At 43.9% G+C, this 144,179-nt stretch overlaps 2 protein-coding genes across 5 annotated transcripts; one reads left to right on the top strand and one right to left on the bottom strand.

The window, feature by feature from the left end:
- The first annotated feature begins 55,882 nt into the window (after window positions 1–55,882).
- ATXN1 (ataxin 1) lies at window positions 55,883–66,967 on the top strand. The gene is made up of 2 exons (XM_062487926.1): window positions 55,883–58,237; window positions 65,654–66,967. The coding sequence occupies exons 1-2, from the start codon at window positions 56,357–56,359 to the stop codon at window positions 66,182–66,184; spliced, it is 2,412 nt and encodes an 803-aa protein (XP_062343910.1). The 5' UTR covers window positions 55,883–56,356; the 3' UTR covers window positions 66,185–66,967.
- A 1,219-nt stretch (window positions 66,968–68,186) lies between these two features.
- On the bottom strand, window positions 68,187–116,156 carry GMPR (guanosine monophosphate reductase). 4 transcript variants are annotated; one of them, XM_062488058.1, is made up of 9 exons: window positions 115,764–116,156; window positions 111,731–111,850; window positions 111,035–111,118; window positions 109,241–109,414; window positions 101,446–101,527; window positions 98,988–99,094; window positions 93,428–93,470; window positions 87,161–87,320; window positions 68,187–70,483 (listed from the first exon to the last, which is right to left on the bottom strand). In XM_062488058.1, exons 1-9 carry the CDS (start codon window positions 115,848–115,850, stop codon window positions 70,249–70,251), a joined length of 1,092 nt encoding a protein of 363 aa, XP_062344042.1. In that variant the 5' UTR covers window positions 115,851–116,156; the 3' UTR covers window positions 68,187–70,248. The 4 variants fall into 4 exon arrangements, with proteins under 4 accessions (XP_062344042.1, XP_062344135.1, XP_062344227.1 ...); XM_062488151.1 differs by lacking the exon at window positions 68,187–70,483 and adding an exon at window positions 78,207–79,491; XM_062488243.1 differs by lacking the exons at window positions 68,187–70,483; window positions 115,764–116,156 and adding exons at window positions 78,207–79,491; window positions 114,920–114,940.
- Window positions 116,157–144,179: the final 28,023 nt, after the last annotated feature.

Raw genomic sequence — 144,179 nt, 5'->3', positions numbered from 1 at the left:
TCACAGACCTGTTCCTTATGTACCCTTCTGCTACTAACAACTAGAGTGGAGCAGCATCCTGCCAGGATGGCGCCTCAGCAGAGCTATGGGTGCCACCTTACACACTTTGTCAGTGTGGGACAATCTACATGCACCACAAGATGTCACAGTGCTGAGTCAAGCAGGCAGTGCTCCAAAGGACCACAGAAATATGTGCCCACTGCATAAGACAGAAGCAAAGAAAGGAGCCATTAGGCAGGAGGGGATGTTTGATGTCTTCATATCTAATGAGAAAAACAAAGGTGACTCAAATGTCACTTTCTTCCCAGACAGAAGTCTTTTTGGTGTGGGCTGCCAGTTCGTTTCAGGAGTGATATGCAAAATACACTGAATTTGTGTGTGGCTGAATCATAGATTCTTTTTCTTTCGTCTGCCTCTGTGTCACTTTGTGTTGCAAGGTTGCAGCTGCATGTAAAAGGCTTGACATATTTAATTGAACCTTGAAACAACTCCAATGAACTGCAGCAGAAAGAGAACCAAAGTAGAAGGTTAGCAGAAGACTCATTAACCAAACTCACATTTTGAAATAAACTCCTGCAGTTCTGGAAAAGACTTAACTCCATCTGCTACACCAGTGTGTGAGTTGGGCTTAAATTTGCTCTAAGGTATTTGTAGTATTTGGGCACAGAGAGACAAGTTAATTGTGGAGGAGCAGCAGCTTTAAAGGTGAGTGTGCTTGCTTTCACCCGAGCTGAAAGGCTGGCCTGAAATAAGGCAGTCAGGATGGTCCACTCAAGTGAATATTTTTCTGATGTTTCTGTTTATCTTTGCTACTATGGGCTAATCTTAGCTCTTTTTGGAGTGAAGCATGTTTGCTGACAGTCTCCCCTTCTCCTGAGCTGGGGGGGCCTCAGGGGAAAGGGGACGAAGTTAGACCGTGCTGACTTTTGTGTGGTGCCCTTTAGCCCCAGCAAACACCAGGAGCATACAGCAGGGATGGCTTGTTTCTAAACACTGCTGAGAGCCAGAGGAGGAAATGGTCTTCTAATGCTAATGTTATCCTAATTCTGGTTCTCCTAAGTCTTCTAATGATTCCTGAGGGCACCATTCCCTTTCTCATCAATTCTTTTTTTCCTTTGTGTACTTAGTAATGGCCAGTACTCTGAATAGTTTCATTTTAAGGCCCAGTTCAGAAAAGCTCCCATTTTAGCTACTTCTGATGAATTGTCATAAAATATTTGAATCTATTTCACTTAACCTGATGATAGCATATTGATTAAAATGATAATATAGTCTGAGCAGTACAGTTGTTCAGTGAGGTTAAGCATATCGAATATAAATAAAAAGGCCAACTTAGACAAGGACAATCAGTTGTTATGATTGTCCAAATTGTGACCTTTCAGGCTTGGCATTTGTACATCCAGAAATTAAGGCAGGTGGAACAGCTAGCTGCTTCTCTCAGGCAGATGTCCTTCAAAGAGTACTTCAGAGTTCACTGCAAGGAAAAAATGTGTTGTGGCACATTGTGTATCTAAAATAAGAGGTGAGATTTTGGCAATTCCCTGGATCAGTTACTGACAAGTATCTTTTTTCTCTTCTGGGGCTTTTTACCTGACATGGGATTTTTTTTCATTCATTGGATGAGAGTTCTGTTTATAAGATAGAAGCAAACAAGCACAGCAGTAAATAAGAGGGCTTGCTTGTGTTGATGTGTTTAATAGTAGAAACTAAAGTGACTTAGCAGTCGCCTTCTTCAAAAATAGGAATGTTTTTTGGTGAGGGCTGCCAGTATATGGTAGGATGTGGTGGCTTAATGCACCTACATTACTTGTGCCTTTTATTTCCATGGCCTTGCTCCCTGTCTTTGGGGCAAATACTTGTATAACAGTTTGATCAAACCACTACCCAGGGACAGGGCACTTCCCTCAAAATTACACTGGGAGGAAATTCACACACATGAAGTGGGATGCTGAGCACAGTGGGATTCCGATCCTGACTGGGGCCTCTGGGCACAATGCTGTCATAAATTTTAAGTAATAACAATACTGTAAAAAGTTAAATAAATGTGTCAAGTTAATTTTATGCTCCCCTCCCCTCAGGCAAATTAGCATAAATTGAATTTTCTAATAATTAGTCCAAGGAGTTATCACTGAATAGATATACCTGGTTTCTGTGAATTGTGCTAATACATGGATGACAGATTCTTCAAGGAGGAAAAAGGCTCCCAGACTGACCTGTCAGGATCAGCTCCTGTTGTACAGATACTGTATTAACTGCATTTGCATTAATTGAGTTAGTTATAGGCTACATGTGCACTGCCATACAGTTCAGATTTTGGTCACTTACATTTACAGCCTTACAAAATCATACGCTGAACTGTGTGCACTGGGCTTGTTAAACTGTTGTAATAAAGCATTTTACAATTCCAGGTGGCCCTTCCCAAACGTAGTGTAGAGCCTATTAACAAACACCTGTCAAGTTCAGTTGAAATGTCTGAGTGGTCTGATCTACAGTGTCTGCTGCCATGCCAGAGAAAGCAGGGCTTGCAACCACGCCAAGCAGCCTGCCCAGAGATGGGGTATTTGGGAGCACAAAAGAAGGGCTTCAAGGAGCTCTTGGCTTGCCTTTCAACCTGGCAGATTTTGGTAGTAAGTAGTGAGGAAAAAAGAAGGAGAAAATAGGTATGTGTAAGGCAAAGAAGCTCTCCGTTCTTGTCGCTTGGCTGTGACATCAGTCTCAGAGCATTTCAGGCTTTTAATTCTCTTGCTTTTTTCTCCATTTTTTTTTGAGTGAGAATACAGAAGTGTAAACAGATCTTTTTCTCTGCTGCTGACTTTAATGAGGGCTGGCCCCCGCTACACGTGTGAAAATTTCTTGGCTGGAAGGATCGAATGTTCGTTCTACTGTAGCTTTGGAGATAAAAGTCCAAACTCCCTATTTGCTTCTCTTGACAGAGTGCTGCTTACATGTGTTTGCTTCCAGAGACTGAGCTTACAAAAGGGGAGAGAGGGAAAATTAGCCAAATAGCATCTCAGAAATGTTTGTGGAGGGTTATTTGTTTTGTGTTTGGGGATTTTTTCCTTCTCCCTCTCTCTCACTCTCTCTCTCTCTTTTTTTTTTTCTTTTAAATCATGAACACAGAATCCAAGGAGGCTCAGCAATCAGCGTGTTTGAATGCCAGCCAAGACACTAAACTGGCAGCCATCCATTCTGATATCAGTGTGAGTGAAATGTGTACTCAGTAACTGGATTCAGGCCCTTCATAGTTTGCAAGCAAATAAGTTCTGCTTTTGCAGATCAGATAAAGAGCAGAAAAAGCTGTGCAGCTCTCGTATGTAAGAAAGGAGGAGAGTCTGCACCTTTGGAAAGGGGCATTAACATTTTTGTGTCCCAGTAAAAGTTCTGTGCCTTATGTCATCAAGTTGAAGGCTATGTTCTATTTTCAAAAGGCATTTAATTATCTCTTGTAATGTTTTAACCACTAAGTCTGCCTTGCATAAAAGCTGTGAGTACCTCACACTGGTAATAAGCCGTAGGAAAGTGAAGTAAATTGGCATTTTGGAAAAAAGGTTGTACAAACCCAATGAAAAGCTATGCAAATCAGCTATGATACAGCCAGATTTGCATTTTGTCTTGGGTTTAGTGATGATATGCACAGCATGACTTTGGCAGGCTTGCCTCTTGGGATGATGCATGCACTGGTGGTGTGACCCTATAGGGTCAATTTAACAAGCATAAAGTTGTGACTATCCATGCAGTTTCTTCGAACTACCAAGTAATGTGCAGCAATAAATAGTGTCAGAGGAAATCGATTTTTAAGAGTAAATGCATTCAGTAGGAGGAAAAAGTGTTATACAAATCTTTTTCTTTGCCAAAAGAACATTTCTTTGGCAGTTTTGTTGGGTGCTGCTCAGCTTTCCAGAGTAACTCCCTTCTGGTGTCTTACTTCATTCTTTGTTACTCTTTGCTTGAGGAAATGTCAGGACTTGGAGGTGACACAGAGTTCTTGTGCTCAGATCATTAGAGCAATATATGGGGGAGAGCAACATGCTACAGGCTGCTGACGGTGCAGTTTCACAGCCACTGAGTTCACTGAACCAAAAGTAGCTCTTAAGACCTGTTGTTCTGCCCAGCTGAGAAGGAAGGTGGGAGCATACTTGAGGTTTCTGGTGATATTAAAGCTATGCTAGGGAGGACGACATGCAAATGGACTCTTGGTGCTCTTTGCAGTCTGTTTCATGCTGAGAGAGACATGCAAGCATTTCAGGTGTTGCTATAAGGTACCTCTGAAATTACCTTTTTCCTCATGTAAGTTTTGGTTCACTTCAGGAATTCTTTTCCTATGTCAAACTGAAACCAACAACTCAACCCCTAAATGAAATTAATTGGAATTTTTGGCATTGGCGTTCACACATTGCATGCTCCCTCCAGCCAGCTATTTGAACACAAACTTTTTTCTGCTGTGGAGATAGACCAAATTAAAAATTCTGTACAGGCTTTGCTTGTTGCAAGAGCGAATTTGCTGCAGTATCCTTTCCCAGTTCTTTGGAATTGTGCGACAGCTCCATCCTGAGGGGTGCTGGGCACCCAAAAGAAGTGCAGGGTGTTTTAGTTTCCTGTGCCTTGCCCCTGCATCCCTTGAAGTGAATGAAATGTCAGCCTTTAACCTGCAGTAGGGTTTGGGCTCGAGTCCTACCAGGGCTGCTCCGGAGCTGCCTGATAGAAATCTCTCTCTCTTTAAGGCAGTATATAAACAGCATTTCTTCTTAGGACAGGGCTTGAGCTGGAGTTCATTATGTTTTGGTCGAAGCACCTGGTAAAAGGCTGTCCCTAATTCAAGCACAACCTTAAGTACTCTCTTCCTGTGACCTCAGTGCTCTGTTAGTTCGCCTTTCAGAAGCAGAAGGGAGTTTGGCTGCTTTCAAATAAAGTCTGCCAAAAAAAAAGAAAAAAAGAGGGGGAAAAAACAACCAAAAAACCCAACAGCCCAGCAAGCATCTTCTTTTTCTCTTTTTTTTTCCCCATGGCTTCTCTATAAATAGTCAAAACATTTTTCAGAGCAAGTTTAGTTAATGTTTTGCAATGGTGAGTGAACACTGTGATGCTCCAATATGTTTCATGCTCCTGAATCTCAGAAGATTCTTGAGTGTAATTTAATTTGCATTTTTAAATGAGAGGAAAAAAAGAAAGAAAGAGTGCTGTGAAGTCCTGTCTGAATTTTGTCATTGACTTTATGAGGAGTCCTTAGAGTGCATTTGGGAACAGTTTGGCTACATAGGATACACATTGAAAGTTTTCTTTTCTTATCCTTACCACACAATCACGTCATTCTTGAAACTAGTGCTGCTTTTGCTCTCCACATGCAAGAAATTACATGAACATCTGTGTAAGCTGCAGCACAGAAGAAGGCAAATTCTTGGTAGCAAGAGCCCTTTCATGCCCCTGTCTGCAGAGGGTCTGTGTGCAGCCATCAGCCTTGTTCTCACACCACACACTGTCAGTTTATCTTGTTGGTTTTATCTTTTTTTTTTCCTCTCCATTTTTTTCGAGCACCAAATGTATAGTTTCATTTTGGCAGCTGGTTTTATGAAGCAAATGGTATCAGACTCGTGTGGGATTTTGTGAGTCATTAGCAGAAATACTGCAGTGGGTGGACTAACCTCTTCCAAGAGTGTTTCCGGGTGGTAAGGTGCAGGGAAAATAGGGTCATGCCTGTGATTTTTTTTTTTGCATGTACCTTTGGGAATACTCTCTGCAAGGGTGGTATCCTTGGTCCATTGGCAGCTCCTGCTGTTTCTTACTGACACTAGAAGGAAGAAAGGTGATGCTTCTCAGTCTCCCTGCAAACAGAGCGTTTCTCACAGCTGTCCCTGTGTGACAGGATACTGCAGCACAAAACACACGTGTTTTGGTTGCAGGGCTGGGTGACACAGGCCTGTGGTGTGAGAAGCCAGGGCAGCAACACTTACAGAAGCACCCAGAAGAACACTCTGGTGTCTGTGCTTTAGGTGTCAAGGCTTTCAAATCAGCTTCACTGGCTGGGTTTATTTCAGTTGCAGGTATCAACGCTTCTTCCAAAAGTGTTACTGCCTCTCCACCTACAAGATGCAGCCCTGCTTCCATCCCAAACCTTGTTGGAGAATGCTTTCCTTAAAGTAAGTGCTGTCCCCTCACTTTTAATGGCACAGCCCAGCCCTGTGTGTCTGGGCTGTTGCCATCAGCCTGATGTCACTGGAGCAGCACATCTTCCCAGGAACAGCCCGTTAGTGAGACACTTTTAGAAACATTTGTTGGTCTCATTATATGTGCAGATTTCTTGTCAAGGAAACCATTCAGGAATAATATGCAAGAGTTTTTCAGATCCTGCTGCCTTCCCAACTGAATTACAGGTCTTCAGATGCCAGCACCAGACCTGAACCTGTGCTGCTAGGAGTCGGAGCACATAGGTTTGCAATAGCACATCCCACTGCCAGTGTGGTTTCTCTCTGATGAGGAACTGAGGAGGTGTGCACATTTGGTTTTGTATGCTTCATCCAAAGTTTAGCAGAGAAATTTCTTACCAGAAGCACATTTGTGTTGGGTAGGGGTTTTCCTGTTAAGTTGTAGAGCATCATCCTGTCCTGTGCACTAAAAAAAATTTTCTCTTTCCAAGAGACAATCTAAGAGACCATGTGAGAAGAATGATGAAATTGGAGAGGGGTTGAAGGGGGGGAGGAGTAGAGACCTGCCCCTCCTTCCAGTGTCCAGTTAATGCTTCTGTTGAGGGTAGTGCAGTGCTCTTGACACACAGCAAAAATCTGCTTTTATGAGTGATAGCTTGTTGGGCCTATTGCACTCTTAGCATCATTTATGCTAAATAAATATGTGATGGCCTTGTCTGGTTCCTTCCTATTGCTTGGCTGCTCTTTCTGTTTCCTCAGTTTGGGAATGTCAAAGAATGAGTAGTGTTATTTCAGACCAGCTCCCGGAGCCTGGGGGAGCCATGGGAGGAGCAGGGTGTGTGTAGGTGGCTGCTCTGCTGCCTACCTGTGTGAATCCAAAGTGCAGCTTTCTCCTTGAGATTCACGCAGGTGGGCACTGCTGGCCCCTTGGCTGTTCTCTGCACAGAGCTGCACTGAAGGCTGCAGAGCTGTAAGGAGCATTGTAAGGAGCACTATAAGGAGCAGTGAGCTGGCTCTCGGTGGTGATGAGATGGGGCAGAGCACCTGGCCAGCATCTCAGCTGCCTCCTCCTGAGCAAGATGGGTCACCTCCAGCCCTTCGTCGGACACGCAGGCATGCCCGTAAAGAGCTTATTTGATGAGGTTGCAGAGTATCTGATGGTGCTGTACTGTCATCCCCACAAAGCACAGCAGCTGTAGCTCTAGGTCCAGACTGAGGTGTCCCTGATGGTGAGATGGATTCTCCCCTCCACACTTGGGCAGACATCATCCCATGCACAGATCTTCCACGTGCATCAAGTCAAGCAGCTGCTTGGTGTATCAGATTCTCTTAGCCCTACATTACCCTTGTAGCCTCTTTATGCTTCTGGCAGGTCATTCGTGCTGTGGGAAGAGCAGGGTGGCAGTGCAAGGCAGATCCTGTTGCAGCGTGCAGAGGGAATGTGGTGGATACACTTTGTACAGCTTCCACTCCTGCATGCATGATGAGAGGAGCTGAGACACAGCACGAGGAGGCACAGAAGGAGCATCTCCTCTGTGTTCTGCTGGAGCTCGATGGCTTTGGCTGTGTCACCAGATCAGGGTTCTCTTCGGCTGCACCCGGCAGCAGTGGCTGGGCAGCAGTTCTGGCATTTCTCCCCTGCCTTGATGTGAATGGCAGCAAGATGTGGCTGCTGTTGATGGGTGGGGGGAACAGCTGCCAGTCTGCAGAGATTAAAAACTCATTTGCAGCGAGCTGCTGGAGCAGGTGTGGGGATTAGCCTGCCATGGCATGGTCACAAAGTGAGCTTGGCTGCAGCCTGCTGGGGCTCCTGTGGGTGAGGAGGAGGTGGTGATTGCCTGCATGCCCGTGCCTGAGATCTGGAAGCAGTGTTTGCAAACTGAAGATCTATGGACTAAATCCTCCAGTGCCACCCTAGCTGTGGAGAACTTGCACACTGAGGCCTGGGGCAGCACCAGTTCTGAGACTGTGGTGACAGAGTGATGGTGGCCCACGTGGTTGCTATGGGACAAATTTTGAAATTACTTCAATGGTAACAGCAAATTGCAGCTTCTTCAGTATGCTGGAGACAGGGCTGGGCCAAGTGTCATCCTGGTTGTGGCAGAAACTAGACCTTTGTGGAGTATTGTCCTATCTCTTGTAGCTCCATGAGGCTCATGTAGAACTTCCACAAATGTATTTCCCCAGGCATATTTCCTTCCCCCTTCCCTTTCCACCTAGAGATTGAACCTGTTTGGAATCTGAGGCTTTTTTTTTTTAGAAAATAAAATACTAATAACAACAGTAATAATGGTGATTTTTTTTTTCTGTGTTCTGAGGATATTGTGCCTTTGGTGGCTGAGTTCAGGATATAGTACAGTGTCTGAAACTGTGTGGATTCAGATGTGGCAGTATGAGCCTTTCCCCCGCACAGGTATGGACTAACCACATGGTGTGTATCTATTGTAGACCTGGTTTGTGCCATTTTTGTCTAATCCAAAGAAAAGGTGTGATCCTGCATGTTCATAAAGAAAGCATAAACGTGTACACCTTACCTGGCATGTCCTGAATAGAAATAGGACAGACTCAGAGCAGTGAGTCTCTTCACCGAGTCCAACAGTGCTCTGTTCCGGAGCCTAGAACTTCTCTGATTAGCCTCAGGAGAACATCTCTTGGTCTCACAGCAAAGCATTCCTGGTCTCTGATGCAGAACAGCATTTTATGCACATGCAGACGTGTGTTGTCACGTTGTCTTTTGAGCCAGTGCCCTGTTGTAGGGTGGAATATTGCTGCCATGTTTGAATATTATTCTTAACAGGATAGTTAGTTGCTTCGTGCTCAGATGCACAAATGCACATGTGAAAGATTTGCAGAGGCAGGTGGTAGCCTGTACTTTTCTTCTGTGTGAAGTTTCTAAAGAAAAAAAGAAATCTTTTCAAGTTCCACACTGTCAAGAATGTGGGTGTCTGGCTGAATGGAAGAAAAAGAAAATAAACTTGCATAATAAATACACTAGTAAATTTGCAATTTTCCTAAAGTGTTAGCATAAATACAAATACTTTGAGAGGTTGGTTTGCTTGGTTGCTTATCTGAGGAAGAGGCACAGCTTTTGAAGAAAGTTTTCTGGAATGTATTTCCTTGCTATAATTATGTTAATTACTAGCAATGTACATACTCCAGTTACAGCACGAAGTGCTACTTTCTGACAAAATCAGATGTGCTTTCTTTTCCATCACATCATATGTCAAGTATGGACTAAGACTCCAAAGGCCTTGGGACTGTCTGCATGTGGGGTTTTTTAAATATTATTTAATAAGACTACTTTTTTTTTCTTTTTCAGCATTTTAAAAGTTGACTGCCTAGAGGTAGGCACCTGGATTTATATTTAGGGACTGAAGTAAGTAGGATGGCTTTCAAAGGTCCTGCATACCTGCAGCTCTTGAAATTAATTAAAGGCAGATGTTCTTTTTGGCAAGTTTGACAGAAACAGAGATGCCAGGTGCCCAGCACCTTTGAAACACTAGCAGCTCATTCGGATGCCTAAAGATGGAGTTAGGTGGTTAAATTTAGGCACCCAAGTTGGGAAGGTTTTGGCCCCATAATGGTAACAATCACTGTCCCCTCTGTCCTGAAGTGCTGAAGCAGAGATTGATCCAAGAAGCCGGAGGTTCATACGTGGGAGTGAGCAGGGACAAAGTCTGTGTCTCGCTGTGGTGGAAGCGAGCTCGGCTGCCTGCCTTGTAGCACATGCAAATGAAGGTCAGATGGCTTGACAGTTGGTTATGAAACTAAATAGAAATTATGCAAAATGGGATTGATTTTGCACATATTTTTAGGTTTTGTCTTTCAGGAGCTCGAATCTTTAATTAAAATACCAAAGACAAGGGAAAAAAAGTACAGGCAGCAACTGTTGTGTTTCACATATATACTGTATGTAAAGTAATAGCCTGCTATGCTCTTTTTCGGGATCATTTTTATCCCATTGCAACTGAGAATATAAAGCCATCTTACAACTTGCCAGAAGTGACACCTGCTTTCATACTTCTCAATAATTACTTTAGCTTTGACAGAAAGTACTTGGCAGGGTGCATACAAATTATGACTCGCTTCAGGGTACAAATAATGTCATAATGACTTTAAGAGTTTCTCTTTATGCTCAGGATATTTGCATGTACATGTTTTGTTGGTATGAAACATGTGAGTAGAGCAGAGTTTTGAGTGTCTTCTTAATGTGTATTGGATACTGTAAGCCTACAAATAGTCTAAAAAGGAAAACAGATTTTCAGTGGCTATTTGAGCATGTTTGGGTTTTTGGCTTTTTGTTTGCAGCTCTGTTATAAAAATGCCCTAGGCAAATGAAAGAAATAAAATTACTTCTAATGCTTCATACTCACTCTAGTTGTCTTACTAGAGAAAAGAACTTGCCTGCAGTTAAGTGGCATCAACCTGCCAAGACTTCTGTCCCTCTTCCCTGCCTTGCAGTCAATGAGTGTTCATTTTAAAGCACAGTTGAATGTTGTATGCACTCTTTTACCCATTTTTTCCCTCTTTGTGCTGTAATTAAGTAGGACTTAATATCACGTGAAGTCACATCTGGACAAAATCAAGGTCTTCATTGTATATCCGACCCCAAACTATAGCTAGGAATTTAACCTTCTGCTGTAGTTAGTAGTTACTGAATAGCCTTTAAAGTATTCAGGGTTAAATGCTTTAATATATTCTATGCAAAAGCCCATTTTGGGAGAAGGTAGCAGATGTACAGAGGTCAGTGATATACTGGACCAAAATCAGCCCAGGATATCTGGTGGAGCACAGGTGTACTTCCTCATCAGGGTGACAGGAGTTTTACTCTGGGTCCCAAAGGAAATTGCGCTTTCTTTTCATTGTTGTGCTGTTCATCAGCAACATGAAGTTCTAAAAATATAAGGAGAGGGAATGCTGAATTGGATTTCTCTATTAATATCTGTGACCTGTCTCCCTGACCATTTTTTTTTAGCAAAAAGTAGGCAAAGGAGAGAGTGAGGAATGGGATTAGTTGCTGTTAAGCAGCTCTCACTGAACTGTTCTGAAGGTAAGGCAAATGATTAATGAAAACCAGAACATAAAATTTTAATGTGAGATTCCTTAAAGAACTGGAATAAGTAGGCATCAATAAATAGGTGGCTTGTGCAAGGTGGAATGAGCAGTTGTGGAAGGCAGTTGGGAGTCAGGCAGTTTCTTATCTGAAAAAAAAAAGTACAGTGTGTGACTTTTCCACCTCTGTCAGGGGACTTAAAAAGACAAATGCTTTTTGCTTCCTGCCTGAAAGAAGTTAAGCTCTTCCTATAAGAAGAATTAATTTGGAAAATGTCTGGTGTCTTTCTGTGTGCGTGCATATTAGTTCCATGTCTTTATTCAGGCAGCACTTCAAGAGATACAAAGTTCATATGTGTGTGGGTCTTTCATTACCAGAAAGACATTGGCAGATTGCAGGGAATTCAGACAGCTGCAACAAAAGTGATTAATGGACTAGAGAGGAGAAGAAAGATTAAGAATTAAATACATACGGTTTGTCTGAGTGAGAGACAAAGAGGGCGAAGGAACAGAGTGATGTTTAAACTATCAGTGTTGCACCTGAGGGGTTATAAATATCTGAATTTGAAAAACTGTTTTGGGTGGTCCTATGACTAGGAGTAGTGGGATAAATTTGAGTGCAGAAAATGCAGGCTGAAATCCAGAAACACTTCCATCTAGTAAGATCTGTTAGATTGTGGAATAGTCTCCGAAGCCACGTCACTCGTGTCATTTGATCTACTCGGAACAAAGGCACAGGAGAGGTCCTGCGTCGGGCAGGGGTCTGAGCATCACCTTTAAGGCATCTCTCCGTCCTCCCTGTGCTCTCTGTGGGCGGTGCCAACACTGACAATGTCTGGAAATCACACGGGGGTTTCTAAGAGCACTGTATTTTAGCATATATTTGAATAGGGATTTCCTTGCGGAAACACAAAACTCCCTCTCTGTTCAGCTTTCTGTCCTGCAACTGTTTCTGCTTGTTGTACAAAACCCCAAAAAACTAATGAAAGAGAGCAGAAGTTGCCTTACTGTAAAACTACCTAGTGATAAACTTTTTTATATTGCTCTTGGAACGGGCTCATCAGGCTGTTCTTCGGGGCTGAGGAAGAGCTGTTGGCAAGCTGCACACAACCATGGCAAGTGAGAATGACTGAGCAGAACAGGCCTGTTTTACTCATTCACTTTTCTGCTGTATCCAAGCAAGTCATAAGTTCTTAAATTCCACTTTTCATGTAGGGGCTTGGTCTCCATAGTTATGTCTCTTGTTTTCTTGGCCAGAAAGGTAATTTTCCAGTGCATGGCTAGAAAGCTGCAGTATGTCTGATGAAAGCTAGGGACTTCATTTTTTTTATTAAAAAGCCTACTGAGTTTTTTCTGTCACTTGTGTTTCCAGTACAATATCCTTCACAGCTTTTACTTGCCATTAGAGTCTCTTTAAAAGAATGACATGGAAATGTTTATCTCCCCCTTTCCAGGCTGCTGTGGGAATTTGGGTTGCTGATTCTCTATTCTCTTTGCCAATCCATGGAGAATCTAAGGAGAAAAACCTTTCACTTCCTTCTGCTCAAGTCTGTGCTACAGAATTTTGAGTTGAGGGGGGTCTGTGGCTGAGATGGCTGTTCACCTGAAGCTTGCACAGGTTGCATTCTCAGATTCTTCCTGAGGAGAAGGTCAGGCAGCAGGCACACATTTCTGCATGGTGCTCCCAATGCAGAGCTCTGCTGTGGTCTGTGGACCAGGCTGTCAGCATCCCGCATCTGCAGCTGCCTGGTGTTCAGTGCTGTGTTTTCTCTTTCCAAGAGCTCCCCGAATGAGGAAGAGGATTTGTGTGGCTTCATATAGGTTTAGATGCAACAGCTGGGTTTTGTACTTTTCCAAGTCTCAGAAAAGCAAGGTTAATGATTTCCTGCTGCCAGTGAAATACCAGAGCACGGATAGGGTGCAAGACAGAAATATATATATCAAGGTGTTGTCAAAACATTTATTTCCTTAGCAGGAAGTATCGATCCTGAAAACCATATTCTATTACAATTACTTTATTTCTCCTATATTAAATGACTGATATAGACTATATTTAATCAATTTGTGTGGTGGTGGTGAACCAGTGTAGTAGTTGGTCACTGTGCACATAGTCTTCTGCTACTGGCTGGCTGACTGCTTTCAACAACCCAAAAATAGGGTTTGCCTGCTGATCAAGGTTTTCAAGGTTTATTTTGTCACTTAGTAATACACTGGGCTTTGGTTGCCTGATTTACTCTTTTTTTTATCAGCGTTTGTCAACACTGAGTAATGCCTGCAAATAATGAACCATGCTTCTGCTTGTTAATGTGCTTTTGTTGTTTCCATTGTTTGTAAGCCTGTTTCAAAGGAGCAGTCAGGGTCATCTCTCAGACAGCATTGTATCTTTCTAAATGTATGCTTGTAGAAAACAAAGATGGTTCAAAATAGTTATGAACCTTTTGAATTAAACACCATGCTTGAGATCTGCAAGGAATGTAGTGAATTTTTGACCATATTTGTGAGGTGTTCTTTGCCTTTTATTTGTTTTTTAAATTTCATTTTATAATCAAGAAGCAGCTGAATTAAAACAGTGGTAAAAAATGATAGAAATGGCATCTGTGTTTCTGCTAAGTCCTGTAGAATTCAACAGAAAGTATGATCCTCCCTATATTGAGCATTTCTGTGAGCAGACCTGCTGGACTCAGATTCTGAGATATTTTCTAAATGATCCTGTCTGTCATTACAGTTAGATCTCAGAAGAATTGTGCTCTTTTTGGCTGGGATAGAAGCTCATACGAAGCCATGTTTTGGATTTGTGCTGAACGCAGGGTTGGTAACAGGGATGTTCTCATTACTCCTGACCAGGGCTTGCACTGTGTCAGGGCCTTTTCTGCTCCTCACACCTCCCCACCAGTGAGGGGGCTGGGGCTGCACAAGGAGCTGGGAGGTGACACAGCCAGGACAGCCAACCCCAGCTGACCCAAGGGGTATTCCACACCATATGGCATCATGCCCAGCATATAAAGCTGGGGGGAAAAGAAGGAAGGGAGGGATATTCAGAGTGATGGCATTTGTCTTTCCAAGTCACCTTTACATATGATGGCGCCCTGCTTTCCTGGCTGAACACATACCTGTTGATGGGAAGTGGTGAATGAATTCCTTGTTTCTCTTGGCTTGTGTATATGGCTTTTGCTTTACCTGTTAAGCTGTCTTTATCTCAACCCATGAGTTTTCTCTCTTTGTCCTTCCAATTTTCTCCCCTATCCCACCGGAGGAAAGAGAGTGAGTGGGTCTGATGCTTAGTTGCCAGCTGAAGTTAAACCACACCAGAATATTCTATGAAATGCCTGTCTTCCCCATCCTTTGGTGTACTAATTTTAACCTAATGACTCAACTGCACCGCTGCCTTCCTCAGCAGCCGCTTCTGTGGCTCATGCTTAACTTTGTCTTCAGAAGCCATCTTCTGAATGAGTGAATTTTTTAGGGTTTTGTTTGCTCAGTGGAACTAATTTCTCAGGTGGAGAAATCATTTAACTGGAAAGAGTGGTTTTGAAGGGCTGTGGGGTAGTAACTACCTGTTACTTCTGCCCTTCTTTGTCCTCTAGTGTCACTTTCTTCGTCCTGTGGAATTAGATGAGGATTTCAGCATTGCTGACAGCAGATCTGGAAGGCCAAGATCCTTTTTTTTTTTCCCCCTTCAAGGGCTAAACAGAGAGTCTTGTCCTCCCCCAGAGGGGGAGTGAGAAGTGAGATGCTCACTCTCACCAGCTGTCTTGTCTGTGTGGGCACAATTCAGCCAGGGACATTTTGCTGGTGTGTCTGCTTGGACTGACTGCTGGGAAGGCTCCCAGTGGCCCTGCCCAGCAGCAGAGGAGTTTGTATTTTCTGGCTCCCTGTGGCTCTCTGCTGGAGCCTTTCTACGTAGGCACATTGTCTAGGACTGCCTCTGTTCATCATCCATGCAGGTGTGGGATTGTACGGAAGAAGAGAGCAACCTCTTTACCAGTGTAACTTGTCCTGCTTGATCTAGGGATTTGAGTCCTGCCCTTCAAAGGGATTTTTGTGGACAGGCTGGGTCTTGTACCTGCCCAGCAGTACATCAGTTTGGTGAACAGGGATTTTTCAGCAACTAAGGCAGACTGAAAGAAGATGCAGTTTTGAAGAGGATAGACAGCTCACCTTTAACTTTCAGAGAGGGAGTTGTGCTTGGCTCCTTTCTCTGAAATACCTGGGTCTCCAGAGCAGTCAGTCTGCCATTCTTCTCAGCTGAAAGTTGCTTAAAATAGATAACAATAAAGGAGCAAGAAGGGTGCTTGGAGAAAAAAAATTGCTTATGTTTTGCTAACAAACCACAGTGTTCAAGGGATTGGTTTATAGATCTGGGTAAGCACACAAAAATCAAGAAGCACCAGAAAAATTTCAGCAGCTCAGCAGAATACTCAGAGATTCCCTTGCAGATCTAGGAGGCAGAGGAAGTGAGCAACAGACAGCTCAGAGCTCCTCCTGACATTTGCGGGCGATGCATCAGTGGGTCTGGGTTGTAATTGTAAAGGTAAATGGGACAGTGATAGGGATGAGGTGGCACTAAGTGTAGAGCAAATCAGCCTCACATGGCAGCAGCTCCCTTTAGGGCTCATCAGGTGTGTCAAGTGTAAGATGAGCATCTTGGATGAGATATAAATGGATCAGTGGCAAGTGTATTTCAGGAGTAAAGAGCAGGCGCTGAAAGGTTGCAGGAGAATCAGGCAGAAACAGAAGGAGCCAAGGGATGATCATGAGGGGTAGAATTGTGCAGCAGAGGAAGAACCCTGCACATCAGGCTCAAAATGAATAAAAACACATCTCTGTGTATGAGAAATGCTCTTTGCCTTTTACATGTGCACATATTAACACATCTTTAATTACCAGCAAACTCGCGTCAAAGTGGTGTTACTTTTACTTTCATCACATTTGAGTATTCGAGTTCCTGAGATGAGCTGGAGAGCTCTTCAGTGTTTCCTGACACAGGTGTGTACTGAAGACTGCTTTAGCTGGTCTCTCCATCCTTCCACCTTCCAGTAGTGTAACTGGGGTTTCTGTGCACACCTGGGGACAGACTTCTTTGCCCTGTAGGAATGACTTTTTTAATAGAAAACTTTGCATGTGTTCTTATATAAGAGTGTATGTGTGCGGTAAGTATTGTCAAACCTGAGAATTGCTTTTTGTTTTTATACTTTTTCAGCAAGTTTCAGAGTCAATTTTTAAAGCTTCAGTGAACATTGAAAAGATGTTAAAGTAGAAAGTTTCAAATTTGTGGACTTCAGATATGTTTTTTCTTGTCTTTTTCTTTTTGTCTTAACCCAGTGAAAAACATCTACATAGTATCTTCTGTAGGAAAAAGAATAATTAAATTCCTGTGTTTACTTCAGAAAAGAAACAAATGCTTCTGAACACAAGAGAGGGGGCTTTTTCAAGCGTTTAAAAAGCTGGAGATGAAATGATTAATGTGGGCACCATCTTGTAGCTGTGGCATCAGCAGATCTCCCCTTATAGTATCGCTAGGAGCTTGTTTGATGCAGTATGAAGTAGAGAGTAGTGTTGTGCAAGTGATTTTAACAGAAAAGGAGATTATGTATGTGGTTCATCCCAGCTCAGTCCTGTCTGAGTTCAGCAACAGCAGAAATCAGCAGAGTTTGATGTCTGTTTCTTTCTGGGCTTGATTCTGGGTCTGTTTCCAGGTGGGTTTTGCTGGTTGCAGTGTTACCGGAGCTGCTTTCAGTATAGAAGGGGGAGGGCAAGGAGTGTGCTTATCCTCATATGTGCTCCCAAAGTGAGTAAAAAAGTCAGGCTTTTGGTATATTGTGACAGACTGAACCAGACCAGCATCTCTGGCTCCCCACCTGTGGCAGCACAACAAAAAAGGGTAATAAACGATCTGTCCCAATCTATTACCTTACAGGAGCACAGTCCACAGCCTCTGATAGGGGGAAAAAAAAAACACCTGGTTGAACAGAGCCAGTGCCAGCATGACCTATCCACGTGGTTGGGAAGAGTGCCTCAGGATTGAGAAGGAGAGAGCATGTTTTATCCCTGGCTGCAGTTTAAAATCATTTATCTTTGGCTTGAATATAAACTGAGTAATCCTCATGATTTGGCTGCTTGTCCTACAGCCTCTGTGCCTGTGTTGGAGCAGGAATGGAGGAAATTTGCTCTCTCTGCATTTAGTGGAGCTGCCTGGGAGACATCTGCCTGCTGCAGAACCGAGGGTTGGTGCCTGGTGCTGGGCTTGCAGCCCTGCACAGTGGTGTGTCCCTGGGCACCCCTCTGTTGCACAGCCTTTCGGGGGATACTGGGGAAGGGAGCGAGGAGCAGGGATGTGCAAATCCACTTCTGCTTCAAAGCAAAACCCAGTGTTTGATTGCATTTCCTGTGAGGTTGTATTCTGGGCAGTTGCCTGTGTTGTAGTTCCACGCTGTGGAGATGGAGTACCCTTCAGGCGTGTTGGACTGAGTTGCACTCTTCCCCTTTGTGCAGAGTTGCCGGTTTGTTAGCTGCAGATTAGAGACAAAAGCTTTTGCAATTAGTTTTTTAATGGGAGAGAAGAGGAGTGATACTGTGACCCGCTTACAAATGTGGTTGAGATTGTCTGGATTTCAGCCTATGCTGAGGAGAGTGAAGTCCTGTTTCCTGGGGATTAGTGCAGAAGACTACCCCTTGTTATCAGTTCTCACCATTTCACAAGCCCAGATGAGCCTGTTCTGGTATTCCCAGGTATTCAGTAGACATATACCTTCCAGCGGTCCAACAAAAAAAAATCCAGATATCCCGGGCATCGTTTCAGATTCTGATAAAGCTGAGACTTCCTAAGTGCAGTATTTACAAGCCCTCCTGCTAGAGAAGTGGAAGGAGCTTCTTTCCAAGAAAAATGTAGGCTGGGTAATCTGACATCACTCAGAGTCACATCACCCTACACCCACCAGAATTCAAAGATAGAATGGAAATGGCATAATCTGTTCTCACGGTAACACTAATAGTACTGCTCCCGAAGTTCATTGTGCACTGTCCCCACCCGCCATTGCCACAATTAACATTTCTTGCAGTGACTTTGAAAAGTGTTGCCATAACAAGGTTGCTGATCAGCAACTACAAAAATCTTAACGAGGTACCTAATGGAGCTTTTTGTTTCCATTATTTCTGCTTAATATATTCTGAAAAAGTCAGGAGGTTTTAACCTTGCCTTCAGCTGCAGTACCCTGGCATGTTTAATAGAATACCACTTGTATTACCACTTTGTACTGAAGCTAGTGTACGCTAAAAGGGTTTGGAGACCCCTCTAATGTAGTCAGTCAAATTGGTGCCTGAAGCCAAAGAAAACGTATATCTGAACACATGTTTTCAGTCTTGAGCTAAAAAAAATGCACTTCATGTTGAATAGCCTTCTCTAAGTACTGCAGTTAATAAGCCATGTTGTGTTTTTACTGGAAAAGTATGCTTCTAGCCAAGCATTCTTTGCATTTTTCCCAGGATTTAGTCATAAAATCACTTTAGACGTATTGCATGTATGAAATGTGTGTGCTTCAGATAAAGGGCAGCAATTTCTGTTTTGCTCTAAAGCTCCATGGAAACATTTTTATCACCATCAAGTGCATTATCCCAAGGAGTCTGGCCCCTTTCTTTACCATTAACATCTATCTGTGGAAGAAAACGCTCAACCACGGAGACCCTGCTAACAAACTACTTGGGGATCAAACACACAGCACCACCTCCGTGAGTTTGGTGGCACCAGGATCTGACTGCTTTTGCGCACAGTCTTAGACTCAGGTATCCAGGGCTAATAGCCTGTCAGCATGCAGATGTGCATCTCCAATCCTGGCTGCCTAATTCTGCATGCATAAAAAAGCAAGGAACCTGAAGACTTGCTGCACTATTTTAGGCATTATTATTTCAAGAAATGGTTTACGCAAGCGAGAAAAGCCTCTAGCACAGTCGGCAGCCTCAGCCCTTCAAGGCTGTTGCATCTCACAACACACTCTCGCAGCCCCCTCTGGCTGATGCTCGCAGCATCGTTGCTCTGCTCTGGAGCCAGCCTGAAAGTCTTGCTGATGGCTGGAAGAAAACCTTCCTGGGGGCGAGTGGGGCAGAGAGGGGTAAGATTCCTGGAGGGAACCTCTACGAAAGTCAGCAGCAGCAAGGTTTTAAAAGAACAAGTGTATACGCGGTTTTATGTGTTGGAATAGAGTGATCTAGCTATCAAACATATGTTCACACATACAGAGTATACAGAGTAATGTGTATATACCACCTCGATGAGCCAATCTGTATTCTGAGGAGAAGAGATATTTAAAGCAGCTCTGCAAACTTTGTAGCATGGGGAGAGACTAGCTGGGCTTGTCTCTGCAGGGATTTGCGGCAAAGCTGGTCCAATCTGCATTTCTTTGTGTATACAATTTCAGTATCTCTTCATGGGTAGCTATATAAATGCTAGGAAACAGGCATGTGGATGAGTAACATAGAGGAAGGGGAAAAGTCCAAGGGAAAAAGAGGTTTACCCAGCCCAAAATCTAACTTGAACCCCATGAAGATGTCATGGAACAATGAAGTGCAGAAGGAGGTCATTTAAAAGCCATCCCATTTAAAAGCCAAGAGAGCACTGTGAGCACTGAATCATCATCATCTCACATCTTCTTTGGGACCACCATCTTTCTGCTTGCTACCTGTGGCAGGCAGCTGCCTGCCCAGTTTGAAGAGCCAACAAGAGCCAGGAGAAAGGCAGGGCTGCCTGTGCCATGCTTGTCCTTTGCATGGAGAAGCAGAGTGGAGGTAGCAGGGGGATATTTACTTGTTTGGAGTTAGGAAGCCCTACTGTGTATCAGTGGTGTACAGTGTTCACCACTTGCCCATACTTTGAGCAGTCATACTTTTTGACAGATGAGTAAAACTTCAGTGCTGATAGGTTTGAAGCATTTTGAAACTTGCACCTTTTTTGGTGGCATTTTTACTACAGTGCAGTATGTCAAGGTAAATTTACAGATGTCTGTGGACCCAGGTTTGTATCACCTGGTTCAGGAGTCTGTGATGGCCAAGTCCACACAATGTTGTTGAGTATGCAGGATTCATACAGCATAAAACAGAAATGTTGGTCCTAATCTGTTCTTTCTGCCCTGGGAACACTCTGTGAAGGCTCTGCCTCTGTGGTTTTCAGCTGGACAGCAGGACTGCCCCCCTCTACCCTTGTTTTCCTAGAAAAAGCAATTTTCTAAGCCTAGATCCCCTGAAACAGCCCTGAAGGGGAAGAAGTGGGACATGGATCATCAGAGAGGAGGCTGGTTCATTTCAATCATTCCTGCTCCCTCGCATCCTGTCTGGGATGTGTCTGCTGGAGCCTTCTGAAAGAGGGCTACTCTCCAGGGAAGGTCTCTTCCTGCTGGCCAGCCTACACCCATGGGAACAAAGTACTAGCAGAAGTCAGAATAAGGTCTTGAAGGCAAATGTCACAATTACAGTAGGAGTAGTTGGGTGTTTCTCCATGGGACGATATGCTTGGAGATACAGTTGTAGGTTTGTGCGTGCTTCACCAGAGATACCACGCTGCATTCATTCTGGATCATATAGGGCTGAGGCTTCTCCCATTATAAACAAATATCTGAATCTCCTTACTAGCTAAGCATCTGAAATATTTGAGCATTTTTCCTTATTTTTTGACTACTCGGCATTTTTTTGCTTGCATGCACTGTAGCAGCTTTCATAGAGGAGGAACTTTATTTCACTGCTGTCTTTCCAAACGCCCTTTTTTATTGTACCTAATCAATCTTGCTGTGTTACTAAGAGCAACACCCCTGTTGGCCAGTCAAAAAGCTGGAAGTCTTACATGGCCTGGTGTGTAGCTGGGCACAAAGCTCCCTTTCATGGCTTCGGCTGGCTGCATTACCAGCCGTGCCGAGATCACAGTCCCGATAAAATGGTGTTGAAAGGGCTGAGAGTTTCAGGCTTCATGCTCTCTGCTGAACGGATAATTTTAGAATGTTCTTCCCCTTGATAATAGTAATTTTACAGCAATGTAACTGTTGAATTTTAGAGTTAGATCAGTGTAAATGAAGGCAGAACAGATCATTTCTTCTGAGGCAGAGGACAAAACTCTTCACATCAGCAGTTATAAATGTATAAAAAAAATCCAAATGTGCATACACACACAAAAATCTATATCCTCTTAAGGCAAGACTGTAAATAATTAATACAATAATCTGCTTGCAAATTCTGTCTTGGTATATGAAGTTAGTCAAAACATTACAAATTAGTCCTCTTATCTTTTTTTTAATCTTCTTTTGCTTCCTATACCTCCATAAATACAGGTAGTTTCCACCTGCATGAAGGACAAGCAAGCGTTTTTCCTTCTGGTTTGTGAGCTGCATTTTCAAAAGAACGTTATACTCTTCTTCCAGGTTTCCTAACATGTGTTTCTGTGGCTAGTTTTTTTTTGTTGTTGTTGTATTCCGATTTTTCAGTGTTCCCAGAAGAATAAAATGCGACACCTTGTATCCATATTCCTAGGGGCACTTTTTGCATCTCTGCAAATAAAATGCTTTAAGGCATCCTGCAAAGGGATTGTACTAAACAAATGTAGTAAATAATCCTGAAATTGCAATGCACCTCATTTACACTTGAATGGAATTACTTAAATGTGGGATGTCGCTGGTACATGTGGCTCCAAGTAGCTGTTTGGTTTTGTGTTCACTGATACAGGCAGCTTTATCACTTGCTTGTATAAAAAGCATGACACTTCGAAAAGGATTTGAATCTCACTTGACTGCTGTTCTATGGGTGGTTGAAGTTAGGGACCTAAATAAAGCTGGTCCAATACTCAAAGGTGCTGAACAACTGCATCCTCTCTATAAGTAACAAGTAGATGCAGCTGCCTGGCACATCTGAAAATCAAGTATTTTTTCAGGTTCCTAAAAATGCATCTAGCAGCCTAACTTAAGTATAGAGGTTCAAAAATGCTGGTCCACACAAAGTATATTTTTGACAACGAACTGAGCAGGGACACAGATGTACTCTGATGTTTGTTCAAAGCTACCTGTAGGCCCTTCATGGAATACTGCAGGGCAGAAAAGGCCTTTGTTTAAATGCTGCGTTCAGAGAGTTGTGAAAATTTATCAGGGGATTTGAGGACCGTCAGTACGCAAAATCATTTTGTTTCTTGCAAACAGAGATCACAAGGTAGAATCCCCAAGTTCCGGTCCTGGTTTTGCTTCTCCAGAATGTAGTGGTTGCTTCTCTCTCACACACACACCCTTCTGCATCCTGGCTTGCTTATCAGGGTCATCTTACCAAGGGTGTACAGACATGGCTGCTACCAGCTGCAGTTTAGGTGAAGAAACCAGGCTGAATTTGGCTTCCTGTACTGTAACCTGGATGGAGCATCTAAAATACCCTTACCACAATTTACTCTGTATGTAAAGGCTTAGCAATTTCTCAGTAGTTGATTTTTTCTTCCCTAATTTCTGGGGTTTTTTTTCAGTAGATGAAGGTACAGCAATACAGTACTCTAAAATGTTCCTCTGATGGGCAATTCAGTGAGCATCTCTGAAGGCACTGTATGTCTTTGCACATGAACTGTGGGAGTACCATGTTTGCCAGAAACAAGGCAAGCCAGCTGTCGAGCTGTCTTCAGGATCTAGAGAGGTGTGAGATCTGGCAGTGCAATGGCAAAACCTTCTTCTGTCTCGGTGATGTCCACCTCATTCCCTGCTCCTGCTAGAGGCTTCCCTCAGGCTGGGGTCTGTTCCATATGCATTAATGCAAGAGTGCTCAATCCTCCAAAAACTAAGTTTACTAGAGACCATTTATGTTTAAAGGGAGAAGAGCAGTGACTCCTGCTTGCAGCTGCTTGTCAGGCAGCCCTCTGAACTTGCATTAGATTTATTGCACTTATCTGTGAGCAAACCATATGCACCAGTGACAGCAGCATTTATGTGCCATTTGCACTGCAGCAAAGTATGAGACAACATGACACTTAAATTAGCACTCTGCTCATTGATAGGTAAGGACAGATGCTGTAGTGTGTAGTAAACCCCTCCTGCATCTGCTGCGTTGTAGGATGCCGTGTGTGGTGTTGTGATGTGACTGAAGGACCTGTAAAGTCATACCAGATAACTTTGGTTAGTAGCAGTGGCTTAGCCCACCATTCCTTTGGGTGTGTGTCATGTTAGATAGTATTTCCAGAGGGAGACCAGCAGGCTTCGATCCAGTGGGTGTAGACATGGACTTTGGGGATGAGTGTATGACAGTTATTTCAGGGAAAAGGTCCCCTGGGGATTGTACAAGTTACCTGTGCATTTCTGAATAACAGAGCAGAAGTGCTCTTGGTCATGCAGGTGGACAGGTTCTCAAGCACCTGCTTGCCAGTGTGCTGACATTGGTAAGTTATTCTGGTGGGGCTGACACTGACTTATTACCTTGTATTATGGTGTAAGTCTTCTTGCTTCAGTATTCCTGGAGGTGGTTCATGTGTCCCTTGGTTTTGCCTTTATTATGTCCTTTTTTTGAAATTCATGTGCACTTGTGCCTTTGGGTTTAGATGGTAAAATGTCCTCAGATCATAGTTAGATTGTAAGGAAAAAATAAACACAAAGTTGCATGCACAGCTTCATTTTAATTTTAGGAAAAGAGTTTGGAAGATCTGAGAGTAAAATTTAGTGCAGAATGTTTAGATTAAAAAAAAAAATTCTTTGCTTGACTTGCCTTTGAGCATTTTGTTAAAAGTACTAAAAGAACTCTTTTAATGAAGCATAAAAATTGATTGTTTCTTGCCAGGAGGGATTGTCTTCAATCTTCAGATACTAAAGACTTCATGAGAACCACAAGAAGAATATCTTCTTGAATCATTTACATTTTTCCCCTTTTGCAGGCTTATGTAACCATGCAGAAAATCTAATAATAAGTGTGCTATTAGTATCCAGTGTGGCACCTTCTGGAAAGTGAGGTGTCATGTTATTACAAATAATGGTGCAGAAATGTTGTAAATGCGGAGAGCTTCCGTATGTGGCTTATTTGAGTAATCTTTATCAAAAAAGATCTTGGGCTAATTGAATCAGTCTTTGCCTCTGATTTACTATTCTGTTTTATTGTTCGAGGGAGGAAGAGCCTGGCTGCTTGCTTTTGTTTCTGTGAAGTCTGGCATGCTATTAATGGTGTTGGAAGGAATAGGCTAGTAGCAGTATTGACAAACCAGGTGTCTTGCGGTCTCTTTTACATATGTGCCCACCCTTTCTTCGTTCACCCACCCACAGGCTCTGGAGGTTTAAACCTGACCTACAAGCATCTTTTTCAGTTCTGATGTCATGTCTCCTGAGCAGGGATTGTCAGCCTTGACAAACACTCTCAGAGGGAAGGCTACCATGCTGATGTGCTTGTACAACCTTTCCGCTGGTGAGCTCAAACGCCGCTTGGCTTCACAGTCCTCATTAAGGGGACTGTAGGCTTTGCTTGAATATGGGCAGGCTGCTCAGCACTCAGCAGCAGGAAGTGACCTGTAAGGTCTTTTCTTCTATTGCAAATGACTCTGTCCTTCCTATTTTTTTCTTTTTTGGGAGGGGAGGGGCTGTTCCTGTTGTCCTCACACTCTGCCAGTAGCAATACCTACACCCTGAGCCTCACCCCCTTTTGAGTGATTGCTCTGTAGACATTTCCCTACCTGCTGACATCTTTTCACCTGGGTTTGTGCAAATTACACCCTTAGTTGTTTCTCCAGGTGAATATTTAGAATGTGAGTCCCTTCCTCTGTGATTGTTACCATGTGTCTTGAAGACACATTGAAAAACTATAGAAATGAAAAGTGTGATGCTACTTTTGTGCAAATTGCCTCTCTAACCTGTCCCTTGAAAGAATGGAGAACATAAGAATGTTCTTGCTGGCATATCCCTGCTCCTGGAGTACCAGTGTGCTTTTCTTACAAACAGTTACGTAGAATGTTGCCCTAGTCACCAAAAGAAACTCCTGAAACCTCTAGGTATGTCAAATGCCAGTGCCCATGGATCCTTATATTCAGAATCTCTGTTGTTCACTTGGGGATGGAGTCCCTCATGAATAGCCACCCTGGGTTTGCTCAGCAGTGCTGCTTGGCACAGTTTGGTGTCAGCCATCCCTCATGGCTGCAGCCTCCATGCAGAAATGCCCCTAGGCATGGGCCATGCCATTCTCTCTGCTTGCATCTTGCCAGCAAAGAAGCAGTACCTTGGGAGCCCTGCTGTGGTCATACCACAACCTGTCTCACTCAGTCACAAGCATTTATTCATATGAAGCAGATGGTCCCAGGTTTAACAACACGTTTAGGTGTGAGTTGACCCAAGGAACAAGGGATGTAACCCTTGTAACCCTACAACGTTTACCAATATTGTCCCACAGCAATCTGGAGTAACCAGTGCTTTGGACGTGCAGGCTTTGCAAGGTGGTGATTGATAAGGGAGTATTTGGGATAGGAGGTGGATAAACCCAACTGTTGCCATCTCAAATGACTTTCATAAGCAATAAGACTCTGAAAATAAAGGGTAACTCCCCCAAAGCACACAGGAAAAAGATGGGTTGTTTGCTGTAACCTAGCATGAAACAGCTAAGGAAGACAGTGCATTTTCCAAAAGCATTCAGTACCCTGCATCAGCATAAGAATTCCAGCTTGGGATATTGAATGTGTCTGTTATTGTAACAGCTGATAGAGTTCAGTTATATGCAAAGGATTGTGCCCAGTGTAACTCTGTAAAAAAGGTTGTTTTACTGTCATTTCCTCTTGTGTACCACAATTTAGTGCTTTGTGGTTGGGACCTAATCCTGCAAGTTACTGAGCACCATGAAATCCCATTAAAGCCAGTGCATTTAGCTCCTTGACGAATTGCAACTTTATTTGATGCAGGTTGTGGTGGTGCTTTGGCAATAGAAATAAAGCTATTTTTAAAGGTCGCTGTGTTGTAAGCTTTTATAAAGCTGTACTCACATAATGGATCTTTCTTAAATCTGTACTTCTCTCTGCTAATCCTAGAGACTTACTTCTTCCCCCTTTGGTGTTCTCCTTTGATTTTTTCTTTTTCCTTAATAATGTATTTTCTTTCATAGCTTCTCCTAGTTCCTTAGCTTTGCAGCCCTTCTCCTACTTGGGTGTGTCTTTTTATGTCTTTGTTAGCTGGGAATTGTTTTCCAGCAGAGGCAACTATAGGACTCCTGAGGTCTCTGCCACTTGAAATGCTCATTCAGAACCATACTGGATAATTTCCTGGCCCATTTCCCTTCTGTTTTACTTTCTGAAAATGGGTGATAAGTTTGTTTACAGAAGCTGGGGTGGTTGATGCCAGCCTAAAGGAGGGCGGTACTCACAGGCCAGTAACACGGTGGGAGGGCTGAGCTGACTGACTGTGAAGCTCTATGCTCACTAATGCAGAGAGAAGCTATTAAAGTCTTCAGATCTAGAGCCCAGTCCAATCTTGAGCCTTTTTTGGGAAAGCTTGGATTTTTTTCTTGGATTTTTTAATGACTAGGAGCCATTTAGCATAACGTATTTGTACTATTTTCATATGTTTCATTTCACTTCTTTTTTTCATGAGAATCATTGTAACTTTACCTCAAAACTATCCTTCAGGAGTCATTTGGAGGCTTCTGCAAGGCACTTCTTCGAGAAGAAAGCTGATCGTGAAAGCTAGGTAATAGAAATTGTTCTGCTGAACTGGCAAAGCCGTTTTCCAGTGTCCAGTCTTTGTAAAACTGTCTTTCTAGGGAAACCTAAACAGCACTGTGGCTGTTTCCTGTAGTTGTTAGGTACAGACCTTTATGTTGCAGATGCATGGCTGTGCGTGTGTTTGTGCCATGGAGATCTTGGTGATGGAAGTGAACAGTGGTACTTCTGCAAGGGAAGAGCCAGCCCCTCTGAAGGGAGGGAATGCTGGAGGGAAAACATTGCACTCCATCATAATTCTTCTGTGCTTGGTTTTTGTCCTTTCTGTTCCATGGTTAGGCTTTATTGGCAAAAGGAGCGTGAGGTCAAGACTGTGCTGTTTTATTTTGCTTCTCAGCTAACTGAAAAATTCAGCCTTGCCTTTCTGCAGCCTGCCAGGGACCAAACTTAATGGTCAGTGTTTTAATTTAAGTGACACCAGCCATTAGGCAAGCAGCATAAAGGGTATGGTCGGTCAGCCCTTCCTTCCAGCGGTTTGCCATACACCCAAGGCTGTCGACCCCTTGCTCCCAGACAGCGCATGGCTGGCCAGTGGCCAGAGGGGAGCTCTGTGCCAGGAGACCTCAGACTTAGCTGTGCATCCATGCCTGTTGTGGAAGAGGAGCTGCTGTGCGCTGTCGTGAGGATTCCATGTTTTCTGTGGATATGAAGGCCTGTCCATGTGGCTCTGGGAAAGGTTGGGGTCTCTGATTTAGGTTCAAGGCTGTTTTTCTGAAAACAGAAGTAGAAGAACCTTGATTGTGCATCAGAAACAGAGGCATCTCTCAAAGCTTTTTTCTTTTAACCCAGTTGTGTTTCTGTGTTGAGAGGATGGCGTGAGACTTGCCATGTGATGGTGCAATGAACGACACTGTGCGCCGGGAGCTCACAATCACCGCTTGGAAGCTGTGGGGAGGAGCAGCAGGCTCCTTCCTTTCATGGGTTTCACAAATAAGAGCTTTTTTGGTACTTGGTGATCATCACATTCCCTCTCCCGTGACAGGGAAGAAGGCTGCTCCCCTTTCAGCCTCTCCCACTCGTAAGCTGTTTATTCACATTAAGTGGTGAGGAGGCTGGATCAGCCATACTTCTCTGGTGTCCTTAGTTAACACAAGTCTCTAACAATTGTGTCTCTGATTATTCCCTCACCATTCCTACCTTTTAAAAATATTTTTCTTTAATTGCTGCTTTGTCGGTTCTATAATACTGTACTGGGATCCAAAGGTGCATTTTAAATTAGGGATTTGAGTCTGCAGGGGACTGAGCTGATCATTATGAGTCTGAGAATGGGACCTGTGATGCGTATTTTCTGAGGCCTCCCTGGATAGTTGAATTAAATGAATGCTTTTGTGATAAACTTTTCTTTCAAACTAATCAATTGTGTGAAAGCTGAATGGTGAGAAAGACACAACTGTTGCCTCTTTCCATTTCAATGTCATTAATGTGCACTTAAAGACTATATCCTGGTCCAAATGTTTCTAGATTCTTTGCTTTGTTTCATTGCCCTTGCTTAAAGGTGGCTCAGAAAGCAGGCCAATAGGCAGAAGGCATCCGGAAGATGGAGCAGGGAAGCAATGCTGTGCAGCTGTCCTTGCAAATTACAGGATTACAGGATTGCTCTGGATCTTCTTGTGGGAAGCAGGTAGAGCTATGGTTGTGAATCAACATGCTGCTGGATGCCACACCGAGTCAAATGGAGACTCTGGGGCTTGTAGATCACACTGCCTCTGTGCACCAGGCTGAGAAGGCAGGGCAGGCTGCCTGCTGGTGGAGAAGCAGGGAACCCAGCTCCAACAGCGTCAGTTCCTGCCTTGTTTGCTCTAATGGTTATTTTTCCAAAGACCTGTAAAAGTTGAATTCCCTTTTGGTTTTTCTGGATAATTATCTGTGCTTTAGAAAATAAAAAAATTGTTTTAGTGCCACCTAAGGTGAGGAGCAGCTTGAGCTGTACCCTCCCTGCCTGTACAGCCACAGCGAGAGAGACAGCATTAGGCAATTGCAGCTCCATTCAGCAGGATGGGTACTTCCATAGACCTGCTGTCTGTGGGCTTTGCAAGGTGAGTTTTAGACAGGAAACAGGTGAGAGGGAGGCAAATCTGGAAGCGGTCTGGTGCAGAAGACAGCAGAGGTTTTCCCTGATTTTCTGCATAAGCTTCAGGTGCAGTGAGCTTTACATTACTCACTGACCATCATCAGCAGTGTGAGCCCAAGGGGAAGGGACCTGGCATGGGGACACGAAAGATGAGGTGGGATATATAGTACTGCCCTGAGAGTGTGAAGGTGGTCTCATCAGCCACAGATCAGTTGGTTGCACAAAGACCTAATTTCACTGACTCTTTGCATCAGGGCCAATAGTACTTGCACTGCCTCACTCTTGGGAGGTTATGGTCAAGGCTGATCCTTGCCTTGTTTTCCTGAAGGACTATGAACTGTCCCTTTGCAAAGGGAGGGGGAACAATGAGCAGGGGTGTGGGAATGCTTTCTTCACGAGTGCGCTTTGCAGGAAAAGAATGTTATCCGTGTGTGAGGTCTGGACTCCCCAGCGACTGCAAAGGATGTCATGGGTGGTAACACTTCCTACATCTATTCTCTGTTGCTAATGGCCACAGCTCCATCATGCACAGGCATGACCCCTCTGGGGCAATAAAAAGCTAGTCTTCTGTCCCTTTAGCTGTCAGCAGTGGGATTTTTTAAAAAATTTGGTTTGCTTTGTTGTTATTTTCTCCATGAATTTAGAGAATGCAGGCTTTCTCTAGTCCCTGTACACTTGGTGTATGGGGTGCATATGTATGTTGGCTGGTTATTTCTCTCCTGCATCAGTAATTTATAGCAGGGACAGGTTTGTGGCACCTTTGTATGTGAATGCAAGGGACAAAAATAGTGCTACTTGCCCTTGAGTTTTCCATGTTCATTCTGCAGTGCTTAGCCTTTTTCACCTTCTAGACATCTTCCAGCCATGAGGGAAAGGTTCCAGAAACATAATTTCTTCTATCTGTACATAAAACTGGGAAGCCCTGGGATAAACAAGCATAGAGAGTTTTGCATCCATCATCTCTCCCCTTTTCTCACGTAGTATGGCTTGGAAGTGGCAGCCGTGGTCAGGCTAAAAGATGAAAGGTTTTGTGCACTGTGCATGAGCCTGATTTCTCTCCATGGGTTCACAATCTGTGCTGCTTTTTCTTTGCTGTAAAAGTAGGCCTTGTTTTTCTGCTGTGTGTGGATCCAGAGCTATCTGGAGGAAAAATACAGTTGTTGGGACATGTCACGCCATGGGTATTAGCTCTGCAAGATATGCCTTTGCTACTCATCACTTGATGATGAGTAGAGGGAGTGTTTGACAGTACTTCTCTTCATCTCACTTCCCAGGAAATCAGTTTGACGTGCTTTTTCGAGTTCTTAAATCTGAAACAATAAACAGCTTCTGCCTTGTACTGAATAGTGAGGGGAATGAGCATCTTGTCCATGTGGTGATGCAGGAGGCAATCAACAGGGGGATGACTTCAGACAGGCAATCTGGAGCAGCACAATTAATTCATTTTCTTGCCTGTTCTGTGAACCCTCTTGGTCACCAGAGCATTGAGACCTTCAGCTGCACCATGTGCTGGGTCTGCCCTTGAACACTCCCTGTGTCTCCCTGACCCCCAGGGCTTCACTCCTCGCCTGTCCAAAGTGCCTGTGGTCCTGCACCTCGGCTGTCCTCAGAAACAGCTTTGTAGCTTCAAAAGGTGATGACTGCAAACCTGGAATCTGCATAATTTATGCTCCCCACGCAAACAAACATGCATATGCCATTCACACTCCTGGTATATTAATAGTGATGGAGCAACATGTGTTTTCCACAAGAGCAAGACACCTGTTGAGGTTGTTCAGGGTCACAGAGCACTGCAGTGATGCTTTACTGCTTTCTGCAGACTCCAGCATGTGTGGAGGACAGAGGGAATGGTTTTTATTAGGCCAGAAGCGGCTACCAAAGGGAAATTATCCAGACATGGCAAGTTCTCTAACTAGGTTCATGTTCGCAGTGCAAGAAGGAAGCTGATCAAGGAGCTGAGGTTGTTACCTATTTTAGTCTAAATCTGGCATTTGTGATAAGACAGATGAAAAGTCTCCTAGCAACTGAGGTCAGCATTTGTCCAGTGGTGTGTACAGCACTCCCCTGCAAGGTAGTGCACTGATAAATATATTTTGTCCCACAGGTGTCTGATCTGCAAGTCTGAAGCCACTGTTGCAGTCACTCTCATTTTATGGGCTAGAAATGGATTTTAATTAAAGTTCCTCTGATATTGTTCGAAAATTATCAGATCCTCAGTCACCAGAGAAGGAACTTAAGGGCACAAAGACTGCCCTTGTCGGCATCATGTGAAACAACGTGAACCAAACTTTGCCTGATATTAAGAGGCACTAAAAACAGCCCCTTAGTACATCTAAGCAGTTTACATATCCTCCTTCAGTGGCATTTGGGCCTTATAGTATCCTTTTGGTCTCAGATACTCTTAGATCCAGTTTTCAAATACATGATCCTTCATGAATTGCCTTTTTGCAGAGCAGTCTAGGGCCTCTAGAGAAACAGATGTGGGCTGACCTTGCAGAAAAGAAGAGAAGCAATGACCCATGTGTTTAACCTGGGTACCTTAGCAGTAGCTGTAAACTGGAAAGCCATTTCTCTCTGAAACACATCAGCTGGGAAGGAGCCTCATACATGCCTCCTGGATCTGACTCACCACCTCTGGGGATCAGAGCACTTGTGAGGGGCTAGATAGAAAAGGGAGAGCAGGATATGCAGCCAACTTCTTCCCACAAGACAGCAGTATTTGGAACTCTTGTCTATTTAGGATACTGGGCCAAGTGAGATGTGAAGAAACTGAGAGGAAGTTGCTTGGTACACTCCCCCTGCTGATGCATAGAGTTTTGGAGAATTTCACACTGGAATTTATGGTAATCCTATTGGCAGTGTCATCAGTGACATCCTGGTCCCTGTAGAGGTGCACAAAGGGAAAGGCACGGCCAGGGGAGGGCAGGCAACAGGCTGAAGGACTGGAAATTTTCTCCAGTATCTATAAATTTTCTGGGAGACTCAAGCTTTCACTTACAGTTAGGGGCTTCTTCTGAAGGGCTGAGAACTCAGTTCCTTAAACAGGCTCTCTTAGCCTTTTTGTTTGTTTCATTCAGGTTGGTTGGTTTGTTTGTTTGTTTGTTTGTTTGTTTGTTTTTCCTTAACTTTGTTTTACTGGGAGGGACAAGATTTGACCTACAGAAATTCTATTGTTTTAAGGTAATAGTCCAGGCCTTGCAGAAAATTATGAGGATAGTGTTCAGCAGTTCATGAATGCAGATCATCTTTTAGCTCTCCACAGAATGAATTATACAAACAAAAGCTTTACTGCTAAACAAAAAGGAAACTAACCAGGTAAACCCAAGAGAAAGAATTAAGAAACCAGATTATGAGAATTACATTTTATGTCATTTCCATTCTTAACTCGTGTCCCCATTAGAATGGGCACAGAATACATTCTTTATATCCCAAAATGTTCAGCCTGGAGTAACTTTGAAAGGATAGCTGTGGGCACAAATATATGTCCTGTATTCCTCCTCATTGTGTTTTCCATTGTGGCAATCCCTGCTGGTGTTTTTTATTCCGGAGTTTTATCAATCTGAGCAGGTCTGTTCCTGAGGCTCTGCTCAAAGTCAAAAGGGTGAAAGAAAGTTATGTCTACGGAAGTGTCAGAAGAATTTCCAATGTGCTGTGGTTCATTAATTTGGCTTCAAAGACGTGTTTTATACTTTGGGATTTTATAAAGCAGCTACATAGAGGACTTTTTGCTATGGGCAAGGCATGTTCCCTACAAGGTAGCCTTGTGAAGCATTTTCCCCGCTAACAGGACTGCAGACAAATAGTTTCTTGCCTTTATCCTCCTGTTTTATCTCTGTTCTCCCCAAGAATCCCTCTTAATTCTTTGGTTGTTCTTTGGGGTGACTTAAGGACAGTGAACCTGAAGTGGGAGTTGAAATAAAAGCAGTGTTAAAACAAACTAAAGCTAGAATGATTTGCCAGGACTAGGGAGATAACCTGTGTGATTGGGGTAATTTCCCAAACATCAGGGGACAAGGTTCAGGAGTAAAATCTGTTGTAAATGAATCTGAAAGACAGCACTGCCCTCAAAGTATTGAGTCAATCCGAAACTGCTAGTTTTCTACTGAGTGAGTTTTCAGTGACATCATCACCAGTCTTATTATGAGAAAACAGAATATCAGAAATTATTTTTTAATTTTAGCAGTTTAAAATACCTTGTTTTCCTGCTGAAGTCAGTTGAATAATGACACAGAATGATATGCAGGGGAACACTTCCTTTAAAAGATGAGTTTTGATGACTTTATATTACTTTGAATGAAATTCTGTTTTGGGGGCTTTTTTTTTTTTCCCTCCCCTGAATGGGTCATGCCAGAGCACTGAAAAGCTTGCAAGAACATGAAATAGAGTAGTGGTGAGGGTAATGACTGAGATTTAGTGCTGGTAACTGAAATGATAGCAGCTTCCAGCTGTCCACACCCCAACTCCTTCCTATCCCCTCAGCTTGTTTTGCTGGTGTTTCAAAAGAGGATATGTGCCTTTTCCTCAACACAGCAGTTTTCAGTGTGACCTTTTAATGCAGCCTGCTGCCAGTGCCAGTTTGCTGCATCCCCTGAAGAACTCAAAGTATTTGTTCCCATCTGTGAACTGAAAGTTATAAAAAGAGTTCTTACTCTGCTGGGGCACAGTGAGGTTAAATCATTAAAATTTGGAATAGATTTCTTGTGATACAAAGATATGTATCCATGTTGTTGCCCTGTGAGCAAATGGAGTGTTGGAAACAGAATTTGAGAGTCCACAGTCTAACCACTGAGTCATTCCTTCGCAGGAGAAATTATTTCAAGTGCAGGGATTAAATTAAAGAAAAATGGACATATGCATGACAAGATAAATATCAATAGCAAATACCAGAAAATAAAGCAAAAACTATCCCCTAGAGATACCAAGGTTCTGTAAACATTTTTGTTCAGTTCTGCCCTTTCTCTGGACAGGTTGGTTTTCTTTGAAAACCCAATCTGCTGTACTGCATCGTATGAAGTAGTCAAGGAAAATAAGTATTTGTTGCGTATGTTTAGTCACCTAAAAAAACAAACAAACAAACAAAAAAAACAGCAACAACCAAAATGTACTCTTTCCAGCAAGTTTACAACATGCACTAGTCAGAGCTTCTCTGGCTTCCCAGGAAATAGGTTTGTCACTTTGGTGCTGTAGTAATGCACAGTGTGCCTAGGCTGGGCTGCTGCTTGGATGAAGTTGCTTGGTTGCCCAGAGATCAGTTAGCAAGTTCATTGCAGTGAACTCACTGCAAAGTGCAGGATTCACAGTCTCTGCCCATTTAAATGCTATTTTTGCCCCCCTCCCCATGCTCCCCCCCCCCCCAAGATAGTTGTGGCTTGGCACAGTGGCAGCCACATCTGGAGTCTCAGTAGCCCAGTTCATCAGAGAATGTACCCTGCCTTCCCAAGAAAGTTACTTAATGTTCTCAGTGATTGGACTTTAAGCAGACTGGTTTCCCATGGTTGCACGTTAATAGGCACTCTACTGGGATTTTAGGTCCATACCTAGAGAAACAGTGGCTTTGATTGCTACTCAAATGAGCTAAAGTCACAAAAATTGTCAGCAGTTTTGTGCACAGAGATACCCAGTGATTGGATCTCTATTAAAAACATTATGTTTTGGCACTGGCAAAGGTATCTACTAAGGAAAAAAAAAATCATTGCTAGATAAGGAAACTATGTAAAAAGTAAAGTTGAGTGTTTATACTTCTATGGGCTGCTATTTACTTTTATAGATTTGTTTATACAAGTTTTGAGGACAACTGCATTTTTATCATATGAATCTACCCAACTCCCAGCAAACTCCCCTAGAAAAATTCCTAAGAGTTTTGCTTAGGGTTGTTAAAAAAAGAAGTAATAATTTTAAATAAAGACAGGGTGGACCAGTTTAAGAGGTGGTGTGGCTGTGCAAGGTTTTGTTTACTTTTCCACCAAAGATTAAGTAGTGGTAAATTACGCCATAGATAGGGAACAAACATAACCAGTGCTGTGAAACAGGGATATAATCATGTTTTGAACAGTTTTAAATATGCACAGAACTTACTGTCCCCTGCCTGTGCTATTAACACACAGACTTTATTCCTTGTACAGTTGTTTCCCACACATAAGTTGAAGTTACTCTCTGTAGGATACCGTATTCCATGCAGTTTTCTTTTGGACCATGGATTTTCATCTATTACATTATTCCTAGGACCAACATTAATGGCACCCTGATCATAAGATACAGAGATGTAGTTTATATGTAGAAGTGTTACACTCTCCTGGAAGACCATGTTTGTGGCCTGGCAGGTGGTAGTGTCTTCTTGTTGTGAAAGAAAAGCTTTTTCTGGGGGTAAAACCTCCTAGGGTATCATCACATGACTGCCATTTGCATAGAAATGTTGGTGGCCAGATGGCATGTGTCAAAATCCTGAACCTGACAAATTCCACAGTGGTTTTACCTTTCGTTCCTCTGGGGGCAGGATTTCATAGGTGTTTCCAAACCCCACAAAGCTGTGCAACCCTGGGGAGGATAATAGCTTGGTTATGGAAGGTTATGGCAACTTCTGGTCAGTGTCCCACTGTGTCCCCTCTTAAGTGCAAAACTGGGATAACTGGAAAAAGGGTTTGAACTTGGATCTCTGTCCCATCGCTCACAAGTGCACTGCTTTCAGTAGCATAAGGCAAATGATTCCACAGACATGACAGATGTAAAAAAAGGTTGTAAGCAGGGACGAGTGCCTTCCCCTCAGCAGGAGTTGTGTGTACATTACACACTGCAGCCCCATTTGTGGTCATGCTCGGATCTTAAGTGGTGCTGGAGCGGCAGCCACTTGTGAGCAATGCAACTCGGCAGTCAGAATTGGAAACTGTAGAGGTCAATTAAGTCTGTTTTTCTGTTGCTCTACACTGTTTATGGGTGCCTAGTTGCATTATTGCTATTGCTTTCATAGTTTTTGCCTTTCTGTGAGGTACTGGGTGTTGCCCACTGCCAGCAGCCAGGAAACCAGTGTGGTATCGTTGTGTGAGCACTTCATGAAGTGACCAAGAAATGGGTTCACTTTGTTTTGCTTGAAGTGTTGTGCAGAATGACTGCCAGATCTTTCCACCAAACGCTTATGGTTTGAATGGATGGAACAAGAGGAGGAAACCAAAACTGATGCAACATAAGGCTGCAGGGAAAATGCACCAAGTTCATAAACTTGTGATCCTGCATCTTCCTTCCACCTTCAAAGAAAGTTCTTTGTAGAATTAGTAAAAAAGCTCCTTCTCTCAGTAATTCATAACTTAAAATCAGAAGATGGAAATAGATACATGAGAGATACTAGGATTTCTTCTTCATTGCATGTATTCATATACCTTCATTGTTGCAAGTTTCTTATTGCATCTCTTTGTGGTTTAAAATTTAGACCAAAAAATTCATGCTACTAGCTCATCTGTGAAGCAAGTATTTAGTCATGTATCTGCCATTGGTGAAGAACTGAATTCACCTCTGCGAAGACATTTTGGGAAAAAAGTGGTTGGTCAGTGGTATGTAACTACAGTAACTACAGTGAGATCATGATAATCTGAAAAGAAATATCTTTGGGAGTCCACATGTGTTTAAATAACATGTAGGTAGAATTGGCAGGAAAGAAATAAATTGGTTTAATCTGATTGTTTCTAAGATGATGCTATCCTAACTCATGGGAGAGAGGGAAGCATAAATGTGAAGGCATTGTGCACAGCCAGCTGTGGTGACAGGACTTCATTAAAGCATGGAGGCTCAAGACAAGTCCAGTGTGAGTTCTTTTCTTTCCAGATCAGACTTTGATCTTGGCTGGCCTGGAAGAAGATATGTCCCTGGAAGAAGATAGTGAGACTTCTGCAGCTCCTACACAGTCAGGCTTAGTGAAGACCTAGAGGGCTTTTAACACAACAAAATTAATGACCTTTACCCTAAGAGGCTCTTTTGAAAATCTTCTGGTGGATGTGTTCAGCCCATGAAAATGGCCAGGTGGCTGGGAGTATGGCTTCTTTTCTTGCATTAATTATATGAGGAAGTGTGTCTGTATAAGGTAATTATAATTTTTAATCACAGTGATTTACCTTTCCAGCTCTCAGTGGCACACATCCAGGGTCTGATGGCTGGGAAATGCAGTTGTAGCCTAGGACTCCTCTTCAGCACATTGGAAAGGCTGGTTCTTTGCCCTGCTCTCTGTTCTCCAGACTGAGTGATCATTGTGTGTTTAACGCAGTGACGCAAGTGAGGAGAGGACTCGGGGAAGGTGGTGTTGGAAGGATGCTGAGTATCAGCATTGCTTGGAGCTACAAGATTGTTCCCACACAGGCTGACGAGCTAGGTTAACATCCTACTGCTTTGCTTATGTCACTTGGGCTTCAGGCCCTGGGCAGGAAGGCCAGCTCCAGCTGGAGGTCATTGTACTTGGCCGCAGTTAAATCTTTGTGATGTTAAAAGCAGTCCTGGAAAGCACTGGAGTAACATCTGGTCAAGAGAGGATGAGGCATGGACTGGCCTGGACCACCTCTAGCTTCCGGATGCAGGAGCACGTCAGAACATGAGCTCCCTGAGTGCTTATCAGCATCCACCACTTGTGCATGAAAGAAGGAAGTGAGAGGTGATTCAGTTTGCATCCGGGCCCTGCAAGTGGCCTTTGCTGCTGCTTGATCTGCCTTCTTCCCGGTTCCTGCTTCTCCACTCTGCCTACAATAGTCCTTCTCTCTGCTGGGGAGACACCCAGTCTTCGTTTTGTTCTGCTAAGTGCTTAGTCCGGCCGGAAAAGTGGGGGCACATTTAGTGGAAACCAACCTGCACACACAGCCCCCAGCAGCCTTTTTCTGCCTCCCTGCCTGCCCGCCGGGCGGGCACGAGGGGAGTCACTGCTGGGGTGTGGACAGGGTCACACAAACCAGCAGCAGGGGACAAAGTCACGCTCACCTCTGGAGGCCAGTGGGCAGCCCATCAGGGATCGGGGGGATGCTGGGATAGGGAGCGCTCAAGTTTCACCACGTGTGGATGGTGGGGCTGGCAGCAAGGACTGTCGGCTCCATCTCGCCAGCTGGCTCGCTCAGCAGTTTTTGCAGGAAGTGTGAAGAGAACACATTTTATGGGAGATATTTATCATTATCCTGTACTGCTTAAATATAGTCTGTGTAGCAGGTTAGAGCTTGTTAGGCTTTTATCTTCTCAAGTTGGAGGGTGATGAATTAATCTATGAGTGTTGCAGCCGCGAGTGAATTATAGAAAGTCATCCCCAATGAGTAAAGATAAATGACATTTGGAAATTAACCCATTAGATAGTCTCTTCCAATAAAGTGCTTACTGAATTATTAAATTGTAAATGAAGATGCTTCACATCTCATTTGAAAGTCAGAAAGACTCTTATTTGTAATTCCACTACTGGTTTTCTTTTTATTTTCCCCCCTCTCAGAGGTTTCATTTCTCCTGAAAGGTTTGGGGCTGACAGCCCCAGAGGACAAAGTCTCCATTAATCCATGGAGCCGGCACAACAGCTACAGTGCAAGCAAGCTGTGCTGCCTTGTTAATGTACTGCAGCCTCTGCCAGGAAAGGGGCAGTCCCGAGGGATAGGGTGTTGGTTTACACTTTGCAATATCCAGCTTCCAAAAAAAGAAGAGTTGTTCAGCTCTTAATTGACCTGCACCTGCATTAGTTTAAGTGGGTTTGACTGCTTGTTTAGCTGGATTTAAGGTGACCTGCTGGGCAACATGAACCTACTGTAAACTCTTCAGCCAGTGTAGGTCCTCTAGATTCATGCCTGGCTCAGGATGCACCTTGAAGCTGAGCCTTGCTCAGGCATTTTAAAAATGAGCAGCAATAATACTCATGGCACATTCAGCCATCGGTGTTACTAAAGGGTTGGCAGACTTTGTGATCCCTGGGTTTCCTGCCCCTCACCAAAGTAACAGGGTTGCACAGGGGTAAAACCATCCCTGTTGCTGCAAGGCAAGTCGTTCTAGTTTTAAACCAATATGAAACACATGCAAGTTTCATACAGTCACCGTTGGTAAGATTTGCTTTGGCGTAAATATTCCTATATAAATATCCTCGTTCCAGGCTAGGATCTATTTGCATACTAACAAAAAGCCAGAGATCGGATTTTTTCAAGAATTTCCATCTTCAGCACAGCCAGTTGTTGTGGTGATTGGTTTTGTTCTATGAATGGGGAACTGGACCAAGCCTAAGATCACCAGCTCATTACAGAGAGGCACCCATCAGGAATGACTTTCACTTCCAATCTGAGCTGGCTCCAAACCAAGGACCCAGAGGGCAGAACCTGCCCTTCCCATTATCAATTGGCATTGGAGGCAATTTCACATTTTCTTTTAGTGCTAGCAATTTGATGATAACAGAAAATTATGAAATCCATATACTATTAAATATGATGGTAATTAGATAATCTCCTGTAACTGATTTTTAAAGACTGTTGATCTTCACTGGCTTTTTCTTTCTGATGGCACAGGACAGACTTTGTCTTACATGTTTTGCAAGCACTGCCACTGCATGAATATAACCCATACTTGCGGAGGGAGTTTGTTTCTGCTCATTTATTTCTGATTTGGCTTCTTAATAAATTCCTAATATGAAGAAGGACTGATCTTGTTCCCATAGCCATAAACAAATTCTAGCAGTAAAGAAGCAAAACTTTAGGTAATAACTATCAAAAAGTTCTATTAGTTTTATTATCTGACCAGAACGATCCTGACTGTGTTACCGCCTCTGCATCCAATGTCTCCAGGCCACATTCTTCAGGTAGGAAATAAAGAAAACAGAGAGGTTGTCTTGCATCAGCTCTTCTCTTTAAAGATCTTAATCTGTGCCATTAAATCCAAACCAAATGGCAATTCACTTGCTTATTTAACATTGTTCAACACCTGCTTGAGATCAGTAGTTTGAATTCTTACAGAAATTTTGTACTGACCTGCCTGTGAAGTCTGGCCTCTCTGCAGTGAATGTGAACAGAATAACCCCTCCCCCACCAACAAGGGTGTGGGAAAGCCTCCCCCCCTCAGAAAGGCTTCTGCACAACTGGTTTATGTTGTTAAAAAGGGAGTGATGCAAAAACCCTCATCCTTAAGAACATGTTGAAGTATGATTTAATGCCCATATTGAGTCTGTCAACCCTCTCGGTGTTTTTTCTTTAGGCTTAAAGTTGGGGAGTGGGAAAAGACAGGACAGAGTGAAAAATTTTTATGTAGAGTGTGACACAGTAACAATAGCGATTGTATGCACACTGTAATAGTGCAGTTCTTCTGTTCTGGGCATCAGTGAGAGGGCATGTAATTCACAGTACTTTTTTTGGCTTTTTATAATTCTTTCCTAGAGTCAAAAGTGAGTGAGTACGCAGTCTCAGTTCTGACTCAGTCTCATGCTGTTAGTGATAGTGACATTTTAACTGATATTGAAGCAAGAACAGAAACTAACATTTAAGAGGAAGCAAGAATGACAGAAATGCTAAGATGAGGAGAATAAAGAAGAAAACTGCTAAAACAGTAGTTCAGAAAAGAACACAGTGTGGGGGAAAATAATTTTATACCAGAGCCATAGAAAGACTACTTGACCACAGACTGAAAATTGGTAAAGTTCCTATTTCTTGTCAGATCAGCTTGATTTTTCAGTCTAAGCTGCTGAGCGACAGTTTTCCTCTATTCTGATCCTGTGCCTTTTAATTAACTAGCGTTGTCATCCACATCTTTGAGATTCTGATGGCAGCAGCAGCTCATCTCTGCTGATTTGCTGAACACTCTGCATGCAGAAAGCAGCAGCTGCTGCTGGTGATCCCAGGGCTGATTTGTCTGCATGTTCCACTGGAAATGTTTGCCTAAATGAAGCAAGCTGTGTGAGGAGGCACCTAGTCTAATTGGAGCATTAGGTCTGTGTAGTAGGTGGTTTGCAGGTATATTTTTGCTGGTTTTCTGTCAGCTGGTAATTTGTCTGTGACATGTATGGGGTTTTGATGGATATAGGTAGTGCATGGAAGAGCCATCATGTGCTGGTACAGTGTGGCCGTGCTGTGGCTTGCAGTGTTTTCAAAGTGCTTTGCTCCCCTTGGGCTCTCACACTTTGAGTAGCAGCTGTCACGGATCTCTGCAGGGTCCTGGGCAAGGCCTTGACCTGAGTGGTACAGACACTGCACAGTTGTGTTACCCCCACCTTTGCAGTTCCTCATTGGAGTGGTTTCAGCTGTGCTGAGTGTCAACACAAATCATAGCTGTCAAAATCACCTGCTAAAATCTAATTTTTGAGAGTCTTACAACATTTTCTGTGGATAGGTATAGCAAGCATATTCCCATCCTTGCCAGCAGCCCACTAGTGAATTGGAATTGCACAAGGTTTTACTGATAGAGTTGTAGCAGTGCAGCCCATGTGAGATTATTATCCCCCACTATTATAATATTATTATTTAGAGATTATTGTAAACTCATTCTGTTAGTCATGCAGGCAGCTTTCCACAACAGCTGAGGCAATGTTATGTGTTAGAGACATCTCCTCTCTCCTTCCTTCCCCACTGAATGGAATGGACCAGCTTCTGAGATGCTGCAGTTCCTTCAACCCCAATTTGCCAGACAGGCTTGCAGTGTCCTTCCCTCTCTTTCTTCTTTTCTCTCTCATTAATCTACTGTGGTAGCTGTCAGATCAACCTGGCTGTACATCAGAGAGAATATTGTGCTGTTTTGGCAGCAACTTGAACCGAAAGGAAAGATTTTACAGGCAGAATTGAACCTTTGGGAGGTGAGCTGAATGACGCTGTCACAGAAGAAGAAAGATTCTTTTTCCCATGTAGCTCATGGATTTTGCCAGGAAAGAGCAGCAATGTGAATTTTCATAAATACATATATATATATATATATATATATATATATATATATATATAGGAAACCTGGCAATGGTTCAAAATGCTTGGGCAGGTCTTGCCCCAGCTATGAAAAGATTTAAATCTAATTAGAAATCAGTGATAAGAGGAAATTATTTCTGCCCATGAGAATGTCCAAGATCTCAGAAAAAAATTTCTTTCTCAAACGGGAGGAAAACTTTAAAAGCTGAGATAGAGTGAAAATCAGTTAATAGGTGAAAATGTTTTACAAAATATTACAGCAAAGCCTATAGTCCTGTATTCAAGCTAGAGGGTGCTTTCCTTTTAAACCAAATTTCTTTTGTAGTTACAGTATTTTTTAATTATACCTTCATTAAATGTTTAAAACAATTCAGTTTTGGGACCAGCAAATAGGTTTTAATGTTTTTAATACTGCTGGAAAATATTTACAAAGAAGTTACAGCATTTTTTCCCAGGTATAAATGTATTCAAACATTTTTGCCTCCAACATATTCAGGTTTGAAAACAAACATTTTGTAATGTAATTTTTCCTTGAAATATTCCTGCCATTTTTATTAGACACCATTAGTTCTTAATTTTAGCCAAAGGGCGACAGGGACTTGTGTACCTTATTTCAATTTTAGTTTCACTAACCTTACAGTGGAGTGTTGTCAAGGTTTTTTCTCCTTAGGAGCTGAAAATTCTGACCAATTACGTTGTTGTTTTAGTCATCCTGGTTGTATAATCTCATGATCATTCCATATTTTTATAACATGTCCATTGTACCAAAGTGATTATGTATCACTCATTGCAGTAGTTATTTCATGTTTCTAAGAAAATATGTCATTCATCCATAAGCACAAGAACAAAAGGCAGAAGAAACAACATTTTATTTAATATTTACCATAAGGAGTCTGCAAGTCACTAACCACATATGAAAAAGAAACCAAATCAGATTAACAGATGTAAAGTCATCACACATTCAGAAGAAATGGTAGGCAGAGAGATAAAGTGATAAGCAGATTAGAAGCTGGAGAATCACTTGGTCCAGAACTAAATGGGCATAAATTAAACCAAGAAAAAAATCCATTTTCCTTTTTGCTGTAGGAATGGTGATGGTGAGTAACACTCTTGTGGCTGCAGGGAAAGCTGTGTAGCAGTGAGATGCATCATGTCTATACACAGCTATTGCTTTTGAAACTCTCAAGCCAGACACAGGGTGCCTCCATGACCAGACCTGCCTGACTGTCATGTCAGTGTTCACTGTTTGTCCTGGTTGGAGTGGACACCTTGGTGAGATGAGGCAGTGTTTTGCAAGGGACTCCCCCAGGAGCTGTCCTCTCCCAAGGAGGTTTCCTCATTGGTTCTGCTTTGCAATGGGAAGATCTGAGCCTGTTCTAACTATTTTCTTCTCTGGGAGAACATAATTTAAATTCTGGCTTGAAGAAGAATGCACAAATGTTTTGAGTACTCAGATCCCAGGGTGAATCTCTTTCCTTCCCCTAATTTAGTTGGAGTGCTTCTGAAAGGTCCTTAACTGATGTTGATGTGGAAACTGAAATCCAGTCATTAGCAAGGTATCCTTGGATAGAGAAGAAATTTTCATATTAGGTCCTGCTTTAGCCCCAGCCAGGGGTTAGCACTGTGGGTAGTACCCACTGAAGCTCCTTGGCAAATCTCAGTGGGACGTGCCTGTCGCCACAAAAGGGCTAACACAGGTTTGCTGGGCCCTGTGCAAAAGGCTGTAGTTGGTAGGAGAGCTCTGTCAGCAGAGGACACACAGTTCTGAGCTGGATTTGCTGGCATGGGTCCAAGGAGTGCCAATAAAATCTGGAACTGCACCGCTATTTATTTGTGTATGAATGGAGCTGTTCAGCAAGTTGTACCAGCCATGTGATACAATGAATTTTAAAGGTCAACATAGCGGCCCACTAGTGTTTAAAATAAAACTTTGGAAGGGTGAATTTCTGTGCTTAGAAAGTTGTGGAGTCTCTCTTTGTTGCTGGGTTGCAAGATAAAAGACTTCAAATGAACCACTAATTCTTGATTGCCTTTGCCCCACTTCCTAGTTCAGACCAGTGGATAGAGCTAAAGTCACCGGCTTTGATGAAGAAGGAAATCAGCATTTCTCTTTCAGGCTTTGTTTGTATAAATGGGCAGCTGCCTTCTGTGTTGAAGTGTGAGGAGTGTGAGCAGAGAAACAGCAAAAGTGAGTGGAAATCTCTAAGAAATACCACTAATACATTGGACTGCAGTTCAGCGTTTTGTTGAGGGCATCATTTGTGTTGATACTGTCAACAGAGGGTGGATGAATGGAGCTACAATAAGTGATACATACAATTTGAATTTTTCAGTGTGCTTGAGACATGATTCTGTTTCTCCAGCAAAATAGATGATGGTTTTCTGCCGTTTCAGGGATTAGGTAAATCCCCATGAGTGATGACAACAGACAGAACTAGGGCTTGCAGAAGTACAGAATGGAAAATACACTTGACACTTTTGAGAAGTGAGCTCTGAGCTGGTAGTGTGGTTAGACATGCAAACTTCATTTCACAGGGCTGAACTATTGCCTTCTCATTCTCCTATCTTGAATCGTGAAACCCCACACTCTTCTAATGACTCTTTCAGAAGGAGCAGTGAAATTATTCATATAAAGAAACAGAATTGCTCAAGCCACATCCCTTTTATCATCCCTAGACCAAACTACAACTTCTGCCAAAGTATGGATAATTTGGGATAAAATTTTCAGTTGTTCCCAGGCTGGTTTTCTTCTCCTGCTCCTTTATATTCCTGACCTTCTTCTGATAGCTTGCTTTAAAACTGAGTAGCTGTTTCTGGTGTCAGAAATCATGCCTTGCTGGGTGCTCCCATGTATGGAGCATGATGCATGGAGGAGAGGTTCAGGAGGAGGAATTTCAGGGGATTTGTTGCCCTGATGCCAAGAAAGGAGGTGACTGCAGTGAAGAAGGCTCAAGCAGCTGTTCAAGCAGGACAGGGGAAGTTAGGACTGTGCAGAGGAGGAAGGGTTTGTGCTGTCTTGCATGTGTCTTGAATTGTGTCAAGGCTGCAAGAGAAGGGAGGTGAAGTGAAAAGAAGGAGCCTCCAAGAGTTGGGCCCCATTTGGAGAAGGGTGAGAGATGGAGGCAAAGGTAATGAAAGAGCCACTGTGCTAAAGAGCTTAGATAATTGAAAGGCCCTTAGCTCAAGACTGAACTTCCAGTGAAGGAGGCTGGCTCACTTCGGTGTAGAGTACTTTGACACTGCTTGGCTGGTGTCCTACACACTCTGGAGTGCAGGAGGCCAAGGACTAAGAAATAGGTTGCCTTCAGACACCTTTGCACCTCTTTCTCTTTTTTAATTTTATTAATGCAGTAAAAGCCTGTTGAGTAGTTTTTCTCTTATAGTCAGCAAATCCATGGTGCTGCCATGTAGCAAAGAAGCGATGTTCAGCCATACCTCACTGTTCACTTGCCGACAAGCTGCAATGTGTAAATCTCACTTGTAGCCCTTCGACATGTCAACAGCTGGCTCCTCAGAAGTTGTGTGTTTGCTTGGCTGCTACTTAACTAGGGTGCTCTTCAGCACCATCCACCGACAGAGAACTCCAGAAAGGGATCCTCGAGTTAACTATGGGCTTCTGTGCTATGGTCAGAAGTGGAGTCAGGATCAGAGTAACAGATTTTGGTTTGGAGTCTTTTAAATGCTTTTGCTAAGTGCATCTGAACTGCAGACCTTTAGCTAAGTGTTTGCCTCACATCCTCACATTAATAACCCTTTTTGAAAGTCTTTGTCTAATTTGCCATTTGTATCATAGTTTGTGGTGGTGGCCATAGAGGATTGCAGGTTAATCTGAAAAGAAATAGTGACTTTTAGGCTATCCACAGAAGAGGCACTTGAAGTTCCTACAGAAAATATTTGTGCTCTCCATGATAACAGAGTGTGGAGGGTTATAAGATCTTATTTGCATCACTGGTGGAAGGTGGGGAGGGTTATAAAATCTGATTTGCATCACTGGTGGAAGATGGGGAGTGTAGATCCTCTTGAGCCAGGTCTGTGGCTGGAGATTTGTACCAGGATGTATAATTTTCATTATATGATAAAAAACACTATTTTGAAAAAGTCCAAAGTGCTTTATTGCTTTATTGCTTCATTTTACTTTTATGAACTTGCTCAGAGTAATCTGCCATCTGGTATTTTTTTCACACAGGGCAGAATGAGGTAAGGGGCGAGAGATGCTGACTGCTTCCACGCTGTTGCTCAGCTTCTGCTGGGGGAGATGTTAACACCTTTCCCCTTTCCTTAATGTCCAGCCTGGCTCCTTGCATGAAGCTCTTCGCAGTAAAGTCAGAGCTGACTCTCAAGGCCTGCTTTTTGGAATAGTTATAAGCAGCTTTCTTGTAGCGTGCTGGAAAAAAAAATGCAGTGAAAGTCATTCTGATGACAGCTAGAGGGAAGTAATAACGTTCTTTGCAGATTTACATGCAAAGACCAAGAAAAATAAGTGCCAGAACTGTACAAGAGAGGGGGCTGTATTCAATGCTTGAGTGCTACATGCCTGTAGGAAGTCTTACATTTATAAATACGGGGGTCAAACAGATTTCCTTTACCAATTGCTTTTAACATAAGCTAAGTGATGCTTCCTTTTTTGTTTGTTTGTTTGTTTGTTTCATTTAGTTTTGGTTGTTTTTCGTTTTTTGAACCTTATTTCTGTTCTGCTTTCTTCCCTTCTGTCTGGAGTAAGCTGTGCAAAGTATGTGGTAAGTGCAGAACAAAGGGGAGGAGCAACCTTGCAGCAAAATTAGTTGAGTCAATCCTGCCACAATTCCTTTTTTCTCCCCATAAATAATCCAATTGCTTAATTAGTCATTGCTCAGGAGAAATTCTCTGCTCAGCTTCCTGCTGGCTGCACTGCCTTACCGTGCTGCTCTCGGTTCTGCGGTCTCCAGCACCAGCGTCTGACCTCAGCACAGCTCCCAAGCCCTTCGTGCTCTTGGGGAGGCCGTGGCAAAAATGTGTTTCTGCCTGGGCTGCGTGCAAAGCTAAAGCCCCGTTCAGAGCTTGAGGAATGTTAGATTATCTTTTTTCTTCCAGCCCCAGTGGCTGATGTGAGCATGCTCCATGCATGCATGGCACTGGCTATTTGCCAGGTTTAGAGTAATTTTTTTTTTTTTTGAATGAGTGAGTGAATGAATGAATGAATACCTGATTAAGTTAATGAAGCTGAGCCAATGGTGGGAGGGAGTGACTTGGCTGCTGCCTGTTCTAAGAGATCTGGCAGCACATTAGACTTGCATAACGCTTTATAGCTCCATGCTGCGCTCCATATGAGCCACAGGAGAGGGCTGCAGTAATTACTCGGCTCTCCGATTGAAACCAGCTGCAGGTAGCTAGTCATCCTTTTGTCCATTTCACTGGTGTTGGGAGTCACTTGTCTTGCGCCGTGGATTTCCAGGGGCACATGGGTAAGGTGCTTTCACAGAAGTGATTGCAGTGGTGAGGAAGCATGTTCGCGGCTCAGTGGCTTTTACAAAAGGTCCATTCAGGTTTCCAAGCTGTGGTTCACTGGACCCACAGGTTCAATGCAGGAATGTTTTTACTTCCTGAGTTCAAAACTTCTATATAAATAACCTTGATGGGAGCTGTGTGATTTTTTTGTTTTCCTGTTCTTTCTTCACTTGCCTGGGAAAAATAGAGTAAAAGGTTTTCTTGTACCTGTATTTTTTTGGGTAAGAAAAGTAATTTTTAAATCCTCAGAGTTCTTTTTGATTGTTTTGAGGCAAGTTCTTTCTGGGAGCCCCGGATGGTACATACCTTTGTTTCTCACTTACTTAAATTAAGAGTACTGGCACTGCCTGTTAGCACACCGCCTTCATTTGTCAGCGTTCCCTGCTTGAGAGTAACGATGATGATTTGCATTCTTAGTTGGAACGGGTGGGTTTTTTAATTGCAGCTGAAGCTTGTGACAGCGGAACTTGCTGTGTTTGTATAATCCTGCATTATTTCATTTTCTTTTCATTGTTTTCTGTGTTGCCTAATCAGAGCAGTTGGGGCAATCTCAGCCTCGCTGTGCTGGCCTCAGTCAAGTGACACTGGTGATGGATTTTGGCTCTGTGCCCATTTTATCTGCTTGGTCCCCATTAAGCAGGAGGGAGGCTCTCTACTCACTGAGACAGGAAGAGTACCTAGTCACTTGGTTTTGTGGGCTGCAGGGCCTGGGGAGGCGTTTCAGGGAGAGAAGGTGCAGAAGAGTTGATCTGGCTTTTTTGTTGCTTGTGCATATTCCTACCTGCACTGACCCCTATGACACTGCCATGGATGAGTGGGTGGTGCTGCAGGCCACATCCAAATGTAGCTGACTGGAATGAAGAAGAGAAAAATTAAGGAGTTAGAGGAAAAAAAGGTGCCTGAGGGGGATGTTTAACTCGTTCTCTATCTGCAGCACTGGGGGTATGTGCTGTGTGCCTGGAGATCAGCAGGAAAAGCTGCTGGCTTTTCTGTTTTGTCTTAGTGATGGTCAGTCATCCTGATTTGGGAGAGCACCGAGTGTGTGCTAAGGCAATGAGCAAGGGCTGGTGCAAAATGGCTTCAAGTTAAAGCTTTGCTAAATGAAGTCTGAGAGAAGGAAGGTGTTGGAATCCATTTCAAGGGGAATTTAACATCAGTTCATGTTTCACACTTTACAGATAGACTAATTATAGTCTAATTTGCTGGCACGTGGAATCTACCAGAAAAGCGGTCTGCAGGGAGGACTTCCAAGGAAAGGCACTGAGCTTGCAGATGACCTTTCCAAATCTTCCCCTAAAGCCTTGCTCTCGCACTGTCCCCTTATCAGCCAGGCTTAAAGGCACACTCCTCCCCGTGAGCGCCTGTGCTTATCTGTAAAATGGCTGCTCCGAGTTGGCTGCTGCTGGCTGTTGTTCCTGGCTGGATCTTCAAAGGGGTGAAACGCCCCCGGTTTCTGTAATTTTTCGTGGGGGTCTTATTCAAGTCTCCTGGCAGCGAACCCAGGCGTCTCTCTTAATTTGTTTTGCAGAAGATGGAGAGAATGTTAGCGAGCATTTTCAGACACATGGAAGGAGACCTGTGTGACATATCTGCAGTACAAATGTGTTCATACAGGCATGACAGTTTCTGTCACAAGTTAAAATGAGTGGCGAGTGGGTGTTGCTACATTTATAGTCACTCGTGAAATTTTCAATGGAAAATTGTGTAGGCAGCTCTCATTGTAGCCACATTGTAGGCACATTTTAGATAAATGAAAAACATCAACAAAGTAATTTGTGTATTAGACTTGTTTATAAATGAACTCTATTCACTCATTTGAGCTGCAGAAGTGCCTCTAGGGGATGGGTGTGAGAGTAAAGGGTGTCACTAAGCATTGTCAGATGTCCTGCTCTGGCAGCAGTCGCTGCAAAACAGGAGATAAAAGGTTGGATGCTGTGCTGGCCACTTGTGGAGTTGCATAGGTAGGATCCCCCTTTCTGTCCTGGTGTCGGTGGGGTTGAAGGAACATTTTAATTTATGAGTGTTTGCTCCACAGCTTCCGTGCTCCCACCGCAGAATCTGGGCATGACTGTAATGGAATTGCTGACTTCCCGAGCATCTTGGGTTGGTGGTCCTCATGTCCTGGCACAGCTGACTCTGAGGCTTAGGGAGCAGGGCTTCAGAGGGGTTTGGCAGGCTTCTGTCAGGCTGTAAAGCTTCAGTGCAGCATGATGGTAAATCATCAAGCTGCTGGAACGAGCTCCAGCCATGTAGGACTATGCAGCTGGCAGTCAGCCTGAGCTGAGACCCCAGGCCTGAGCAGCCGTGGAACTTTCCTTTGTGGCTACAGATGGAGCTACTTCTCGTAGGGTCAGCTGAGGTTCACTTTCTGCTGTGCAGCTGAGAGAGAAAGCTGCGCATCCAGCTGTGCACACTCAAATGGCTTTGCTCCAGGGCTCAGACCCTCACTTAGCAGTTACATCCATTCCTTTCCCCCACAGAGGCAGAAAGCTCTGGAGTCCAGCATTTCACCCTCAAAAAACCCTCACTGTAATCAGCACTGTCAACTCATGCCTTTTTATCTGTGGATATCTGATGCTGTTTCACAAAACTCCCGCCTGGTGTCAAATGATGAGATGGAAAGTTCCACTTTTAGCTAAACTAGTAAGTTTCTGATCTTGTGGGCTGCAGGGAGAAGCTAGAGACCTTGAGGCTGAAATGCCTCACATAGCAGAAGGGCAAGTTAAAAGAAATAATAATAATAATAATAATAATAATAATAATAATAACCTTCACCTTTATAATTTTGATAAATCTTTTATTAGCGAACCAGTATTGTGTGTTTCAGAGACAAGAAGCTGGGCCTGACTTCCGATATCTGAGAGCCTGGGTTTGGCACTGTAAGGATTTCTGTGCCAGGGAGCAAGGATGCTGCCATGGAGTAGGCTGGGAGGGTAGCAGGATGGCCAACACACCCAGCCCTCCAATGTCAGCCCTGACATGGGATCAGCTTACAACTCTTGGAGGAAATGCTTCCTTGCTTCCAAGCTCTCTGGCATCTTGTACTGAATGCTCTGGTACCACCTCTCTGCAAAGCATGCTGGAAGAGGAGGGAACACCTTTGCTGAAAGCTTTTTTCTGTATAAACAAAGGATGTAGGGATGTGAATCTGTTTAAATCACCTATAGTACTCACAGTCCTGTGAAGCTTACATGTAGCTGCACCACTCTGTGTGTGCACAGAAAGGACAGAAAGGTCTGCTGCACGCCCAGAGCATGGAGTGACTTTTACAGATGCTGAAAATGAGGGCATCTGTCCTTGTTGCAGAATGAAGTGATGGCACCCAGATGATCTGATGGCAGAAACTGGCAAACTTCTGAAAGTTAATTTCAGCTCTTCATTCAGCAGTTAGTTTAACTAAAACCAAAGATAATTCTAGTACCATGTTCCTATGCAGTTCACCAGCACCTACCAGGCATAATAACTATGTGTTATTAACTAAGCACAATCTAACCATAGTAGCACAAGAGGCATGTGCCCTGCTTAGGACATGCACATCTCTTTGTTACACTCAGAATTCAGGATAAGTAGCAGAAACAGACAGTTGACTAGTGGAGTAGCTTTCTAATAATCAGTTTGTATCATCTGTGCTCATGAATGGCTGTCCCTGGACTCCTTCATCTGTCTGTCCTTTTGAGAACGTCTTACAGTGTTTTATCCTCTTTAAGCTTCCTTTCTCAACTCTGGTACCAACATACCTTCATGAAATTCATGGGAATGTTGAGCCTTTGGGCATCTCACATCTGGCAATGTGCTTGCTGAGGTTTGCTTGTATCACTTGCTTCTTGTCTTGTGTAGAGTCTGTCTGATCTGACTGGGGAGAGGAAGAACTGCTGCTCGCTGTGCCAAAAACTGTAGCAATTTGCTGTGACAGATTCCCAGAAGTATAAAAAGAACTAACGCTGCCCTGGACAGTCTGTCTTGTGGATGCGGTGTTGATCGGGAATCCTTTCATTTTGGGAGGAGAACTTAAAATTTTATTAGAGGTTTTCATGATCCTTATTAATGGATCTCTGCAGTTGGCCCTCCCGGGAATTCTGCCAGGGAGCTGTGAAATTGGTCGGGTTGGACAATAAACTCCTATAGCTGTTGTTGGCGTGCGCTGAGCTGCACATGGCAGGGCTAATGGAATCTGTAGCAGTTACCACCGTGAATATGTAGCTGGCAGCGGGCAGGCTGTAGAGCGGCGGGGGGGGGAGGGGGGACAGGGAGAAAGCTGTCGTACAGATCTGAGAGCCAGAATGCAGCTGCGGAGCCCTCTGCAGTGTGTCTGTCTTTTCGTCTCTCCGAATGTGATCCTGCAATATGCCAGCCTCCTTGGAGGGGCGGGGAGAGGTGGGACGAAGCGCCTCGCTTCTCACTCATTCCCAGCGCTGCCGAAATTACTCACTTGTGATAGGATGGGCGGGTGATTTGAGGCGGGAGCATCAGAGTGCGCTGCTGCATCTGCCCGGTAACACCCCAGACATAAAGAGCCGCGTACCAGGCTCGACTCCTCGAATGTTGCGTTGACATCTACGTGCCAGGCAGGGCAACAGTGCCTGAGGGAGGAGGGACGCAGTTTTTCTAGTGCACGGATACGTGTGAGAGTTTGCTGGTCATACCTGGAGCTGAAAAGTGGAAGTTGAAACTCTGTGTTTTTAGTATTTACGATCAAAGGAGCATTTTGACAATAAGTGACTGGTTTAACTGAGCATCTCTGAAGCTGGAAGCTGACGACTGCCCCCCTTGGGTGTTTGCTTCTTGCACCAGTCCTTCCTCCTGGTGGCACATGATGGTGTGAGCTTGCTGGCAATGCAGAGAGGTCAGGGACCAGAGGAGGATGAGGGACCACGTTTTTGAAGGAGGTTTAGAGACTCCCCCCCCAAAAAAGGATGCTAGCTGCACCATGGGACAGAGAAGGTGCTTGATTTCTCAAGACAGTGGAAGTCCCACCGTTTGCATAGCCGGGGGCTGCTGTGGTTTGTGCTCCTGGCCCCAACTTCTCTGTATTCCAATGCTCAGTCCTGGGTGGTGGGACACAGCATGTCGCTGTGTTTACATGCTTGCATTGCTGGTTTTACCTTTGCTGCAGTGAACTCCAGATAAATAAAGGAGGTCAACGTCTGAAGCTGTAACCCAATATCTTCTCCTATGTTTTAAATTTATTAGATGAAATAAGTAGAAAAATGCTGTTTTGGGAAACATGGTGACATTTGAAGTGCCTTTCCAGGAGACGCTGGAGTTTTGCATGAAAATGCACATCCAGAGCTCCAGTGAGCAATCCCTCTGGGACAAGAGCAAGCCCAGATGGTGACTCCTCCAAGTGATTACTTTTCTGCCTTAAGCCTTTCCAGGAATTTGAGTGTGGGCAGACTGCCAGCGGACACTGGCTGTCCAGACAGTTTAGCAATGTTTCATGTGTACTCACTGCCAGAGATACCAAAGTCCAGCTGCTCTCCCTGATCTCTTTGTCCCTTCTACCTTCCCAGCCATAATTACACATGCCTGCACGCACGCACGCACTTGTGACACACACAGAAGCAAAAAATCACCTGGTGTTTCCTGCTCGTTTGCATATCTTACAAATCATGATTGACAGCTCTAAAATTAAAGAGAAAGGAAAGCTCCAGAGTCTCAGAAAAATGTCTTGAACAAAAAAAAAAAGGAAAGAAAGAAAAAAAAGAAAGCATACAAATAACAAACCCTGTGGCACACCACAGAAGGCAGATGTTCATCTTTCTAGGACAGCCAGCAAAAAACTGTTTAGCCAGGTCTTGTACCTCTTGCCTTTCAGATACTCTTGTTTGGGTTGTCTCTCTTTCATTGCTTCCCAAGCAAAATCAGTTCTCTAGTATCTTTGCTGTTGCTGGAACTTGAATTATGCTGAAAAGTTACTGTTTTACTTTTAGGTCTTGAAGTTGGTTGTTTTATGCTGCATATTTGCATTTTTTGCAAATCCAGTCTTATGTCTGTTAAGAGTTCAAAGTCTACTGTGAAATGCTTGGGCTTGGAAAAGTGAGGCAGTATTTACTGCTCTATGGCTGTCTTATCCCTTGTCTCCATTAAATTTAATCATTCCTCCTGTGCTCTCCAGGAGATTTTGGGCAGCCCTTTTGTTACCGGTAAAGACGAAGTCAGCCATCTAAAAGATTTACACCAAAGAAACCAAAATGCATGACCCAAAAGATTTAGTATTTGGTATTTCTGAAGGATGTTAGCTTTGGCATTGAAGGCCATCCAAACCTCAGTGGTTCAATGCTATTTAGCAGAATAAAATCTTTGCTTCAGTTCCTGCGTAATGAAACTTCATCCCATTTCAGAGAGCTTCATAGTACTACTTTCAATGCAGAGAAGCTGAACCCAGATGCCTCAGACTTTTGGAACCACTAGTTTTGGGGAGCCTGATTTACCCATCACAGCAAAAGAGCCTGTTCCTGTTCAGTCCCATGTACGAGCTCCCTGCTCTGTTGAAGGCGCAGAAGCCAGCCCTCTGCCTCTGCTCCCAGCTTTTCCCCGTGGGAGCATATTTAAATTCTGGATTTGCAGCTCATGTTCCAGAAGAGATTGGGGGATGGTCCAAACCCAGCATAAGCTCCCTGTGGCAAAGGGGAGCAGGATGAGCACCCCATGCTGAGGACGTTCCCCCTGGGCAGCTGCCTGGGCCAGGATCTGCTGACTTACCTACCCAAGCCAACCGCCCGGGGCAGAAGGCTGCAGAGAGCTAAAGTTAACCAAGGATGACTGCGCAAATGTGAGCTCGGCAGTTTTATTTTTAGTCGAACTTAAAAAGAAAAATCTGTAAGTCATGTGTAATATAATAATTCTAGCTGTTGCCAGGACACGCTGAGCAACTGTTAGGAGGAGGGGAAGGCCCGTGCTGATCTAGCAGGGACCCTGTCCCTGTCCCCTGGCTGCCCACGTCGCTGCAGTCACGGTGCCGAGGTGATGGCACTGACAGACCAGGGCAGGTCAGGATAGTGCCTGGGCTGCTGTGCTCTAAGTGTCACCAGTTCTTGCACATCTGAAGCTGCCCTGAGTTCTGTCATCCTCCCTGTCTCCTCAAAGCCAGGGAATCTACCCTGTAACAGTGCTTTACCCTCCTCCCCCAGCTCCAGCTATTGGTGTTTCATTACTGTTTATCAATATTTAAAGAATGGAATAATTAAGTTAAGACTGATTGTATCAAACCATTAGAAGGTTTGGACTTTTCCTGCAGGCTTACAGCAGCTTGGAGGACCATAAATGTAAAGAGTGCTTTTAAAGATAGGTTTAATCTGAGCCTAGTGTGTCTTCAAAGTACTTCATACACATATAAACATCAGGCTTATTGTTCATTAGAAATGAGGCAGCAGGGAAAGAAATCCCCCAAAGGAATATTACTTGCCATAAGATAAGTATCACTACTGCTGCTCAGCATTTCCTTTAAAGTGGGCTGTATCTTATTTCCATCTTCTTTCACATACACTCTTAATTCTTTCTCTCTATTCTTCTTACATGTAATGCATGCTTTTCTTGTTGAGTGGCCTCTTATGTGAGGTGTGGGGTTTCTCATCACCCATTCTTGCACAACTTTCCAAACAGCCAGAAATGCAGATGACAGGTAGTGGTGGGACAGAGGCTGAGGAAAAGTTTCACTCTCCATGAAGGTTGATTAGGCAATGCCAGCTAGGTTTCAGGAAGACAGTAAATATATTTTGGTTTCAGTATTTTCTTTAGGAGGTAATAGAAGGGTTAGAAATACTTTGTTGCCTTTGGATGAAATAGGTAATGCAGAGAAAGCAACTTGCTCCAACAGCAAAATCAGCTCAGTATAAAATTGCGAGTTTTTACAGTGGTGGAGGCTCATGATTTGGATCAGGAAACTCAAACATGTTTTTCTGACCAGTTCTGGGCAGGTGTCCCTGAGGCTGAGTAGTTTGCTCAGTGTTTGGACCTGTGGCCATGGCCGTGAGTGTGGTACCCACAGCCTCTGTGGTCTAGCAGTGGCTATGAAATGGTGGGGTTGGATCCTGCCAGAGATGGATATGGTGTCAGCACCTGGCTCTGGCCTACCTGCATATGGTAGGGAGCTACTCCAGGCAGAGTCCGGCCTGGACACCTGAATGTGAGGCATCAGTAGCAGAGGGAGTTCAAAGCACTGGGTCAAAAACACCCTACCAGACATCAAAAACCTGGCTTAGATCCATCCCTGGCTCTGGGCTGCTGCTGTAAATAGCTCGCGTGGCTGAGGTTCATTGCCAGACTGGGAGATGAAGCACACGTGTCCCTGTAATGAGCTGTGGTGTGGAGTGGGGACAGGAGGCAGCTGCTGCCTCTACAACCCTGCACAGTGTCACGTGAAGTCACCCTGCTGGTGTCTCTGGAGTCCAGGGGTTTAGGACTGACCCACCCCCTTCCCTCTGCACCACTCACTTGTTGCTGACAATATTTTGTCTGTGCCTGTTCCTCAGGGATCCCTGCTGTGCTCCCGTGTTTTTTAGGGCAAATTATGGTGAAGGCAGTGTCATCATTGCAGGGGAAGAAGAGGCTGGAAGAACAAAGCAAGCACCATAAGACACATGGAGGGTTTTCATAGAGGAAGGAGAATGGGCCTTGGGAAATTAATGACTGCTGCTAAACATGCCAAGTTACAGCCAGGTTGTTTCTGATATGCCTAAATTTTAAAATGTTTTCCTGATGCATTAGCAGACATGCCCAGGATTTTTCTGCTGTTTACAGCATAGCTAGCTGTCAACTGCTCCTTGAGAGTGGCAATGCCTGACCATTTTTTTTTTTTTACCAGAGGTCTTTTTCCTGTTTGCTGATTTAGGGTGTCTGCTTATTTGTTTTTATTTCTCAGTGCTGATGATATAACTCCCATCTCCCTTGCCCCCCCTTTTGTTGCAGAATCCAGAGGAGCTGTCGGAGGATCGTGCTCACAGGGAGATGATTCCTCATGAAGTCACTGGATCCCCTGCAGAAATCAAATGTGACTTTCCGTTTATCAGACTGAAATCAGAGCCAGCCAGACAGTGAAGCAAGCACAGTGGAGGGGGGACGGCGAAAGATGAAATCCAACCAAGAGCGGAGCAATGAATGCCTGCCACCTAAGAAGCGAGAAATCCCTGCCACCAGCCTGCCTTCGGAGGTGAAGCCGGTCCTGCCAAATGAAAACCACCGTGCGGATAACCTGGCATGGCTCCCCAGCACACCCAGTGGCCAGGGCGGCCTGGGGGGCCGGCACCGGCCCGGGGGCACCTCCTCGGTGGAAGCAGGCTTGCAGCAGGGTTTGCACAAGTCACTGTCTGCAGGGCTGGACTACTCCCCGCCGAGTGCGCCCAGGTCCGTTCCAACCTCTACCACTCTTCCCACGGTGTACTCGCCCGCCCTCTCCCAGTCAGGGACCCCCGTTTCCCCCGTGCAGTACACTCACCTGCAGCACACCTTCCAGTTTGTCGGGCCGCAGTACAGTGGATCGTACACCGGATTCATCCCCTCACAGCTGATTTCCCCAACAGCCAATTCTGCGACCGGCGCCGTGGCGGCGGCCACAGCCGTTGCGACCACTCCATCCCAGCGCTCCCAGCTGGAGGCTTATTCCACTTTGCTGGCCAGCATGAGCGGCTTAAGCCAGCAGGGGCACAAAGTTGAGCCGCACCTGGTCAGGACGCCTGGACTGATTGCTGCTGGGTCTCCTCCACCCACCCAGCAGAACCAGTACGTGCACATTTCCAGCTCTTCCCAGAGCACTGTCAGAAATGTCTCTCCTCCAACCATCCCAGTCCCCCTGCACCCACATCAGACAGTGATCCCGCACACCCTCACCCTCGGCCCTTCCTCCCAAGTGGTGGTGCAGTACACTGACTCGGGGGGCCACTTTGTCACCAGGGATCCCCCCAAGAAACCTGAGAGCAGCCGGCTGCAGGCAATGCAAGCCAAGGAGGTACTGAATGGCGAGATAGAGAAGAGCCGGAGGTACGGCATTTCGCCTTCTGCCGACATGGGTCTAGTCAAAGCAGGCAATAAACCAGCTCCCCATCATTACGAGACCAGGCACGTGGTGGTCCACTCGAGCCCCGCCGAGTACGGCGTGCGGGATTCCTCAGGTGTCCGAGCCTCTGTCATGGTGGTCCCCAACAGCAACACGCCCACGGCAGACATGGAAGTGCAGCAGTCTGCCAACCGTGAGACCTCTCCTTCAGCCCTCAACGACAAGGGAAGTTTGCACTTAGGAAAGCCAACCCACAGGTCCTATGCCTTGTCTCCGCAGCAGGCTCTGGGCCACGAGGGGGTGAAGGCAGTGGCCACGCTGTCCCCTCACACCGTCATTCAGACCACCCACAGCGCCTCCGAGCAACTCCCCGTGGGGCTGCCGGCGACAGCTTTCTACACTGGGACCCAGCCGCCGGTGATCGGCTACTTGAGCGGCCAGCAGCAAGCCATCGGCTACCCCAGCAGCCTGCCGCAGCACCTGGTGATCCCGGGCACCCAGTCCCTGCTGATACCGGTCGGCAGCGCGGACGTCGAGCCGTCGGGAGTCGCGCCTGCGATCGTCACGTCGTCTCCTCAGTTTGCAGCAGTGCCTCACACGTTCGTCACCACCGCCGTCCCCAAGAGCGAGAACTTCAGCGCGGAGCCCCTCACCACCCAGCCTGCCTACCAGGCCGCCATGGTGCAGGCGCAGATCCACCTGCCTGTGGTGCAGTCCATTGCCTCCCCTGCCGCTGCGCCCCCCACGCTGCCCCCTTACTTCATGAAGGGGTCAATCATCCAGCTGGCCAATGGGGAGCTGAAGAAAGTAGAGGACTTGAAAACAGAAGACTTCATACAGAGTGCGGAAATCAGCAATGACCTGAAAATAGACTCCAGCACTGTGGAGAGGATCGAAGACAGCCATAGCCCAGGCATCGCCATCATACAGTTTGCGGTGGGAGAGCATCGAGCACAGGTAATGGCAGCACATGATGGGCTGGGGGGGTTGGACTGGGATGCATCCTCTGGCTGCCCAGGCCACATCACAGCTCACTTGCGTTGGATCCACTCGGGCTTGGTTCTTCATCCATCTGTGATTCAAGTTGTTGACCAAAAATCATCCCCCTCGTTGTTCTGGGAACCATGGGGCAGCCTGATGGGGGAGCCATCAGGTCACACTGATCATAAATGTAGACTCTTGGATATAAAATGGCTCTCTTTTATAGCTGGAGAACTCACAGGAAGACTTACGTGAATTTTGTGGGTTTTGATTAAAATACCAGATGATGTAAGGAGTATGAAAGGTTACATTCTTCATTTTGATAGGTGATTTTTACCATTCACACCAGAAAGGTCATGATAGAATCGGGTCAAAACCTACCCTAAAGAGATAGGTAGGGCACAAGGCAGTAAATTTCCATGGCTTAAAATGGCTTGGAGCTGCCTGGGAATGGTTCTCATGCCCATAAGTTACTCAAGTGCACTACAGAGTTTTACTGAGGCTTTGCTTGAAGTTGGTTTTAACATTGCATGGCTCATGTAAACTCTGTGGTCAAGTGCAATTTGGAAGGAAAAACCGTCTAGGTATCTGGGCAGGCTGTGCTCTTCTGACCTTTGTTTCTGTTTGCAAAGCAGGAAGAAAACCTGTAACTTTCCAAAGGTGTTTTTAGGTTGAGAATGAGCGCATATTGATTTTAAAGCATTGTCCTGATGCTGTCCATTTTCTGAGCATTTTAGATTCTGTTGGTTGATGCTGGAAAGTTCAGATGTGCTGTGTAGCATTTGTCTTCCTGGAGGTACTCAATTTAAATAATCCTGTTGCAAGTCTTTTTTGTTTTGGTGTGAGTGCTGTGAACTCCAGCATCTGCACGGCAAATCTGATGCTGCAACCTCAGTGCTGGAGAAGCAGAATGAGAAAGAGGGAGAATGAGAGGAACTGGGCATGGACACAGGTAGTAACACACCTCAAGCTGATGGTTTGGAAGAGAATACTGGTGGTACCGAGGAGCAGATCACACAGAAAATTTCTTAGAGTCTCAGCAGCCCATTGCCTGTCCTTCCCCAAATGTACATACATGCTAATTCACTACATGTGGCATGTCTTCCTTCTCAAGTCAAACAGGCAGATTCCCTATGTGGATTTGTTCGTGTATGTGCCTGCACCTGCACAGCTGATTGAGGTCGAGCCTCTGGTGCTTTCAGTATAGAGACTCGATTTTCCTCCCCACTACTTAACTGCATTTTGGCACATTTCAGGCATCATGGTTAGAGGAACTGTCCTTGGATCAGGACCAGTTACTATAATTTGCCGTGGTGCCTCGCATAACGAGACTTCAAAACTAGCAATCTCCACTGTGCAATTGTCACCTTTCTTACGTTTCTCTGCCTGCAGCCAGGCCGTTGGTGTCCGCACAGCAGAAGAGGTACACATGAGCAGGTAGCGTTTGTGTCACATCTCGGTCACAGCGCTGTCAAGGCTGGCAATGGGCTTCAGTCCGGGGAAGAGCTGCGCCTTTGCAGGGGGTGGAGTGCCATCCTCTGGCAGAAATGGAGCAAGTCCGAGGCTGTACAATCCAGGGCCTGGCACACGGGTGTCACCCGGCAAATTGTCACCTTACAGAAAAGCCTATCGGAGCGGGTTGACATCATCACAGCCGAAATACTCCCCAGCTGTGTTTCCCACCGGGGATGCTTCCAGAATGGAGGGCGAGTCACGTCAGGATGTGATTAGAAGCAGGAGTTTAATTTAGGTTTCCTGCAGATTCCAGGACTTGGGTCTCTTCCCAGATCAGCTATGTCCCTGCATAGCAGGGACGACTGCCGGTTTTCCTTCGCCTTGGGACGGGGAGGAGAGAAAGAGAAAGATAGAGAGCGCTCATTTCTACGTGCTTGAAGTCTCTGTGACCTCACCCTTAGCCTGCCGTGGTGCACTGGAAGTATTCAGCCTTAGTGCAGGTGTGCAGCAGTCATTGCTCCTTAGAAAATTGCCTATGTGGAGAGGCTTAATCTTCTCGCTGAAAGAGCAGTACTTGGTCACGCTGCTCTGAGTGCTGGCACTGTGGTGCTGCGCTGAAATAGAGCTCTTGACTCCAGAGTGCAGGGGGATAGAGCTGCGTTTGTGTAGTGCAGCTCCACCAAGTATTTCATTACAATTGAGTTTCACTAGCATACGTGCTTCTGCAAGGAGGGCGCTTTTCGAGTGGTATTACCAAGGGAGTGTAAGTTGTAAAGAGTAAGTGCCATACAAAAATAGTGTTGTTATCATTAGCTTTGGCTGACTTACTTACTCTTCCCAGGGATCTCTGGGAAGTCATTATAATATTGATGAATCTGTATTTTCAGGCTCTGCGCAGACATTAGCTAATTTTCTCACCAGTTGAAGGACAGAGGTAGGAGGTTATTTTCAGCTGAGCATATGTAAACAGGGAGGCACTGGGCAGCTACTGTTGTGTCATTGTCACTGCAAGCCCACTACTGGCCCTCCCCAGCACAGCACTTGGGCAGAAAGGGGTCATCTGCCCTGCTTGTCCGGTCCTCCAGTCACCTGGAAAATCTGTCCCTCTTCCAGGTATGGAAACCTAAAGGAAAATCAACACACCTGAAGGCCTTAATAAGTAAAATAACTGAACTCACTGTCTTTACCCCTGGAGGGTTGCTAGGTTTTCATTTCACAGCATCCCAGCTCTGGATTAAGAAGTCAAATAACTATCAACTGGGCCAGAATCCAAAGTCCATCTACTACTCCTCAGCATTCAAGGTGCCTAGAAGACAAGATCTGTGGATCTACAGCTCTTTGGAATTCCATGTTATTTTTGTTACAATAATTTCATCGTTATTACCTATCTGTTCTTTTGCTGCCAGGAGAACACAGAAGCCAGTAATTCACCTCCCTTGATGTTAAGGTCAAAGCACACAGGCTGTGCAAAATAAGTTCTCTGAAATGCTACATTTCAGTTCTTGATAATTTGTAAAGTATAGATTAAATGGGATAGATGATCATATAGTTCTTAACTTTCCTTTTTTTAAAAAAAAAAACCAACAAAACAACAAAACCAAACAACTGTGGAATCACAACTACTAGAGATGAGAAAGTCCCATTACAGCATCCAGTTAGTAGCCCTAACTAGTTTAGCTTAATGCATATGATTTTAGACTGTCATCTTGTTTAGTTTTCCCCTTACATCTTTCAGTGCACACACAAATGGTTACATTTTCTTTGAGCTCCCCTTTTCATTATCTTTGTCACTGTAACAGACGCAGGAAGAGATGTTGACTCAGTTCACTGCTGGAGATGGAGATCTCTCCCAGGCGTCCCTGCATGTGATCTCTCTGTCCCCTGGTCACTGGACAGTAAGTCCTTTTGTCTCCAAGTGATGGGTGTCTGCGGTCCGTCCTCACGTTACCGAGTTCTGGGAGTGCAGCAGATGACACAGCTCATGTGATAAAGGTGGTAGCCTTGTGGTCTGCTGGAACAAGAGGCGGCTTCTCTTGAGAAATTATGGGATTGCGTGATTGCAGAGAGCAGCAGCCGCTGACGTTCCAGCCCTGCCTGCCTTTGCTGTAGTAACAGTGGACTGAACTGGGGTAGATGCAGCCCTGGGGGGGTGCCCAGTCAGACCATGTTCTGGAGCGTGCTTCCGTTGGCACGAGGTGCTGCCTAGAAGTCTCTTACAGGAAATCCACGCTTGTGAAGGCATCACAGGGCAGGGGGAACATTACAAGTCCTGAAATTTCTGAATAAGGGAGGTTGTGTGGGAGCATGGCACTGCAGAGGCTTCTTTCTGTGAGAAGGAGAGCTTCTATTCTGTGAATCCACCCAGTTGATTTTTTGGCCCAAGGAACCTTTCAGCACCCACAGCAAGGCCTTCAGTGGAGAGCTCTGCTGCTCAATTGCACATTGTTTCCAGAACTACTTCCTTCTCTTTGCTTCCAACTCGCCACTCCTAGTTTCATCACATTTTAATAGCATTATGGAGAAGAGCACTTAACTGGAAAATATATGCTTACATTTATTAAAATATTGTTGACATAAACCGTTTTCATTAGGCACCTTTTGCTTTCGTACTTGTTATTTTGGTTGTAGCAGTGAGCCCCAAGACTAAAGTTGTTGTGTTTCTAAATGGTGGGAAGGGTGTTTCCTGGGCATCAGATATGCCAGCCCCTAGGGTCTGTATTCCAGCTCCAGATGGGGTTTCTTAAGCTGTTTTAAGCCTGTCTTGCCTACTGAGTTTTGCTGAGAAATACAAATTAAAAAGGGTTGTAGAAAGTTACAGATTTCAGTGGCTGCACTGAGGAGTTACGGGTGTTTTCACTAGTCAGTGTTAACAAGTAGAAATATAAATGTAGCTTGCAGTAGAGCCTCAGTATGCTTTGAGTGGAGCCAACATGCTTGTTTGTTTCTTTATCCTCTTACTAGTAGGTAGAAAAGTTCCAAATTTCTTTCTCTCTTATAGTAATCGTGGCAAAATACTGGGGGGGGGGGGGGAAGCTTTTAAAAATAAGGGAGTTAGAGAGCTTGATAATACATGAGGGAGCCCATTTCAAATCAGTAGTGGTACATGCACAGTGTTATCAGATCATGGAGATTCTGGCATTCCACCATCTTTGGTGGTATTCATGGTCACTGCCACCAATTCTGGCATGTGTTTCAGTGATCAACCCTTCAGGCAAGTGTTTTGGATGCTACAGTAAAAAAAAAGAGCATAATGTGTGGTGGAGTGTGTTGTCATCAAGAGGGACTTGTGTGTTGGTGAGGATGATGCACACAAGCATGATTCCAACAGATACAAATAGCTTTTAATATGGATGGAAAAGTAGAAAAAGAAAGAATGCCTGCATCAGGAAGGAAGGAAGGGAGGGAGGAAGGAAGGAAGGCAGGAAGGAAGGGAAGGCAGGAAGGAAGGGAAGGCAGGAAGGAAGAGAAGGAAGGAAGGAAGGAAGGAAGGAAGGAAGGAGAAAAAGCAATATAAAGGATAAAACTGTGTCTACCAGATGATCCATGCCTGCAGACAGCCTACAGTTTTTGTGCAGACAGCAGTTTCCATGTAAGTCCATGGAAGATGCTGGATACTCAGTACTTCTTCTGCTTAGTACTTCTCCAATTAAACTGAGATGTATTTGTAGGACAGGAATAGGATCCCAAGCTCTGGACAAATATTACTGCAAATCCTGGTTGCTGGAGTGTTTCTATCTAGTGACGTGAAGGGGTGGGGCTTTCATGGTTACTTCACCCCACTTTCTCCATAGTTCAGAGGTCAAACCAGGGCTGGAGTTAGGTCCCTTTCCACTATTACAGTGTGTGTAGTTTGACTGTTGGCAAATAGTTCTGGTTGGAAAAGGTTTAGCATGACAAAAATTGATGTAGTATCTTACCCCTCTGAACTGCTCCTTCTGAAATTCCTTGTACAGTGGCTTACTGTGTTGGGCAGGTGGAGTTGGCAGGATAATGGATGCAGTGTTACGTGCTGGCCTAATTGCAGAAGTACATAGCATGTATTTATAGATTCAATTAGGTTTTTTCCATCAGAATCAGCCCTTTCATAAACAGCAGTTGGCTGCTAGTGTGTGGCATGCACTTAGTCAAAGACACCATCAACATCCGGTGAGAATAATTTGTTTCCTGGTTCTGGAGCATCTGTATCTGAGCTGTTGGACATTCCTGAGCAAGTCTTCTTGCCCAAAAGGGCTGTGGAGCTGGTGGAGTGTGAGGGGTACTACCAGGGGCCTTACTTGCAGGGAAGGCAGCTGTGGGGGTGGCACTGCTAGCAGGGAAGGGGCAGGGCTGCTGGGGGCAGTGCTTCCATAGAGTCCATCCTCTCTTGTGAGACAGACCATGCAACTTCATCCCAAGGTTCACACTTAATATTATGAACAAATGTGTTGGAACACTGCAGTGCAGTGTGCATCTCAAACTGCTTCTGTGTTGAAATGCATTTTTAATGATGCAAGGCCATGCTGGGTGTGACAGCATTACGCATTCCCAGAGGTGAGAGGTGGTTTCACAAGCCTGCTGTGATGTTCCTTTTAAGTGAGTCCATGGTCCTGGAGAGGGAAGACTCTCCAGGCAGCTGGTATAGTCCATGCCTGCTGAACGGCTCAGGAAGGAGGTGAGCACATGTATTCAGGTGATCTCCTACCCTTTTTCCCGTACCAAATAAAGGTTACACCAACAGAGTGAGATCCTGACGCCATGCTGAGAAGAGCTCCAGAGCACATGAGGACTGTGGGAGCAGAGCAGTGGGTATCTGTCTTTAGCACAAGCCAGCCTCTTACAGTCACAGACTTCACTGGTGTGACAGGCAGCAGTTAAAAACACGTGCCAAGTTTTAAAGACGTATTAGTCAGAATTTCCTGCCCTCTTTGTAGTGTGCTGGAGAAGGGGGGAATCAGCCCCATGGGTTGAGAATCACATGAGTCTACATCAAGTGTTTGAGCCTGCAGTGAGTGCTGGACTGCTACCACGTGCAAAGATAAGTGGGTATTTTATCATGTTTTAATCAGGTGTTTTATTGTGTTGGGACCTCAAGGCCCAGCATTTGCAAGGTCACGGAGCAGGGGACACCTGTTGTTGGTCTGTTCTGGCTATGGCAGCTCCCTGTAATATGGTTAGATAGGATTCCTAACCAGATGTGTCTTTAAAGTGGGGTGAAGCAGGGGGAAAGGGAACATGGTACGGAAAAGAAGACAGGGTGCAGGAAGTGCAGGAGAAGGTGGGATGACCAACTCCCTGGGGAAGTGCAGGAGGTAAACTCTGCAGCAGAGTGAAACACCAGGTGTGAGAAGGGAAGAGACTGGACTGGTAACAGACTGCTGGGGGAAGGAAGGCAGGCTCTCACTTGCTGCTCTTATGGCTACAACTCTGTACCTGCTCATGGCCTTCCCCTGGCAATCAGAGTGCCTTCAACCTTTCACATTGCTCGGTGAATGCTTGTTCGGACAGAGAGCAGGATGACATTCCTGTGATCATTTAGGAAATCGTGTCAGAACTGAGACCTTCTCTTGAGCCATCCTCTGGTTGGAAAGAGTCTTCAGATTTGAGTTACAGGTCCTAGCTACCACAAGGGGATGATGGGAAACAGTTTGCCAGACACCGAAGTTGTTCTAACTCTTATGCCTGCCTGAGTGGCTGGCTAAAGGTAAAGCTTGATTCCTGCTGAGGTTTGTGCTATGAAATATTGAGCTCAGAAAAAGTATTAACAACTGGGTGACAGGGGCTGGCCTGAAGTCTGGTGACCAGTATTATGATTTTGTGGAAACTGAGCATTGCCTTTGCAATTCCAACTTCATCCCTCTCCCCTGTGGCAAGCACTGCACATATGTGAGGGCTCATGGAGTGATCTCATGCTCTCCCCTCTCTCTCTGTCTCCTTGTGTTGTCCCGTCTCTTTCTGCAGGTCAGCGTGGAAGTCTTGGTAGAATACCCTTTTTTTGTATTTGGACAAGGCTGGTCATCCTGCTGCCCTGAAAGAACCAGCCAACTCTTTGATTTGCCATGCTCCAAACTCTCGGTGGGGGACGTCTGCATATCACTCACGCTCAAGAACCTGAAGAATGGCTCTATTAAAAAGGGCCAGCCCATGGACTCAGCTAGTATCTTGCTGAAGCATTCAAAGAATGACAGTCTAGCTGGAAGTAGACACAGGTATGCGGAGCAGGAAAACGGGATTAATCAGGGAAGCGCACAGATGTTAGCTGAGAATGGTGAACTGAAGTTTCCGGACAAAATAGGATTGCCTGCAGCACCTTTGCTCACCAAAACAGAACCCAGCAAGCCCCCAGCAACGAGGAAGAGGAGGTGGTCAGCCCCTGAAACACGAAAACTAGAGAAATCAGAAGAGGAGCCGCCTTTGACTCTTCCCAAGCCTTCTTTTATTCCTCAGGAGGTTAAGATTTGCATTGAAGGTCGATCCAACGTAGGGAAGTAAAAGTTGTTTGGGGAAAGGAAATTAGGCTATCCCTTGTCATTTTTATCCAGATTACTGTACTGTAGACTAAATAACCCAGTATTTACATGTTATCATCTTATTTTAGGTTTATGTTATAACCTTGTTGTTATAGTTGCAGCTGGTATTATGCAGGAGACTGGTGCATATGTTTTTCCACAAGTGTTTGTCAGTGACTAGGTTTATCGAGAGCTACAGAAGGGGCAGTATCTGCTTCACACACCCTTAGTGGAAATGAATGTGTTGTCTTGGCTCCTGTTTTCTAACACCTCGTGTAGGACAGGGTCCAGCTGTGATTTTGTTTTCTTTTTGTTGCTGTTGTTTTTGGGTTTTTTCTTTTTTTTTTCTTTTTTTTTTTTCTTTTGTGTTTGTTTTGTTGTTTTGGTTCCTTTTCTAGTTTTTTGGGGGGGGAGGTGAGGAGAAGGGAACTGTAGCAGAGGTGTGTGTAGAACATGGGATGGGTATGTGGGTGTGTGTGTGTGTGTGTGCGGGCGCATGCCAGCCCCCAGGGTGGGACGGCCGCTCTCTGGCAGGTTGGTGATGAGGTTTCCTCACCCCAGGTGGATGCTGAGGACACAGCCCTTGGGTGTGTTACTGAAAAGGATCAGACAGTCTCTGATGTTTTCAACAACAAGCCAACTCTTACTCAAGGCTCTACTATATATATATATATATATGTATATATATATGTATATATATATATATATATATATATATTTGTGTGTGTGTATATGTATATATATATTTTTCCCCCATGGGGTCTGACTGCACTGATTTTTATTCCTGAAGCAAACTGCCACACCACATTTCCTTTCTGCTTGCTAGTGCAGTTCCATTGCCTGGAGTCAGCAACGGAGAGGCTGTAGGGACTCTGGCGCCGGTCGCCCTGCAGGGTTTCCATTGAGGGCGGGGGGTGGGTGCGTGCGTGTGGCGTGGGTGGGTGTGCGTGGGTGTGCGAGGAGGCCTCTGGCTCTGCGGATGCGCCTGGCTCAGGCTCACTCCTGTTTCTGTGCAGTGTTAGATAAATCGACTGGGTTACGCCATTGACATTTGCTTCCACAAGGTAGATGCAGACTGCCCCTTTGAGATCACAAGCATCCATCGTTTGCAGTTAGGTTGCAAATCTTTGTCTTTAACTCTAGTACTGGTTTTAGTTCATGGTTATGGACAACTGGTGCCACTTTTTTTCAAATTGCGGTGTGTGACACAGGAATCCGCTGTTGAAGATGAACCTAGAATGTCTTTAAGCACTTAAAATGCTGTTCACACTTTATTGCTGAGCATCCTGGTCTAACACTCAGTACGTACTGTATATCACTTTAATCTGCTCAAAAAGCAACAACAACAAACAAACAAACAAATCTCTTCAACACTGTAACTACATGCAACTATGTAAAGTTTTCTCACAGGCAAGATGCTGAAAGTTTTAATGTGGTTTCAAAGGGATGAATGTGAATTATTGAACTAGTATGTGACAGTCATTGTCCACAAAGGACTACTTAATAGGAGGCACTTTTTAAACTTTAATGCTTGAGAAAGAGTTAGAGGCATATGCGAGCTGACATAATAAAAAAAACATAAGAGAAAGAAAAAGGAAAGAGGAAAAAAAATCGTTGTCCAGTGTTTTTGAAAAAGATGGACTTTAAAGAATCTTGCAATTTGCACATCTTGAGTTTATCATTTGTGTGGTATTCCTGCAGTTTTTACCTAATAATGTTGTGGGGTGGGGGGGGGGTCTGAAAGAGCATAAACAAATGTAGCAATTACTCACTAACCTGCCTATGCTCTAGGCCATTTCATAGGGTTATGTTCCTTTCAGAGTTCATTTTTGGTTTTTCTACCATATTGGCCACACAGAACCAGGTCCTACCGGGACACCTCTGAGAATTTTTCTTCAGACTTGCTGAGAGAGTTTTCCAGAAAAAAAAAACATTTCTATAAGTAAGCAAGGTGTTTGTTTGTTTTGAAAACAAACCTATTGTTATTTTATTATTATTAATATTATTATTATTTGTTATTTTAATTGCATTGTTTTCCATTGGAAAGGCGACATTTCAAGAGTTTGGTACAAACCAAGTAGGATCGGGGGGATTCACGCATTCAGTCTTTTCTTTCCCCAGGTAGGGCCGGATCCTCTGAGGTGCTGTGCACCCAGCCTCCTGCACGAGCCTCGGGGAGGTGCGAGTATGAAGTGTGTCGGGGCTGAGTGCTAAAGCCTGTCGCTGCCTCTTGAAAGATCCCAATGGGATTTCAGTGGGATCGCACTCGGGCCCTCCATGAGCAAGCATTCGTGTCGTCGTTTTTGGTTGGCGAGTTCACATCCTTCAGGTAGTTTTGAAGAAGCTGTACTCACAGGGAGAACAGGAAATCAAAGTATGTCATTAGAAACACAGTAACCTAAAGTGAACAAATTTATTTAAAGTCTTGTTTTCCCTCCCCCCTGAAATACAGTGCTTTTCTTTGAGAGAAGAAATGTTAACCCCAAACCCCATCTTTGACTCTTGTTACTTGTTACTTGAAATTTAGCTCACACCAGACCTAATTGTTTTTATACCATATTCTGGGGTGCACCAAAAAGTTGAAATATGTTTAAAATAGCTTGAAACTTTTTTTGAATTTCCTTGAATTTTATTAACCTCTCGGCAGGCTACCAAATGGCTGAGTGGGTTTCTTCTCACAATCACACAGCTTAGTTAGTGCTTATTTGTTAATATTTCTGCTCAGAGAAGTTGCTTAATCTTCCATATACTCTGCTCAGGGCACTTGCAATTTATTGTTTAGTTTTGTTTCCTGGTTTTGGTTTTTTTTTGTTTTTTTTTTTTTTGAGCTTTGATGGTAAAGGAATAGAAAGAATTACAGATTTTAGTTCACAGTTGTACCACTATTTCTGTACTTCACGTGTACTTGGAAAAAGAGAAATCTCAAGTAAAACCATATGCATACACATTTGTGGTTAATAAGGAAGCAGGGGCTATTAAACTGACTGGATCTATTCAACTAACACTAAAAAAAATAAAAAAATTATAATAAAAAAATACATTTGGAGCAATAGGAATGTATTAGTTCTGTGCTTGTATTTCAGACTGAGCAATTCTGAAATAACTGGTTCTTTCCAAACAATTGTCCCGTTCCATGCTTTAGCTTTTGTAGGATGTGCAATACTTTACGTGCCAACTTAGACTCACGTGTGTGGTATTAGCTAGATCTCATACCCACTTCTGATTTCCCTGGTTTTGTCTCTTGAATTCTTTCTTTCTACCTTTCTCCTTGCCCCCCTCTGCCCTGCCCCATCACCTGTCCTCCTCCCCTCCAAAAACCCCACACCATATTAAGGGTAGAAGATCCCTTGCCCCAGAAAGCACGAACCCTTTTAGTATTTGTTGTTTAAAGAGATCCAGGAAGGAAAAAAAAAAAAAGCAAAAAAAGAGATGTATTCATGTCTACGTGGCACCCAGGCAGAGGGTGGCAGTCAACTATATGGCTGAGTGCCACCTTCCTCCTGGACACACGCACACAGGAGCTGGCTCCCACCGGGGCCAAGTCCTTTGCAAGGTGGGGCTTTGCCTCTCCCTCTGGCACTGAGTATCCCTTGCAGTGCAGCCCCAGGCCTAGGAATGCCATCAGTCCCCAGGGCAGGTGCACAACACCACTCACAAGCACGGGATGCTGAGGTGAAGCAGGAGGAGGCTCGGCCTCTGCTCTGTGTGGCGGCTGCTTTGCAATATTAACTAACAGCAGTTTTCTTTTTGTCTGTTTCTTTCCTTTTGTAGCAGGCCTCTTTAGTTTACAACAAAATGCATACAATCACCAAGAAATTAGTCAGGGCAAAGAAAAATAAAAAAAGAACCTCTTTGTAGGGATTTCTAAAAAAAAAAAGTCTATTTGTCTGTCTGTCTATCTATCTATCTATCTATCTATCTATCTATCTATCTATCGTCTATCTATATATCTATATATATAAAGTGACTGTTCCTTATAGCGTTTAACTTAGGCATTGTTTCAGTTTGTCTGGGCCACATCATGGGGAATTTTGAGTTTGATGTCACTTACCTCAAGTCCTCTGGTCGAGACCCGAATCGGAGTCGCTGTTGACCTATTTTACCATTTTGTACCTTGCCCTTAGGCTTGCTTTCCCTTGAAGATGCAGACCTTGGGAGGAGGGGAGGGACACACGTTCCTTTTTTCATTCCTTTAATTCCTTCATCCCACTGTCGCTTCGTTCGACCTGTCGTTCCCGTCATTTTCTCAGCATGGGGAAGTGACATCACTACTCTTGTTTCCCTTAAATCAAGGAACATTTAGAAACCTTTCACACCTTTTACTCAGGGATGGGGCTGGCGTATGTGTGGTACACTGATGTGACCAGAAGCAGCACTTTTACTGCTCCGGAGTAGGGATGTACAATGTTACAGACAAGTTTGGATTTCCTGCATCTCATGTTTTAAACTTTGTAGATCTCACTTAGATTGCAATACAAAAGCAGCAGGCTCAGCATGAACTGTAGCTGTTGGTTATCATGAAAATACACTCTCTGCAGAGATTTTTATTACTTTAAAGTGTGTTGCCAGTAGTAAAAAGGAAATGGTGAAATTCTGTTAATTCTTGCAACTGCTTAAAAAAAAAAAAGCCTGTGTCAAGGAGAGCGAATTCTCAATCTTTTTAAACACTAACAGTGTTGTTTCAGAGGGGCTCTTGGTGCAGTGCTCTCCATGTCATGGGACCCAGTTCTGCACACACTTATATATGTGCCCATGGGGGATCTGAGCTGGCCAGTTAACACTGCTCAGGGGCTTGCTGTAAAGCACATGTATAAGTTTTTGTGAAATTGAAGTATGGTTCAATCAGGGCCGGATCCTGACCTTAATTGGGCAAATGTAAAATGTTGGGGTTCACCAGGGCAGAAGCCTTGGGCAGGTGGCGGTAATTTGGCCCATTGAAACACTTCTCTTGTCCCAGAAACTTGACAAAAGGCAGAATGGGATATGCACTCATACAGTTTCCATTTCTTCCCTCCCCATCATCACAGGTAGCAGCAGAGTCCACTGTGGGCTCTTGACCAGTGCTGATGTGAAAAGCAAGTAGAATGAACATACCACCAGAGTGCAGGCAGTAATCTGGTTTCTCTGGTTTTTCCAACCCTCCCACTCCCTCAAATCCTGTAATAGCAAAATGAGAATTTGTTGATGCAGATAGATATGCATATGTGCACACACACCCCCAAGCAAGAGTGTCCGTTTGCACACAAAGAAATTATGTGTGCATTTTTTTTACGTGTATGCCTACATGTCCACTTGATTCCCTGTCCTGAGGACAGCCTTGCTTTGTGCCCCTAGGGAAATTCCAAACGCATTGCACACCTCTACTCCAGAGTTCAATTTCTTTTACATAGACGACCTCGCTTCAGATGTGTTACCTTTACTGATAGGATCTTTTCTTGTAGCACTATACCTTGTGGGAATATTTTTTGATGTAAACCTAATTTGAGAAGCTTATTAAAAATAGAAACTTTTTTTGAAGCACTCACATTGAGGAGTACAGGTAATGTTTAAAAAAATTGCACAAAAGAAAAATGAATGTTGGAATGATTCATTCAGTGTTTGAAAAAGAGATGGCTCTGTTTGAACAGTGAGTTTCATACCTTGTTTGTAAAAAAAAAAAAAAAGTTTTTAAATACAAAAGCAGAGAAGGGTTGAAAGTTACATGTTTTTTGTATATAGAAAATGTCATGTCTAGATGATCTGATTTGTATTGACTCTGGCCAGGAAGAATTATTACTTAAAAGGCTCTTAAAGAACAACTGTGCTTAATTTTCTGTTTGTATTACATGGGTCCCATTTCTGGGGAATGGAGTCACACTGTATTCCTGTGCTGAAAACACACCTTGGAGCAGCAGTTCCTGAGTGCAGCTACCAGGCACTTCAAAGGGTGGCTACTGTGCAAAACTAGAGTCTCACTCTCCAGTTGTATTTTGGCTTTAAGTCTCTTCTGGCTGCACTGAGGAAGGCCCTGGCAGCCCAGAGGTCAAAGCTGGTTTCGAGGGAGGCCCCGGCTGTGCCCTGGGCAGGCATGGCCCAGCTGGCCCTAGTGTGGGGACCCTGCTGGTGCTGGCAGCCCTTGGGTTGAGAGCTGCTGCCGGCTGAGCACAACCTGCGTAGTTTCCGCCTGAGGCCTTTTGGTCCCATTTTTTTCTCTCTCTGGGGATGCTGTTCCACATTTTTTCAGCACTTCCTGTTCCAGATGAAATCCAAAGAGTACAAGGCTGAGCTAGAAGTGTTTGTAACAAGGTATCCTTGCCCAGCACTAGAAGCAGAATGGTACCCGAGGCGACCCGGCCTGAGTTTCCCGGCCTTCCAGCCCGTCACTGCCCCTCTCCCCCACCGCTGCCGCCAGAGCGCCGGGAGCAGCTGGTCACAAAGAGCACGCTTCCAGTGATGGTCTTGACCTATGGCAAGACTGACGTTTTTCAGAAGCCAAAAGGAGAGGATCCTGAAGCAGTTTCTGAAGAGAGGATCCTTTTCCTGTCCAAAGATTGAGCTGGGCAGCCAGGAACTGGTGGCAGGGCAGAGAGGACAAGGTTTCAGGCTGCTCCCATCGCCCTCCCTGGAGGTGACCCAAGCTTCAGCTCCCGCAGGCACACAGGGTGGGAATGCTCACCCTGTGCAAGCGACCTCTGGGCACTCAGAAACCAGCCCCAGTTGTGTTACAGTGAAGTGCATTCAGCCAACAGGTAGTATTTATACAATAATGGTCTCTAAGGTTTCCATAGGTTTTTTTCTTGTTGTTAGCTGAAAGGACGCAAGTCTTCCACTGAGGGTTTTATGGAGGCTTCATCCAAGGTTGTTTCTATTTTGTTAGTTTCTGTTTTGAGCAGTTAAATCTCCTGTGCCCTTTCCCTCGACCACACAGTAGGTGTGCATTGGAAGTGTTTGCAGCGAGCAGAGTCACTTGTTGGAGCTGTCCTTGCTGTACTATGGGACTGGTGATGCGCAGAAACTTCAGGGCCCAGATCCTCAGCCAGGGTGGAGCCAGGGTGGGGCCACTGGCTCTGTGGGCAGTGCAGGTCTGCCCCTTCACACCCGCTAGTGAGGGGATTCCACCCTGGCATTTGCTTTAAAAGTCCAGGACCCAGGTACTCTCCCATTGAACAAGCTCTGCAAAATTCTTGTTCCAGTCCATCAGGTTTGGATCTGGTCAGCTGAGGGCAAAAATGGGCCAGGGGTGGCTGCAGGTTGCTTGGTCTGTGTTTGCAGCCTAGCTGTCAGGCCAGGCGCTTCGCAAAGTTACTAATCTGGTAAGGCATAGATGCAACTCTTCACGACAGTCAGCTAATGTTGAAACTCACTAATGTATGTATTTGCTCCTTTTTTTTTTTTAATAATATATTAACTTGTTGAACACTGTTCTTTTCGCAGTGTTACATACAAAAGGGGGGGGGGGGGATGGGGGAATTTCCCAACCTTTTTCAGTTTGGGTGAGCTACTGAAATCCATTTTGTACTAGCTATGTCACCGCTCCCGGCAGCGGCTGGCAGCGGCGCTTGGCCGAGTCGGGGTCAGGTCCAGCCATTTGACATCAGTAGTTTTAAATTTTTTTTCTTAAATTGTCTGGTATTACTATTGAGGGTTGTTGCAAATCACACTTCCAGTGTAGTTCCTAGTGTAGGCCCAGTAAAAGGGATATTGCAGCTTTTTGTTGGGGAGAAATTGAGCTGACATGGCCAGTACAAAAGAGAAAATAGGGAGGGAATAACGTTTTGCACCTTATTGAAAAGAGGAGAAGATTTTAAGTGCATACAGACATAGTTAAGAGCTTTTATTGTGACAGGAGAACTTTTTTCCATATGCGTGCATACTCTCTGTAATTCCAGTGTAAAATATTGTACTTGCACTAGCTTTTTTAAAACAAATATTAAAAAAATGGAAGAATTCATATTCTATTTTCTAATGGTGGTGTGTCTATTTGTAGGATACACTCGCGTCTGTTTATTGAATTTTATGGTCCCTTTCTTTGATGGTGCTTGCAGGTTTTCTAGGTAGAAATTATTTCATTATTATAATAAAACAATGTTTGATTCAAAATTTGAACAAAATTGTTTTAAAGAAATTGTCTGTATACCAGTACAAGTTTATTGTTTCAGTATACTCGTACTAATAAAATAACAGTGCCAATTGCAAATGCGTGTTTTGTCTTTTATGACTGAAGGGGAGGAGAGCTTTCCTAGGGACGTAATTCTTCCAGTTTAATTCCCTGCCCCGTCCTCCCCCAGCCCTGCCCTGGCAATGCATTTGACAGCATTGGCTTTTATTTGTGACGATGCCAAAAGGCGCCCGCACCCTCCACCCATTGCCATAAAACGCTCTGCAGCCTGTCAGGGTGAAGCTCTTTATTGCATAACAAAAACCTGAGAGCAGTTGGGATGATTGGGCCACGAACACAGGGATGCCACAGCAGAGGGAAGGAGGGCAGTGCTCTCATCACCATCTCTGCAGGGCTGAGCAGGGCAGCGAAACACTGAAAGCCCATAAGCTTTTTGGCCAATGACACACAAGCGCTACACAGTTATCACAGGCAACACCAGGGAGTTCTGGACTCCCGACTGCTGATTTATGTGTGAAAACTTCAGCCAGCAACCACTGGGTCAAATAAATGTTCGGGAGGGCTTGCTTAAGCATCTGGGTGACCACAAATGAAGGTAAGGCTGCATGGGTTGGTCTGTCCTGAGTGCAGAGCTGTGCCAGCATCTACTCAAGACATGCTTCAACCCTGCTGCCCCTGGCAGCTCCCAGCCTGCAGGGAAGGGCTGGCCCTCGCCCACCTGCTGGCCCTGGCTGCTGTGGAGGGCAAACTGCTGTTCTTGGGCCTTGGCTTTATTTTTTTCCCCTATCTTCTACACAAGGCCAAACCTGGCACTGGTTGCAAAAGCCCTCCTAGCTCCAAAGAAGAATTTTTGGTGTAAAACAGGTATAGCAGCTAAACATCATCCCCCAGTGGGGGATGTGAGATGGTGATGGCTAGACATTGGACATACAGTAGTAGAAAGCTCCAGCAACAAGTCTGTCACGAGAGTGGAGTTAGGTAGGTATAAAGTAAGGAGTGCTTGGTTCAGAAGAGCTTCAAACTCTCATCATGTCCTTGACTGAAAGCACCTGTCCCAACACAGTGGGCCTTGGCCAACAGCTGCCTTGTTTCTTCCTTATCTCCATCCTTTCTACCCCTGCTATTGACTAGCTGAAAGAAGAGACAGGCACATTTTATATAGGAAAAGCTCCCCCAAAGGCAAACAGGCTTCTTCTGATCCTGCTTACAACTCTCCATGTTAACAGGGTGTCCCCATCCTACAATCAACCCCACCATGCCCTAAAGGAGAAGAAAGCTGCACCAAAGCACAGCTGAAGCCCCTGCCCCATGGCTGATGGGGACTGGCTGTTCCAGTGAGCAAACAGGAATGTGTTTTGTGTGTGTCTTCTTTTGCATCTGTCAGGATGCTGGGTCAAGGCCCACCCCTTTAACAACTGCTCACACCTACAACAAGATGTCCATGTGCACGGTGCACTCCTTGCAGCCACCACACAGTCCCAGGGGAGTGAGCAAGGCTGCTCCTCTGCCGAGCCCTTCCATCCCAAGGAGAGTTCCAGTAACCAGGCTCTGTGGGCAGGAGCCCACCCTGCAAAATGTGCTGCTACAAGGCAACCTCACAGCAGGACTGGGAGTGCCAGGGGTGTCAGAGGTGTCCTTATGTTTCAAGAAGCCACAGGGAGACATGCTCAGCAGGGATTGCTTAATGATGTAATGTTGCCCTTTTCAGCATCCTCACTTGTAGGTCTTTGGTTAAACTGCATCCCTCTGGAGCCAGTGGGAACCTCAACACTGCTCTTGGGAACTCAAAAGTTGCCTGGCTGGGGGAAGCAGGCATGGCCCTGGCCTACAGTACAGGCTGTCACACTCACAGCATTCCTCTGGACAGGATGGAGTTAGGGTGTAGGGTTAGAGAAGACCTGGTTATGCAGAATCACACAACATTAAGCATTATTAAGCACTTACAAATTCCATTTCCCACAAAAGGACACCAAATAACAAAGAACCCAGTTAGATGTGCAGGTGAGGTAGATCCACAAAGGGCGCATGGCATTGGTCAGTGGTTGTGGTCTTGACTTGCACCATACTTCAGAAAAAGTGTGTTCCTGGCTCCCTCTGCCTCAGTTCCTTGTGGGAGTGGCAGCAGGCTTGAGCAGGGTACAGGAGCTGGAGCCAAGTAAAGATCAGGGAAACGACCGCAGCACAGGAAAAGGTGTTAAAAGAGGACTCAAGTGCCTTTTTTTTAATTACTTCTTTTTTGTTTTTGCATTTTCCAGCCTGTCTCAGAGCAGCACATGTACAGTGTCAATGGTGAGCACTGACATAGCTGAGGGTTATTCCTGAACAAAACTCACATATAACTGGGCGAGATGCAGACATGCCACCAGTTCAGCTTTTCTGCATCTCATTTCTCTCTCCTGCTCACTTGTAGACAGGAGAACACGAAAGAAAACATGCTGCTTATCAAAACAATGGTAAGACCTGCTATTCAGAAAACCAAATACTTAACATCAAAACTTTATCAGTCACCATCCATGGCATCAATGTCATTCACAGCCTGAAGAATTTGGGGGACAGCTTAAGAATAGCCTGTCCCTCTCCTATTAGTCACTGAACAGAGGTATGTGCAGGAGGGGAAGGAGAGCAGGTGTAAGAATAGCCCCATTTGCCACACTTGTAGAGAGGCAGCCTCCTCTTGCCCCCAGCACCTGCCCTTTGGAAAAGAAACTGTTCTGAGGCCATCATGAAGCTGCTCAGTTTGGTGTGCGCATGATCTTTTAAAAACATGTTTACAAATATATATATATATATATATTTATATAAATTTTATATGCATATGTATTTTTTAAATTCCACTTAGAAATGTAGCTAAAAAAAGTAGAAAAGCGCTAGCGAGAGTGGGCATGAGACCAGCAGAGTGCTGCACTTCCCACGTGTGAAGGCACCAGTGTGGAGACACACCTGTGGTCAGGACTGGGCTGTGGTGGTCTAACCCCACTCCTGACAGAGGTGTCCATTTGCTTCCCGCTCACATCACATAAATAGAGGAACAGTGTTGTCCCACAGCTGTACTGATGCAGAGAGGTCACAGTGCCCCTGCTCTGGGCAGCTGAGAGCAGTAGGTGGCCCACGGTGCCCTTCTGTGGTGAAGAAGCCTGGCATTCTCTTAACATGATGCTTCCAAGCTGGAGGGAACAGAGATCAGGGCCTGGATTTCCTGGGCCTGGATTCACAGGTCCTGCTTCTCTTCTGCATTCACATTCCTTTATGATATGTAGGCAGGACAAATGGTCCTTGCAGCCAGCACAAACATAACCTGTGTCCACATCAAGGCCCTCATCCATTTCCACAGCTGAGGAACGGGTCATCCCACAATTAAGAAGTACATCCTACATGTTAAATGGAAGATGTTTAAAATACCAGGCAATTTAGAAGATATTCTGTGCTTTTCCCAATGTGCACAGCATACTTAAAAATCACCAGGGATCAGCCTGTGGCCCGGATTTGCTTCTCAGCATGGTCAATTGTACCAGCCCTTGTGACGGGCTTTTTGAGCGGTCCAGCGTATGAGTTTTACAGTTTCTCTTTGCTATTTCTTTTGCTACAGATCACTTTTTTGCTTTTCAAAGGAAGCCTGCTTCTTTCCAGAGATATCTACGGGAGGGGAGAGTAAAATTCTGAAGTACTGAAGTAACACCAGTTGCATTATGATCTCAGCAGCAGTTTAAAGTGGCCAAGCATTAGTAATTCATTGGTGCTCACTTTTGTATCATTTATCATATTGAGCTACTGTGGTAGTCGTGGATGCAACCTGTATTTCCAAAGAAATTTTCATTGTGATTTATCAGTTAATTATCAGGCTATTACACTTTATTGAAGTGTTAACCAGAGTCTCAAACATTCATTGCTCCTTTTAGAGCAAATGCTTTAACTCCATCTCAGCCTGACAATGTCTTGCAATCAACCAGGCTGTTCTGCCAAAAGCTCTCTCTTGCTTTACATGATGTCAAGGTCTGCAAAGGAGTGGTACCACATAACCAGAAGGCAATTTGATCCCTCTGGCCTCCTCCACCTGGCCACAGACAATGCACTGCACAGCATTTTTATATTTTTGCTAAATGGATGTGAGCAGGCAAGGTAACAGGGAGGACTGCAGCTGTTCCCCCTTGTCAGGGTTACAGCTGCTGAGTTTCAATGTCTTAAAAACCTGTTCCCAGAGAGCAGGTAAAACAGGAAGCCAGGTAATTCAGTAATTGCACTCATGATAAAGCAGGCAAGCTCTGAAAAGCTTCTGAATGATCTCCTCAGATAGGGGCAGGGGGGGCCAGCATGGTTTTGCTACATTCAGTGCCAGTTTCTCTGAAGGGGCAAGCCTTGAATAGGGAGGTTTAAGTAAGAACAGCAACATTAGCCCTGTGAACTGAAAGTGACAGAGATCTGGCATTTTTAGCATCATGTCACCGCAGCTAGGCCTCACCTACCATCCACCTCTGACATTTTGCAGGCTGGCAGTTGTGCCATAGCATCCATTCTTTAGCCAGAAAAAAGATTAAGAGAATTTGATTTTTTTTATTTCTCCATGCAATTCCTTGAATCTTCTCTCCCAGCCTGCAATTTCTGAAAAGTGCACTGCCAGAAAGTGGTGGTAGCTGACAGGTCAGTCTTAAAAAAGGGAATGTGTGAATGTGTGCAGGCGTTAACAGCCATGTCTGTACAAGCCAATTCCTCGTTAACTGAGGTTTCAGCAGCTATTTATCAGAGGGGGAAAAAACCAGGTGAAGAAATGTTGATTAAAAATAAAATAGGCACAACAATAAAAGATGAGGCTATTGCATTTTGAATCAATGGCACTGTGTTAATAGCATGACATTCCCCTTCCAAATCCCAGCCACAGCCAATGGCTATGACACTGCTGTTCTGAGAGAGAAAGAGGGAAGTTTGCCACTAACACAACATGGAGGAGAAAGCAAAGGAAAAGAGCAGCCCTTCTGCTCTTCTCCCCCACCCCTCTCTCCAGCCCCCCAGGCCTAGGCTAGGAGAAGACCTCGTTGTGCTGCTGGGTGACCCGGATAAACGTCGTTCTCTTGCTCAGTTCCTTGAGTTTGGCAGCTCCCACGTAGGTGCAGGTGGAGCGCAGCCCCCCAAGGATGTCCAGGATGGTGTGTTCCACATCCCCTTTGTATGGTACCTCCACAGTCTTGCCCTCCGAAGCCCTGGAGAAGAGATCAGCCACTGCATTCACATCTGGATGCAAAACATGAGTGTGTTTAATGGAGCCATGTGGAGCTTAGCTCTGCAGGCTGCAGTGTACAAATGTGCCCCCAGCTTTACTGCTTGCTGCTTGGTGCTCTCAAGCACTCAAACACCTCAGTGCCATTCACCAACACTGAGAAGTAGAAACAGACAGATCTTGTAGATGCTCCAGTATCCCATGAGTTTATTTACAGATCTGCCCCTTCCTCCCCTCTACCATCTGCCTACAAGCAAGTGGAACTTCCAGCTTTATTGAAAGGTAAATTTTACTGTGAGAGCTGCAAGCTTTAAAATGTGAGGAGCAGCCAGGCTCAAACAGAGAAATGTTGGAGCTGGTTCTCTGCAGGCACCACCCTACACAGCTCTAGAGGTGTCACAACCCCTGGGCTCTGTCCCGTGTCACTGATCAGACACAGATGGAAGTGCTCTGGCTGTCTCCTACCAGTGTTGTTCTCCAGAACTCACAGAGAGTGTGGGAAACCTGTTAGAGAAACCTGCTGCACAGCTGTCCCTTGAAGCTAAAAGGTGATCTTGCACAGTTCAGTGCCAGGCAAAAAGGCCAGAGAAATAGCGGTGCTGTGAATACTGTCAAGTGCTGGTGCATGCCAGCACAGACTGCACTGTTCCCAAAAAGCACATCTGAAGAGTTGCACGATGGAAGAATCCAGCAAAATAACTTGCACTCCTCTTCCAGCTTTCTCCAGCCCCATGTTCAGCAATCCCTCCTGTGTCAGAGACCCTTAATCAGCAGCTGATCTCACTACACTTTAGAGTAAGCTTGTTCTGCCTGAAACACTGTCTCATCTGGAAAGGCAAGCCTTGGGAAGGGAGGGTCTAAGACAAATGTGGAGGGAAGAGGAGACGTTTTCCTTCTGCCCTACAAAACGGAGGCAGAAATCATGGCAGCGGTCTGTCATTGTTCTAAATGTGGCTTTATTTGCTTCTTCCTTAAAAAAGTTTCCAGGGGATAGTACAAGAAAGGGCATGCCTGTTTGTAGGCTCCATTTGTGAATCATTAACAGCAACAGCTGCTATGTGGAGGTACTTCAGCATGAGCCTGGCTATATTTCATCCTGTTAAATGCGAGGTCACAGCCCTAGGGAGACAATAAAGGCAAAGTGTTGATATATCATGTGAGTAAGGAGCCATGATTAATCTCCTTACATCTGATGAGTAATTGACTCTTTCTTGAAACTCTTACATAAACACTGCAGTGAGTGGCCAATGGATGATGGATGTGCCACTGGCATCTCACAGACTTCCAGGACTTAGGGGTCTGTTGTATGGCCTGCACTGCTGGGAGGTCCCAGGCTTTTATTTTCAGCTCCAGTGCCAGCAGGAAAAGGCTGGACCCATGAAATGACACTCATGCCACTGTTACGGCTTTCTGGCCATGCCCACCTCTTCCAAAGTTGTGAGGTTGAACTCAGGCTCCAGGGACCTTCCTGTGAGATTGTGAGAGACAGTGCATGTCTGGGATTTGCAGAAACCAGTGCAAATTCTACCACATCCTGCCACCTGCAGAGGTCTGCATGCTCTTCTGGGCAAGGAGTGCAAGGTTTACTGCATTCGTGCAGTTCATGCATGAGAGGTCAATTACCTGATGCATGAATGCACCATCAGTTCAAAGTAAATTCCCTGTTAATTCGTGCCTGGCCATCCTAGGGTCGTAAATTGCACATTGCTCCTACAAGCATAAACACTTGGTGGTCCTTTTTTCAGTGAGAAATTACAGAAATGGGTGATGGTTACAGCCACTGCCCTGGGAGATGTCCCTGCAGGGGCTATGGTGGTGTTAGGAAGCCGAAGGTTGTGGGTTGCCACTTCAGGCTTTGGAGACCAAGACTGACAAAAGTGGTGAACACCTAATAACACAGCCCCAAAGCTCTGACAGCTAAACACTTGCTAGTACTCCTCAGAGTGTCAGCTGATGAACTTGTGGGACATCCTGTTGATCAAGGAGTAACCTGCAGATACCATACTGGGGAAAACATGCTAGAAGAGAGGTCTGAGGTTAGCTCCACAGCCTTGTCCACAGGGATAACGGGATGAAGTTTCTGATGCTGTGCTAACATTAACCCCAACAGCCTTTTCCCCAGAGGAAAGGGGTTTTTAAGAGATAGTAAGTTGGTCAGACCGAGCTGAGGAGTCATCTGGTTCCCAGGGAAGTGTGAGTGGAATTTTACTGTATGTATGCACACACTGGTGCACAATTAACTGCTGTAGTTTGGCTGAGGGGTGGGATCTGTATCCATATGTGTATATAACCAAATGTTAACCCCTTTAACACAGTGCTCGGGATGGAGGAGAGACATCTAGTAAGTGTACTGCTACAGTATTAATCCCTAGTGGCTGGTCCAAAGGGAAGAAAAATGGAGTTTTTAACGTATGTACATTAAGAATGTGATGATGTCCAAAGAGTTCTTATTGGATTAATGTTCTAAGAGCTCTCCAATATGTGCCTTACTGAGGAGTGACGTATAAGCCACAAATTGCTGGGCTTGCTGTGTTCTTGTGTGAGTGCCAAATTAGTTCATGCATGAGCACTGAATAAATTAATGCATGAGTGCCCAATTAATTCATGCATGAATGGCCAATAATTTTTGCATAAGAATCCAATCAGTTCATGCATGCATGCCCAAATTATTTATGTCCAAACACTCTGTTAGTACATTCATGAGTGCCCAACACAATGAGCATCCAACTGGGTTCTACCAGCACCCACATGGGTGCTGTGTTGGGCAAACACCGTAGGGTTCAGGTGACACAGGGGGCCAGTGTGACCTGTGTGGTAGAAGGCCATGACCTGCATCATGCCAGAGATGGTTCCACCTGGCTCCAAACATGGTGTGAGCCACCAAACTTTCAGGGAGTCAGAGGAGCTGAAACCTCTCCTCAAGCATATTTATGAAACAGCAGCAGCCACTGGGAGACATCTAGACACACCTGAGGAGACGTGCAGCTAGAGGCACCTTTGAAAGGAGGTGATCCATGCCAAAGGTGTGCACTCCCAAAGGGGACTGTAGTCCCTGTGTGACTCGTGCCAGAAGAGAGACAGCTCTAAAGGGACTGTGTCCTGTGGACAGCCCTCAGTGTTAACAACATAACAGTGTCTTAGTTATTGCCAAGCTGTGTACACTGGAAGTCAAGGACTTTCCTCTTCCTCACACACACCAGCAAGTAGGCTGTTGTACCTTTTCGTTGTGTGGGGCACAAGAAGTTGGACTGGGACACAGCCAGAACAGCTGACCCAAATTGGCCAAAGGGACACATCATACCATATGGCAACATGCTCAGTATATAAACTAGGGGGGGGAAACTGGCTGGGGCCACTGCTCAGGAACTGACTGGGCATTGGTTGGCGAGTGGTGAAAAATTGTGTATAACTTGTTTTGTGTATTATTGTTGCTCTTGTTATTATTATCCCTTCCCTTTCTGTCCCACTAAACTGTCTTTATCTCAACCCATGAATTTTGCTGTTTATTTCCCAATTCTCTCTCCCATCCCACTGGGGGGTGGAGTGAGCAAGCGCCTGGGTGGTGTTTAGCTGCCTGCTGGGATAAACCACGACAATGGATTACACAGGCTGTCACAAAAGCTGGCACACTTGGCAGAGAGCTGCATAAGCAAGTCAGCAGGAACTGCTGAGGGTTTTGCAGCTCTGACATCTCTCCTGGAGTTATGACCCAAAAGTGACCCCTTCTCAGAAAGAAAGGTGATGACAGAGCAATTGAGGCTCCCAGCGGCTGGGAAAGGTGTGCTCAGATGCTCTCAGCAGTAACTTTGACTCTTGCCAGCCACTGAAAAGAAAGGGAGAACGATTTGCTTCAGGCTTTTTGCACAGAGCCCAGTCTGCAGTCCCCTCCTGGCCGGCTGAAGGCTGCTGCATGGAGGGATATGTGTGGGGTGGGTGGGAATCCTAGCAGGCTGCATGGGAGGAAGCACATGTGATGATGCTCGTCAGCCCAGCAAAATGTGGGTCAGAATAAAGGGGTCAGGCAGCCCTGGCATGAAGCAATCTTTTGTGTGGGGCATTTAAGAAGTGGAGGAACTGGGGGCATGTCTTCCAGGCTATAATTTGGGATACACAAGATGGTAAACAGCAGCCAGCAGTTGGTGCTATTCTGTTTCTGTGGCCAAATTTTCACCCTGCAAGTAATATAAAGTGCCCAAACCCAGCTTAGTAGCAGCTGTGAATTGGCTGAGTGGCCACAATAGAACTGCAGCGCTCACACAAAATGTGTGAAATTTCAAAAGGGTTAACAAAAACAAATTGGCTTGAACTGAACAATACTGCATGCAGCCTCAGTCACTGCTTGCCTTATTTCTCTTCTCCCACAAAAGAAACATAAAAATTGCCTTTCAGAAATCCCCAGCTCTGATCCATATTCCTCATGGAAGGAGGTGAAAATGTAAAAATAAGCCAATATATAAATGACACAGGATTAATGAAAGTGAGTACATGGATTAAATGGGATCAGCTTGACATATTCATTGCAAAAACAATTACTCTCATGACTTTATTCCCTGCTACAGCCATCTCACCTTATCTGTCAGTTTTAATGTAACTGCTGCAGGCTTAGGTTCTCCAGCCAACATATGTAATTTTGAGATGATGAAGTTAAATGACAAGCAGACTGATTCTGCAGGGCACTGAGCACACTGAGCTTCCCACTGCTCGAATAACACACAGTGAGTGTTCAGGCTCTTTTAAAGACAAAACACCTTATTTGGGTCACCAATACAGACTTACAGCTGGGCTTCTTAAATGCATATAAAGGAGCCCCACTGACTTGACCTGTTTGGGTCAAGTTTGGGATATCCAGAATTTAAAATGCTGACTAAGAACCCTTTGTGTTCAATTGCCATCAGCTAAACTAGGAAGTAATTAAACTTCCTGTAACGTTTACTATAAGAGCAATTCAAAGAAAACTTTGTGCTGTTTCAAATCACCCTTTAATGCCCAGCACATTTACAATGCTGGATTTAGCAGTTGCTATTTTTAAACCACAGTGATACTCATGCTGGGACAGGCCAAGGAAGACTGAGCCCAAGGCTGGTACAGGTAGCCAGCTCTGTGTCATGGCTGTAGAGTGAAGATGAGCATCAGCACTTTCCTAGTTAAGAGCCAAAACTCACAGATTTAGTGATTGGAGCTGTTATATATAGCAGTAGACTGGGAGACTCCTATGCTACCTATTAGTGGCACAGAAATGCAGTATCTCAACAGGGACTAAAAATTTCAGATTGTGCTCCTGCTGCCATGATGCTGAGAAAGTTTCAGAACCTGGTCCCCAGGGAATTCTCAAATCGAGGATGCAAATCCAAATACAGCTATGGATCAAGCCAAATTTGTATAGAATTGCCCATAATCACTTCAAAAGGTCTATCTACACTGAGCCAAATACAGCACCTTTCTCTACATCTTTTGCTTCTACAAGATGGGGTACTTGTACTTTATTTCATTTTTACAAGGGACCAGTGTCAATTAGTTCTCCTGCTGGCAATAAATTTTGTTGTCAGATCACACACACCTAACTAGGCGAAAAAGAATTTAAGAGCTGCCTTAGTCCTTTGTCCCCCTGGTACAGCCAGCTTTCTCAATCTCTTCCTGCAACTTTCACCAGCTCTGTGGAGGCCAGGCCCTAATGACTGTGCTGCATTGAGATCCATGCAGCACTCTTGGGCTGCTCTGTAATCTCTCAGGGAGCTGCCATTAACTACACGCCTGAGCAGCACCAGGCCTTTCCCACACTCCAGCTGAGTCAAGCACACAGTAGCACAGGACAGGAAATGATCATTCAGGTAAAAGGTCACCAGCACCACTGTGCAATTGGCAGCTGCCACTTTTATACTGTGAGACACTTATTAGTGCTGTCCACTCAGAACATTTGTTCAGTGGCTTTGATGATGAGCAGACTTGCTGGGGGACAAAAAAGAGACCCCAAACTGTATGCTACTTCTGGGAAGTGCACCTGGGCACATGAACCCAAAGTGAATCAAAGCTCAGAGATACGCAAGCACATCTTTCTGGTGCATCATTTCAGCTCGTCTCATAGGCAGAAGGCATCTTGTGCAAATAAACAGTTGTGTTTGAAAGCAAAAACACTGAACAGGTTGCCCAGAGACCTGGTGGATGCCCCATGCCTGGAAACATTCAAGGCCAAGCTGGACAGGGCTCTGAGCAACCTGATCTAGTTAAAGATGCCCCTGCTTATTATAGGGAGGTTGGACTAGATGAACCTTAAAGGTCCCTTACAGCCCATATGATTCCGTCATGCCATGATTTAGGCCAAAGGAGATGGTTGCAAATGCTGTGAAGGAGGCTAAGTTTTACCACTTTGCACTCCACTGAGTGCCACGTGAACAAGTGCACAATTTTATGGTACAGACAAAATGCACCACAGGAGTTAATGCTGGTGTGGAGAATGGGAGATGGGATCAAAGATCCTTCTACCTAGCATGACGTCTGGGATTGCTTTCAGCTTGTCTCTTTGTCAAATCATGAATCCCATTTTGTTTTGTGGATCCCATTCTGCTTTACATTCTGTGCTGTCACCTTCACAGAGCTGCAGCTCTTACCCGTGGTAGCAGCTGGACACATCGGGAAAAACCTGTATGCTGGGAGTGGTTGTAGCAGATGCGGCCAACAAAACCCATCAGCCCTGAGTATCTGGCCGGAACTGCAGGTAAGGTCACTGTGTCTGAGACTCTTGCAAACAGCAGTTTACCAGATGGGACAAGAGCCTGAATCTATGCCAGCAGAGAAGAATCAAAAGAGTAATAAATAAATAAATCAGTGTTTACTGTAAGACAGGAGTCATTCTCCAATGAAGTAAGAATCATGTTGTCCAAGGGTAGTGACTAAGACTGCCACTTGTAAGAGAAAAGACAGAGGTGTTCTAATATAATCTGCTTTTTCAAAAAGTAAAAATTCTCAGCACTTTCCAGAGTAAAATAGCAATGGACAACAGATTCCTTTGCAAAATCTGTCTTCCTTTCCTCTCCCCTCAGGATTTAGCTCAAAAACTAAGCTTCTGCATTCTGCATTATTTAAGGCTACTCTGGTGCTCTGTTACCAGAAGAGAAAAACTATACAGCAGGCTAAGTGCTGCCTAAGTGCTTTGGAGGTCCTGGGCCCTCATCTTCCTACTGAGGAAACCCCAGCTGAGCTTCACCAGTTCACCAGCACACACTATGCAATCAGAAGGGAGCATGCAGTTTAGCTGAGAATCCCTACACCAAGAAGACACCCAGTGTGGACAAGCAGAGGGATGGAAACTGCAGCCTGGTATGTCATGTTCCAGCACTTAGTTCATACACATCCTGAAGGAGCAGTAAGTCAGAAGAATGCCTAATGACTTCCCAGACCACGCAGCTTGTGCTGCAGTGATAGCACATCACACCAGCTGCAAACGAGTGAACACCACTGCTCTCAGCTAGCCAACCCCAGCTCTTTCTCCCCATCTCCCTCTGGATGCCATCCCTCCGTCAGATCTACTGTCATAAGTGTAGGCAACAACTTCTTCAATGGGAGTAGCAGCATAGGCCTGTTTCCTTCTGCACAATTCTGCCCCAAGAGTTCCTCATGGATGGCTCACTGCAATTGCTCCTGTGTGGAATTCATACCTGTATTCAGCAACCCCTCCTGCATGCTTCTTCATGGCTGTATCAGAGCTCATTCCATAGAATAGTTTCATCTTCTTGCCATTCCTTTCTATAATGTCTCCAGCACTCTGGTCATGGCCTGCAAACATTCCTCCAATCATGACGAAGTCAGCACCGGCTCCTGTGGTCAGCAAAGGGACATGTAAGAAAGCAGGGAAAGGAGAAGAAGGTGAAAGCCAAAGCAAGAACACAGTGATCTCCAGAAACAATAGCCAGCATTTAATAGTTTGGTACAGAGTCCTCTCCTGTAATAGTCACAACAAACTTGGAAGAAAAGCTTTACTGTAGAACTGACACAGGCTGAATTGTATTTCTCTGGTACTTTAAATGGAAAAAAACCTTTTCTGTTACAATGACAGAGATATAGATTATTCTACTCTACCCCACAGTCTTTTGTTTTCAAATTCAGTTGTAACCCTTTACTTCATAATAGCATCTGAGCATGATTCCTTATTAACTGTTACTGCAGCAATCAGAAGTCCTGAACACAGGCCTGGGACATGTTGTGCTCAATGCTGTACAGAGAAGCGGATAGTTCCTACTTCAAGAGCTTTCTAGGCCACAGGTGGTGAGTGGGAATTACCCTGAAGGAAAACAGACTCATAAATGTAATGTAATCCTCCCAACAATGACATAAACCAAGCAGATTTTTAACTGAAATTATGGATTTTTTCAAGTCCATCACCTTGTGATGTGATCCGTGTCATCCTGGATGATTCCTACTCAAAGAGATCTGGATGAGTCTGCATTTGGTTCCTTTTAAAAATTCTAGGCCAAGGACCACCAGTCCTGCATTCTGTGGTTCTCCGTATGCACCACAAAGGAGCTCTAACCCATAGCTACAAATCCTAAATATGTTCCAGATACTGAATAGCAACACTGAATACTCAATCATGACTGTTCAGTCTGTCTATCTCTTCTGGCTTTGTAAACCATGAAACTGGGTCCACTGGGAGTAAGATCAGGAAGAAGGTTTTTGGAATAATTCCTAATTTTCTACTGTGATCTCCAATATTTCCAGCTGGGCTGGAACTATTCCACCAGCAGCTCCTCCTGTGATATTTTGGTATATCTAATCTTGCTTGGAAAAGTTTGGCTTTCAGTCTTCTATGAGCCTGTGGTGACCTACCCCTGAAACAAAGCATTTTCCTGTTTGTACTCTCTGCTTCTTCAACATATATGTCTCAGAACAGGCCTCCCGTCTGCTCAGCTTCTGCCCAGAACTGGCAGAAGAACTGAGCCATAAACCACATTTCACAGAAAGCAGATGAGCTTGAATTACACCCACCCTCCTAAGAACACATCTGAACTCTACGGAGATCCAGACTAGGTAAGCCTGGCAGTAGAATTTACTCTGATCGCTCTCACTATCCAAACAATAGCATCAGACCTTGAAATCTGAAAAGTAAGTGAAATCCCTATCAAATCTGCTCAGCTTCTGCCAAACCTGAATTTGGGAATATTTTGATCTTACACATGACAAGGGTCAAGTGTGCCAGTTCCTTCCTTGACCCCTTTGCCAAAGAGCAGAGCTGGCAGCAGTGCCTGGGGCACTGCTGACCTCACCTCCCTTTGCCTGGTAGCTGCTTGAACTGAACGCTGTGTCCATGGTAAAGAGATACTAAAAATGAAGCTTGTGCAAAGCACATCACAAGCAATATTTATAACCAGGCACCCATTCAGGTGTCCTATCATGTCAGCTACCTGGCAGGTTTTCCTGAGCTTTCTTGTTTCAGATGGCTGAGTTTTAAGGTCTTGGTTCAACTCATGTCTGCTACTACTATTAACCTGCCAAAAACAAAGGGAATACTCATATTTTAATTACTGGTGGCAAATTCCTGTTGCTATCTAGCACAGAATTGATGTATCTTTGCAAAAAATAAGCACCCTGGGAAACTTAGTTTATGTCTTCATCATGGGTGGAAGAAAACATGAGGAAGGAGGGACAGATTTGAGGTCAAGGCTGCAAAGAGGGCGATTAAACAGGTAAAAAGCCTGCCAAAAGACATTCTGGACTCTGTCTTGTCAATATTATCTCCTGATCCCCAATTCTAGTGCCATTTTTGGTTGTGGTTCTTACAGCCTTCAAATTAATAATCCAATGCAAAAGGCACATAAAATCTACGCTTCAGAATCACAGAATTTTGGTTCCTGTGCACTTCAGTATCTATTTATTATTTTCCTTTCGCCTGCATATTTTTGGGAGGGAAGTAAATATGTTTGAATTACAGGATTGAAACTCATCCAACTTGAGTAACTTTTGCAAACCTCAACACAATTAATCAAGCTCTTCCAGAAGAGAGGAGCTATGTTACAGCAGATGCAGCACGTCTAAACATTGAAACGACGCTTGCTGCCCTGCTGCTCTAGAAATGACAAGCCCATACTAAACCTACTTCTCCAGTGTTCTCCAGAACCTTCCAGTATGCTTCAGTGTTGCAAAGATGTCTGAAAGTTTCAAGTCTGTTTCATTATGTTTCCATCAGCTAATATCTGACCAGGAGGTTGTAGTTTTTAGCATGGTCTTTAACTTCTGCACGTTTTTTCTTGTATAACCACCAGAAGCACCGGTGATGTTTGCAACATCCATCTGCAGTCTTTTGTCTACAAGTGCAGATTGACAGCATGCCATTATTTTAGGTTGTGGGGGACTGGGAACACCTGGCAACAACACCCTAGATAATACAGGATGTGATGGGGTATGTTGCACACAAACATCCCTGTAGCTCATCCGACCTGACCAGACTCGTCCTGGTTTTACACGATGCCACTTTCATGCACTGACTTTCCCCTTGAGCCCTATGCTGTTTCTGGGCTGATTTTGCTCAATTCACATTTCACAGTGCCTCCTCTTTCAAGCCATTACAGAATAGCAGTGCTGACGCCAGCCCAAGCTTGCAGCACTCACACAGTTCTGCTGGATCTGGATAGAGTCCCTCAGATGTCTTTTGTATGCCTGATTATACAAGACACTGATAACCAGATTGGCTCTGCGCAAATTCAGCTCGAGTAAGCCTGGATTTGTGAGCTGGGCAGCTCTCCAGACAGATGCAGTGTAAGTTTGCCTGGACCAAAGCTTGCCCTGGAATTAATATTCACCTGTGCTCCAGTTGAGCCAGTGAGCCTTTGCAGCAGTATGTATACATACAGCTGTTGAAAACTGGAGAACAAGCCAGTGCAATCTGGTATAATTTGGAGCTAGTGTATGTCCCCTAGTTGACTTTTCCATATGATTTTTCCTTCCTTTTCCTTCCTTGTTCCTGCATCTCTTCTCACTACTGCTGTAAGGAACAGCAGTAATGTGTTAAATATGCTGGCATAAGATTCAAAAGGCACATTCTTTCCTGCCTGTGTCACAAAAATATATGTGACCTCAAGCAATAGAACTTAGTATTTCTGTGCCTTGACTTCTCATCATTAAAAAAGGAGACAGTATTGCCTCCCTGGAGCATTCTGAGAAATGTGTTCATGTTATCAGCCTTTCCAAGGGTTCAGTTGTATGTGCCATCTGAGAGCCCAGCATAAATTTCTTTCATGCTTTCTCTCATTGCTGCCTCAAAACAGCTCTTTTCTTTCCTATCAACCAACATAGTTTTCATTATCATCTCTAATACCCAGATGGCAGCGACATCTTCAGTTTATCGCATCCATACCAGGTTCCCATACAGCAGTCCTAGAACTCCAGCAGTCTGTCCTAAAGTATGTTTCTCCCAGCATTTCTGTCCCTCACCTTCAGTGCTTCCCTGTTCCATGCTTTTTTAAATAGGCCTCTACCTTGTTTCCCCTCTGTTCAAAATGCCCAAACTACCTCTGAGTCCTAATACCAAGTCACAGGTGCACCTTAAAGCTTCTCAACATCTATTTCTTGGTTCTTCACAATTCTTTCACTCAATCCAATCTACTCATTCTGTTTCCATGAACTTGGCTCTTCCAGTCACACCTTTAGCCATTTGTCAGTGCTTGTCTTCAGATCTGGGACTCCCTCACACTTCCCATAATTCAAATACATGCTCTGTCACTGCTTTATAGGGAATAATTCCATCCCATGAAGATTTTACAGTGATCCACCAGAAAGAGACAGCATAATTACTTTAACCAAAGTCCTCTTCTTGTCTCTTGCCTATGCTTGCCCATGCCCAGGCCTTCATCCCTAGATGGAACTGTAGATCTGGGTGTTTTATCACCCAGTGTTTGCTATCCAATATATTCATGTAACTCAAGCACATAGGTCTGTGCCAGACAATTCAGTATCAAGGCTTTGACTGGTGGCTACATTCTACAAGGCTCAGATAGCCAATCACTTCAGTAGCACTTAATAAATACTGATAGTAATAATGTTATCTCAAAGCTTATTTCACCACATCCCTTTGACAAATGCACATCTGGGTCCAGCTTGTCAGATGTTCATAGCGTGTCTACCTTAAGTGTACATAAACAGACACAGTAAGTTTATTGCCTCGGGGTCATCTCCATCATTTCCAGCTCTGTAGCTCTGACACACAGTCACACTGATCTGTCTGGGTTACTATCAAGAGTACAACTATTGCCTGGAAAATATCAGCTTTCTGATGCTCCTCTGTCCAAGGGATAATTCCATGCCAGCCTTCAGACATGTAGCACTGTGAATCCCAGGACCTCCTGATGAACAGCAAAGCCAGAAGCTGTCTCTTCACAGGTTTCAAGCAGGCTCAGGTTCAGTTAGCCCAAAGAGAATATAAGGATCTTTCAGACCAGTAATAAACACTACAAAGAAAAACATTTGAAATACTGTGAAGTTCCTTCCTTCTGGAAATGCTCTTGTTGAATAAAGACGTTTTCCACAGGCCAGGTTTCTGTGCAGACAGCTGGGAAGACAGTGAGGTCACAGTTTCAGTTCACACACTCCCAGGGACCACACCACCAATAAGAACTTAGTGGGCTGTGGAGCCAGAGAAAGGCAGAACAAAGACCTCGCTGCAGGCAGCATGTCAGAGTGAGCACTGAGGAGAGGTTGGGCATTTTTAAATACAATTTTGTCTAAGAGAGTGGATGCTGCTGTTCAGCTGTGTTGGAATCACCCAGCTGGAAGTATCTATTCCCTGCACCACATCACCACTGGGTAACACAAGGGTTATATTAAATCCTCTGACCATGCACATTCCTTAATAGTAGTAATCACTCCACAGCTGTCCTTAGAATTCTCTAATTAAGTCTTCCTTGTCATCTGACCTGTCATAAAACAGGAGCTGTCTGCTAACTTAGAAGACAGATTTTGTTTTCAACCTTTCCAGGAGTTCCAGGCCTGGAGTTTTTCTTGGCAGGTCTGTAATCTGAGTTTATGTCTGCCTCTACTTTCCATACTTGCAAAGCTTCCTGCAAAACAGACATTCTGCATCACAATATGCTATCCCTGAAATCCCAGTGAGAGACTGTGCTGTCCCACTGTATTCCAGGCATTACCCTACTTGACACCTCTCAGGAGTCTGGCATTTTGGGAGATGGGGGAGTACCTTTAAATGTCTTGTCATCTCAGGATGCATTTAGCGCCTGCTTCCCATATGCTGCTGTAACAAGATTATGGCTAAGTGACAATCATGAGTTTGACCCCCCCCCCCCCATACCAACATAACTTTCATGCCCAACAGAAAATACTCACAGATTAAATTCTCTATTCTATCACCAAGAGCTGATGCAATTCACTCAAGTTACTGACATGAAAACAGAATCTGTTAATTATTAACTTAGATGTTTTAGACATCTGCCTAGCTCTAGGGGATACAGTATAAATAAAATCTCATCCTTTCAAGTGGACAGCTGATCCCAAGAACACCTCCAGGGATCTGGCCTGCCTTTTTGTTTCTCTCTTCAGTCCAACATGCATTCCACCAGCTCTTCTTCCACTCAGGGCTCAAGTCAGCCAAATTTGGCAATGTTACAGGCATCTCTGAACCCTACTCAGAAGAAACTCTTATCAGTTTTCTTTGTATTACTCTCCCAGCAGCTGTGTCTTATACACACCTGGCAGATAATTTCTAAATAGCACTTTGACCGCTCTATGTTTTGCACTGCAAAATTTGGACTGCTCCAAAGAGCAAATCCATGTCTGGTGCATAAATTTCATTGGAATCAGCTAGAGGGACTAACGCAACCTCCTGCTAATTGATTACACATTCGGTCACACCGATTCCTGCATCCCTGCTGCCAGGGCCGCTGGAGACATGTGGGGGTGTCACAACACACTGTCCTTACCAAACGCTTTGGCGACATCTCCTGGGCAGTTGCATCCTCCATCCTGCACAAAGAAAAGACGACAAAATAATGAGTGGCAGCAGGGTCACTCAGGGACCCAGTGAACACTGGAGCTCTGTGACCTGCAGCACTGTGGCCCCTGCTCAGAAACAGTGTGTCAAGAGAGCTGACTGTGCACTTGGGATGTACCATCGTGGCTACTTTTTCAGGGAATCCAGGTAATTCTTTCCACCGCTCACCTCCTTGAGGCTCACCTACTCTACTGTACAGTCTACTGATAATTGCTACTGGTAACAGCAGCAATACAAATTCCTGACTGCAAGTTTCCAAATCCCAGAAACCAGAAAACAAAACCTCCTCTGATGATCTGAATCATCCCCTGCTATTTTAATGAGAGGCTGTGTGATGCAGAGGTACCACAAGCCTCTACCTTAAACCACCAAAGATATTTAAAATAACTTCCTCAGCAGTTTACAATACATTAAAAAGTCACAGTGAGAGGGGAGAGGGAACAGACCATCAATTATGTTGGATTTTTATCTGATAATCTCTAACAAACCTGGTTAATACAATCTTTAGTAAGTGAAAATGAACCTCTCACCCTACTCCTTACTGTTCGCTATGGGCTTGGTAAAGAAACATTAGCACTCTGGACCTTTAGTATTTTAAACCCATACATTTCAGTTTCAGTGCAATGCAGTGGCTGATGAAGGGGGTTCAGTTGAGGGGAGAGAGGTTATGTATGTGTGATAGAGCTGGAAAAAAGGAAAGGAGCACAGCAGAGCTCATCACGTGCTATGGTTCTTTAGGATCTGTAATGGTCTGAGCACCAGATGAAAGATCCTTTAGTCTACACAGTCATTGTACCAGGAGAGCTCCCCATTCCTTTGATGATCTGGATCCATTGCAGACTGCCAGCACCTTTCCTGCTTTTGAAGCTATCCTCAGACTGGCCAGTTACCTCATGCTGTTTCACCTCCCTGTTGGCAGAAATGCATGGCTGTGCATGACCTGTGGCCAAGCACAGCCAAACACCCCCACCATCAGCCACATTAGAGCTGGCTTTGATGGACAGCTGGCAGCAGGGCTATGGGCTAGAAACTCTGTGTGCCCAGAAGAGGATTCAGACACAAACTGAGCGGCTGGATCCAAAAGTGAGTGGCTTTTCAAAGGGCACCCCACTGCAAACAGCACTTGGTAGAACTTTAAAGGCTTTTATTCCATTTGCTGATAACCTCTATCACATTATGCCTTTTGTTGAGCATAGACATCCTTGCTGTGAGCTCCAGGAATGAGTGCTGGGCTGACAGATGAATCTCTCTCTCCTTTTAAGGGCTCTGCTTGTGCGATTCTTTCCCTTTAACGAGTCTGTTACAGCCTGGAGGAGGGTGTGAGTGTGTGTGCATGTGTCAGGGGAGGAATAGCCAGGGTAGAAAGAAGGGTCTAATAATCTTCAAAGAACAGTTTTAGGACTCTTACTATCTGAGAGACACTGGCTTTGAATGCTTTCCAGTAGGTAGGTTGAAGTCAGTTGTTTTTTGGGTGGCTCAGTATCTGACTTTTATAACTAACCCATTAGTGGCAGTGATGAAGGTTTTATGCCTTCAGAGGTGCCATGAGGATGAGGGGTCTTACTGCGCAACCATTAATCACCAGCTTCAAAAAATATCACTTTGAATGTTACTAAGTTACAAAATGCTGAGCAGCTTAAGAGACTTGCCCAAAAGCTCACAGGTTACCATTTAAGATAAAAGGAACTGACAGTGTTGATTCACAGCCCTTCTTTATCTGTAGATGTCTCCTGTTACTTCAGATAAGCAGTTAAATTTAGTGATTCACAGTAAGGGAAACAAAAAGGGAACATACTAAGCAGTTACAGCAGAAGAGGCTATATAATAAAGCTATATGCAGTAAAGCACTTCATCCCATGTGAAAAAAGCAGGCACTCTGTTTACAAAGTAAGAGCATTCTGCTGCTGCAATGCCTTGGAAGCTTACCCTTGAAATTCAGCTTATCCCCACAGGGCCCTGGGTCTGGGTTCAAAATGACTTAGAGATGGCTGGGCTTCAGTTACAGAGCTTGCTGCAGGCTCAGCCTCTACCTCAGAACCCTGGGGAAATTTATCTGTAAAAATCTGCCTCTGAATTCAGAACCGGAATAGCACCAAAGTAAGAGTATTGGAAAGGGTTATGGTCATGGAACTTGTAGACAGCATGATTCTGAGCCAATTGGGTGCTAGGAAGAAGGATGGGGGAAGCAGCTTTCCAGTCAACATAATTACTGTAATGTGGCTGAAGTAATGTTTTTGTCCCCAGTCCTGTTCTCCAAAGAGATAAGCAATTTTACAGCAACAAAATTTAGCCTGAGGAAAAAAAAAATACAGCAAGTACACCTGGTAGAATATTTAGCATTATATGCAATTTATAATGAGTTTATAACTGTGATTTATGTTTCAAGCATCCTCTATAACAAACTGCATAAACAGTATCAGCAAACAGAAAGCTATTATGCAGGAGATACATAAAATATGTGGCATATTCAGCAGTAAAAACAATACATATGGTGCTTTATTCTGAACTACGTATACCAGTTATATTTTTGTGTGAAAAAAGGGACAGTATGGCACTAGCTGGGTGAAGAAGACCTTAGTCATTCTTTTCACTGAATGCTGGTGACCTATCACCCAGGCAGGGAGAAAGGGAAGCAGGGATCTCTGTCAAATGATAGCCACATGAGGACACATGTAGGGCTGCTTTGCATTCTCCACATTGCTGGCTTACTAGGATATGTGACTTGCCTCTCTGTCCAGCAGAGTTCTCTGACCTACACGAAACATCTCCAGCAGGCCCCCTCCACTGTAACTCACTGCAGTACTTTCTCAAGGCCAATGGATTAGCAAGAATGAAAATTGAGACTACTGGCTCCCAGACAAACAGCTCAGGACAGAAACCATGTCTGTATCTTAGGGAGGGTTTCCTCTCTGCTTTCAGTGAGTCATGAAAGATTAATTTCTGAGGTGAACTGCAAGTCTTACAGATAATTTAGCATGAGGAAAGTAACTGGTGCAATTTTACCTCCTACTTCTCTGTGTAAATGACTAGACAGACACCAGGTGTTCACTTGTGTTTGCCTGAAAATTGTCACCTTCCTTGTCAACGCATCGGTTCCAAAAAGCATACGTGATAACTTCAGTAATAGGAATGTTTAAAATCTCAGTTTGTGCTCCCATCCCAGTAGAGCTCCTGAAGATCAGGTTCAGTCATACTGTGTTCTCTGCTGTGCCTATACTGTGCTCAGCACCACCACTTCCTCATTCTGAGAGCAAGACTTCTTTTCCTTCATATGGAAATTGTACCAACATAACAAGAATGAGGAGTTAATTTGATGAAGGTACTGGACAAGACAGAAGTGGATACAGGAAAGCACCCCAAGGGCCTAACCCATATCAAACCATTAGCTATAATCTACATGAAGCTAGCTGGTAGGGTTTGAATCATTTCAAATCCTTCCTGCTACTTCCATATCAACATAACAAAAATTGTTGGACATATTTTCTCCTGGGGAGTTGGCACAGCTGTGGTAATACTCTGCCTGTAGGGATTTCTTTTGGCTCAGGCAGGGAGTGTCCCTTCTTCGATCCCCAGAAAAACAGCAGTGAGGCATTTTGAGGGATGCCACGTATACTCATTGCCACCAGACCCAATTCTATACTTAGAATTGCTGCCATATGGTGTTTTTCTGTCATGAGGATACCTCTCTTCCATTATATTCTTGCCAGAGGTCTGGCAACAACCATGCAGTCCAGCCTTTTCTCTCCCTAATAAATACACCAATAAATACTCATCTGAATGCTCCACAATTCAGGCATAATGTCCTTACCCTGGCTTTACTCTTCTTAGATTGTGTGACAGAGTTGAGCTGAGACCCCAGACACAGCTAAAGGTATTTCTCTTAGCCCAGATGTTGGTAGTAGACAGGTATCAAATTGCCCTCCTACATTCCCCCATAGGGGGCTGATAGGTGTGGGATCACTGAAACCTGAGCAAGTCAAAAACTGATCCATTCCCAAAGCAGGAAAGGAGATACAGTAAAGAATCATCTAATTTTTCAACAGTCTGAATACACACTTCGTGTTTTCTTGTAAAATCAGGATAACAGCATTCTTCTGAGGGCGGCTAGCAGAAAATGATTATTGCAAAACTAGGATGGGTCTCTGAGCACCACTGCCAGGATGACACCTATACTTATCCAGCCTTCACAGTAATGAGTGAGGCTTTCATGCTCTATTGCACACGTTGTATTGTCTATTATAAACAGAAACACTTGCAATACTACCCAAGTCATAAAAATCACAGTCTGCTTCTCTTTTCTTCTGCAAAATTCATATATAGAGGAGCCGTGGAGAGGAGGGACTGCATATTCATTAACAATAAAGAGCAAGAGAGATCTGATTAACACACGTTCCTACTCCATTATACTCCAAGACACCCAGTCAAGCCCTTTGCCCATCCCCAATCAGTTTGTTTTCCTCTCGCCTCCCTCCTCAACAACACAACACAACGCAACACAACGCAACGCAACATAAAACAACACTCCTCTTTCCTCACATGGATACTAGTCCTCACTGGGTCGAAGAAACCAGGGCCTTCCAGAGATTTCACTTGGCAGTAGATCTAAAATCCAGTGTGTGGTCTCTCCTAGGGCGGCAGAGGGAGGCTGCTGGCTGTGAGCACAGCACACAGATGAGCCCCTGTGCCCTCCCCAGGAGCAGCTGCCTCACAGGCAGCCTGCAGAGGCTGTGCCAGCCTGACACGGCCAGGACACGCTGACTGCCTGTGTGTGCCCAAGCACACGGGACCTTTGGGTGCTGCAGCCTGCACTCCAGATCAGTCTGGGCCATGCTTACCAATTTACTTTCTCTCTGTGAGGTGAATCTGGTTTTGCTGACAGGAGTGGAAACTGCCATTAGCAGGCAATACAGACAGATGCTCTTGTTCCTCCACAGGCTTGTTATTTCCCCAGAGTTTAGTAAGAACATAAGCGGCTCACGTGCCAGCTGTGCTCAAAAGAACCACCTCAAACACTCCTGCCCCTGCACAGAGAGCTTTGTGAGGATGCTATCTGAATCAATCCAACAGATGGGCTTGCATCATTCCACCTTGTACTCCCCTCTACTGTCTGCCTGCCCCTCAGTCACACTCTGAGGAAAGTTATGTTTACATTCCACACCTTTTTCAGAAGTCTTTTATAGGAATTACTGTTTGCTTCAATAGTGAAAACACTCTCCAGCTTTCCATTCTGTTTACATAACAGCTTGTCCATTCAGGCAGCAAGAAGCAGATTTTGAAAGGCATAAACAGGAGTGAGGTGCCCACATCTTTTTAACGTTAGAGAGTTGGTTTCTTTACATCTGGATCTCCGCTGCCTGTCCTAGGAGCTATGACAGGAGTCAACTGGGGATGACAGGACAGGCTTCAACATGCAGGGTACTAGACTGTTTGATTCTTCTGTTCTACAATGATGTGCACAGTGGGAATCAGAGTGGATGATAATTACTTACAGAGATGATATGTCCTTTCAAGCCATGTGCTGAGTCTGCACACTCAATAACAGCACTTAGCTGTGGATAGCCTACCCCTGTCTTAATCCGAGTGGTACACACAGAACCTAGACAAGAGAACAAGAGGAATAAACACATCCCATTAGGATGACAGAAATGATACAGAAAAAATGTGTTTCAATCAGCATTATTTTTCTCTAAAGAAGTCTCTATTGCCAATGCTGGCTTCTCACAGATAAAAGAAGCACATAGGAACTTAAGTTCTGAAATGCTCTCACATCGCTTCATGGGAGCTGTGGCCGAGAAGACTAATGTCCCCCTTTTCTTCTCCAGGGCTAGTCCTACTTTAATTCTCATCAGTAATGATTTTCAATGAGGGAATTACTGCATCACAAGAAAGTAAATCTGACTGAGGTGCCTAAAGGGAAGGGACAAAAGGACTAGAAACACAATCTGTAAGAACTAATTTATTACCTGAATATTTCTTCTAATAAATACTTCTATCTCTTTCCTGCATGTTTAAAGAAGCAATTCTCTGGTAAAATCTGTACTTTTTTATTATTTTTGGTAACAATTTTTCCCATCTTTTGTTTAATACTGTAGGCAGAAATACTTGGTTGACTGCAATTTTGGGGAACATAAAAATATCAGCACGTATCATTTAAAAAGTGAGATAAGTAATCATCTGAAAGCTGTATAGTGCAACATCAAGGGAAATATTTGAACTATATCTTATCATTTAACTATATTATTTATACATGCGCATGCATGTATGCACAGATAAAAATAAAGGTATATTATATATATACACACCAATTTAATTACAGTTCAACATAGCAACATGGCTATAGACCTTTTGGAATGCCTTCTCTATTTTCTTCCTCGAATGAAGAGTCAAAATGAGGACTGCTTTTTGCCAGTCTAGGTCCTATAATTTAGGATACAGACCTAAAAGGTCTGCATGGTAACAAGAATTTCAAAACAGATTCTAAACCAAATGCAGTGAAATCTGGATCCCTTCACTCAGCTGATATGCAGGTATACTCAAGCTACAAGTAAAACAAAAGTTACCAAAGATCCTTCAAAGAAATGACAAAGTGAAAACTTCAGAAGAATTCTTGCAAAATAGTAAGAAAATTAGTTTTAATATAATTTCCACAGGGCTTGTACTTTACAGTGTATGTAATGTTTTTTTAATAAATCACCTCTGTTTTCCACAGGATAGATCATTATCTGGAAAAGAGACTCAAGACCTGAGGAAGGAACATTTGTTGCTTGTGGTTTTCCATGGTCAACTTGCAGAGATGTGTTCAGGAAGATCTCCAGGGAGGACTATACAGCATTTACTCATTATTTCCATGTTTGAGGCTACAAACTATAATTATTCTTCTTTTAAATCTGAATTTGCCCATGACAATTACACCATGAAATCTCTGTTGTTTATTCTGCATGTATTTTGCAGTATTTATAGTTTGATATCTTCCCAGGCACAACTGCAACGTTTATTACATCATTTTCTCTGCTCCAGTTATCCATTCATGGACCAAAACTATCTGTCACCGCAGAGAAAAAAATCTGCCTGCACTGTACTGGCTGATCACAGCTATACTGTCAGTGGCATTTGTGTTAGCCACTTTAAAATCTAGCCCACATATGGTGACTCCAGCAGCAGACTAAGAAGAAAATAGTAAGAGAAGGAACATGTGAAGGAAGGCACAAAGAAGGGGGGAAAAAAACCCAACAAAAATAAACAAACAAACACACAAAAAAGCAAAACAAAAAACAAACAAAACAAAACCAAAAGAAATATTACGGCAGTGTGTATGCCAGACAACAATATTGGGGAAGGGAAGATAGGGAAAACACTGTAAGAAGTTCAGGGTCCTCTTGTTTATCCATGGAAATGTTAGAGTGCTTGTAAGTGCATTAATGTAAATTTTAGCTCCCAGACAATAGTAAAAGATAAAGGCAAAGTTCTCTGTATTTCACAATTGAAGCCATTTCATGTTTGAAAACATTGACAAGGATGACTCAGCTTCACAGAAACACAAATCATAAAGCAATTCAGAAACCCATCTTTCCTTGATAGAAATGGACACTTGAATACAGTATCCTCTGAGCTTGAGCTCGGATGGCTTACCCACTCTTCATAAGTCTGGAAAAGTGTTCCCAAATACAACACATGTTTCCACTGATAATGTTAGGAACTCGGGCAGCCCAGTGCTTCCAATAACAGGCATCTTCTCTGACTGAAGGTGCAATATGCAACACTGTGCAGTATGAAACACTAGCACCCTGTGTGTGTATGTCTTAAACACACTGTGTACAAGCTCACTGGTACTTTATTGACCCGAGTGGGTCTTGGCATTCTAACAGGCAAGAAAACAGCATTATACACTTGTTCCATTTGGACACCTCCTCTACCAACAGTACCAAAAGCCACCCTTATTTGACTTACCTGGTCCAATACCCACTTTAATAATATCTGCTCCAGAAATAATAAGTTCTTCGACCATCTCTCCTGTCACCACATTGCCTGCCTAGAAAGAAAGAACAGTATCACATGTACAGGAGATTTCAAGACTATTGCAGTAAAGACAATAGATGATAATGTAAAGTTTTATCCAGAGCTTTTACAAGTTGAACTATACAGAGTATGGAAGAATATAGCTCACCATACCGTTCCCTGGACGTGCCACAGAGATTAAACCAGTAGTACAGGTAAATTCTCCCATCAAATGAATCTAACAATTAGTCCAGTAAACCCTGATCCTTAGCATCCCATCAGGAGACCTGCTTTGTCATCCATCCCCTTAATCCTTTCTCAGAGGCACTTAACCACATCATCCCTAACCAAAAGGGCTGTTCCTCTCTCTTACATACACAGAACTCCTCCACCTCTCCTGCTCTACCTATCTCTCCTGAACAGCCTAGAGACTTCCATGCCTTTTGCCTAACTCAGTTTGCAGGAAGAAGTTCAGACCTTGTTTAAAACACTGGAAAATATTTTTTCTTTAGGATTCAGTATTTTGCCCACTGAAAGTAAGGCACTGTTCTTCTAATTTTGTGCATTGGTGCCAAAATTGGTATATACATACAGACTATATAAATATGAGCATTCATACCATATACACACATTTGGTTGTGGTGATGTCACTGGTTAAAAAGAGGGGTTTGGTTCCCTCTGCATGACCTTTGCAGAGATATAGAGAGCATGCTTCTTAGGGTGACATCTTCTTTGAAAGCAGTTCTGAATCAGTTTGTGTTCTTTACCAGATTTTTCCTTGCACTTCAATAGCTCTTTTCCTCCTTTTGCCTACATTGTTATCTTTGCTGAAAGTGAAGGCTGCTCTCTCAGCCTTTGTCTTGCTTCTTCTAGAAAACTTCTATTGGCTCTCACCTAATCAACTGCTTAGTCTTTATTTGCCTTCATACCAGACTTCCTTGAAGTCATACCAGACAGATCTTTCTTGAACCTGAGGAATGAGAACTATCCATAGTGGTAAAGGTGAGTTCTCACCAAGGCTTTGCACAATGCTTGCCTTCTCTATGGAAATATCTTGCCTGACACACAGGAACGCATTTGCCTGTGTCACACTGGTGGCTCACAGTCACCTCATGATCTCCTCATGCCTCCAGGAACATCTACCTACTCTAAATTGTAGCAGACACCTGTAGAATTTCCCATAATATCTATTCCTAGAGTAAGGTTTTTCACATGTGGTTTATTAAGGTAGGGACCCTCTTCTGTCAGAGCTTTGGCTGGGTATGGGGCCTGTAGTAATAAACCATGAGATACAGACTTTTCTGGTCTATGGATGCTGTGAGTGCAGAGAATGCCAGTGCGACAAAATTACTGATACTTTTAATAAAATAAACTACAAAACAACCTTCTAGCACACACTTGGTAATTGGCTTGCAAAACTGGTGCAGCAAGTGCAGAGAGCTGCCAGTCTATTTCTATTCAGTTAAAGAAACATTTTGATGGAAGCTCAGTGTGACAAGACAGGCCCTTGTGTGTGTCCAATTGTGGATCTGATGGATCAGCAGAGTGAGGCTAGAGATTAATTCCCTTGACAGGAGTATCTTCTGTCCAGATGATTTTCAGGGAAAAGACAGTCTTCAAAAAGCAAAGATTTCAAATGACATTTGAATCCTATTCAAAGGAGATTTATGCGCTAAAACCTACGCTTTGAGTTACATCTGAAAACAAACTGTTAGCCAGCGCATTTTCAGACCACGCTTTCCTCTCTGCAAAGGGCTGCACAAGACAAATGAATGCTGACATAGCACATGCTGAACTGACTCACTACAGCTGTACTAACTGCATTCCCATACTCTGAGGGAACATTGTACAGGAATGCAATCCTATAAATTGAACCCCGCAATTTAGGAAGGACATGAAGATCTTTGAATGTGCCAGAAGAAGGCAGCAAAGCTGGTGATGCAACTGAAAGGTAGGTACTGTGGGGAGTGGCCATGGCACTGGGTTCATCTAGCTTGGAGAGAAGGTGGCCAAGGGGTGAACTCATTGCTCACTACAGCTTCCCAAGGAGGGGAAGTGGAGAGGGAGGTGCTGAGTTCTCCATGGGATCCAGTGACAGGATGCATATGAATGGCTCAAAGTTGTGTCCCTCAGGAAGGTTCAGACCTGACACGAGTAATCAGTTCTTAAGTGAGAGGGTGGACAAACCCTGGAACAGGCTTCCTAGAGATGTGGCCAATACCCCATGCCTCTGTGTTTAGTTTCCCTCATACCCTTCTTGTAAACTGGAATAACGGTGTTTCGCTTTCTGTCAGCAGGAACATCCCCAGACTCCCAAGACACCTTTGATAGGTGATGGGAATGGTCCTGCTCTAACATTTGCTAGCTCCTTCAGTACTCTTGGACAATTACAAACCAACTTTGGTTTGTATTTCAGCTCTGTGGCTTCTCTCATGTCTACAGAACATTCCTAACTAGAAAAACTGCACAAGATACACCTCCAGTTTTCCACATCACCTGTTTTGTACTTCCACAAAAGACAGGCTATTAATTTCTGGAGATCTGAATTTAGATCTAGAAATGTTCAGAAAACCTCTTACATAATGATACTGCAGGACGTAGCAAGTGTTTGTAGCAGTACTGATAGGGGCAGAGGAAGAGACAAATTCTGAAGTCCTAACTTAGTATAGCTTTTATTCAAATGTAACTACTGCTGAAATCAACAGAAGGGTATCCAGGGAACCCTGGGCAAGGCCTGTTCTCCACTTACTGATTTCTGACTCCTATTTCATCATTTATTTATTTTTACTGAATTTTGCTTCCTCCTTTTATTAGCTTGAAACAGCTGACAAGCCACCACCTGAAGCATTTATAAAAACAATGATAGTATCAAGCAGCAATTAGTGGTCTATGACACAGGACCACTTAACTTTGCTCAAAAGAGCATGATATTGATTAAAAATAAAATAAAGTAGAACAATCAGGAAATAAAGGATATTTAATAAGTACAGTGTTTCAGCTAAGTGCTGCTTCCTTTCTGCTCAGTGGTAATTTGTTATACTCAGTGCTGTACATTCCAAGGTGGGGTGATGGAGAGCGTGCCACAAAAGGAAGCAGTTTACCTTAGAAGGCAGATGACCACCTGTGCTGTATGACACACACAACATTACAACTTGGTGAAATACTGGAACACATTCAAAAGATTCATAAATAGGATTCATAAACAGGAATTCAAGTCAGTGGTTCCATGAGATTTGGGATCAAATATGTATTTAACTTAAACAGCAGTGTCTTCTTATTAGCAGAGCATAGAGGGTTGTCAAACTGTCTTTGCAGAAATGCTAACCAGACGTTCACTGTTAAGTCACTGCTAGAAAATGTTGGAACTGCATATGTTGGTTCAAAATGCTCATCCTAGCAGGGAAAAGCGCTTATGTCCCCAGCATACATTTTTTCCTGGAATGCATGTACACATATCACTGATTTCTGTCTTTCTGAATCTGCAGATCCTTAAAAAATTTTCAAGGAAGACGTGGAGCTCTACATAGCAGACTTCAACCTGCCAATGAGAGGCTTGCTTCTTTTAGGTACCTTTTGCAGACCTCAGAGAGCACAAAAAACCACCACAAGAGAGGCACAGCTATCAGTATGTGAAGAGATCCCAGTATGACAGCTGAAGGGAAATCAGTTTACTCACATCCCGCTGAACTGTGCTTTACTGAAACCAATGCTTGCCTTACAACTGATACCAATATTTCAGCTGAATTGAGGCAAAACGGCTTTTGAAGTCCCCACTGGTATGGTAAAGCCAGAATACTTCAACTTAAAAAAAAAAATCTGAAAAGGTCAATATAGAAAGACTGAGACCACAGAAATTAAACCCTCTTAGAATTAACTTAAAAGAACACAGTTGGAATGTGCACAGTGAAATCACTACAGACACAACGCTTTGTAGTGTGTTTACACAAGTAGTCAGAGAACATAGCAATTGGTGCAAGTATAGTGCTGCACCATCACTCAGTATGAGGTTTCAAGTGAACAACACCCTGGGTCATTCCAGCACTGTCCACAATGACTGAACTGTGGATCAATCCTGAGGAAAATCCTGGCTTCAGAAAGTCAAAGGGAGTTTCCCTACTGACTTTAATGAGATCAAGATTTTACCTAATAGGATTATAAAGACTATGGCTTCTCTGAGAGAGATACAAAATTAGTGAACACAGTAGGGCAGTGGCTCTGAATTTCAGTCAGGCATTTGATACTGTGCCTCATGAAAGCCTGCTATAAATATCAACTCATACTGCCTGAGACAGGAACACTGCTGCACTGATTGAAAGCTGCTGGCAAATGGCAATGGATGGAGCTGGGGAGAAGTGTCTATGACAACAGTTCTCAAACTTTCTTCTGGTATCCTGTAGGAAAGCACAGTCTGTGCCTCCACATTATCAGGAAGACGGCCAAAGGACACTTCCCACCCACAAAAGCAGGGGGTGCTTAACCATGAGATGGAGGGAGATGCCCTTTACAAGGCTGAGCCATACTCAGTGAGTGCTTGCACTCAAGTACTACACCTGACCTGAGACAGGCTGAACAGAGTCACTCTCTCCTGTCCTGGAATCCTGCCTGGCCCCTGTTCTGAGACGTTAGGCCTGATGGACATGCCATGACTGAATTTACTCTGGCGTGTACTCCAGGGATGAACTGGGAGTAGTCTAGATGGCTTTCTCTGACTGAATCCTGCCTCTAACTGAGGCCCAGAAAAGTTCTGTCACTGACTCCAAGGAGGAACAACAGTTTCTGGCTCCTGTGGTTTTCCTCTGCTTATGCTTTGCAATTCTGCTTGTCTCCTCCTCTGGCCCACATCTTATGGGCGCTACAGTACCTCCAAGTGTGCCCTGCCTCAGTTTTTCTCCTGCCACATTTCCTGCTCCCCACAGGATTGCTCTTCTATAATAAACAGAGGAATATAATGAAAAAAAAAATTCAGGATAAACACTTGGCAAAGGTAACTTAGCTTGTAAACAGATTTCCAGAGTGATGGAATAATCCAGAAGTCTACAGTTAAACTAATACTTAAGGACTATGCAATGTCTAATATAAAGGCTCTGATCCCCCATCATGAATGTTGACTAAAGGTTTCCTTTAGACTTGAGCAAGCAAGCACAACTGATGCACATAACGCTGTGCAACAGCAAAACACCCCAGTGGATGATACTCCTCAGGGTCTTCCTGGTTCTGGGAGGCATTTGTGAGACACTCAGAAGACTTAAATACTCCTTCTTCCCCCATTCCCAACCTGATGAGTGATTTAAGACAAGTCACATTGTACTTCTGTGCCTGTTTGTCTTCTCCTACCCTTTGTGTTCTATGGAGAAACTGATCTTTGTAAATGAATACAAAATGCAGTAGTGAAAAAACCTTGTGTCAGAACCAGGCAGAAGAAAATAAGGTAACACAATTATAAAAGTAAGTACTTAAAAAGACAGAAACATGCATTTGAAAGGTTGTTACACAAGAGACATTCTCCATCTGCAGGGGAGTATTGGCCACAGAGAGTACTACATTAACCACAGTTGCTTTGCACATCCCCTTTCAATCTCACAGCTGAACCCATTATGTGGCCCCTGGGAACACACATTTCTCTGAGATCCAGGGTTGGGTTACTGTTATGTATTGCACTGCAGCTGACTGTGGAATGAATAGTCATGCTGAGGAAAGCAAACAAGACAGCCTGCAAGGTCCTGGAGATCACTTTCAGCTATGAGAGTTACTTTTTTTTATATCTCCTATTTAACTGCTAACTGTTTTGTTTGAAAGCCCCAACAGCAGAGAACATATTGCAGGCAGAGCAGATACATCAAAGCAGTCAGAACAGGTAGCAGCAGGACATGTCTTCCCGATTACCATTAAAAGGAGCCTAGACCAGCTCCTGCATTTCAGCCAGGAACAGCTTCAAAAGGCCATTTTGGCACAGAACGTGAATTCACTTGGAAGCAGGGCAGAGGTGGGTGTCTCTGGTTGAATCAGAGACCTTCAGGGACTGAACAGACTGTGGAGGATTTGGAAAACTGAAGGTTTTTGAACACCCCAAGTTTGTTAGTGTGCTTTCAGGAGTGGAGATCATTGCTGAGCAGATGTGACAAACATAAGCCATATTAAGCCACATTCAGAGAAAGGAACTACAATCAGAGAAGGCAACAGAACAGGTCAGGGCTGTAAATGTGCTCAAGCAGGTGATGCTGTCAGGACAATGAGACCTGAAGTAAGAATAACCTTAGCCATAAAAGCAGAGACTCTAGAAAGGGAGCTGAACAGACATGGAAGGTGTATGAGGCTGGCCTAAGAACCCTGGACTAAAATCTGGGGCTGATACCCGACTTTGACATTGACCTTCTCTGCCTTCTGGGAAATTCATCTTGGTTGAGTTCCCTTCTCAGTCAGCAATCTGTGGGGAGGTGGAGGAGGGCATGACACACAATTTTCTTTCCACTTCTGACAGAGATGATCTTTGGGTTTAACTGTGTGATTTAAGCTCCCTCCCACAACCCTTCAAAGACAAAGACACCAGAGTAATCATGTCACTAGGGACAAGACTTCAAATCCAAAGCAAGGAAACAGCTTCTTCCACCACTGCAGTGAATATGAAGCAGAAAACTCAGAAGGCCCACATTTATCATTTCATAGTTCCAAAATCTCTCTCCAAAGACATGAGAAATATGGACATACCAAAATGGTTCCCACCTCTCCTGGAAGCTGTTGAAGAATGCCTATTCATCAGCCTATGATAACCCAGAATCCAAGAAGCATTCCAGCTTACTTCAGTTTTCCATCATTCAGAAGCAAGAACACTGCCTTCCCCCAACATGAGAGAAAGGAATGCATCCTCCTCCGAGCTGCTTGAACATGTTATTTTATTTGAACCAAGGGAGAATGCACATTTAGGAACATTCTTACTTCACATTTACTTTACATGCATGAAGTTTTATCTCTGGCATGGGAAAGTAGGCAAGTATTGCCTGAACACATGATTTTTTGCTGCACTGACTTGAAGAAAGGCTGGTAGCCTCATTACATCTGCTTCTTGTTTGAGGATTTCTGCTATTCTCATGGAAACAATTCAGACGCATTTCTTCAAGAGCCCTGGCAAAGCAGCAGTAGCACTCTGCTGCAAGGAGTTCCATGCCCATGCAAACACCCTATTCTTAGTGCAAAAGGGCTCAAGGAAGCATGGAATTCGTACTGAAACAGGATAGTAACATCACAGAAAGCACCATGAAAAGTCCCAGCACTGACCGTTTTATTCCCTGATAATGCTGGTCACAACTGCCCAATATCCCTCTCATTCTTCTCGCGGGCAAGGATCAGTCTGCATTGAGCTGTCTTCAGAGTGATCTAACAGTCATTGGCCCCAACTGCCAGAAATGTTGGCACTTTCCCACAGCAAACCTCTGCTTGGAATCACCAAAATAAACATATATATTTAATGATTAGAGGTCTCACCTAGTGTGGGAAGGAGGACATGAGTAGGAAAGAATGGGATCCACCCAGTCTTCCATGCCAACTTAATCAGACAGCTGTATCAGAGCACATGCTAAACATTCCCACAGAAATCATCAGCAGTGGAAGATGGACAATGGCAAATTATTGTTAAATATCCTTCCTTACCTCCCTTCCTTCTCTAGCTTCTGATGCCTACCAGTCAAACTCTGGGTCCTGTTCCTGGACAGAATTCACACACACACATCCTCCACCCTTTCTACACACTTACCATAATGGTGTGATGTGGGAACAGGGCACGGACGGACTTCACAAACTCCACAAAATACTCTGAGTAGCCGTTTGCCACATCCAGACAGATGTACTTGATAGCTGGAATGGCCTCTATAATACTGGTTAACTTTTTCAAATCATCTTGTCCACTACCTGAGCTTGCTGCTACATGCTAAAAAACCAGAGAGAACAAAACAGAGTAGTAGGTTGCAAAAACTGAAATAAACACACACAATTTGTATGCCTTTTTTCCTTCATAGTCTTGGCAGGAGTTGTACTGGTAACTAGTGAAAAATCGCACTATGTAATATGAAATAAATACCTTCCTGGGAAAATCAGTGCGTTATTTCTGTCTTGTTTAAATGATATAAAAGAGAGGGAAATTAGCATTCCAGCATTCATTCACAAGTGGATTGTCACGGGCATGTATAATTATCTGAGATTAATCAAGGTTCAGCCATACTCATATTAACACGAACACAGATAAAGCCCTATCTTGGTATATTCCCAGGAAGTTAAGAGAGGCAAAATTTGGGGCACTGTCAGAGTGTAAAATCTGGGTCTTTAAAGTTCACAAAGCATTCCTGTTATCTAAAGAATCACAGAGTAATTCTGTTTGGAAGGGTCCTCTGGAGATTTTTAGTCCAATCCCATTTCTCAAGCAGGGTCAGCTACTATTGAAAAGAAGCAGATTTCTTCCTCTGTCTTCCAATGTCTTCTTTCCAAAAGAAAAACAGTTTCCACAACTGTTGGCCTACATAACCTCTGCAGAAATCCAAGGTCACAGGGCAAGTCAGTATTTAATCACCATAGGAACAGGAGATCCTATTCCAGTCATTATGTACCACAAGTAAGTTTGGAAGTGTTCAGAGACACAGGACATTCCTGGGACCACTTTCTACCCTATGCCTGCATATAAATAATCCTCATTGGCCGAAGTGCTACGCTCACTTTCAGACAACTCTGTAACCAACAGCCTTTATAATATAATTCTAGAATGTGCCACAGGTAAAGATACAACACAGCTGTGCGGTATTCTATTCTATACTGAGAAAGATCAAAAAGTGCACTGAACTTTGAGCAGGAAGGGGAGATGGCCATGCACACTTACAGCACCTCTCCTGGTACAGGGGCCTGCCAGAAGAAAAGAAGTCTGAATGCGAGAGAGTCACAACTTAAGTCAATGTTTAAATTTACTAAATATGACTCAGGCTAGGACCCTGTGAACAAGTGGGATAGCACAGCCAGGAATAGAACAAAGTGACCTCTGGTGCAAGAAGGTAAGTGGAAGGCACACAAGCTCTGACAACTTTCAGTGCTCACCCCTGCCTGGGCCCAGCACCTGGGTCCCTCCAGCCTGCAGACTCCAGATCCACTTGCACACCTGATGGCAAAGACTTCGCCTGGCACAAGGGTGTGCAGGCCAGCCTGTGGCTGGGTTACTTGAATTTATTCATATTGGTGCACTACCATACTACTCCCAACGGCAACAGAAGCACAGCACTCATACGTACTCCCAAGTATTTCCTCCTTCTTATTTCAGGACACTTCTCCGTTTCCATTCCAGGCATACGTACACTTCACTTTTTTGCATCTTAATATAGGCACTTTCATAACTGACTCACATAGTTCTTTTAAATCAGGACAAGCCACTTCCCTTGATGAATTTAAGAACAGCAAATATCTTCATTCCCCAAAACCTCACTTGACAACAGTATTCCCAAGAGACTCCAGTGTATGTGAGTTCAGAACAAAGCAATAAACCACAGTAATTTACAGTAGAAAAATGTACCTCAAGGCATTCTGGGTGATTGGCAGCAAACAGTTTCCATTCTTCCAGAGAATAATGCTTGTGAATTGCAGTGAACATTGCATGCTAGCAAAAAACCAAGAGAACTGATATTAATGTCCGAGTTAGTAATTTTTCCTTCAGCTGCAAAATAAGCTATTACAAAACTCCCTTTTAAGTATAGGCTCATCCTGCTTGGAAAAAAGAGTAACAATGAATAACAGACCAGGCAACTATAAACAGCTCTTCAAAAGCAACTTGGCATGCTTAGCCAACCTTTCAGGACACCAGGTTTATGATATGTTTCATTAAGCTACTGTCAGTATTTTGAATGTGACAGAGGCTCATTAACTTAGAAAGTGCTGCAGCTCTATCCCATAACCTGTATTTCAAAACTTGTCAGCTAATATTTTTTCTTCTGGCAGGGAGCACAAAGGGATCTCAAAAACTAAGCTCTAGAAGCTCTACCAGAAGCTGAGCTACACCCAAGATGGAAGCATCTCCACTGAAACTTTCTTCTATCAGGAGCCCTGTTTGTAGTAACTGTGTTGTTGTAAAAGCACACCCGCTTTTTCTTATTCTGGAGTTTTAAACTCATATTCCCCTGTTCGCCAACAAACTTAGCTAAAAATCAACAAAGGCTGCTCATTGTCAACCAGCAGCTTCCCAACTGTTGCAGAAATGAGAGTTAAGACTTACTTTTGCCATAACCACAGCCATTTCAAATGTCCCCACAGTGTCCATGTTTGCCACTATAATGGGAATTCCTGTGTATGTCTGCTTGGAGTTACGGAAGGTGAAGGTGCGCGTGAGGTCAACCTGCAGTGAGCAGACATGCATTCCTTTAAGTAACTGATTGTAATCTTACACCAGTTTTGCCACAGATTTCAGATACAGCACAATTAGAAACAGCTTCTTGATTTTTCTCACATTTCCTGTTCCTTTTGTTCCACTATTACAGGTTTTTTTTAACAATTTCTGCCTTCCAAATAAGAAAAAAAAATAAAAATAATGTTTTCTGCATTAAACAGAGCCCTTACTTAAGAAAGAAGAATCAAAATAAAATTTTATGAAGAAAAGGAACAAGGCAGAAGGGCTTGGAAAGAAAGGACAATGAGGGCTCTGGGTTATTGTACACAGAAGTAACCTCAGCTGTTTGTATGGCTGCCTGAAGAATCTCAAACTGAAGTCCTAACTCCACAGAAGTCAGAATTTCAACTCTCTCTGTCTCCAAGGCATAGAGGACTTTATTATATTGTCCATTACCTTAAAGACTGGGACAAAGCATGCTCTTTTGGTCATGGTTACCCGAATTCTTGCCATACAGTATGAGCAATCATACCTTGGCTTGCTAAACCAAGAAGCTGCTAGTTTCTAAGTTAATGTCTTGAAACTGTGTCTGCCTTCACCTTCAAAGTTATTTCTTCTTCAGCACCTTCAAACGATCACAGTAACATCAGGCTTTTTTTCCTTACATCCGCAAGAGGTATTATCAAATTATATCAGTTCCCACTGGCCTACATAGGATCCTCCTACCTAGGCAAAAAACTCTCAAAAGGAAAAAAAATCCACAACTCTAAGATATTAGTTTAGTCTCTAGCAATAATGAAAGCTCATTCAGTTTTCACTAATCTTCACTGCAACGTTATCCCAGTAACATTTGGAGACCTGAAATAAACTGAAGTCTGTCATGAGAAAGAAAGCAACAGAAAAAATATAGGATTTTTTACTATTCAATTAAAACACATTTTGAGCAATTCCAAATTGCAGGCTAGATTCTGATTAATACTGTGAGGAATTTATTACTGATTTGTGTAAGAGAAAGAACTTGGAGCCTTAGTGATAAACTGTGAATCAGGTTCTCACATAAGCTTGTAAGTGAAGGGTCACTTCAGTGAACAAGCTAAAATATATCTTAATGGAGACTCCCTCTTCTCCCATTTACTATCAGAGGTCCAATTCTCCAGCCATCATGGATGACAAACCATTCTCACAGGAATTTTAGCTGCAGCTAACATTAGAAAAAGAATATAGGTATGAAACAAGTATGAAAAATTTAATTTACTTTACTCCCTCTTAATACAATGTATTAACTAGAATCCAGAGGGAGGGGGGAGGGGGGAAACAATAGTAGCCCACCACCAATTTCACACAGATGCCAGCACCAGAACCACTGCCCTACAGTTTTACAAAGGAAAAACATCTCTTTCAAAGGAACTTCAGAAAGGAAAATAGTTACATTTCAGAAAAGACATCAGAATACTGCAAAACAGACACAAGGCAAGAACTTGCCTTGTAAGTTTTAGTCCTTCACACCTTTAGTATCTCCAATATCCCATAGCAATAAGACAAATATGTTGCATAAAAACTTCGACCTTTGCCTGGTAAATACATTCAGGGCTTTTCCTTGTTTTATGAGAGACAATCAACAGCCACTACCCTGTTTCACCTTTTCCATTGCACTCCTCACTTTTTGGACTTTCAGTATATCTTCCACCGCTGCATCTTCTCCATACTGAATTATCCCGGTATGTTTAGGTTTTTTTCTCATGGGGAAATCAGTCAACACTGATGATCATGCTGGCTGCCATTCTCTCTACCTATTTTAGCAAACTGTGCTGTTCTTGTGGACTTACTTAAATTTTAAAGAAATTTAGACTAACTTCTTCCTACAGGACACTTGTCTGGTGAACTTGTTATGGACAGAGTGCATGAGTAAGTCCAGCCAACGCAAGAACAGGTTATGTGAGTACCAAGACCCCATAGACAGATAATGCTGCTCCCATTCACATCTTTGCTCTAACCAATTTCTATGCTTGAATTCAAGCATCACATTTTCTGTGATCTTTTCAAAAGGAGAAAGCAACCGTGGAAAACGAAGACAGTGCAAGGAATCAGAAACAAGTACCAACACAGCAAACCTACAAGATCTGCAAATATCCCAAACTGCCTCTCTAGGAAGCTGACTTAACTCTAGCCACTGCATAAAAAGCTATCCTTGCACAAAACGAGGCATTTACACCAGAGAAGCAGACGCTTCCTGATACAAGCTTCAAAGCAGCAGCTTGCTGGGTAACAGGCACTGTAGTATGCTGCCTCTGTTTCTCTGCCAGAACTATTTATTTATATTCTTGTTTTGAAGCAGACTGGGGCTGTCCATTTCAGATCTGGCTCTCACAGACTGTTTATCCCTGTTGCTACAGCCTCAGTGATGGTGTCCAATTTCTTAACCTTCATCGGTTTTCACTGACCCCCTCATGACACGCACTTTTTCTCATCTGCAATGTTTTAGCAGTTCATCACAGAAACCCGTTACAACCCTGCCATATCAGCTCATGTTCCTCCTATCGTTTTCCCTTCCCAGCAGCCCTTCTCTCCACAGCCTGCACCCTGCTAAATATACAAAACACTGCACTTGAAGGAGCCATGTGCCTGCCACTCACTCGGTGGAGCACAGCTCCACCTGTTTGCCAGGCCGGCACAGTGAATTTTAAGGAGGGATCCATAGGTGCCCAAGCAAATGGTTTGAAAGTGCCCACAGGCTTTACATGCAGTAACTGCACACGATGAGAGTTACTCGGCCGAGACACTGTATATCATACATTAAAAATTACTTGCCAGAGATCAACTTTCTACTGAGAGGGCCTCTCACACCTTCTTGATGGCAAATAAATTTTACTTAGTTGTTGCCCTCAAAATCCCTGGCCATAGTAAACACAGCCTCCCTGTTTCACTTTCCCTTCCTACCTCAGTCTCTCTTACAAGACTCCATGTCCCCTGGAGAAAACCTTAATCCTCTTTTCATCCCCCAACACAACGTAATTCCTTCTTCAGTCAAACTAAATCCTTTGTTAACCTTGGGGTTACGTGGGGTAAACGAGAAGGCACCTTCGATCCTGAGGCAGCCATCTTTTTTTGTGGATGCAATCGATCCTTACGGGATTGATTTCTCGGGGTCTTTCCCGAACCCTGATGAGAGAGAACCACAGAACTGTTCCGTCTGACGGTGGCCAGCAAGGACACAGCCCCAGGGGGACTCCAGGGCTCCGCACACGCAGGTCACACGAGGGTTAAAACCAAGAGAGGGTGAAACGCACCCCGGTTTGATGTGACCTCCCTTAGTACCCCCCCCCCCCCCCATGATGGGCTGCACTCTGAGAAGTGCTTCCCAACATCCTCGCGGGTTTTTATTACAATATTTCACTTTTTTTTTTTTTTTTTTTTAAAGAGCACACCAGTTCCTCGGTGGTAGGCAGCAGCACCGCCCACACTCCCGAGGGTGAGGGCACTGCAACCCGTCAGGCGGCATCACCGGCTTCAGCCGGCCGGGTAACCGGACACCCCTGTCCTGCAGCGCTGCTGGTTCGCCGCCGCCCCCTCCGAAACCGGAGGTCAGGCCCCGCTCGGCGCCGCAGAGGCACCTGTTAGGAGCCAGCAATCCCCCACTGCCCCCCTTATATTTCAGCTTGAGGAGCGAGGGAGGCCAACACGGCACCGGCAGCCCCCGGCTCCGCAGGGGCCGTGGGGGGGGGACACGCCGCGGACATCGCAACTCCGGTCCCTTTCCTCCCTTCCCGGGAGCGGCGGCACCCCCCCGCCACGCAAAAGGCAGACCTGGGAGAGCATTGCTTCGCTAGATCGCGGAATAAAAATAAAGCAGGGAGAAAGGCGGGTTAAGGAAGTTAAGCGTTGAGAAAAGGGGGAAAAGCATGCTGAGTTTGGATGCCCCCACCTCTGCTCTGCTTTTAAGGCTGCTCCTTTTAGGTCTGACCAGGACATCTTTAAAGTCCAGTTTGAGGTCTGCGTCTACGCGGGGCATCTCGCTGGGGTGTCGGGGTGCGGGGGCCGGGGCTGTCCTGGCGGCGGAGGCAGTGGCGGCCCTGCTATGCTGGCTGCACCGCCCCGCCTGCAGAGCCGAGCCGAGCCGCGCCGGCCGAAGCCCGCCGGCTGCGCACCGAGCGTATTTATAGGGCGCGGGCACCGGGCCCCATCGCTTTATTAGGCGAGGGCTGTTTTTAGCCGGCCGGCCTCTGCCCCGTCCCCCGCCGCAGTCACCCCCCGCCTCTCCGCCGGGCAGCGTGCGGTGGGGGACAGACGGGGACGCCTCGCCCGTCCGCAACCGCCCCGAGCGGAGCGAGGCGCCGGCGGCGGCCTTAAGGGCAAAGCAAGGGCAGAGGAAATGGCGCCTCCATGTGACCGAGAGGGGCCCGCTGTTGCTGGTACCGGGTGCGGGAGCCTGGCTGTGCCGGGCGGGCGCTGCGGGGCTGAACGGACATCTTGGCCTGCCTCCCTCCCTCCACTTCCCACCGCCCGGAGTGGGGGGGTTGCGGCGTTCCCCAACTCTGTTCGGGCTGTCGCAGCACGGCCCAAAACGCTGTCCCTCCGGCCATATAATAAAGATACCGCTTGGTCTAGCTGGGCTGCCGTGGGAATCCCACTTGCCGGGGTGCTGTGCTCTGAGCCCAAACGCGGTCCCCTCCCTGCCCGGCCCCCGGTAATACTGAGGCAGAGCTGCGCTCCCCGCACCTGGCTGTGGCGTTGGTGACGCTGGGAGATGTGCAGCTGGTTGGTCACAGGAGAGCGGTCGGAGCACAGCCACCTGCCGCTGCCTCAGCAATTTCCTACTTCACTGCACTTAGAGAAGCAACAGGGGTTTTGTTTTTGATTTTTGTTGTTGTTCTTGTTCTTGTTGTTTTTTGTTTGTTTTTGTTTGGTTGTTTTTTTAGTTGGTTGGTTGTTTCTGTTCGGTCCCCCCCTGCCCCCCTTAGCATAAAGGAGCCTGATCTGTGACTATTTCAATGGTGCTAGCCACGGTTCAACACACAAGTCACAAAACACTCAGAGCACCAGGATTGCACAAGCTGAGTCCATCTACACCTGCTGTCAGAGGGATCAATACAGGGTTACCAGATACCACATGAGATGGCTTCCACAGGAGCTTTGAGCCTTAAAGTCTATTTAATTATCGAGTCAGTGGGTTGCAAGATTTGGACTTCTTTGGAAGACACACGAGCTAAGCCTTGTTAGTGACTGGAAATTGAAGCCTGGGATGCTTCCTCAGGCACATTGCAGGAGAAGGTAGCGCTCTCTCCTTTATCTGAAAGTTGCACATGTCTGGTCAACACCCTGCCTTCCCACAGAGCTCTTTTACACCTCTTTGCTTGAGTGTCCCAGATGATCCAGTATGACCAAGCATGAGCCCAGGACTTTACACAGAAGGCAGAGCATCAGAGTGCTTGGAAATGATGTTCGAGGAGAACCTTGTCATTGTGGATGTTTCCCATGGAGATATTCAGGAAAAAGGACTCTTTATAATTCATTTGATATGCATAACAGAGGCCGTTCATTTGGTGTTTTCTCCACAATATAAAGGAACTACTAAAACATATTTTTTTTTTCAGATAGATATATGTGCTACTATTTGCTGTTAAGTAATAAGAGTACTGATGAAAAGGGGTCCAGTGGAAGTGGCATGTCTGTAGCAGAGGACTGGGAATGGGAAAAAACAAATGCATCCTGTCTGTGCCTGGCACCATGTCTTCCATTTGTTCTCATGGCAGGCATGTAATGCTGACAAGAAAGAAGGAAAGAAAGAAGGAAAGAAAGAAAGAAAGAAAGAAAGAAAGAAAGAAAGAAAGAAAGAAGCCACTGCGCTGTGAATTGAGAAGGTCAGCACTGTTTTGAAGAGTAGGTGATTTGGGCTAGCAATGATATGTGTAAGCCACAGAAAATGCATGCCTGATGCTCTTTACGATTTCCATTATTTCAGTCTCCACTCACAGAACTCACAGTGCTATTTTCCTGCAGATCACAGTATCTGCTAATATTCATTAATTTCCCATGTACACATACCAACAGACAGTCGGGTGTCTCATATCAGCTTGTGTGTTCTTTAGAGTCTACAAAATTTGAAATTCTCCAGTTTCTTACTCCAAGATATGTTTTCTGTAATCAAAATTATGTTTTCTTACTGAACCAGCTCTGTTTATTTCATTGGCCTTTCTGAAGTATGGATACCAGAGGGGACATGATCAATAATCACATTAATATCATAGCCATAAGTGAAGATCACCTCTTACATATCTTTGTTACTCCTCTTTATATACCTGCCATAGTAACTCATCCCTTTGCTATGGAAAAAAAGAACTGTTCGTCCAGGCTGTATGCAGTTTAAAGTGCGAATGAGTCATCACTGATTTCAAATTTAGCATATGCAAGTGATTTGTTGCTTTCCTTCAGAGTTCTTTTTTTCTCTACTTCATTGTTTTATATTTACACTTAAAAGCAGATGGAACAATGCACTCAGAAGAGAACTGCTTATCCACTGTAGCTGAAAAGACCAATGCCAATGTAGATTTGTAGGTCTTCTGAAAGTTTTCTAAACTTGGTATTTTTTGAGAAGAGGAAAAAGTGATCGTTATAATGCAAATAGTTACTACTGCGACTAAAGCCTATTATTAGCTAAGATTGTTGACCTTGTGGTTTTCATCCTGCTATTGTAATTGTAAATACTGTTGTATACAATAGCATAAATTAGTTCACAAATCTGACTTGGTAACAAGGGACATGGAAGAGTCTGAAGTACTCACTGGCATCTTCACCTTGGTCTTCCCTGTTAAGATTTTTCTCAGGATTCCCAGGCCCCTGAGACGCATCAGAAAATCAGGAGTAGTGAAGACACTTCCGTAAGGACAGGATCAGACTGGGAGGGGGAAGTCCTGGTGACTAGAAAAAGCAAATATCAGTCTTGTCTTTGAGAAGAGCAAGAAGGAAGGAGGATCTGGGCTAGTCGGTTTCACTTCAATGCCTGAGAAGCTGGTGGAGCAAATAATCCTGGAAATAATTTTCAAATGAATGAAGGACAAGAAAGACTGAAGGTAGTTGGCATGAATTTATCATAATACAATCGTGCTCAGCTCACTTCCTAAGATGAAATTACTTGTTCAGTGGATGAGGAAAAAGCAATGGATCTTGTTTATTTTGACTTCGGCTTTTGACAGATTCCAAGTAACATTTTTGTAGGCAAACCAGTGAGGTGTGGACTAGCTAAAAGGATACTGAGATGGATTGAAAGCTGACTGAAATTTGAACTCAAAGGCTTGTGATTAGTGGCATTAAGTACAGCTGGAGGCCAGCTATTTGTGGTACACCAGGTTAATGGTATATGGCATTAAAAACACTTCTTTTTATCAATGCCTAGTATTTTTCTAATTTAAATATGAACTTCCTCAGTAACTCCTTGGTACTGAGAGATGCATTCAGTGACAACCTGAAAGTATGAGCACTTATGAGCACCTAAAACACCTCTAGGGTGAATGCTTAATGATGTTGTCATTATTTGTCAGGAGAAATTGTGGTCACAGCAGATACACACAGCTAGCACAACTGAAGGTACATGCTGACTTCCTTGCTGTGGTTCCTAGGAAAATACTCTAGCCTCATATAACTCCATACAGACAGCCTGTAACATAATTAGTGTGCCTGTTTGAGGAGTGTGGTGAACACTAGTGAAAGCATTGCTCAGCTGGCAAGTGCTCCCACAAGCTGTGTGTCACAACTTCCCAGCACAATCCCATATCTGGAAAGAACAACATGCTGCAGGACATGCGTGGTGAAGATCTTTTGCTCTTAAGGAGAAGCAGTACATTTGGGGAAAGAGCCTTGTTTTTATTATGAGAAATGTAAATCGCTTTTATTACTCTGTTTGAGTTCAGGCCTCGTGTATGCTGAATAGCATTTCCCAGTGGATGGATCAAGAAACAACTCAGCAAACCCTGCAGATGCAAGCAGATTTCCTTTCCTAGTGGAGATGAGGGTGTTTCTCTGAACTATCAGTATTATTACAGTGTCTATATTAAGGCTTTTGCTGGCCTTGATAGCCACCAGAAATGGGAGGAGTGGGGCTCACACTCCTGCCTTTCGTAAGTGTGCCAAGCAGACTTCAACTACATGCATGTAGATCACTTGTTGTGAAGAAACTTCTATGCCATAACTATTTTCATTTAAATTCAAAGGTCTTAGAGGAAAAATAATCTTAGTCACTAATCATTAGCTAAATCCCAGGCCCACACTGAAGTCAGTAGGACAACTACTCATTCAAGGTATAGTTTACTTAGAAGTAAGTGACAGTATCCATTCCCATTTGATTTCAGCAGGTTTCAAATGTAATTGTAAGTAATCACAGCAATCTATAATTAATGCAACTCTGACCTTCCTTGGCTTATGAAATATGCTTAGAGTCTGTGCTGATAAGTGGACCACACCAATCTCTCCCTGCAAGGCAAGAGACAGAGTGTGACTCACATGTAGCCATTTAGATGCCATATGTGAGCTTCAAGGTGTCTCACTTAACTGCATATTGGAAACTGCTTGATGCTGTTCCCTGAACTGTCCTCAGACTACCTGGAGAAGTGGTAGCTGTCCAGGTTGTTCAAGGGAGTGTGAGTCTAATTAAAGAGCGTGGACTATTGCATTGTAGAGCTTGTAGCTGGGTCCATGCTCAGGTCCAGTTTGATTTTACTATTGGACTTTACTTAGCAAGTGCTTTGTAGATTTTTTTTCTAATGGGCAAATCCTGTTGTATACTCTCCATTGTGAACTGATACTGCTGTTCATTACAGAATTACAGTTCTAAATACTCTAAAGGCCAGTGAGATTCTCTCTATGGAAATATTAAGTCATCTTACAGGATGTAACAGGTATTCTGTTGCTGCTACATAGCTTTACATAAGAAGCATTACTCCTTAGCAGTGCCCACTCATAGAACAAGAGAAACGGACACTAGCTGAAACACAGGGAATTCTATCTGAATATTAGAAACCACTTTTTTTTTTTCCAGTGAGGGTGGACTACATGATCTTGAAAAGTCCCTACCAACCTCAGCCACTCTGTGATTCAGTGGTTCCATACATTACTTCGTAATTGCAGAGTACCTTCCTCTGCAAATCTTAAGGATCTTTAAAAAATCTGCTAATTACATAGTTTATTTGGTGGCCATTTGATAGTCAAATTAGTAAATCTCATTTATATAAAAGAAAGGCATGGTGAGAAAAATTTAAGGATGAAGCAAAGTCCTATTCAAGTTACACATCAATAACTCTGATTGTGATTTCATACTGGCTTTACAGCAGTTAAAGCCACTGACTTCAGTGGGTTTATCCCTACTTAACAGCCCTGCTGGGAGAAATAGGCTGGAGAGTAAATTCATCAGAGACAAATGTTGATTTTGTGTTAATACCACTGCTGTGAGAAATAGGGTGAGCCCATGTTTTTGCATCTATTTTCCTTTTAAAGTTGTCAGACAGCCTGGCTACTTGGCTTCACCACCTTGAAGGGGTGAAGGTCATTTGTCTTGGCTGGACATAGGCTGATTTACCAAGCTTTTCCAAAATATACTAGACCAAATAGCAACCCCAGTGAGGTAGCAAAACTGCCTCAGTAAATAGTTATATTTGCTAATAAGTAAACAAAAGCAAGAATGCACAATTGCAGAAGGATTTGGGCAGAAAAGAGCTCAGCAAAAATAAACTTCTGGTGTTGCCTGTATACCAACTGATGATTTTTTTGCTAGTAAATCACCTACTGTCATACTGCACATAAGAATTTCACCATGTTACAAGCCAGACTCAGGGTATGGGGCTGGCCATACCCTCTCCTTCTGTCAGTGTTTGCACTCCAGCTTGGAAATAAGCTTGGACCTGAACTTCATCCATTAGTTCTAGCCCAGAAACTCCAAAGAATCAATTGTCAATTTAACCTGCTCATGCAAATAGACGAAAATACCAAATTCAAGAAGAAATTTTGCATAAATGTCTCCCTCACCAGCAGCTGATTTTACAGTATGCAACAGAGCAGTCACAGCACTGCCAAGGCAGTGCAAATACTAATATTGCTGTTTGCCTCTTTACTTTTAATGTAGTACCTAGATCAATGTGCTGCTTTCTTCATATAAGTCTGTTTCATGTGGAATTATTGCTGTTGTAGGCTTATCCCTGAGTTTGTGTTACTCAGGACCAAGGTGCTTAACACAGAAAATAAAATAGTATCTACTTCTCTTGCACTTAACACTATTGATTTGCTCAGTCTCTTGATCATGTCAGACTAAGGTCCTGAAAGTCCATTTCCTGCTTATGGGGAGGGGTCAGGACATCACCTATTCTAATCCTGGCAGCTGTGGGGTTTTTGGCTTGGTGCCTAAAGTCAGTTTGAATAAGTACACTGCCATTGCTGAAATAAATTAAAAGCACAACATTAATTTAAAAAACCCCTACCCATTATAAACCAAATGTGATTTTCTTCATTTTTGGGGGCTTTCCTTGACATTTTTATGTTGGGTGGAAATGTTGCTACAAATTTTAAACTGGTGAAATGCTTCTGAACTGTGAACATCTGGTAATGAATAGTTTTCAAATCCAATTTAATCTTTGGAAAAACTAAACAACTTCGCTGCCCTACTGCACCATCTACTGGCAGTAAAAAACCATGCTCATCTTACAAAATGTTTTAACTGTGTCAAGAACTTTCTTTAATCATTGCAGTTAATATATTAAACTGGATTTTTTTTCATCCTAATTAGTGTGAATTGGGTTTTTATGCCTTTTGCGTGTAAAACAACATTTCACACAACTCTAAATACCTTGACTTGGGCTAGGGAGCTTTGCCTCTGCAAACCTTGTGTTAATTTGGATCTCATCATGGGGATGTAGAAAACAAGATTGGCTTGGTCTTTCATTGCAGTTTAGGCATTTAATGGGATGTAGATAAAAGCTGTTGCATTTATCAGCTGTCACACACTTTTTTCATAAAGATAGCTACATTTGGATTATGATTAACATCAACTCGGTTGTCACCACTATGCCTTTTTTACCCATGATTCCTCACTAGCTAGAGTTAAAGATATTCTTAAAATGACCTAGAAAATGCTGCTTCACTTTCCCACAGCAAATAAAACCCTGCTAAATATTCTCGTATATCATTATGATAAAACGAGAAGGGAAAATTTAATGCCTGCGCTTGTAAAATATGCTCTAGTTTTGCAAGGCTGTTTAAAAAGTGAGCATTATTAGCATGTGAAGCCACAGTAGCTGCACATCTGTAGCTGCTGTTAGCTTAAATCTAACATGTGTTTTGGGTGCCCATGTTCTTTAAGTAATCAAATAGGAAAAATACAATGTGAAACTGGTGGATCAAATCTCATGAACTGTTCTCCTCCTTTTTAGGAAGAAAGCAGACCTTTTTTAGTTGTTTTCATATTCCTGAAAATGTGTGTTTAAAATATTATATCCAAATGAAATAACATCTGTAGTAGTGGTAAATAGATGTATGCATTCTGTCAATAAAATTTTAAGGAATTTAAGTGATTTTGTTGTGGTAGGGGAACAAGGGGCTAAACTCAAGATCACTTATCTACTTGGATTTTAATCTCATATGTAGTGCCTCCTCTGGGAAATCTGTGGAGCAAGAACATTATTTGGTGCTAGATATGCAGCACCCAGAGGCAGTAAGGCACAGATTCTGACTACAGTTGCTTTTCATTTATATAATGAAGACTTTTGAAAATACTGCATGTTTTTGATCAGTTCTTCCACATCTTTGCCTGGAAAAGGATTATTTTGCATTTTGATTTGTGCCTTCCTCTCTCTTTTTCTCTAAGTTGCTGTGTAGCAGTGCTGGTTTCTGATGTTAAAAGAGTTGGCATGTTTCACCCCATTGTCCATGTTCAGCAGAGGCAGAAGTCACTTCCATATGTAGTTTGTGGAGTGCTTTGCGAATCCTTCAGGATGAAGGTGTGATACAAATATTAGATACTGTTCATTCCCATTTTTTTTTTCTGCAGCACACACAGTACTAATAAGTTTTCCTTTCATCTTGAGCTCCCCTGACTAAATTGTCAAACATCTCAGTAATACCATGAACGTTTGCTTCAGGCACAGTAATAATCACTGTTCTGTTAGCTCCATCCTTACAAAAGGATGGCTATTCTCCAGGCACACAATTGACTCTGCTGCTACCAAATTCCTCTTCTTATCATCCTCAGTAGCTTCTCTTACAATTCCTCTCAAGTTTCCTTGCTTCAGTCTAATCCTCCAGATCTCATTCAGGTCCCATTTCCCATTTGCCACATCGATTCACCTGCAGTACATTGTTAAGTCTGTGCTGATCATGAGCAAGCAGGATCAGCACAGGGATAGTTCCTTGGACTTCTGAATCGTGTCTTTTTCTTTCTTCCTTCCGTCTACTGTATTTAGATGGCAAAGGCTCTATCCTCTTCAGGCAGATCACTGTGAGGAAAGCAATAATCAGCCTCTCAAAGCTACCTGAGCAGCACCTCATTCTCTTCTCAGAGAGAAGCAGAACACAATTGCTTTTCTGAGCCCTTTTTCCCAGCTCTGTGGGAAAGGGAATAATTAGCCTTGTTAAGCTACAGGGCCAGCAGCCCCTTGCCTTCCCTGGCCTCCCCTCACTTGACCTCAGTGTTTTAGGGCTGCAGCGGTCCCTGGATAAATACAGCTGAGCAGGCAGCTGCTCCCTGCTCCTTTTCTGGTGCTGCCCTGACACCCACCCAAGGCTGCATAGTTGGCCCTTGAGAGCTCTGATGGTGAAAGCAGAACACGGAGGGGCACTTCCTCACACTCCCTCTTTTCCATTGCTCATTATTTTAGCTCAATTAATTTGCTCTCATGTCCTGAATCTCTTGCATTCAACTGCAGGCTACTGCAGGCTACTTTTCCTGCTGACACCCTGCTGTTGGGTGGTAGGTAATGTATTATTTACCAGAGCAAGAACTTGTCAAGGAAATCAATGACCTACAGTGTCCCCTTCAGGTCAGGCAAACAAGTCTTGTGGAGTTTGTTAGGCTATGAGAGGCTATGCTGTCATGCAAGGGAAAATACAGGAATAAATAAACATCTGTAAATGTCCAGATTTCTGATCTTTGAAAATGATCCACTTGAATCACTGTGTCTGGTGCCCAATTTAGTAAAAAGGCTTTTTTTTTTTTTACTTCTTACTACTTTCCCAAGCCACCATTTGGGCTGCAGTGTAGCAGACTGGTATATATCATGGCATACAATTTAGCTTCCCTCACTTATCTAAGTGTAAATTGGGACTACATCCACAGGAGCCAGTGGCGGTGTCATCATATAAAACTCGTGTATGTATGATCAAAGGTGTCCTTGTTTTTCATTCCCTACAGCTCATAACAGAGCTCAGAAATACTGAACCATTTTGATATTTAAAAACATTTTGATATTTAATCAGAAGAGAAGCTTGGCATATGAAGAACATAGGCATATAGCTGAGTTGAGCTTTGGGAGACATTAAAAATGAATTATGCTGATAAAGAACAGCTGTATTCTTACATCAGAAACCATGGGGACAAATAATTAATTTGCCTTCATTAATTTCCCAATTGTTTCCTGGCAAAAAGTACAGAAATGCTTAGACTACAGATCTAATTGCCATCAAGTGAGCCTATGTACTAAGAGACTCTATCAATTATCAGGCCATCAAGTGTCTCTATGAAAACCAGTTTCTGCTCATTCAATGTTAAGATCCCCAATCACCTTCACCCACTCTGATTCTTTTTCATTGCCTACTAGCAGGAAGTCTGGTGAAAAGAAGGTGATAAAGTGTTGATGATCACTTTCTTATTTAATAAGTCTGTTTCTGAATCTTGGCTCAGTGGAGCTGCACACAGCTGTGAGGTAGAAGAGGGAAGCAGGATACAATGCTAATTCCTCTTGAAAGACAGCATTATGGAGGCCACAGCATATTTGTCTCCCTTGCCATTCTAGACTACGAAAAATAGTAATCCCTAGGTTTAAATTTGGTGGCTTATGTGTGGTTTAAATAAAATAAATAAATCAAACTAATTGATCAGATAAATGTGGGAGTCAAATTGGGTAGCAGAAGACAAGAGTAGTGGAGGGATGGTGGAGTTTGTACCCATTTTTTTAAGGGGTGACCTTACCATGTTTACCCTGCTCTGCCCTTGCCGCCATGAGGAGTACACACTGGAGAGCAGGAAAAATGCCAGGACATGCTCAGCTGCCCCTGGCTTCCAATGAGCCATCCCATGGAACAGCCCCTTCCAGGAGGGGGTTTGCCACTGTCTTCTCTGCCCAGAAGTGGCATGTAATGGGATGTGTAGTGGTGGCCTTGTCTGGAGGGAAAATACATTTAAAGCTTTATCTAGTTTGCCTTTTCTCCTGGTGGAGCTTTCCATCTATACCTCTGGTGCTGGAGTGTAATGTGGGTTTAAATTTAGAGAAAGATAGGGACATACACATATATAGAGTACATGTATAAAAAGGCTCTACATCACAAACACCAAGCCTACAGGCTGAGGAAGTTTTTAGGAACTGATAGCTAATCAAAGGATAGAATGGGACTCCTGGGAAATACAGGCTAAATCTCAGCTGGTCTATGTAGCTCTTCTGAAGGATATAGACCTTATATTTATAATTTATTGAGTGCCTTTGAATGAGTCAAATTTTGTTTCAGTGGCAGGCAGATCAGAAATCTTGGCATTGTTTTTTGTCATGAAGCAGTCTTGACAAGTATATATGGCTAGTACTTAAAAATTCCTACAGTGTCATTGAAACACTTCCAGGCATCATTTAAAAAGGTGAAGGAGATCTTAGCTCACTCCTTGTTCTCATTCCGTTTTGCCAATTACAGCTTGTCTAGAATTTTGTCTCATTTTACTTGCAAACATCTCTTCAATTCCTGTTAATTTCTGCAGCTAGACCAAGTGATTAAACCGAACCTGTCTGGCAGGCACAGTATCTGCTCTCTGTGCACCATGCTGGCCATGCTGATAATCTCTGTGAGCCCTCCAGCCTGGCTGGATGTAGGTCTGGAACTTTTTTTAGCGTGGACTGGGAGGGCTTGGGAGGTAGGGATGCACCAGCCCACAGACCCTGACTCATGGGCAGAGGACTCACGTGGCTCAGGGAGCACCAAAGCAGACAGCCATCTTTGTACCACAGGCTGGGCAAGCTGAGACCTCACCCCTGTGTTTGGCCTTGCCTTGTGGCCAGTGCTGGAATGTATTTCATAGAATCATAGAAGCATTTTGGTTGGAAAAGACCTTTAAGATCATTCAGACCAACCATTAAGCCTGGCACTAATCCGTGTCCCACGTGCCACATCTACACGTTTAAATATTTCCAGGGATGGTGACTCAGCCATTTGCCTTGGCAGCCTGTACCTTGACAACCATTTCTGTGAAGAAGATTTTATTTTTGGTAATATCCTACCTAAACTTCCCCTGGCGCAACTCAAGGCCATTTCCGAGAGATTCCCGCTGGACAATGGTGATGCCGCATCTTCTATATTTTGTTGTGGTGCGGTTTGGGTTTTTTTAGGTGTTTGTTGGTTTTCTGGGTTTTTTTCCCCCGACTGATACAGAATGTTAGCAGCACCGAGGGAAGCGATGTATTCCCGGAATCCCTGAGCCGCGGTGCCCGGCTCGGTGGCGGTGCCGGTGCAGCCTGCAGAGAGCGCTGCACCCCCGCCCTGTGCCCGCCGCTGCCATTCCCTTTTCCCGACAGGGAAAATAAACATTTACACCGTGTAGCGTCTGCCTGCTTCTTTTCTTCCAGCCTGCTGGCGACAGAGGAAGTCACGCAATCCACTGTCATCTGTTTGGCTGAATAACATGCAGTTCATTTGCGTGGCATGTGATTACAAGGTTCTAGAGGACACTAATTAGGAAGAAAATCTGGGGAGAGAATAGCGATTAGAGAGTATCCATCAGTCAGATGCCTGTCAGCCTGCAGAATAATAATAATTAATCATGATTAACAATACGTTCTGTGTCAGTAGAGCATCTTATCTGAGGACTCTACAAGCATTTTGTGTTTAATCTCTGCAGCTGCTTCTGAAGGGAATAGACATGATAAAATATTTAGAACTGAATTTGCAAATGGCATTTCTGAAATGAGACCCATAAGGCAGTTGTATACAAGTGCCAAAATAAAGTGCCTTGTTTTAAGATGTACTGAGCATCTGCAAAGCCCAGAGCTGGTGTACTAGTGTTACCTCAGATGTCTTTCAGCACAGGCAACATGAGTACCCCCTTTTTCCTTGGTGAAGGACAACATTTCAAGTCATGAAATGCAGGCTGTGCTGGGAAATCCAAGTCTGACCCTGTGGCCTTGCCTGGATTTACTGCTCATCTCTGATGAGCAAACATGCAGTCTGCAAGGAGACAGCCTGATCATACGTGTAGGGCCAAGTTCTTCTGAGTAAGCTGTGCAGAGGTTGGGGATGTGCAAGGCCAAGCATGCCACAGGCCAGTTCACCTGCAAATACTCCAGTTTCAGCTCTTCTTAACCATGGTGTGAATGCTTTGAATGCATCTGGGGAACTGCCAGCAGTGCTGTTTGCGAGACTCAGTGTACTGACTCTGCCTAAATCAGCTCCCAAATCGTTGTACAGCCTTTGTCTGAAGCATAAGAAGTGTTCTGGTGAACAAAATGCCAAGTTGCCATACAAGTCAAGCTTCTGAGTCATAACGAAAACAAAATATCCAGCAATTTTAAAACGTACATTTTGTATTTATATCTACGGGGCTTTTTTCCCCAGTGCTTTATGCTGCAGATGGGATCTAAGGATGTGAAATGCTATTTTTAGCAGCATCTGAAAAAGAAACCAAAACAACACACAAAACCCTCTCCCCCCAAAAACCCAGGCTAAACCAAACCAAACCAAACCAAACCAAAAAAACAAAACCAGATTTTGAGCTCACATGTACAATGTCTTGCTGCTACGTTTCCCACACACAAATTATTTCTGTCATTTTCATATTCAGCAGCCATGAAATCAGAAGTATTACAGCCTTAAAGCTCAGACCCTTAATCTCTCCAGGCTCACTGGAGAGATACATGCCATTTCAGGTGAAAAGTGTTTGCCTTGTCCAACTAATAATGTGGTTAAGTCTCTTAATTGAATGCTGCTCCACCTCCTGTGGACCTGGCAATTTTTTTGCTAACACAAGTTAACTGAATAAAAGCAAATAAACCTATGCCTCAAATGACTCTTTGCAACACCAGGGTATATAGTCCTTCCTGGCCTGTGTTCAGCCTTTTTTGTTCTTTCTTTCTATCACCATCATAACAAAGAACTGGCATACTCAGTATGGAGGGAAGACTAAATTATGCCACGTGATCTCCTAGAACTGTAGCACAATGGTAGAAATATTCCAAGTTCTGTCCAAGAAATGCAGATTAGTTAGAAAATCCCTATTTAGAACTGATTTAAGTATGGAAAGAAAAATACAGTGTTGCAGCTCTAGTGCTATTTATTTGAGATCAAGAATTTTCCCTCTCTTTATTTTGCTAGTTCTCCAATATTCTATTTCTGCCATGCTGCAGTGCTTTTGAACCAGAATAACACAGACCCCCAGAAAAAGACAGGTATGGGACAAAAGGTTAGGAGTTCTGGCAGTGGACTAAGTGTAGTACATAGATTTGTATGTCTCTTTTGAGTCTCAGACTTGTCACTACTTTGTAAGCAATGGGTCAGTCTTCACAGTCCTCCTAACTGTTGTTTCAAGTTGTCTGGGAATACAGGCAGAGCTTTCCAAACTGGTGACAATCAGATACTAAAGTCAGTAATAATCACAGCTATGGGGCCCAGTGCATTTCTTTGTCTTTAAAGATAAAATTTGGATGTTCTGTTCAACATGAAAATGTTATTTGTAGATTTGGCAATGTGGCTGGAGAGGTTTCTGGGGGTGCTGTGAGCTCATTGTGACTTTTCTCCAGTGCTCAGCTGGAGATATGTAATTTAAGCTCCTGCAGAAATCTTTCTTGCGTTTTATACAGAAGGGTCTTTTTATTTCCACAGATGCCTCTTCTACCCTATAGGCAGTGTCAACTGTGTTGTGACTAAATCCACTTAAACTGCAGTTACCCCAGTGCTTCAGAGGACAGTGTCACTTGGGGCATGGAGTGAAAGTTCATCCCTTAGGAAAGAGTTTGCCATGATTTTGCAAGGCACAGCAGTAACCTGGTAACCGACATACCCATTTCTGTTACGTTTTCTAGGTCAGCATGAATCATTCTTAAGGGAGAAAATTTAACCAGGCAAGTTAAGAGGACTGTAACTACTCTGCACTCCCCCTTCCCCAGCTAGATTTGCTCAAGGAGAGGCTTTAGTGGCCCACGGTGTAGTCAGGGAAATGCATCCGCTCTTCATCCTCGTGGGATGCTTTGCTGTTGACAGCAAGGCTAACAATGGTTCTGGTTCCAAGGATCCCATTCCTGGCATAAAATAAGAAAATAAAGCAATTTCAATCTGAGTCAGGAGGTGTAGATGTAAAGGCACAAGGAACCAGTAGGAAGACACTGCTCAGAATGAGGTGGATTTCAAAGTAAGGTGCCAGGCAGAGAGGCAATTCTGGTGTACTCTCTAGTCTAGCCCTATATCGGACATGTGGAGGGATCCATAGTCTTGGAAATAGTAAAGAGTTCACCCATTACACACATTCAGAATTAGTGACATATATATGAAAACAATGCTCTTCCATGTGCTGCGAACAACAGGATCAGTGGTTGACACATGACTCTCTTTTATCCAAGGAGTAACACTTATCAGCAAGACAGCAGTGTGTGGCGTGTAAATTTGACCCCATTTTGTAAATTTGACCCCATTTCTTTGGTGTCGTCTCTGAAGATACTGTGGGGGATGGTCTTGGCTACTTTTGAACCTTGAGCTCTCATGCCATAAAGGTAATAAATGTGCTGGCAAGGGTCATGGGCTGCAGTGATTCGGGCTGAGGACCAACAGGGCATGACATACTGAATAACATTCGGTCTTGGTTCAGCAGTTTGTGGGCAACAAGCATCTCTCAGCAGGAATAAACCATGAAAAACACAGAACTCATCTTCTTCAATTATACAGGGTATTTTTTAGCTCAGAGTAATCACCAATTAGGCAAATTATTTTCTCTAGTGATGAACTTATTTTTGACCCTTTATAGGATACTCTACTTCCTGGTGCCTCAGTTTCCACATGGGGAATAAAAATATTCCTTTAACTTGCAGAGATGTTGTGCTGATTAATTAACACCCAGCTGCACTTCCCAGGCTCTTGAGATGAAAAGTGCAATGCATGTATTTCCTTTTAAAACTGTATTTTACTATCTTGCTGAAAAAGGCATAATTTGGACCACTGCTAGTGTGGGAGGGAAGAGTTCTCAGTGGGCACAGGAAATCAGAGTGAAGCATATCTTGTTTACCCTTCAAACCCTGCACTTCCAGGACTTGCTCAATGCTCATTGTAAGATCAGAATATCTGCAAAATACCTGCTATCTCTATCTAGGTTTAATCTTGGTGAAATATTATTCAGAGAACAAATTGTGACAGCTGCTGTTCAAACACTGGGCCTTCTGTTGATGTCAGTAGTTGTATGAGAGATGAATTTGGCTTGCTGTCCCATTTTAATGAGTGCATGAGTGTGTGTATCTCCTGTGCGTAACACTGAGACTGTGTTAAAACAGGTCAGAATTTGGTTTAAATCCCTCAGTCTCTGGGGCTGTCTTATTTCCTGCTGAAGAAATCAACTCTTCAGCAAAATGTGTGTCACCTCAGCAGAATCAGGTGTGCCATCTGCAGTTAGATAGCTGGGCTTCACAAAATTACACCTTTGTTTTCAGTGACTGCATTGTATCTCCTCATGATCCTCTTGGATTGCAGAATCATGGAATGTTCTGAGTTGGAAGGGATTCACAAGGACTGCCAAAGTCCTAGCCTTGCACAGGACAGCCCCAAGAATCACAACATGTGCAGCCACAGATGTGAGACTTGATTTTGGAAGAGGGGTCCTGGTTTGATCTGTCAGAGCAACACTCACTGTTTCTCAGGCTGCTGTGCAGGGTAAAGTGAGTGGGGTTTTTCTTTTTGTCCACCTCTGCAGCATCTCCAAAAAAGTGTATGACAGGGAGAAATAGCTCTACCTATTGGAGGACAGACAGGTTCTAAAGTGAATTTTTAGGTGCAAATAAATGCATGGGTTGAGGGAGTAGCTGAGCAATACCTGAGAAGCTATGGAAATCAGAGTTTTCAGAGATCTAAGAAGTTTAAATTTTTCGATGGAAAAGAGCTGTGCCCCGATGTAACAAAGCTGAATGTTTTTTTTGGACTGTGTATAAACCCTTGATTTTGGCAAATAATGGCTGACTGGGAAGCTGGAAGCCGTGTGCTGTGCATGCAGTCTGCAAGCCTTTTGTCATTCTGAATGTTGGTTCAAGTAATCTTTCTTTGACAGCTCATTTGCATCTAAGCTATCCCCAAAGAGTCTGAGAGTTTGGAAATAATAGAGATGACATTTGGGTAAGTGTTTAAAAATGCACAGCAGCAGCATGCTCGAAGGCTTGCATTAACAAGCAGAAACGAATTCTGAAAGTGAGCTGCAAGAAAAAGAAAATAATCTGGTTGAATGAAATAAGTTTCACTGGGCATCTGATGACTAAGTAGGAAGAGTTTTTGTGCCAAAACCTGGGAAGGTAAGCGTTACTCACAAGATGACGTGAGTGCCAGAAAATAAACCAACACCAATGGTGGCTTATGGCTAGAATGCAGTATTGAGCACAGCATAGTCCCAACCTCTGTGAAGTACTCCATTGAGAAAATTGCTTGCAAATCAGGCTGAATGGCAATTGAAAAACAGGGCAACAGAATGATTTCAATGAGCCAAAAAATTATGTGATTTTAAGTGTTCCTGTCCTCTAGCACAGGCATGGTGCCAGCAAATCTGTTCAAGCAAGCTTTGAGGATTAGGGCAATGCAATTTTGCTAGTTCCCAGGCAGCTGATGTCATGTGCAACTCACGAGATGTTGCTGGATACCAGTAGGGTGTATCCTGACAGGAAAAGATATGGTGGCTGCTGTGTTTGGAAGAAAACTGTTTCTGCCAGGATTGGGTACATTAAAACTGTCTTGGTGAAGGTAGCTCTGCGCAACCAAACCACACAGAATTGTAGGTTTCAGGAAGCATTAAAGTACATTAACCAGATTTATCACTGCTTTTTCCATGATGTGTGAATGTTCTAATTTTCACTCCTGTAGATATCGTAATAGTTTGTAAAGACAGCAGTTAGCTGAGGGGTTGATTTTACAAACATATAAGAGAGAGTATTTACTTGAAAGCTTGTTAGTCCAAATGGGGTGAAAATAGTAAATAATTGAAGAAATAAAATAGCAAGATGAGGGGAGGAATTGCTGTGAAATAAAAGGACAGATTAGGGCGAAGCCAGAATGATCAAGCTCAGCATCATGCCAGCAACAGCTCTGCAGAGCTGCTCAGAGGATATAAACCACAACAGAACCAGCTTTATATTTTGCAAAGCGTAATTGCCTTCATAAGGGAGGGCAGTGTTAGGCCCTCTGAAGAAAAAGGACATAAGCACTTAGGAATTTGGCTCTAAAATGGGCATTTTGGGCTCTGGAAAGTTACAAAAGTATATTTATTTGCTGTGGAAGGACGGAGATGAAATTCAGGGTACAGAGTCAGGACCCAGCTATGAGTACTCAGACCTGATTTGGCTAGGGTTGGTGCAAGGATACAGAATTTGTGTAATGTTCACTACAGCCTTGACCCAGGGCTCACTCCTGCCCAAACTCCTGCCTGTTGCTTTCTATTCTAAACAAAACTCAGCAGAAACTGCTGAGCTTTGGAAATTAGTTATAAAGGTCACTGATTTCAGCCATTCATCCTTACCTGATTTCCACATGCTGGAACATATATGGTTTTACCTGGAGCCTTTTTTTGGAGGTTTTTTCCTTCAGTGGGATAAACAGCCAACCTGAAATCTGAGCTCCTTTGCCCATCGGTGTCATGCTCAGGAGCACACAAAGGCCAGAAACACTCATATAAATTACCTGCAAAGAAAGATCAAAGGCAGTGAGTGAGTGTTGAATGTTCTCATCAGTTTCAATGAGCAGCCACAGCTAAGCAGAGCTCCCCCAGAGTGCCAGTGTAGTCTCCTCTGTTTCATTCAGACCTCTCACCCCAAATAGTGCCTGATCAGTATTGCTGACTTAGATCCAGAGGAAAACACTTGAATTATAATAGTCTTCTTCAGTAATACAGGAGCAGGAGTACTTCATACCTGTGCTCCTGCCTGGAAAGGCCACAGGTTCACTCAAGTCTAGATGCAGGTGAAGAAGCATGAGCATTAGGGATCTTGGTCTTAGCAGGACTGAGGCCCCAAGCTAACACAGCAACATAGACAAAACCCCTCTACAAGATAAATTGTTTTTTTGCAGAGGTCAGTTAGCCATTAGGGGGCCTTTGTACAGAGAACTTCTAATAAATAACTCAGAAGGGAACAAGATTTTCTCTGTGGTGCGAAAGATGGAGATTTTGAGAATTTATCTGTTTCCTCTTATTCATGAAAAAAATCTCAGAGCTCTGTGCAGTATCTGCCCTCTTCCTCTGTTTCCAGGCACTTTCCCCTCTTTCAAAAAGGGCTGCATGGGGAAAGAAAGGTGAGGAACCAGCTATTTGGACACTTAAGGAGCAGGCTAAAGAAACATTGGTTTTGATAGCTGATGTTTCCAGAAACACAAACTCTTTATGTTAAAAAAATGAAAATATCCTGCTTACCCAACTGCTATTCTGGGATGGGATACAAGTAAAAACGTGATTAAAGACTCAGACAAAATAGTAATTTAAAAGAGAGTTTCTTGTTACACTACCAAATACTTTTTAAATACCAGCAGGGTCTGTTTAAGGAGAAAACAGCTGATTATTGATAGATTTTATACAGAGGTTGTAAAGAATCTCAAAGCCAAATGATCTGTGGAGTGAAAACTTTGTGTTCATCTACTAAAGCTAAAATTATTTTCTACTCTTTTGTTTCTGTCTTTTTCATCTTTTCAACGAGAATTTTAGAATTTTTGGGTTAAATATGTGTGGAAGTCTTTAGGATTGGAATTTTTTTAAGATTTCTGCTGAACCAAACCCATTTCAGAGTATGGCCAGCTGTAGTGAGAACAAAGAAACAAGTAAACAGCAGAGGACGATAGACCTGCTCCTCCCCATAGAAACCACTGCTCAGAAATACAGATAGAAATTGCTGGAAAGTTCTGTGGCACTCATGGGTTTTATATTGGAGTGGAGAGCTGAATAAATATTTCTTTTCAGATTTGGGTCAGGGAATAAGGAGCGAGTGAAATGACTCATAATATCCTGGACCTGCTAAATAAAACCTGTTTGAAATGACAGCCCACTGGAGACCGCAGTGTCTCTTGAATCAGTTTAGAGCCTCAGTGTATCAATTCTGTGATCACAAAAAAATACCGTAAAAGTAATTTTCATTTCCTTAGCACCTCAGCTTCTATGGATTCTGGACCCTCCCAAACAGAAGAAAGTAAGTGATTTGCTTGTTCTTCTGGACTCATGTTAGAAGCAGACTATAGCTTTATTTTAAGAAGGTTGGGGTGGATGTGCCTCTTCAGTCCACATCCTATCTGAGAAAATACTTTTATTTGTTTGGGAACAGGCAACTGTAAGATGCCTTGATGTGTTTTACAAAGGAAGGCAATATTCTGTTCACTTGCCTCTAACTCTAGCCCTAACTCCCTCTAGAGCAAGCACTTCTCACAAGCAGGCTGCAGAATAAAACACTATGAAATTCACAAAATCCCTTAATAGTCATTAACTACAAAGGGCTCTGGAGAGATTCCTGAATGCCTTACTAGTAGGGTGATTTCCATGTTTTTTCTAGATTTTATTCCTTCAGGCTTCTCCACAATATTTCCAAATCACAGATGTCACAGATATCTAGGGAACATAAGGACACCTCCAAAAAGCGCAGTCCTTTATCACAGTCCTTTATTTATCACTTCCTCTTGTTTCAGATAGGTATGTGTGCTGGTTTTACCTTGAAGACACCTGGGGGGAGGGCACATTAGGAAGTTTTTCTTCATGAAAACTTCCTCTATAAATTGATGCGACCAACTGAAGGCTGGTTTAGTTGTTGACAGCCTGAGAAACCAATTGGAAAAGTTGGTTCGCTCTGTAAATCACGTTTGAAGCAAGTAAACCCCGGGAAAGCTCTCCTGCATTTCCATCCTCTCACAAGGTAACACCGACCTGGCCTGGGCCGGGCAGGGCTGGGCTCGGGAGGCTGCCGGGCCCCGTTTCCAACCAGGAGCCCCGATAACCAAAAGAAGCCGAGCCCATCGCTGAGATCCTGGCCCTTTTCCCGGTGTGTCCGTGGCTCGGGGGGCCCTGCCCTGCCCTGCCCCGGCTCGGAGCAGCCCTGGGGTGGCCGAGCCCGCCCGGCCGCCCTCACGGGCTGGGGGGAGGCAGCCGGGCCCGGTTCGGGAGAGCCCCCAGGGCTTTGTGTGCTGGGCAGGGCAGAGGGAGAACCCCCGGGCTGCGGCTGGAGCTGGGGGCGGGCAGCGCCGGGGGAAAGCCATGGACACACGGCCTTGGCACCCATTTCTCCTCTGCCTGCACTTTGCAGTTCTCGTCCTGCCCCTCCAGCGTGGCCTGGGCACCCTGAGATCCTGACACAGCTCCGGCATGGCCTGGCACAGCCCCTGCAACTTCTGTGGGAGATGTTAACTTTTCCAATGCTCAGATAAGACTGACAGACTTTCCATCCTTCCTTGGGTGAGAGGAAGAAGAACAGAAGGAATACACCAAAGTCAATGAAGCAAAAGCTAAGTTTTGAAATGGAAGGAGAATGAGGACACGCCATGAAAGTTGGCTGGAAAATCTTTTTTTAAGTTATAGAGGTGGACTGTGCTACACTAAAGAATTCCTTTAAACCATGGAGAAAGACATGGGGGAGTGGGGTGAGGTGTGGGTGAGGTGTAAAGTGTTTGGAAGATCCTTTGCCCCGAGGGAAAAAGGGGGATCTCTGTTCCTGGGAATGACGTATGAACAGAGAGAAGTGAGCTGAAGAGAAATTTTGCCTTTGAGTATCTCATCCTTAAAAGTAATACCCCATGACTTTTTAACATGGCCCACAACTCAGCTCTGGGAAGGCTGTGAAATGGGAGGAGTTTCATGATAGCAGATCCCGGGTGGCTGTTACTCATTAAAAAAGTGAAGTCAGGAGAGAACTGGTTATTTCCTCTCTTGTAAAAGAACCTTATAGCTAAACAAGAAGAAACTCCTCTCCCTAAAGTGAACTGAAAAAGATTATTTAAGTGGGGAATTGACTAAAGTGTCTCTATGTTGTTAAGCCATGACAAAGGGGAATGAGGGAGTGGTCTGAAGATCCGTTCTGAATTTATTATTCTTTTTCTTTGTGTTGTTAATAAAGTTTTTCTTTATTCCCTTTTAAGTTTTAGGTCTGCTGTACTTTTAGTCCTAATTCTATTTCACAACAAAAGGCAAATATATTACAATTGGCAAACCCAAACTATAACATTTTTGGTGCGCCACCCAGGAAATGAAAAACTAAACCAAGACAGTATGGTAGAACAATGTGATTACATATATGGTTAGTAGGTATGGTTAGTAACATGAAATGACTTATCTGTGTCTGCATCTCTACAGTTGCATTTGGATTTGGTAGAGTAATATAGTGTTGAAATGAACCCCCTGCTCATTCTCATTTCTGGTCCACAAGATTGCTTGGCATATAGGATCTAGGCTTCCTCGTAAAGAAACTGCACCAAAAGCTGTACTCCTGATTAGCACCACACATGCCCCAGCTCTCAGTGAGGCTCTGGACCTACGACCCGTCCATCAGAGAGCTTCAAGCCACTTGCCTGAGGGTGATCAGATGGCACCCTGCATTAAACCAGATGAATTCAAGCTCTAGTTGCAACTTGTGCAAAAGACAGAAGGGAAAAAAAGCAGCCTAGACTGCCAAGCGAAGTCAATAGCAATGGTACAGATCACTCTCTTCCCTGGAGATACTCGCTGTGTGTCAGTCTTGCTGACTGATTGATTCCCTCTTTCTCTATGGCATTTCAGAGCCAAAAATAAATTAGGGATTTGTTATAAATAAATTAGCAGTTAGCACTGTTAGTGCTATGCAGGGAGGCCTGTAAAATCTGGGCTGGGAGCCCTGGAAATTTCACTGCTGAAGAGTGAGGACTGGTCAGCCATGGCCTGCCTTCACAGAGCACTGATGCCACCCTTGGGCAGAATTCAGGGGAATTAAGAGGTCGGTGCGGCTTGAAATCTGACGCCTGTCAGGAGCAAAGGTGCCTGACTGTGTCCCTGCCTTCTCATGTCTGTCAATAAACCATGATTTTTTGCCACTTCTTCACCCACCTGCTTTGCAGTCTAAGCTATTTTGTAAGGGTAGCTCCAACTTTGAGGAGTAGGCTGAGTGCAAGCAGCTCCTATGTGTTGTTACTTTGCCTGTGTTAAGCACTGGATTTCTCTTGGAAAAACATCGGCTTGTGTCTTGGACATGCTCCGTTCCTCAAATACTTTATGGGGCAGAGCACTCCTCATAATCTGAGTTGGATGTGCTTCAGATCCTTCCTCAGTGTTTCTCTAACTCTGCAGTAGGAGTCTGGGCGATTTTTTTTCTATCTTAGCTGCTTTTATATGCTATATGATTTCTCTGTGCTCCGTGCATCACAGCTTCTCCTCATCCTGTCTTCCTGTCATTATTCTGAGCACGGACAGCATTGAGAAGGCACGTGGTGCACACTGGTGACACATCAGGCCAAGTGGTCACAGTGAGCTGGTTCCTGCAGCTGACAGCCAGAGGTAGGATGCATCATGTTGACCTGCTTCTGATTTACCACCTAAAGAAACTGATTGCAGCTAGTCCATATGGGACTGGCATGAGTTCTGAGTCAGATCTCTGGACCTGTAACAAAAGTTTGGGTGACAACACCAGCAGGCCCTGCCATGGGTGTAGAGTCATCCCAGATTGCATAAATCCTTAAAATAGCAAATTTCTGTAGATTGTCTTTCTTCTTCCGCTTCTTGTTGGTTTCTCAGGTAAATGTCTTACAAAGGCTCATTTTTAATATGGTCAAAGCATCCAAGTATCTTTCAGGGTAGTCTCATTTTAAGCCTCTTCTCTTTGTTCCCACAGGAAAGTAAATATGACTTCAAATCCTCAGGTCTTGTTCCATTCTCATGAGATGACAACCGCCCATCAGGGCTTGAGATGTTGGGTCTGTGATGCATTGTCTGCTGCAAGCTGGTTCTCTAGGTAAGATCACTGGGCTGGAATAGTGTCCATTAAAAACAGGCTCCAAGAAAAGGGTGAAAACATGGCTATATTTTATTCTGATCTGCTTTAGCTACAACAATTAGATATAGTGAAATGATTGTACAACATGAATAATTATTATGGTCTTATTTGCCTTTCTGCTATATGAAAGAATTCAGTTCCTTTAAATATTTAAGAACAATGTAGTCACAGTCCATTGAAAGAAGAACCTGAGATGCAACATGAAATGTCTTTGATTTTTTCCTTCCTTTTTTCCTGTCCTTTAGATTTCCTTTATATGGTTTTGCTGACAGCAATAAGTCACATTTTTCCTCAATAACTTTTGTTGTGAATTTTGTAAAATTTTTTTATCCATATTTCAATGTCGATGATAAGATTAATTTCTCAAGGCATCCCATTGTTCTGCAGTTCATATCAACCTCACGATTAAATTATTTGACATGCATACACTCTTTGCACATTTATAGACTGTTTTTTATATATATAAATCAAATGGCAATCAAAACAACAAAACAAGAAAACAGACAATGTGAGTACATTGTCAGGCAAAGCAAGCCACAAGGCTTCTCCTAACAAGAATTATTGATATACTTATTAAAATAATCCTCCATTTCCATCTCAATGTGCACTTGATTTAAATGTCGTAAATAAACAATCAGTTCTTGATTTTTGCAATGCTAAGCATAAAATTACAGCTCAGAGAAGCCAGCCCACACAAAAGCCTCTGTCTTTTCATAGAATCCTGGAATCCTAGAATGTCTTGGGTTGAAAGAGACCTTGGAGACCATCCAGTTCCAACCCCCCTGCCATGGGCAGGGACACCTTCCACTTGACCAGGTTGCTCAGAGCCCCATCAAACCTGGTCTTGAACACTTTCAGGGATGGGGCATCCACACCTTCTCTGGGCAACCTGTGCCAGTGTCTTACCATCCTCACAGTAAAGAATTTCTCCCAAACATCCAGTCTAAATCTCTCCTCTTTTAATTTAAAACCACTTTCCCTTATTCTATCACTCCTTGTCCATGTCAGTGTCACACTGCCTTTCTTTTATAAGCTTCCTCCAAGTAATGGAAAGCTGACTGAGTCCTTTTGGCTGAGCTTTGGTTTATCTGAGGAGCTATTGATGGGCAGAGATCTGTAAGTGTTGCATTCAGACCAGTTTCAGGTAGTCAACCTAAATGGTGGATCTCATTTCCTAAGAGAAGAAAATGGTGTTATTACTAATTGCTTTCTGACTGATAAACAAAACTCAGTTCTTGGGTTAGGCTTTTCACAGGAACTTCTTTACACTCCAGTGGTGCAAATGAACTCTGTCTGTCATATCCAGGCAGGAGCACAACAATCAGGAGAAGTTTGAATGTTGTTTTTCATCTGCAGACTTTGAGGGGAAAAAAAGAGAATATTACAGTATCCAGGTAAATTTATCGCATAAGAAATTAAAATCCTTAATTTTGATATGCTGTACTGTCCATGGCCAGCCACCTAATGAGCATGGCCTGGGTTCAGCCAAAAGCCAGCAGAAATTCTCCTCTGGGATAAATGGAAAAGACTTGCACCTTTCCATCAGAAGCCTACTGGTTGTCTCCAGGCATCCATGACAGTTATATCTGCAGATATACTGTGGCCATGGGATAGTTCTGCAGATATGTTTCATAGTGGAGACAAAATGTAAAGAGGCAGCATGTCAGGTTTCTAGATGGTGCTGCCTCTTCCCTGAGCAAGAGACTCCATATGCAAGTTGGTTTTACATGACTGTTGGCTTCTTCCAAAAATAAAGCTGGTCATTAACATGATTCTGTTGTTTTTTGTTGATGTTATTAAACTGAGAAATAAATCAAGTGTTTGTGGGTACGTAGGAAGGAAGGCACATAAGAGAAAAAACAGAAACCCAGAAAGATGCAAACCCAGACAGCACATGGCCTGAAAACACTTGCAGAATTAGGTTGTGTGTCTCTGCAGTGTTTTTATTTATTTTTCACCCTGCCATAATATGTGGGAAAATTTCATAATGTGCTGATACACTGGAGGGACACAGTGGGCTTCTGTTCCTGTTCCTTGAGGGACTTCAGTTTATTGAGACTGTCTATAATTACTGGGATTGAAATTATAATCAAAGAAAAGCTTGAATAGGGATGTTGATATTTCTTATGTCCACAGAAGTGAGAAAAATACCTCAGGCCAAGGTTGCTTCCCCAGAGATATGTTTGCTCAGTTATCTAACAGATCTTGCAGTTGGCAATGCCTATATTTAATTACAACTTCAGAATCATGGTAATAGAAAACTGTTTATCCTCTGCCCTTAGACTCTTAGATGTCAGGCTCATCCAACTGCTGTTCTTTTTCAGCTCCCTGATGGAACTGCAGTGAATAACGAGGCAGTGCTTTTGGATGCACTGGGGCGCACTGTGCATAAATACTCCTGGAAGCTACCCAGAAAATACCCTCCAGGAAAATTCCAGAGACACTCCTGACGATTCACTCAGTGCCAGTGAACCACCTAACTGGATGTGGTCACTCACCCTGTCGTAAAGGGCTTAATCTAATAAGCAAAACAGGAGTCCTGACTCCCAGTCCCGTTTATTTCGCTTCCTCTTTCAAAGCCATCTGCTTCTCTGACCTATTTCAGAACATGCAAATTCACAAGCGAGGTGAAATTTCCCATGGACCAGTAGCCTGTGAAATATAATTACTGTGCTAATTTTGAATTCCAAGCGGTCAGCACAGGCTAGGAGTGCTCACTCAGCAAACATGTTAACACTATTACAACGAATATTAAAATAAAAAACCATGTTGAGATTTGGCAATGACTCTGGAAAATGACAGGTAGCTTTTTTGGGGTCAGAAAACATTCAACAAAATGCCTGATAAATGTTGTTGTTTTTTTTTTTAATGACGCACAGATGCATTCTCAGTGGAAACAGTTGAAGGCAAAAGGAAATGATAAGTGAGAGTGCATCGCATCCAGGCTGCCTTCCCAGCAACGCTCAGAAAATGAGAGGCTGTTATGAAATCTGCTCCCTTGTGAGGTCTTTGCTACCTTGGATGACCTCTGTCAAGCTATGTGCTCATTCAGCACTGCAGCCTGTCTGTAACAGGGGCCAATGACACTAAGCCTGCTGGATAAATCCATGTGGGATTTATGACTGTGCAATGCACAGCATTTCAAGGTATACAGAATGCCAATTTGACAGTATCAGTGACAGGGGTAAGGCTGTGAAACTGTTTCAAAAAATCTTAGAAAAGCCTGCTTATAAGTCTCCTATTGCTTCACAGTGGAATAGAAAAATGAGATTTAATACTGTATTTTAATGTAAATAGATTTACCGTTTCCAGTAAAGACAGTACATGGATGATTTTTTTTCTTTCAGGAATGCCTTTGGGATTCACCTAGTATTAAAAAAAGGAAAAAAGAAAACAAAGAAAAAAATGTGTTTTGATGATGATAGCAGGTGGTGTGTTATCCAGTCTCTGGAGTAAATTGTACTAACACAGCCTTGCTAAAGTAACTAGGAATGACAATTTTGCCTATTAGCATCTCTGACATCAGTGGTGGGTTTCAGGCTGTGGTGCTTTTGCAGAGAGAAGCTTCTGGGGAAGCAACACTCTTTGACCTGCTGTACTGCTTACCTTGGAAGAGGAGCTACAGGCTCTGCTGGTATGGTCATGGCAGAACCCGAGGGAATGAGAGTGACAAGCATATTGCACATTGTCTCCATTTCTTGGGAGGGCTTGCGTACGAGATGTGCATGGAGTGGAAGGGGGAATATGTTTCCCTGTGTCCGAGACTTATTTCTATCTACTGTGGCACAGACAGAAGAATCTGATGCGCTCAGCAGAAAATATATGGAAGAAATGCCTAATGCAAAGATAAGACAAAATGTACTGAGGGGGTGTGGGGTGGGGGTGTGTGGAATTAATTTTGACATACATGCTTAAATCAAACAGCCCAGTGGTTACAGCACTGCTTCGGATGCAATCTGACTTAGGTCAGCTCTGGCTGAAAATCCAGTCACAACAGGCAATTTCTCTCCCCCTTGACACTGCCTGTCTGCACAATACAGTCAGGGGCAGAAGTTGTTGTAGGGGTGCTGTGAGAGGGAAATGCCAGGCAGCAGAGGGCTCTCCTGCTGTAGGTACTCGTGGGAGAGTACAGAAGCTGCCCTGCAGGTTCGGGACAACCATCTGCATTGTAAATGTGTTTTAACAACCGGGGAAAAGCATCCTACATCACATGGTGTGGGAGCTCCACGAAAAAGCAGAATTCAAATATCCAACCCTGAGAACTGCTGCTTTAAGCATAAAGCCAGTTTTCTCCACCCTCCCTGACGCTAACATGTTCTTCAAACCAAAGCCATTTGAGGGAGGCAGGGTAGAATGAAAAATAACCACAATGGAATAAAATACATACATATATATATATATATATGTCTATGTGTGCAGAGATGCAGAGATATATATGAATACATGCATCTATATTATTTGGATCGCGCACACACACAAGGGTTTTCTGCAAACAAGATCTTTTAGGATTGCAAAACAACATATTTTTCCTTCGTGTCATTCTTAGAAAATGTTGGTTTAGATTTAAAAAAACCTCCATCAGTCTGAAACAGACAGGCAACACAGTAAAATCAATTCTAAGTGATGCAAATTGGCACAGTTATTTGAATAGTGTTGTAGGCAGACATAATAATTGTTGCTGCCTGCCTATATTAAAACATTTCTGCTATACAAAGCCTTCCATGGGCTGCAGTTCCCCTTTCTTTAAGTAGTTGTCTGAGCTTGTTTGCTATTTATGGTAAAACAATACTGAACATTTTGCTGCCATGTGGGGTCACAGGACAAACATAATGACAGCACATGCAGACAAAACTATGGGGTCAGTGTATAGATGTCTGACATTATATCTGGCTGGCTGGAAATTATTTCAAAAGTCAACATATGCAATTACTTAAATGTGGCTTGTATTTTCT

This window comes from Cinclus cinclus, chromosome 1, assembly GCF_963662255.1.
Source record: "Cinclus cinclus chromosome 1, bCinCin1.1, whole genome shotgun sequence".
NCBI lineage: Eukaryota > Metazoa > Chordata > Aves > Passeriformes > Cinclidae > Cinclus > Cinclus cinclus.
The sequence above is the reverse complement of the archived record's forward strand: the minus strand, read 5'-3'. Positions and strand labels throughout refer to the sequence as shown.

Excerpts from the sequence above, each read along its gene's own strand:
- ATXN1 (XM_062487926.1), top strand. The coding sequence starts at position 56,357 with ATGAAATCCAACCAAGAGCGGAGCAATGAATGCCTGCCACCTAAGAAG. Across the intron at positions 58,238-65,653 it reads TGGGAGAGCATCGAGCACAG|GTCAGCGTGGAAGTCTTGGT; the intron begins GTAATGGCAGCA and ends CTCTTTCTGCAG.
- GMPR (XM_062488058.1), bottom strand. The coding sequence starts at position 115,850 with ATGCCCCGCGTAGACGCAGACCTCAAACTGGACTTTAAAGATGTCCTG. Across the intron at positions 101,528-109,240 it reads TCCCACATCACACCATTATG|GCAGGCAATGTGGTGACAGG; the intron begins GTAAGTGTGTAG and ends CTTTCTTTCTAG. Across the intron at positions 93,471-98,987 it reads TGAAAGGACATATCATCTCT|GATGGAGGATGCAACTGCCC; the intron begins GTAAGTAATTAT and ends TTCTTTGTGCAG.